This window comes from Amblyomma americanum, chromosome 4, assembly GCF_052857255.1.
Source record: "Amblyomma americanum isolate KBUSLIRL-KWMA chromosome 4, ASM5285725v1, whole genome shotgun sequence".
Lineage (NCBI taxonomy): Eukaryota > Metazoa > Arthropoda > Arachnida > Ixodida > Ixodidae > Amblyomma > Amblyomma americanum.
In genome coordinates, this window is record NC_135500.1 from 121,023,187 (window position 1) to 121,139,349 (window position 116,163).

Genomic DNA, 116,163 nt, shown 5'->3' on the forward strand with positions numbered 1-116,163 from the left:
GGAGGCTCCCAAATAATTTTGACCTCCTTTACCCCTTCATTTACGGCGTGGTTCGGGCGTCCACCGAGATATGTGAGACGGTTACTGTGCCATTTCCTTTCCTCAAAAACCAAACAAAACAAGTGAGCCGACGGCGTTCATAGAGTTCATTGGCGTTGACAACTTTGCAAAGACTGTTCATTTTCACGAAAGGAAAGGCGCACAACCGGCTCCGTGGGTGAGTGGAGATCTCAATCTCGCTTTCCTCTTGTATATCCTGGATTAGCTGGGCTAATCCACATTAATTTTTTAAGCACTGACATCGGAAAGCACTAGGGCGCCTTTGGGTTTGGCTCCATCGAAGTATACACCCGCCGCGTTCGGGCTCGAACCAGGGTACTCTGGATCAGTAGCCGAGCACAATAACCACTGCGCCACCGCGGCGGGCCCACACCATTTGAGACATGAAAATTGGTGTTTGGGAAGGACATCTCATATCTCTTCTGTAACTCCCGCGTTTCTCCATTTCCTTGCGGCGCTGTTGAGGTGTTCACCGAGTGGTGGTAGTGGTAGTGGTTTTATTAAAAATAATAGTAAAAAGGAAGGAAAAGATTTTTGCTAGCCCCGGCATCTGCCATCGATACTGAAGCACCTGAGCTGGGGCAGCGGAAATAAAGGACAGCAGGCAGAATGGAGAAATGAAATGAAAGAGGTGAGGGGACAGGAATAGAGGACAGGGGGAGAAGTAATATGTACAAACTATTTACACAATAAGTAATGAGTCCAGGTTGTGCGCGTGATTAGTTCATTTTAGAGGAATATCCTGGATTAGCTGGGCTAATCCACATTAATTTTTTAAGCACTGACATCGGAAAGCACTAGGGTGCCTTTGGGTTTGGCTCCATCGAAGTATACACCCGCCGCGTTCGGGCTCGAACCAGGGTATTCTGGATCAGTAGCCGAGCACCTTAACCACTGCGCCACCGCGGCGGGTCAACACCATTTCAGACATGAAAATTGGTTTTTGGGGCGGCGGCTGCGTATTATGGAGGGAAAACGCTAAGGCGCCCGTGTGCTGTGCGATGTCAGTGCACGTTAAAGATCCCCAGGTGGTCGAAATTATTCCGGAGCCCTCCACTACGGCACCTCTTCTTCCTTCCTTCTTTCATTACCTCCTTTACCCCTTCCCTTACGGCGCGGTTCAGGTGTCCAACGATATATGAGACAGATACTGCGCCATTTCCTTTCCCCCAAAAAACCAACCAACCAACCAATTAAAGGACATCTCATATCTCTTCTGGAACTCCCGCGTTTCTCCATTCCCTTGCGTCGCTGTTGAGGTGTTCACCGAGTAGGGAGATAGCTACTGTGCGATTTCCTTTCCTCAAAAAACAACACTGAAGACATATTATACACCTTAACTGTGTACACCAGCCTCAGTAAGTTCCTTAATAGCAGTAAGAAATCTTTACACGCTTCTAAAGAAATCAATTTGGAAACAAAATTTTAAACTCCTGAGCGATCTGGAACGTAATATATTAAGCACTTAACAATGCCGATATTTAAAAAAATTAATGTCATATTAAGAGAAGAATTTTGCTTTCAACGAGACCACCTTTGCGACCTCTAAGTAAAGTCGTGAGGAGAGGAATATGAATGCAGCGGTTCTTTAGCGTTACACCCACGTGACGGTGGCACTTTTATTTAAATTTAACGAAATGCAACGGATGAACGAGGCTGCGGTAAAATATGTATAGGTCATACTGTATGGCTCCTGCATGGAGATTGATCACTCTGTAAAGCAAGCTTCGACATGATATACCTCGAATGACCAGACACGCCGAATAGATCCTATCCTGGTCCTGAAAATTTTGATGTCTTTTGATGTCCGCGAAGTGCGCTGAAGAGCAGAAGAAAAGGTTTGCGCACATGTAAATAGCGTCGAGCACCGGAACTACGTGGCAGCATGGCACGCCCGCTCTAACTCGAGCAGCGCAATTGACAGGGAGCTGGTTAAGCATTTTGTCACTGAGACCGCTTACTGGAGAGAGGTGTTGAAGCGCGTGGTCGTTGTAGTTAAGCTTCTAGCAGACCGCAACCTAGCGTTTTGGGGCAGTGAGGAGATTATTTTTTCACCAAGAAATGGTAATTATATGGGAGTGCTTGAGGCCATTGCAAAGTTTGATCCCTTTCTAGAGGAGCACATCAAACGCTACTGGAACAAAGGAAAAGGTCACCCATCGTATCTGTCAAAAACCATTTGTGATGAATTTATTGAGAATATGGAAAAGGCTGTCAAGGAACGTCTCGTTGACGAAGTTAAACGCGCAAAATACTTCGCTTTAATTGTTGATTCCACTGCAGACCTTACTCACGTTGATCAGCTGTCAGTTGTTTTAGGATACTAATTAAATGGAAAAGTGTACGAACGCTTTCTTCGATTTGTTCCAATCGAATCGCATACCGGCTTGTATCTTCGACACCGTGATGTCCCTCTTGACGACCAATGGCATCTCAGTTGATGATTGTAGGGGCCAAGCTTATGATAATACGAGCAATATGTCAGGAAAATACAAAGGACTGCAAGCTCAAATCTAAGCCCTGAACGAATTGGCAGTCTACGTTCCGTGTGCTGGTCATTCACTGAACTCAGTTGGCGCGTGTAGCGTTGACAGTTGCCTTTAGGCAGTCAAATTTCTCACAGTACTTCAGAGACTGTATGTGTTATTTGCTGCCTCACCTAAGCGATGGAGGTATCTTTTGGACAGCATGGGCGGAACTGGCCAGCAGCTTGTTTTGAAAAGTCTCTCTGAGACCAGGTGGTCAAGACACGCTGAATCATGTAAGGCCATTCTGAAAAATTTCAATGCAGTCTTGTGTTGCCTTGAAGCTATATCAAAGAACGCGGAAGAAAACGGTGACACTAGGAACGAAGCGCACTCTCTCTTCAAGAAAATGACAAAACTAGAGATTGCATTCATGGCGATTGTCTGGAGTGAAATCTTGGAGCGCTTTGACAAAACGAGCGTAGCACTTCAGAAACCAGGCCTAGACATTTCAACTGCTGTAGACCTTCTGAGCTCTCTAGAAGGCTTTGTTAATTCCTTGCGACCTCTCTTTGATACCCTCGAGGAGAGAGCACGCACGCTAAGTACCAATCAATGTTATCAATCAATCAAGGGCAAACGGATCGTTTTGAGTAAGCACCCGGACGAAAAAAATGATAGTGCACTACAAGGTAGAAAAAAGTTTATCGTAGAGACCTACAATGTTTTACTTGACAGTCTAGACCCTGCTTTGCGAGTGCGAAATGCTTCCTACACTGAACTCTGCGAAAGGTTCGGATTCTTAAAATTGCTGACAGAAAAGTTGGGAGCGAGGCCTCTCTGGCACAGCAGGCTGAGAAGTTGGTGAAAACCTACAAAAATTATTTGGAGCCAGCATTTTCCGCTGAAATCGTTCAGTTCGCAAACTTTCTGAACAACTCTGTGTGCAAGGACACGAGTCCTCTGGGAACAATGAAGTTGCTGCACGAAAAAAAGCTTATTGATGTGTTTCCGAACCTTTCTATTGCTTTACGAATGTACCTAAGCATACCCGTGGCAAACTGTGAGACCGAACGATCGTTTTGCAAGTTGTCGCTGATAAAAAATCGCCTTCGTTCGAGCCACCTTGAGGACAAGGTGAACTCGCTTGCTATCATGTCCATTTAAAGTGGCCTCCTCCGCGATCTATCCTTCGAACAGACTATATCTGATTTCGCCAAAGCGAAAGCGCGAAAGATGCCATTTTAAAAGAGAAGAGGACTGTTTGCGCTATACATTAATAAGTAAGTTAATTAATTAATAAGTTCGTTGTGTCGCCTACAACCACCACGTTGCCAATGAAACGCTGAGCAGTGTAGTTGTTGTTGTTGTTGTTGTTGTTGACCTCACACAAATCAAGATATGCAAATCTTCGTTGTTCGTCTCTTGTTTTTTCTTCTTGTGATATTAAGCTGCTTATAATAACTGTATTTTTATTGTTTTTCATAGTGCCACGTTTATTTAGTGTCGTCTTTGCTTGTCTTACCTTTAAAGAAAATATTTTCAAATAATGTTTTGTAATTACAGTTGGTAATTTGGAAATGTATTCTAGTGCATTTTTATGGTGTTTGTATTGCCTTAAGTATAGTATATATCTGTTGCATATTTATAGAGTAACGAGTAACGATTACTGCAGTTTTATGTTTGAATTTTAATAAAGAATGTCTTGGATACAACCATGCGTCTCCTCACGGGATTAAACTTAGTGATGCAAACGAAGCCTAGCTTAAGAAAGACCGACATCTGAGCTGTGTTGTCTTTTCTACGTTCTTGTTCGTCTTGAGTGCACTAAACGTTTCCTGAAAGCCTAGCTTTTGCTGAAAACAGAATGCAGATTAATCACAAAGTGAACATATGTGTTGGTGTTGACAACAGCACGCGTTTCAAGCAAGTTTTGTTGTTTTACATGTAATAATAACAATAATAATAATCCCATTGACCGCACTTCGTTCTTTTTAATTTGGTGGCCCAAATTATCCGAAGCCCACCACAACGGCTTCCCTCAGATCCTGAGTTGCTTTGAGACGTTAAACGCCATATGAACCAGACCAATCCAAACCACTTGTATTGCATTGTTCGAATGTAACTTCTGCGAATGAGAGTGCTCAGTGTTAGCTGGCAACGAACGTGTTATTGCATTGATATCTTGTTCCGGTTTGTTCGCGTCTATACACGCCGAATAATTCGGGTGTTAGCTTAAATCGTCTTTCATCTGACATATTTAGATGTATGTGAGACCTGGAAGAACGTAGGTGACCAATCAGCGTTTGTCTATACCTCACATCGAAGCAAAAGCTGCACACTTTCTTTCAACAGTGAAAACTTTTGGGCTATTTGGTTAACCATGTTTAGATCGTGAAAGTGCTCAAAAAGGCAGTTGTTAAGAACACAGAAGGGACGGACAGAAACAATTTTTTTAATGTACAATGATTCACTTATTCTTTTAATCACGAATAGAAACCAAACAATACGGACGAGAGCGCAGTATTATTCTAGTTTTCAGTGTTCATAGGAAAAATCTTTTTTTAATCCTTTTATGATTCCATATGTTTAATAGAGGTAAACTATAAAACACCCACCAATGGGACCCATGCTCATTTTCAAAATTGTGATCGGCTCATTTGCAGATTAGTTCAGGTTAGTTTGGGCTGCCATGTGGAACTAGTAATTAATAAGCAGTATCCATAATTCTGCTGGGTGATCCATTCCACACTATATTTCTATACATATCCGCGTTCATATTTCAAGGCTGTTCCTCAAGCTACTGGTAAATTGACTATATGATGATCACCAGAGAGACAAAGTGGAAGAGGGGACTCAGAGAAAGAGGCATCGTCTGCCTGCCTCTTCAGAGCTCTAATAGTCAGCAAGGTCACATATAGCCCGCCCTATAACTGCCTCACCCGGAGATACATCGAACAAACGGATGCCCTATTACGTAAAGCCTATAAGACGGCCCTCGGTCTACCGAGAGGCATCTCCACTCATAAGTTACTCGAATTAGGCATCCATGATACCTTTGTCGAACACCAGGAAGCACTCCTTGTAGCACACAAGAAATGCCTACTCTCTCCCCAACGATCTGGGCAGGCTGGGCTATGCGGAAAGTATTCGAAAAATTTTAAAAAATGGGCATGATTCCAGATGAACTGCGTAGGACGTTATCGGTCCAGCAGGTTTCCCGAAATATGCACCTCGAACTATACACAGTGGGCGCAGGGAGGCAAGAGCCAGGACGCCGGAGAATCTCCTAGCCAGAAGAGCACGCACGTCTACGTAGTCGCCTCCTGCTACCCAGGAATAGGAGCAGCAGTAGCCCCGGTGACCGACCACACTCACCGGGAGACCACCAGTCGGGAGATCATCAGCGTCACCCTCAACTACGACAGCTAAACGGAAACGAAGGAAGTCGCCATTGCCCTCGCGATGGTCGAAGGCCCCAGGAGAACCACCCCCAGCACAAAAGTCACGGAATCCCAGGCAGTTAGCCGGAATTATTGTAAGGGTAGGATCAGCAAGACAGCCCTCCAAATCCTACGGAAAGGCCCCGCGGCCGACATCGGCAAGCAACAAATTTCATGGACACCAGGGTAACTCGGCCTGGCTGGGAACTGCGCGGGGGATACCGTATAGCTCGAGGATACACTAGCACAGCAACGGAGGGCCTGCTAGCTAGAACCCAGACCAGTTTTTCCAACCTATAGTGCTATCTTCGAACACCATCAAGGGCAGTGAATGCCCCCCCCCCCCCCCGCGTTCCTCCCTCTCTCACAGCCAGCTCACAAAAGAACAGGCAACCACTTGGAGGTGGCTATAGACAAACATCTACCTTAACTTGCGTATGCTCGTCATTCACATATTACATTCCATGGGGCTGCCAACGCAACTCAGCAGTCATTATACAAAACCCATCACAGGAACAGTGGGAGAAGGCTTTGTCCACCTGAAACCTGGAAGCCCTGGGACACCTGGTGGACCGGGCGAGAGCTGCTGTAGTCTCCGTAGGGGGCCTGGACAAGGGGCTCCAGCCAAACGCCAAAGAAGGCTTCTCAGTTAATGTTTTTCATTCATTTATTCATTCATTCATTTATTCATTCATTCATTCCCCAAACTCCATTGCACTATCCATATTCAAAAGTCGCAATCCTGATCCAGCTTTCACTTCGTTAACTTCTCGAACATATAATCATTTTAAAGTTATCTAACAAAATGGTGAAATTGTTACCAATTACTATTGAAAACGGTGTGGTTGTACATAAATTACAGATTGTGTTCCAAGTAGACATGAGCCATGAGCTGAAGGAAAAATATGGCAGATTTCTCTAGAACCGAATGAAGGCTCTGATACGAGCAGTACCGTTTGCATCCAATCGCAAAGACACCAGTAAAGTTGATCACGCGGCAACAGCTTGAAACACTGGAACAGTTCCTGGAAAATAACTTCCCAGATAGCGCCAAAAGAAAAACCAAATTATGCACTTTTGAAAATTAACTTCCACATAAATATTTTCCCCATGCACTTTTGATGCTTTTGAGTGCTGGTAGCGATGCCACGTTGTCTCTTCATGAAGGAGTGAAAAACAGTGACAGTCTCCGCTGTGCGCGCAGCCGCTGCTTTGTAGCATGAAAATTCGCATAAAAAAATTTGAACATTTTGAGAGCACTTTAACATTTGGATCAGTAAATATTAAAAAAAACACATTTCCTGTCGCAAAGAACAACCGTAAAAAGCGGTCACTTACCAGCAAAGTTTATAGGTGTTTATCAATTGACTTAATGTAGTCAGCAGTGCGTTTGAGTGGGACCAAACTTGCTCCTCAGCGAAGTGCTTTCTCGACACCACATGGCCAGCACGTTAATTGCTGGCGAGAGTTTGTGCATCATATCGGTACTTTTGCGTATCGGCTAAATATATTATGGCGCATGCGCCTTATGAACAAGCGGACATTCGCTCGATCCAGTTTCGCACGTAGTTCACTGCGACCGTATCGTGTCGCGAGAGCTTAGTACGGTTGCGCTTATAGCGCTCTCTAATTGTCGTCGTTCAATGTGTCCCTGTAATTTTAAGCGGCGCAGCTGTTGTAAACATGAGGTTCCAACTACCCCCATTCCCAAGCTTTTCTTAGCAGCGGCTTCAGTCTGCTCACACAGAGGACAGCAAAAAAATTTAAAAAAGAACAGGACTATGCACCACATGGTGAAAACATGTTACACTGAATGCATGACCGCAACCTTTGAGTCACACTTCCATTGGTTGCACACAAAGTGCGTCTTTGACTTCAGGGATCGAAGCCGGAAACAGGATCCGAGGTAAGGAGGCAGGGGATGTCTCGGGGCCTTAACCATCGGATGAGGTGAGTGTTTTATTGCTATATTCATGGAAAGCGAAATAGACTGTTTACAAACATGGCGAGAAAATGGTAGGGTAGAGGCGACTTCCAATCGCAGTCCACTGGCTCCTGCGCCAGTCGCTGGCCTTTAAAATGGCGGCGTTTCCTATAAGTCCTCAGAAATCCCTGGCGGAGGCTGGTTTGGCCGATGGAGGAATGTAAAGATCACACCAGCGCACGATAACACCCACGCCGCCACCGCTGTCCGCGTCCTATAGAGAAGAGGCAACTCTCCAACGAAAAGGGCATTGTTGCTATACCTTGGTGCGCAGTCGGCGCCATGAAGACAGCCTATGGCCAAACCACGTCAACACGCGGCCACCTCACACTAACAGCAAGTGGACACCGCGTGTGGCCAACCCGTACTCAACACGGGGTCAGTGGACAACACTTGGCCGGCACGTGGCCTCCTCATGTCCCGGACACGGTCAATATTCAACCGCCACGTGGTGGTGGTAGTGGTTTTATTAAAAATAATAGTAAAAAGGAAGGAAAAGATTTTTGCTAGCCCCGGCATCTGCCGTCGATACTGAAGCACCTGAGCTGGGGCAGCGGAAATAAAGGACAGCAGGCAGAATGGAGAACTGAAATGAAAGAGGTGAGGGGACAGGAATAGAGGACAGGGGGAGAAGTAGTATGTACAGACTATTTACACAATAAGAAATGTGTCCAGGTTGTGCGCGTGATTAGTTCATTTTAGAGGAATTAAATCACACACGCGCACAGCACTGTGTAGGTTACAACTGGAGTGGGGCGTCCAGTTATTAATCGTTCAAGGTAGAACTCGCGGAGCGTTCGGTCACTGCGTGTAACTACCTGACGGAGAACAGACGGGACGTCAAGCCCGTGTGTTCGAGGAATGCACAGAGGCTCACCAAAGTTCGCTCACGAGTGCGCGCACTGCCCTGCGGCCACAATAGCGTCTTGATGGAGTCTGGTAGTATGCCCTGCGCCCTATAGGCCGCGAGCATATCGCGACGAGCATCGGCGAACGCGGAGCAGCGAAGGAGCAGATGTTCTAGTGTTTCCACTGCACCGCATCCGTCACACACATCACTCGTCGCGATTCCGTGACGCTCCCATCGTTCCCCGGGCCACACGCAGCCAATGCGCGCGCGGAGGATCATTGCACGTTGTGACCGTGTAAGTGCGCGACAGCCGGTGACACTGTCGATGCGCTCACCTCCCGCGATGCGTGGGTCGGGGTGCTGCTTTCGGAGATGGTCGTGAATGGCCGCACGCACGTCCTCCAGCGCAAGGGGCAGATCGCTGGCAGGTAGTTGGTGTGCAGCGGTCGCGAGGTCGTCAGCTTCTTCGTTGCCGTTGATGCCGCAGTGACCGGGCACCCACTGTGCACGCACGGCACAACCTCTCTGCGCGAGGCGCTCGATGCGCGAGCGAATTTCCCGCACTAGTGGGGTACCGCGGCCATTAGATTGCAGGCGGCTGAGGGCGGCACGGGAGTCGCACAGCAGAGCACTCCTGGGCGGCGGAGGGCCGAGGGTGAGCAGCAGGTCCAGCCCGAGCCGGATCCCCATCAACTCCGCCGTGGTGGAGGAGCCCAGTAAGGCTGCGTGTTGCTGGCTGTGCAGTCGCAGGGCGGGGATGGTGGCCGCCGCAGCAAGGGAGCAGCTGTCGCGGGCCACTGAGCCGTCGGTGTACACGAGGAGATGGTCCTGGAGCTCCTCGTGTATGACGGCTCTGGCCAGCTGCTGCACAGCGCAGAGGGGTGTGCTCCGCTTTCCCGCGATGCCGACGATCTCTCGCTGTACCTCCGAGGCAGCAGGCCAGGGCGCGCAGGAGCCATAGGGGGGTGGGCCTTGGGTCAATTGCTCATACTCAAGCAGCGCCGCGCCCATTCGTGAGCGCGGGTGCGAGCGCATACGCTGCAGAAGCGAGCCGCCGTCCGGTGCTCGGTGAAGCCGGTCGATGTGATTCAGTGCCCTGCGCGCTGCTTGGAGCTCAAGGGGCCACGCTCCTGCCTCGGCCAGCGTTGCGGCGCACTGCGAGTTTTTGGGCAGGCCTAGGCACACGCGCAGAACCGCCACGTCGCCCGCGCATTGTCTACACGTGACGCCACGTGTCCACCACATGGCCGACACGTGGCCGCCACGTGGTCAACATGGGGCCAGCCCCCCTCCTGCTGGTCCTAATGACCATAAGCATCTCGCAGTACTTGCTTGCAGGCTTGGCCAGAGAAGTGTGCAGTGGCAAAACAACTATAACGGCATCATTTCTCTTAATCAAGGTGCCGTTCTTATGAAAAAAGAAAACAGTAATTAATTTATCTCTCATCATGCTGTCTCTCTTCAAGCGCAAACAGTCCTTTACCTCGCGTACTGAATTTCCTGACGCCGCATACGTGTCCAGAGTTCGTTTTGTAAAGGCCAGCATGGCAGCAGCGTGCACCGAAAATTAATTACCGCGTGGGACACCCTGCAAACAATAAAAAAGCGCAGTAAATCGTCATATATTGATTGTGTCTCAGTGTGTTAATCGCACGTGACAATCAGCAAGCGCGCCATCTGCCCTCGTGTAACAGCAAAGAGATTCGGTTTAGACCACGATGTTCAGCATTTATTTATTTATTATAGGGCATAATGCAGCCAAAGCTTTATTATCACTGGCAGTCACTTACACGTACGTAGCCAGCCCCTAAATCTCACTAGAGAGTGTAAAGTAGCCAGGGCTGATCGATCAGCCCTTGCTGATCGGATCCGATCAAAAATCTGATAGAAAAAAATACAAAAACAGGGTTGAATTGCACTTTTTTTCAAAGCGAGCTTGGTCTTAGATTAGGAACACCGTGAAGAATAAATTAACGTCTGAGAAAAAGTCGGAGTTTACCGCACTGACTTGTTAACCACGGTGAGGTTCCCAGTGCGCTCTCACAGGACGTGGGAACGCTCACTGGCCGGTTCGGGGTGGGATCTGGAGCTTGTTACTCAGTCATTAGATGCATCTCCACGACCTCGGTTTTATGGGGTTTCTGCGAATTTTCCTCTCCACCTTATCTCTCCGTGCGTTGCCGAATATCAGCCATTAGCCTGACGCGTCTTCGGTGGAGTTCGCATCGATCGTTATCAGCCCTTCATTCCGTCAGCTCCCGCGCCTCAGCCCTCTTCGCTAGAACACGTGCAATCATATCCTTTTCCTCGCATGCCGGCCATTGTCTGCGCAAAACTGTAGCAGCACGCATCTGTATCCATTATTTACTCGCGGCAGTATACAGGGTGAAAAATCGCTGCAGCGCCATTACAGAACCTGATCGTATAAACCGAATAAGGAGTAGCAGCGCAACGGCGTAGCTGCGTAATGAATTATTCCGCCTCTACAAATTCGTGTCCGAGAGGCTCCTCATTTCTACCTATACGTCGATCACGACTCCGTACACCTCTGTCAATTATGCGGCGGCCGCAATTACATCGCCTTTCTCACTCCCCGCACGGTTGCCAAGGAAAGAATACGGACAGCCGAGTGGTATAAATCTCGCTCTTTTCGATCACGCGTTTAGCGGCCCGAAATTTCGAGAGTTTCGACGCTCGAAATCGCCCCTGCAGCCGAGGCGCGCGTCTGCTGCACACCGCGAGAAAGACTCGCGTCAGGAATCGGCCATGCGAAAAGGAATTCTCCAACCGAGCGTGTCCGGCGCATGCAGGGAGGGGGGAACGCCCAACTTTTGAAGGAGCAGACGGCACTGAAGCTGGTTTGAAGGAAATCAAGAAAATACAAAAGAAAAAGAAGAGAAATAAGGGTAAAGACGCGGCTTCGAGCGGCGTCCCTCGGAGAAAACGTAGAATTCGTTTTTGTTTCTTATTTTTTCTCCAATTTTCCAATGAGATTCGGGGCGTTCGCGCGTGCCTTTCTTCGGCTCCATCCATCCAAGTGGATGAAGCGGCCGCGTCGTGCATCCGCGGTGGCCGTAGTACGTGCGGGCGTTTTAGGCCGACCCAAACTCTTGCCACGCGTGGCCAGGTTTTTGCTGCTCATCTCGGTTCAGCGCCCCCGTTAAGTCTCTGACAGCCGCGACCCGATGAATTGAGTCGGTGCGGCTGGTCTAAAAGTGAATACGGCCGCTGCCTTGCGCGCGCCTCTTATACACAGGTCTGCCGAAGATAGCGGCAAGGCCGTTATCGTAAAGAAAAAAAAAATGTTAACCGCGAACAGCAATTCTTGCATGACTGGCCCTTATATACCTGGTGCAGTGAGTGCTTTAGCGATTGAGTTTTTTTTCTTCTTTTTTCTTGTGCGCTTCATTTAGTCTGCTATGCTCAAAAGTGGATTTATAAGCCTTTCGGTCCAAGACCACCGTACTCTCTATTACGCGCACGGTACTGGTGCGGCGAGTGACGTATGTTTTGCTGCATTCGGCAGAGTCGTTCTTGTGGAGTATTCTTCGCTTGTTTTGTGCAACTGGCATGGACTTTTGTAGCGATAGCTACATTACGGTAGCGTTTCGAGCCGTCAGCGTGGCGGCGCCGCCCCGGTGTCACGTGGTTGGTCACGTGGTGCGGACCAGCTGCAGGCAGCGCGGCGCTGGCTCACTGTAGCGGCGCCGTGGCTGATCACGTGGTTCATCACGTGACCAGCCACGTGGTGCGGAGCAGCTGCGTCTGCCGGCGAAACCGAGCTACCACAGCTATGCGCATGCGCCGTGTCAAGTGGGACCAAGATGAAGAAGGAGCGCCCAGCAAAACGGAGCGGCGAAAGACTGACTTTGCAATTCAGCTGAGCGAGTTCCACTCGACCTGCTGTAGCTATCGCGTCACACCAGGTTTAACCAGAGCTAAACCACCGCCAATTTTTTCTTTTCATGTGGGCTCTGCGTCTCTCTGCCACCTGCAAACAAGGTGCAGGCCTTTGTTAAGCCTTTTTTAGGCTTTTTGCTTGCCCCGCCCTAATCACACCTGTCAGTGGACGTTGATGCTGAAAATAAATTTACTTTGACTTTGACTTTGGCTTTCATTATGTAAAAGCCAATATCGGCCGCCTGCGACGAATAGACAAGCAGTGTCGCCTCGATGCGTCCTTAAAGGTGCACTAAAGAGGATTCTGAACTCGCCTCAGAACCATAGGTAGGCGAACTCATTCATGAGTGGACTCACCCGGCCTCACTCACGCTCATTTCGGATCATGATCTAAGTCGTGAGTGAGTCTGAACTCACGTTCAGGTCATGATCTGAGTCATTGTGAGTCCGGACTCACATTCAGATCGTGATCTGAGTCGTGAGTCCGTACTATTCATGTTCAGATCGCGATCTGAGTCCTGAGTCCAGGCTTGCATTAAGGTCATGATCTGAGTCCTGGTCAGTCCGGGGTCACATTCAGATCATAATCAGTCGTGATCAGTCCTGTCGAGTTTCCTGTGCACTCGTAATACCTATCAAGCGTCTAATCCAGATGATGCTGCAAAGCAATTTCATTGTTTCCTGATATGTAATTTCTGTGGCTCTTGCACTCTAAATTATTTACACACGGGAAATGTTTATTGGCCACCGCGCTTGGTCTCGGTGCACATTACCTGTGTCTGGCTGTAACGCGCTTGCTGTAGTTCTTCTCTTGCAGTTTCTTAATTAGTTGCAAAACGCATGCAGTGGCCTCAGATCTTTGCTTTCCCTGAGGGGCAGCTACAGGCCTCTAGGCCTCTCAGGCAGGCCTCTCTACAGGCTAGCTGCAGTTAAGAGCTCATCGCATCACAGCGTTAGCATTTTTTTGCATTTTAACTTTAAGTATAAGTCATTAGGTCTGAACTTTTTTGTTACCCAAAGCACCATATTTTTGACCTTTAATTCTTCTTTTTTATATATACAATGTCCCAAAACATACTTCGTCTAGACGCACGGTCAGAAGGCTAGATTTTATCTGGAAGAAAGGAATTCATACATGCGAATGTCGAAATCAACTGCGGATTTCTTTTTTGTTTAATTATTCCACGCTAACCGCAGTAATGGAAAACACGAAAATTAGCCTTACATTTACAGCGCGGCACGAAATCGACCAAACGTTGAACCAAGCGAAGAAAGACGACATGAAGACAAGCACGGCCAAATATTTCTTGCGACCCATTTGTTCGCTCACTTCTCCTGCTCCTCAGTGACTGGCGTATCTTTAAATTTCCATGGTAGGGCGCAAAGTGCGAAAGCGATAATGTGAAAGTTGCGGGACGGTCGATGGCAGGTTTTTTTTTCTTCTGGTTAGGGATCGTTTGAATGTGCCAAGATTCGAGTAAGAGCCTTTTTTGATAATTTGCTGCGGTCCCGAGGATGATACTTTCGTCAATTCGATTCTATGGTCTGAGTCCTCGGAATGTTCTGCTATTCGACTGCGTTCACTTGTGTAGTCGCGAGCGTCGTTTTTGTGTCGCCGCAAGAACAAGTTGCAGAACATTGAGCGAGCTCCAAATGAAAACCCTCGTTCGCAGACGAAATGTTCACGGTCTTCTTCGAAAAGAAGGTGGGGAGGTGCCTCTTTAGCTGTATTAAAGGGAAGTTGTTGCAAGTACACAGGAGAGAAGCCCAGAAAGCTTTCCAGTGAATATAACTTTACTGGGTCCAGTGATATTCAACACACGTACCGCGCCTTGCGAGACAGGCCACAGCATTGTCGCGTGGAGCGCTCCTATATATACCGCAGAAGCGTGCTGGCGGCGTCGCTGTCCGTGTCACCCTGAGCGCGCCGTGGCGCAAGCTTGCTTGCTACGCGTCCCCGGAACAGGGTGATTGACTGTTTCGCTAGAGGAAGACTGCAATAAACGTGTGTTTTGAAGCTAGAACATTACTTGGCTTGTGCGAAAACCGGACTGTAGCCAGAAAGCAGTGGCAGGCACGCCTGGCAGAAATTCGTGGCAGAGACGCCGCACGCGAGTGACGTCATCACCACTATTGCGGCTTTCTGCTTTCGAAAAGGGCGAGACGACTTCCACGACGGATGGAAACAGGTCTGAAGGCACCCTTCCTCCTACCTGGGGTATACAATGCCTCCTCACTCGAATAACAAAGCAGGCCTCTTTGGTTACAGGCGCGAAAACAGACACCACACAAGGTAGAAAGACGGGACGGAGCGGAGCGCCTTGTGTTGTGTCTGTTTTCGCGCCTGTAACCAAGATGTACAGTTACCAACTTGCCCAGCAAGACGTTCTTTTACACAAAGCAGACCGAGCTCAAGCAAAGTTCCCCAGAGGTTGTTGGCTCAAGATGGGAGCGGCTGACCTCCTCCGTCCCATGGGCAAGATACTGTCCCGCATGCATGGCTTGATGCACATGTAAACAATGGCGTGTTGCCTCCGCAAGATACACTAGGAAATATGAATCGCTCCTCTTGTATTCATGTAAACATGGCTAGAGATTACACGAAAGGGAAAGTACTCGCCGCCGCGTTGATTTGGCCTTCAGTTGAATCGCTCACGTCTACACCATCAGGCGGGACATCAAAGCGTGGCCGGGGGCCCCGGAGGCAGCAGTTCACTGCCGATTAAGAACGCGACCAACGCAGCGAAACTTGCGGAGTGAGCTGCTGCAGCGAAACAACGTTCACCTCCCAAGTCCCGACAAAAACTCAGAGACAAGTAGAGTGCCCTTGCATTTACGCATCATAAGAAGTACTCAGGTGTCCGCATAATTTTTGGGAACTAGGGGGCCTGTTTTCTGAGGCGAGCCTCGCCTCTCTCCTGTATACCTGTAGATGTGTACGAGCCACACCGCTGCACAAGCGTTTGTGTGTACGTGGTGAATCGGTGAAGCTTGGACCAAAGGTGTTTGGTGGGCTGATCACACCCTAGAAAGCACAATTTTTGCTCACCTCCATGAAGTGCGCATAAGAAAGAAAACGGCAGAGGACGCAACCCTGACAATGAGGCTAAACAGTATACTCCAGATGGTATCCGTTAAGGGATAGTAAGGGAGAAGGGTCGCAGAGGAGAAAAGCCTTATAGTAGGAAAATTAGTTTGTAACTACTGTATATAGCAGTAACGTAACAGTTCTAAAGTCCTTACGGGAGGCTCTCTCTGCTCTTGAGAGGGGCGTAAGATATGGTTCGAACACAGAAACAGCCCGATTTAAATGCTTGATAATAGGATTAATTCTGGAGAAAGGGTAGCACAGCACAGAAACAAAAAGACAATACAGACAAAAATATTGAAACACCAAAAGCAGTGTTTATCTATGTTCTAAAGGTTGCCCAAAATCGTCAGTGAATTCTAGAGCCCAAAACCATAAAAAAGTACGAGTACAGAGGCCATAGTTGCGACATGTAAATGTTCTTTCACGTGCGTAACATGGGCTGTTGGGCGTAAAGCAGATTTATTTGTCCGAAGAGGGAACTTATAGGAGTCGTAAGTCAAGAAAATACTGGCAGAGTCATGAGTTCAAATGGGCGAGTGAGCGCGATGAGTCGTGAATCAAGATCAGTTGTGAGACGAAATGAATAAGCCCAGATGAGTCGTAAGTCAAAATGAGTGAGTCCACATGAGTCGTGAGCCCAAATGAGTCGTGAGTTGAAATGAGTGAGTGAGCCTAGATGAGTCGTGAGTCTGAGTGAGACGTGAGTCGCTATGAGAGGTTGACCCCGGGTGAGTGGTGAGTTTGAGTGAGCCCAAGTGAGTTTTGATCATAAATGAGTTTGAGCTCACGAGTTCGAGTGAGCCCAGGCCTCTGTGAGTATGAGTTTGAGTGAGCGCGTAGGTTGACCAAACTTTTTTGAGTGAGCCTGAGTAAGCCCTCGTGATTTTGCCGAGGTATGCTCAGAACTCGATCTACACGCTCCAAGCATTCTCAGAAACTTCGAATTATTGCCCTAGCTGTGCTGCCGATTTCCCTATTAAATCGAATTAAACATCCCAGCTCGCGGGTTTTTTTTTTTTTTTGAACTCACTTCCGAAAGTAGGAGGCGTCAACCAACGCCTTTCAGCCAGTCGCGTGGCTTCTTCGCTTTCGCTTTTATTTAGTTTTTTTTTTTTGGTTCCCGTGAATGAATAGTTTCAGTCGCAGACAACGCAACCGCAAGTTAGGCCCACAAAAATAATAATACGTGTGGACTCTTTGCTTTAAGTATCACTCCGCCGATGGCAGAACGGCAAGCCACCACGCGAATGGCTTAAAGGCACAACACGCGTTGGTTGACTCCTCCTAACTTAGGAGGTCAGTTAAAAAAAGAAAAGGCGGGAGCCGGAACGTTTAATTCGATTTGATAAAGAAATCGGCCGCACAGGACAATAATTCGACGATTCTAAGAATTCTTGGAGCGTGTAGATCGAGTTCCCGTGATAGAAAGACAAGCTCAGAATCCTCTCTAGTGCGCAGATGCCGGGGCTAGCAAAAATCTTTTCCTTCCTTTTTACTATTATTTTTAATAAAACCACTACCACCACCACCGCCTTTAAATGAACTTCTCGGTTATTTTTGTCAACCCGAATGTTACATCTTGACTCTGGTGGCCTCCGCTTATTACCTGTTACTTCTGGTGGCTGCACAGCATCAATCGAAAATCAGCCGCCGCGGTGGCTGAGTGGTGAGAGCGTTCGGCTACTGATCCAGAGTACCCGGGTTCGAAGATGCCAGTGCACACTGAAGATCCCTGAGTGGTCTAAATTATTCCGGAGCCCTCCACTACGGCGCACCTCTTTCACTCCCTCCTTTATCCCTTCCCTTACGGTGCGGTTCAGGTGTCAGCCGATATGTGAGACATATGCTGCGCATTTTCCTTTCCCCCAAAATCAATTTTCATTTTCTTTTCGTGCCGGCTGACGAGAGCGCATAATTATTTTTTTTTTCGGCTAGGGCACTCGCTCCGAAAATTGGAGGTGAAAGACATAGGGAGAAAGCAGGCAACCTGCCACGGTGGCTCAGTGTAACGTTAGGGCGCTCGGCTACTGATCCGCAGTTCCGGGGTTCGAACCCGACCGCGGCGGCTGCGTTTCGATGGAGGCGAAACGCAAAGCCGCCCGTGTGCTGTGCGATGTCAGTGCACGTTAATGATCCCCACGTGGTCGAAATTATTCCGGAGACCTACACTACGACATCTCTTTCTTTCTTTCTTCTTTCACTCCCTCCTTTATCCCATCCCTTGCGGCGCGGTTCAGGTGTCCGCCGAGATGAGACATATACTGCGCAATTTCCTTCTCCCCCCCCCCCCGAAAAAAAAAAATTTTCAAGCAGGCAACTGCGACGGCTGCGTTTTTATGGGGGAAAAACGCTAAGGCGCCCGTGTGCTGTGCGATGTCAGTGCACGTTAAAGATCCCCAGGTGGTCGAAATTATTCCGGAGCCCTCCACTACGGCACCTCTCTCTTCCTTTCTTCTTTCACTCCCTCATTTATCCCTTCCCTTACGGCGCGGTTCAGGTGTCCAACGATATATGGGACAGATACTGCGCCATTTCCTTTCCCCCAAAACCAATTATCATTATTATTATTATTATTATTATTATTATTATTATTATTATTATTATTATTATTAAATTTCATCTATTTGTTCTGTCTTCTTGCAAATATAAACTGCGGTAGAGCACTTTATCCGAATATTGGTCCAATGTTTAGGAGCATTCCCCAAGGTGGAGTTATATCACTGTGCTGATCGAGTACATAATCATTGCGTTCACACCCTCGGATGGCAAAGCCCTACTCCAAGTATTGCTAACTTTCAATTTCAGGCAAAAAGCTATTTATCTTCAGAGAACTGCTCCGTTCCGCTCCGCAAAGAGACCCTACTGTAACGCGAGCTGGTCAACTAATCCAGAATTTCGGCCCACCCATTACGCCGCCTGAGGTCCCACTGTTCGTAACAAGCGCGAGATCGCCAGAGTACGCAGGAAATACGCGGGGAGCGGTGTGGGTACCGGCAATCGGAGACCTTCTTTACTACTTTCTTTCTTCTCAATTTTGATTTCTAATTTTTGCGATAATCGCCCCCTTTCCTTGTATCTAGCCCCACCCGAAAAAAATTTCTGGCTACACCATTGATCTACCCCTTTTACCTCGATATGGGAAGTGGGTGCGCCTAGCAAAGCGAAATATTCCGGAGCGAACAGTGTAGCCCGCATAACGGAGAGAATTTGGCGAGAACTGAGATATGCGCCAGCTGATAGCACATAATGGGGCGAAAAAAAAAGAAAAAATCTCATACGCCTCTCGACGGTTGACTCTACTGCAGAATGTTTTCAGGTAAGGCGCGCGACAATCACAAGTAGTTTATTCATAGAACAAAAGTAAAAAATAATAATAATAATACATTGAAGCACTATGATAATGCGGGTCGACCCTAGAAAGATGAGGCGAACTACAGAAGCCGGTGGCTCGTATGCATGGAGGCTTAGAACACGTAATGAAAAAAATCAATAATGAAATACAAAAGAAAAATAAATAAATAATAAAAACAAAAGAACATAGGTTCGGAATAGTCGAGGAATCAGTTATCTGGGCTTAGTATTGGGCTTTGTTGAGCAAGGTCACCGTAATCTGCATACACAGAGAGAGGACGTAGCATTCGGACAAACGCATATAATTAAGTGCAAATTCGCGACACTTTCTTCCGAGGAAGTTTTTTTTTTCTGCATACTTAGAAATAGAGTCCTTGTGCACAAAATGCCACGTTACCAGTTACGCCTTCCCGCGCACCGGCCTTTTCATCTCAGTGCACGCAAGGAATTTAGGGCTGTAATCACGGTGGATAGTGGCTGTAATTGTAGAGCTCATTGTCCTACCATTTACTTGTTTATCTGTGTATAGACTAACAAGCATACAAGTACAGTCATCTAGGCACCGTACTACAAGTATACAGGCTTAAGCATACAGACGTGCATGCTTAAGCAGACAGGTATAGACTTTGATGTGCTCTTCGGTGTACATTTACTACCATATTGAACAGACAACCGCAAAAGCAGCGCAGCTGCTTGTTTCGGTTTCACTTTTACATTGTTGCTTGACTTGAGAAATTACAGGAATGTTCCTGGCGTTAGACGGCGCTGCTGTAAAAAGCTCCATGGCAAAAGTTTCAAAATGGCTGACATCGCGGCTGGCAGGGAGTGCCGAAAGTTATTGAAACAACAGTAAAAGACTGAAGTTTACCCCGCTGAGGTGTGTAACTGTTTCTGAGCCATACCAAGAAAGCCATAGCTTTACATGAGTATCTTGTTTCCGGTGAGCTTTTACCCAAAAGCTTTTTTCTTTAGTTGGAGATGACATCACAGCCGCAACAAATCCCCGGATAACACATGCAACTGTATTTCCTTCGATGTGTTTTGATTTTAAAGTGGTGCACCTACAAATGCAAAGATAAGCGAAGTGTTCCTCTGTCTAAAAAAAAAATCCACAATTGCAGTCATCATTAAAGAAAAAGCGCAATAGCAAGTTTCGCGTCATGCCAATGCTTAGCGGGTCGGGCCGCCTCTCCGCGAGCGTAGCTACCCAACAAGTGCCCATCACTACGTGACTAATGCATCTTATGACAACTTCCGGTACGTCGGGAAGATGCGTACGTCAAAATGATAACACCAGCCCCACCCTTCTTGATCTCGTTAACGGCAGTATGTACTGTGAGTGGTGTTGATGTGAGCGGTGTGTGCGTTGGTGCGCTCATGTGTGGTGACAGCTCGGAATGTTTTGGAAATTTAGGAGTGTGCGATGATTGCTAACTGTTAGCTTGCGCACTAAAACCATGTCGCAGGACGCGGAGCAAACAGAAGTCGGCTGCGGCGAAGAGCCGGCCGACCGCAACACCAACGTCGTCGCGGCTCCAAAGGACGAAATCATGGCAGCGGAGGTGACGCTTGCGGACGCTCTGTCCAACGTGGATGTGTTGGACGAGCTGCCACTGCCGGATCAGCAGCCCTGCATCGAAGCCCTGCCCTGTAGTATAGTGTATCACGCCAACTTCGACACGAACTTCGAGGACCGCAATGCTTTCGTTACGGGGGTCGCCAAGTACATTGAAGAAGCCACCGTCCATGCTGAGCTTGTAAGCTTCTTCGTTTTGTTTTCATACTCCCTTGCTCCGTGAGTCAGTCTTGGAGCACAGACTCGTTAGCTAGCTTGTCGAATAATAGGCTTCTGATCGCGTGCATTGTGTAGTAACATGATTGTTTGATGCTTGCGTTGATGAAGGATGGTGCAGTGCCAAAACATCGTGCATCATGCCCCAAACGATGCTGAAACGTTGTGAATGCAGCTGAACAATGTAGAGAAATTTTTTGCATTGCATTTACAAAGTGTGACATTTAGGACGTGTAGTGGGGCACAACTTTTTGCGCTGTGCATTAGGCTGTTCTCTTAAATGTGTGCTGCTATGAGCGTTGAATTGCATTGAGCATTTTTACACTGTAATCTCCTGCTTGCAGATACTTGTAAAGCACATGGCGTTCTTACTCTAACTTTTTGCAGAATGAAATGCTTGAGCAAGGACAGGAGCATGCAGTCATGCTTTATACGTGGAGGTGTTGCTCACGTGCCATTCCTCAGGTACTTCCTTTTCATTTATCGTTTTATTTTTATTTCAGCATGTGAAAGTTTACTTTACGTTTTCTTTGGGGGGGGCCTTTCTCACTTGCAGCCCAAATCAAATGAGCAACCAAACCGTGTAGAGATTTACGAAAAGACAGTGGAAGTACTCGCACCTGAGGTCAACAAGCTGCTCAACTTTATGTACTTTCAGGTGAGAGGCTTCACGTTTTTTTGTTTTTTTTTTTACATATGACTGTCTGCTTGTGCATAGAAGAGAAAAAGAAACTAAAAAATTAGCTTGACAGTTGGTCAAAAAGTGCGTATTACCGAAGCACTGCTGAAATTGAGGGCCACACACAATTCTTTTTTGTCTTTTTGGGAGTCAGTTTTGATCGCCTTTCCGTGAAGCTTTCATGTGCTCCAAAACTGCCTTTGACTTTGCTGTCTTTCTTCCTGAAGTCTTAACTTAGCCATTGCTTGCTGTGGGAAGTGAATGCTTACATACTTTTATGCGAAGCTCTGACTAAAAACCTAGCATCAAGGAGTTCTTTCTGCTAAGCACTTTTGCTTATTGGTCATATTCGTATAAAGGCATATATTATTATCATTATTTTTTACGGATTATAAGTTGAACGCTAAACTTTATTTCACCAACTTCAGGCAACTTGTCCATGTTGAATGCTACAAAAAGAGTAACTAGTGTTCTCACTGCTTTTCCAGAGGAGGGCCATTGACCGATTCACAGCTGAGGTTAGGAGGTTGTGCCATGCTGAGAAACGGAAAGACTTCGTATCAGAAGCCTACCTCTTAACCCTTGGCAAGTTCATCAACATGTTCGCTGTCCTGGACGAACTGAAGAACATGAAGTCCAGTGTGAAAAATGATTACGCTACTTACCGGAGGTACGCATGTTATTTGGGGGTGTGCAGATGTTCAAGCCCTGCAGATACCTAATTAAGACTGCTCTCTTTTGTTCGTGTTTTGAACTGGGTATTGGTTTTTTAAGGAATGGAAATGGCACAGTATCTGTCTCACATCTCCGTGAACACCTGAACCACACCGTGAGGGAAGGGATGGAGGAGGGAGTGAAAGAAGAAAGGAAGGTAGAGGCTCCGTGATAGGGCTCCGGAATAATTTCGACCACCTAGGGATTTTTAATGTGCACTGACATCAGACAGCACACCAGCGCCTTTCGTGTTTCGCTGTCATTGAAACGCGGCTGCCACGGTCGGGTTCGAACCCGGGTACTCCGAATCAGAAGACGAGAGCCTTAACCACTGAGCCACTGCAGCGGGTGAGCCAGGTACACCTGTTTGGCAAATGAATACATATACAAGGTCCCTTGAAGTTTGGGAAAGCTTGAGAGAACACCTCCATTCATTAGAGATTGATTAAAAAGCCCAAGCTCAGTTGGTATTATGTATGTATAAAATTGCGATTTATCCTTGATAGTATACTTATTGGCTTATTTTTTGAGTGCAGCTCAGTAGCATTGTTTGCCTTTCTTGGCTGTCGGCGTATTAAGAAGTAAACGGTAATGGTGTTATAGTATCATGGAATCGCAGCGCTGGCAGACAAGGACACAGAGAGAACACACACATACAATTGCGCTGAACTGTCAATTTTATTTTGAACATGTCAGAACATGTCTTTCCTCACCCATCTCAGCTCTCATCATCTCTTTTTTTGGCCTGTTAATTGTTGCCTCACTTACGTCATTTTTTTACCTGCTTTTAGCACCTCATTGAATTTCTTGGCTGTTATCATTGCCTCATTCAAGCCTTTCTTTACCTGTTTTTTTAGCCTCATTTAATTTTTTGCTGTGTTCATTTTTTGGCCTGCATTCTTTTTATACGTTTTTACCTTTTCATGAATTTTTGCCGTGTTAATTGTTGCCCCATCTATGCCATTTTTTCACTTGTTTTTATACCAATTTTTTTGCTTGTTTTTATGCCTCGTTTTGTTCTCACTTATGTGTATGCCTCCCTTCTTGTTACCGTGTTTGCTGCGTTGCCGTTTGGCATTTCTTGACCCAGCCTTGAGCAATTTGCAATTTTCGTTCATGTTTTTATTCTTGTCAGGATCGAGCACTTCATAAATGCATTATCAAAAATGTGCCTGCTAGAGATTGCCCTCTTCATATCTGTATAGTAGATGTGCTTGCATGTTAATGCCCTTCTGTTAAATATAAGGCACGGATCAGACATGTTCAAAATAAAAAAAATAAAGTTGACAGTTCAGCGCAATTGTATGTGTGTGTTCTCGCTGTGACCTTGTCTGCCAGCACTGCGATTCCATGATGTTCAACAACTAGCCCAGCAGTATACCCTGCATGTGTTATAGTAGCGGTTGCTTTAGCAGCTTTCAACAAAAAGCACAATGCTGTGCATGCCTTATCATGAGTGCTCAGTATTGTGGCCAACCAGAGCGGGGATGAATATATGCATTCATATACCATATAATCTCCTGTAAGGGCCACACCCATGTATAGGCCGTGCCCCACCTGTTTTAGTCTAGATAATTGAGAAAAAAAAATATGGTCACTTTTTCTTTAGTTCCTGTACGGGCTGCACCTTCAAAGTTCACATCTGAATTCAAAAAAAAAAAAAAATGTGTGGCTCTTACATGAGTTTATACTGTATTCAGTTCAAACATGCATGCTAATTTGCACATTTCTGGAAGAAAGTCTTTAGTCGAGCTTGTTAGTGTAACTTATTGAATTCCTGTTTGCAGAATTCTCTGTCTCGTGTTTTTGATCATAAAATGCAGCCTTGCTAGACATCTGTAGAAAATGATTGCTCTCTTTTGGTGGTCACCTGAGGGTCAATAACCGCTATTTACTCACTTGTTATTTGTTGCGTTGATAAAGCCTGCTAGAGGCCTGTTAACATCATTTATCTGCTTCCTTATCAGCATGCCTGTGCATGCTGTTAATGATTGTGGGGGATAACTCTTATCCTGTAATGGCATTTTGTTCTGCATGCCTCATTGTGATTTTATGTGCAAAGGTGTCACTAAATACGTTTTTGGTTTCTGTTGTATTTGTTATTTTACCACTTTTGCATATGATTATATCTACAAATTATGTTGTCTTTTAAGATACTTGTTTTGTAATTAACAAGTAATTTTGTTTAATTGCCTTGATTTGCCCATAAGCTACATTCTCGGAGCTTAAGTGATTCGGATTATGGTGGAGTTCGGTATAATGATGCGGATTAAAATATTTGTAGTGATTAATATTATTACTGTTATTCTCTGTCTTTTCATATGCCGATGAATGATGTATGGCATGCAGGGCGGCCCAGTTTCTGAAAGTGATGGCAGACTCCCAAGCATTGCAGGAGTCGCAGAACCTGTCCATGTTCTTGGCGACTCAGAACAAGATACGGGACACGCTCAAGGAGACACTGGAGAAGATTGCTGGCTACGATGACCTCTTGGCGGACATTGTCAACATATGTGTCCAGATGTACGAGACGAAGATGTACATGCTACCTGCCGAAAAGCACATGCTGGTTAAGGTGAGCTCATTACAGTTGCTGGTGCTCTTCTCCAGAGCAGAGGGTATGAGGCGGCTGGCTTCAAAGGCTTCAGATTAGAAGGGCTGAACAAGGGGCTGTTGTAGGCTTTTAGTGCATGCAAGCATGATTAGCATTGCAATGTAAGGGATTAACTTCTAACCACGAAAGACCTGCACACTCCATCACTTCTGTGTACAAAATATCTGTGTATGCATTGTACAGGTTACTGATATTGTGCGTGTATCATTTTTGTGCTTTTCTGTCTTCTTTTCCAACTCTTGTTGACTTAACCTTTGCAGACAGTACCAACATGCATATGTACTCATGTAAGGGCCGCTCTCGTGTAAGGGCAGCACCCCCAACTTGGCAACCGGTAATTCGGGAAAAAAAAAGTCGGCCAGAAGAACTTCTTCGCATATGCATAATTTTGCCCACATGGTACGTTACGCTGGGAGCTAATAGATGATAACTGCCTACGACAGTGTACAACCACGCACAAGTCGTCCCGTGCACCTGTCTCTGCCTGAACTGCGAACATGTGGTGCTGTAGTGTTGCTGACACGTCTTGTGCACTCGGCATTCACACCAGAAAGGAAAAAACATCATGCTATGCAAAAAACAAGTACCCACGCTAGTAGCGCATTTCTTTGCGGCGACGCGGTACCCGCCAGGCTTGAAAGCTGTACTCACTGTTGCGTAAATCAAAGAAAATCGAAAAAAAATTCTCTCAATTTAATTGCACATTTGTTTGGGCTCAGATTTCGCACAGAGGTTGCATTTGGCGGTAACTTTTGTTTTATACTACATTTAGGTGGGGTACATGCCCGATTCGGTCAGAATTAATTGAAACTCATCGTCTGCGGTGACGGCGGACCGAAACGGCAAGCTTTCGCAGCAGTCGTACCAGTTGCGCCATCTGTGCACGCTGAAACGAGTACTCTACCATTGATGCTATGGCAAAATGCAAGGGGGAGAAAGCAGCTGTGCGGTTGGTTTCAAAGTGCTTTCTCGGCTATTTTAACAAAATTGTGCACAGAAAACGCTGTTGCACGCAACTTCCCCTCTCCCTGCACCTTGCATATCTCCCATGAGCTTCTCCGCAGCCTCCCTGCACGGTAGAATTCTTCTGGGGGGCTCATGATGGCGCTACCAGCATCATTACTTAGCTCGCAGTTTTGTGCACTGTCGTCATTGACAAGATTTCCAATTAATTTTGACCGAATCAGGCAAGTACTCCACCCAAACGTAACATAAAACAAAACTGACCACCATATGCCACCATTGTGTGAATTTGGAGCGTTAGCGAGCGGGTGGTAAGGTTGAGGAGATTTTTTTTCTATTTTCTCTGATTTATGCAACATTCAATAGTTGCGAGCCGTTTCGCCCAGTGTAGCTAGGCCTAGCATGCTTCACATTGAAGCCACTGTGAAAGTGCTTTGAATCTAGTATCGGTTTTCTATAAGAGGCCTAATCTTGTTACCTGTTTACTATCACACAGTAATCTCGCATTAAAATGAACGTATAACTGATTTCCGCAACGCCTTCGACTATTAGGCGCACGGAAAAGCAGGTCAGGTGAACGCCATCTCACACTGATGGCCATGCGTGGCACATGTGGTGCACCACTCCAAACCATCGGTCATTGAAGTGCCGGATCTTTGGAGAACCTTGATCATAACTTATAATCGCGTGACATTTGTCAGTAAACTGATCTAGCAACCTGATTTACTTGTGGTTAATTCGGGCTGGTCCTCAGGGCTCGTCCTATCGCCCATACTTTCAATGCATCACGTATTTGAAGGATTCATCGGGACTGTGTTAATTCGTCATAAAAATGCATGCTACGGCATAAAAAAAGGGACGCGTAATCGGGGCTCCGCTGTAGTCAGAAAAATTTCATGGAAAAATTGCGGTCCCGTGTGAGGGCCGCACCCCATCAAAACCTTGGAAAAAAGTGCGACCCTTGCACGAGTATATACGGTATTCAGTAGCAGTGGTGACTTCTTCCACGCACTTTCTAGTACATTTGTGCCTTTGCACATGCTTTATCTTCTACTTTGTGCTCTGAGCTAACTTTTTTCGTCAATGTGCCAGTTAGGTAAACTTGGAAACGAGCAAGTTGTCCGGAAGCCTGAAATGACATTCCAAACCGCAGCTTGCTAATGTCACCTGCACATTGAATCAGGTGCTAGACTGTGTCGCTTTTCATCATTGCTCTATCCACCATGGAACCGTGTAAAGAAAAAAAGAAATGGATGCATCATTTATGGCTTCATTTCTGTGAACACTGAACAGGCTGAAGTCCCTTTCAAGCCACAGCTCATGCCAGTTGGGGATGCTTCCAGATATTGGAGCTGAAAAGAGAGGTTGACATCTTTTGGAAGAAATAGTTATGTTCAGTAATCATGAATAGGTCTATTTCTTGCAACATCCTATTAGAGGTTGAAAAGCATGAGCACACTGGCTGGGGAGTTAGCAATCCATCCGAACCATTAGCGCTAATTATTGTTAATTATTATGCTCCTGCCTTTGACCTTGCAGTGGTGTCTTTTCTTTGGTTTGGCCCTTTCCAAGGCAGTTGCAGTTCTCTGGGAAGTTCTTTCCCATTGCAAAAAATTATGCTGCTGCATTTTTGTGAGAATTTTATCACAGAATGAGACGTGTTTTTTCAGTGTAGTGTTGAGAACTTAATCCTAAAGATGAAGTTATGGCAGATGCAGCATCTTGCTTAAAATTTATCATATATCTTTTCGGTAGCTTTTGTGAATGATGCCGTTTGCGAGGGCTCAATTTACTGTTCTATTTTCTCTTGCCCTTCGTCAAGGTCATGGGATTTGGCCTTTTTCTCATGGACGGTGAAGTCTGCAACATCAATAAACAAGACCAGAAGAAGCGGCTGAACATCAGCAAGATTGACAAGATATTCAAGGTATGCAGCCTTTGTCTGCCGTCCACATTATTCGTTTCTCAGCGCACTCATCTGAGCGATACAGTAGCAAATTACTTTATACAAGTTGGTACAACTCTGCTTGCTAAAAAGGCATAGAGGAAATGTTTAAGGAAAGGCTGCACTGGCCAGATAGTGCAGGGGTGGATTTATGGGTGTCTTCTGGAGGGGGGGGGGGGGGGGGTCCTATTTTAGCCATGACAAGATATTCAAGGTATGCAGCCTTTGTCTGCCGTTCACATTATTCTTTTTTTTGTGTGTAGAAAAAATGGGGTTCAGCATAGTTTTCCTATGCAAACTTCTCTCTTGGGGGGAGTGTAAGGGATTCTGTGCACTTTTGGCATGCTGACAGCAGCAGCAATTTTTGGAGGCCTAAACCCTGTGTGTCATGGCCCACCAGTGAGCTGCCCTTGAATTTTCTTGGGTGCGGTGTGACCCACCAGTGAGCCACTACCGAAAGTGCATTCTTTGATTCACCAGCAGATGGCAGCAGTGACCTTGCATGTGTAAAGTAGCGCCATCTCCACTCTCCTCCTCCTCCTGTGCCTTCTCTCACTCTCTCCCCTTTCTACGATGTCTTGCACTATGCGGTGCTGAAATAGCAAGATGCTCTCTGGAGCAATAGCATTGCATATAGCATTGTGTCACAGTGGTGCTTGCATGCGCTCCTGTCACATTTAGTTCGTTTAGGGCTTCATTTGTGTGCGCTTTTCACGGGCTCTTTGAAACTTACTGAGTTATCCCATGGCTTCATCGCATGACTTGGTATTTGTGGCCACACAGCTTGCATACGTGGCACGACTCACCGGTGACCCACAATGCTCAGAATGTGCTAAGGACATTTGGAGGCTTACGTGTCGCATTAAATCTATTATGTAGTGTTGTCGAAATCTTGGCGTGTGTGCGACATATCACCTGTGCGTTTTGGTTGTCCCTCAGGCGCTGGAGATGGTGCCATTGTTTGGAGACATGCAAATAGCACCATTCCACTACATCAAGTGCAGCCCCCACTATGAGGCATCCCGGTGGCCTCTGGCCAGTTCGAGCAGCCCAAGCCCCCAGTCAGACTTGCTGCAGCACTTGCCAGCCATCCGGGATGACTATGAGCGCTACATCAGTGAGCTGGCCCGACACAGCAATGAGGTGGGCATTCCCTCCCCCTCCTCCTTCACTCTCTCTGTAACACTGTTGCTCTGGTGGGGCATACACAACTTAAATCGCCTCTATTTCACCATTTGAAAGCAAACAAAAATTTTGCTGCTAGGTGCTATGTATTTGAAACTGCTCAGACCTGGCTGAATTGAATCTATGAAACATTGCAATGAACAGACATTTGAAGCAAAAATGTGCTTGTTGCAACTGGTATTTATAGTAAGAGTGAATGCAGAAATTTGGGCCAGGCACCTCCTGGTAGATGCCAGCCCGTTTGTTGCTCATGCCATTGTAGCCACCTTGACAGTCCTGGCATGTAAGCATACCTGGCCACTTTTTCTTCTACTGCTTTGTCAACACTGGGGCACGAAGTGGTCTTTTTGTGACCGTCGGCAGTTTATCTGTGCCCAGATGTGTTTCTTGTTGAACGCTCATGGCATCAGACCTGAGATGATGCAGTGACAAAACTGTGGCTGCAAAGCAAGCAGTAATTTTGCATAATACTGTTGACCAGTCAGCCTTTGAAAAAGAACTTTTTTGTTTTCTTCAGGTTGTGGCAGTAGTTGAAAGGCTCACAATTTTTCTCTGACAACTGAAAAGATAAGCGTGGGTAGCAAGGCTTGGCATGGTTCAGCTTACATCTCCTGCAGACATTTTTTCTGAGCCTTCTTTCGATGATGCCTGCTGAGTGTTACCCAGTTGGCCTCTGGGCAATACACCAGTCTGAACTAATGCTCACTTGAGATGCTTAATTTAAAAGAGCTGTCACTGTACATGTTCTTCATGCATCTGAGCCTAAGGATTGTATCTTGGAGGCGGTGCGCATTGCCTCAGAGCAGTCATTCCTTATTGCAGGTAACGACAACTGTGAAGGAGACGCCACGCACTGATGCCGAGAACAAGGAGCTGAACGACCTGGCTCTCCGGGGGCTGCAGCTCCTCTCCGACTGGACGACACATGTCACCGAGCTGTACTCGTGGAAACTGATGCACCCCACGGACCCGCACCAGAACAAAGACTGTCCCCAGGTGAGTGTTAGGCTTCACTTGTAAAGCAGCTAATACTGTAGTATGCTGCTGTTGCATTCTTGTTTATCTGCTGCTCTTTAGTTCAAGCACGCACAAAGAGCAGGGCTAAGAATGGATAATAAAACAAAGCTGCAACATTGTTGTAGAATGCTACATACCTATACATAGAGTGGCTAGAGTGGCACAGTGTTGTGCAAGGAAATCAAAACAAGGAAAGAAGCAGTGCATGAATTTTGGGTGGAGAAAAATATTGAGGGCTGAGTTGAGTTTCCCCTTCCGGTGGCGATGAGAGGAAACTACTTGATGATGAAATCGGGGTTTCTTGATGACCCGGTGGTTCTACTCGCAAACATTCACATTACTCAAGGAAAGGAGAAGGTTAACTATTTATTTACAACATAGGTAAAAAAACGAGAAGAAATAAAGCAAGGAGAGAACTATTTACATGACTAAATCGTGGATCAGACGAATTCAGCCCCCGCTCAACACAGAGTGCTCGGTTTTAAACCCTCTGTCTCCGCCCTTAGCGGGGACAGCAACCAATAAGATAACAAACGACCCATCTCGCCAATCAGTGGTCAGGGAAAGGAAAATAAGGATTTCCGCCAACTAATCACAGATTGGGGAAAGAGTGCTGATTAAACATTTGTGAAAGGAGAGGTTGCAATCAAATAGACAAACAGCACAAACGCGACCACCCTCTCCCACGGCACCCACGGCCCAGCCGTTACCACTTTCCTATCTCTTTCGCACACGCGACAAAACGATCCCTAAAGTGTTTACAGAATACACCGCGCGAGACGAACACAGTCGTTACGGGAATAGTGGGTTTCCGGGTCACTCGGCTAATACTCAGCCGTATCTCGTGCGCCCCCGAAACCTCTTCAACCCCTTAACAACCACATGTTGACAGCTGTACATGGTTAGTGTTTTTCCCGGCGGGTCATCCCCGTGACGGCGCGGCGTAAACGATAACGTCCGCCGCACGAAGGGGAGGCAGGGACGGGACGGGCCCCTTTGTTGTGGACTTCCGACCCCACTGGAGCGGCCTTCCCTGCGGACACAATATCAACGAGTTCGCGGAAAAGTCAGTGAACTCCACACCTCCCAACCAAGAATGTCACGCGGACACTTGCTGTCAGTGTGACATTAAAGTCCGGCCACAAGGTTCCAAGCAGGACTGCGCACACACACACACAGCCTCAATTCGTTCCGTGCACCCAAGGTTAGGACACCAATCTGCACATTCCATAATCCACCATGTCAGATCGGTGCACCAAATTGGCAGAAATTACTTCCAGCCGCCTACATCTCGAAACAGAAACTCATGTTTCTCTTTAGCTTTGTGAACCAGATTGGCTCTACATTTCAAATTATCCGGCATATCGCCGGTTGCAAAGGCTGCCGCCGCTTTCGGATCTGCATTGACAACTTTCTCGAGCATTCTTGTCCCATAATTACCTGGACCAGCTTGGTTCCGCACTTCTGGCAATGAGGTATTATGCTTCATGCTTAGACTTGCAGGTATGAATGCAGTATCCGAATCTCGGAGTTCCCTACCTGCTGTGAAACTCTCTGCAGCTGTCGCTGTTAACTCCCAATCTGCTGCATAAACAACTGCAGCTTCCGGATCAGCCTGAAGCTCTACTGAAGCCTCAGGTTTTTCGCTAACAGATTCGTGCGAAATTTTGAAATGCTCTTCGACATTAGGGCTCTGATGTTCTTCATCTGGCTGGTCCCTTTCTGGCTGCTCTAGTAGCGAGTGTGTTTCCGATGTTACTAGCTGCCCTACACCTTCAGCTAGATCTGTCAGCGCGCACAGTGTCAGCACCGGCTGGCAAAACAACTCATCTTTGGCGGCTAGATTACTATCGACTGCAAAGAGCGTTCTCACAATCAGGTCCGCCTTCTCCCCGTCCTCGACCCTTGATGCTGCGTCAGAGTTAAAGCACACTGGCTGGGGCGCGATGCTGAACTCTTGTTCGCGAGCAATACACTGAAGTGTCTCCTGGGTCTGGTCTATATTGGGTTGATCTGACAGCATGTTCGTCACAGGAGTGACTAACACTCCTATGCCTATCTCTTCTGGCACGACACACAAGGTTAGGCCCTGCTGTCTAACCGCTGCAGCTGTCAAAGCTGTAGTCATCGGCACACACGTCAGATTAGTGTCCGCTACCTGGAGAACCGCATCTTCCTGTTTCGATTCTTCAGAGCACTCACCCCTAGAACGTAACTGAATTTGGGCTCCTGTTAATTTTATTTCAGTCCCTGAATCCACACAGGTTTCAGTACTCTGACCTTCGGTATGCAAGTCTCCGCATGCCGGATCATCCATCCCATCTGGTTGACTGACCTTATTAACAGTCATCTCCGACTGGGAATGTAGCTTATCAGGTGCCAGTATCTCTACCTGAGCTACTAGTTTGCACACATCTGTCCTCACCGCGGGAACATCTTGTTTTTGCTTTGAATTCGGGCAGTCAATCATCGAGTGTCCAAATTTCATGCAGGTATAACATTGAACTGCTGCGAATAAGACCTCGCTATCGACTTTCGCCCCCTGCCTTAACTTCAATTGCATCTGTGCAAGTTTTTTCTTTTCTAGTTCAATTTGGAGTTTCAAATTTTCAATTTCACTCAGCTGTTCAGCCTCCTCCTGCTCAACACGTCGCATCCTGCCCTCCTGATCATACCGTACGGCAGCCATCTCCGTTTTCCGTGCTATCGTTTCTAGCACATAAACACTACACCGACATGGTGAATTCGGAGAAAGCAGAAAGGTCTCCTACCTTACTGTTTGCTCTCTGCCCCGGCGATCTCGTCGTCCTCCGTGATGATGACAGGCTCCTCGATGCGGACGACTTGAGCTCTGGATCTCTCAGCAGCTCGCTGACTTCTGCCTCGTTTGACTGGCTTGACTTGGTCGCCTGGTTACTTTTCAGCAGCTCGCTGACTCGAACCCATTCGATGTGGACGCCTGGTTCTTTTCAGCAGCTCGCTGACTCGAACCCTCGATGGCTTGTTGTTGCCCGGCTCCTTCAGCTCCTAGCTGACTTGAGCCTCCGACGTCCTCTCGAACTCGACCCGTGATCCTGAAGCTCTCGACGTCATCTTTCGACGCAGCTTCACGTTTTCTCCTTTAGGACAAACAGCTTGTCCACCGACTTGTTCTTCTCACCTTCCGTCCAGTGCCTTGAGTAGAAAGAAGTTGCGATCCTGTGTCGACTGCGCCAGTTGCGATCCCGTGTCGACTGCGCCAGTTGAGTTTCCCCTTCCGGTGGCGATGAGAGGAAACTACTTGATGATGAAATCGGGGTTTCTTGATGACCCGGTGGTTCTACTCGCAAACATTCACATTACTCAAGGAAAGGAGAAGGTTAACTATTTATTTACAACATAGGTAAAAAAACGAGAAGAAACAAAGCAAGGAGAAAACTATTTACATGACTAAATCGTGGATCAGACGAATTCAGCCCCCGCTCAACCCAGAGCACTTGGTTTTAAACCCTCTGTCTGCGCCCTTAGCGGGGACAGCAACCAATAAGATAACCAACGACCCATCTCGCCAATCAGTGGTCAGGGAAAGGAAAATAAGGATTTCCGCCAACTAATCACAGATTGGGGAAAGAGTGCTGATTAAACATTTGGGAAAGGAGAGGTTGCAATCAAATAGACAAACAGCACAAACGCGACCACCCTCTCCCACGGCACCCACGGCCCAGCCGTTACCACTTTCCTATCTCTTTCGCACACGCGACAAAAGGATCCCTAAAGTGTTTACAGAATACATCGCGCGAGACAAACACAGTCGTTACGGGAATAGTGGGTTTCCGGTCACTTGGCTAATACTCAGCCGTATCTCGTGCGCCCCCGAAACCTCGTCAACCCCTTAACAACCACATGTCGACAGCTGTACATGGTTAGCGTTTTTCCCGGCGGGTCATCCCCGTGACGGCGCGGCGTAAACGAGAACGTCTGCCGCACGAAGGGGAGGCAGGGATGGGACGGGCCCCTTTGTTGGGGACTTCCGACCCCACTGGAGCTGCCTTCCCTGCGGACACAATATCAACGAGTTCGCGGGAAAGTCAGTGAACTCCACAGGCTGTATACCGTCGCGCATAATTTGCGCACTTTTTATTCAGAAATTAGGGTTTGAAGAAGGGGGTGCGCAAATTACGTGGGGATTTCGTGAGCGCGACTTAAAAAACTCTACAAAGGTCATAATGCCCAATATAGGTATAGTGTATGTTGCTGCGTATACGTCAGCACCTGGACCCGCTCCCCACGCTAACCGTCCCCCGAAAAAAAGTTCACTCTAAATGAAAAGCCGCGCCCTAACACTGCAGAGCAAGAAGTAAAATGGGCATCTGTGGTGATAAGCAAATGAAGGCTGGTGTGAGAAATCAACACATCAAATCTCTGTAGCTGTATCTTAGTGTACTTGTTTATTGCTCTCTTGAGCAGAACAGAGTCTCATGTATCCCTTTCCTTTCCTTGTTCTTCTTGCAGGAGGCAGAGGAGTATGAGCGAGCCACAAGGTATAACTACACTGACGAAGAAAAGTTTGGCTTGATTGAAGTGATTGCCATGGTTAAAGGTCTTCAGGTTAGTTTCATTGTGTACTTTTTTTTGCCGTGGCTCCTTTCCATTGAAAATTTGGTGGACTGAAGGCTTTGTACATTTTACACTAGCATTTTCAGCAAAACATGCTAAAAATGTGCAGCTGCATGCAAGAAAGATTATGATTGAAAGCAAGCGTTAGTGCTATATGAATATAAAATTGTTCGGAGAGTTCACAGAACAATTTTCTCGTGGTTAAAATCCAGATTGTTGCAGCATTTCTCTGTATATACAGAACTCTCAGATTTGGCATTTGTATATACAGTTAAAACTCGATTTAACGAAGTTGAGGGGAGCCGTGAATTATTTCGTTAAATCGAGAACTTCGTTAAATTGAATGAGGCATTTCTTGGGCACATAATTCAGTACATTCGATTACAGTAAAACCTCGTTAAAACGTACCCGCTTAAACAGTACTTTCGTTTTAAAAGTAGTAAAGTCAAGTCCCCGACTGAGCACCCATTGAACATAATGCATTTTGCATCCGCATAAACCGTACCAGCTTATCGTGGTCGTATCGGTTAGCACGTACCATTTTCACTTTTCGTCGCACTCGCGCGTGACGAATTCACGCCGGTAGCACCGACCCAAAGGACGGTTCGGCTAGCGGCGCAACAATCTTCCCTAAATACCGCCGACGGGACGGCAAGCCACACAGCTAATGACAAATTGGCGCCAAAGTTGGTAATCATACAACTAGCGCAATCTTTGGGGGTCCGTATGGTCATCGTCATGACCCCCCGCGCTACTTTCGAGTGGGTAGCGCCAACACCACGACCGGCGCTGCTAGCGCGTATGAAAAGAAACAACAAAAATTCTTACTCGACAAGAAAGGCCCGAGGGGACTACAAATTTATTTTCCGCCAAAGAAGTCGGTGATCTTTGCCTGCGTGCGCTTTGTGAGCAACGGCCGCACCGATTTCTCGTAGGTCTGAAGTGCGTCCAGCGCGTCTTCCGTCCCCTCGTGTGCGCCGGCAAAATGTCGCAGCAGATCGAGAGCATCCATCACCTGACCTGGTGTCGGCACGGGAGCTTCGGCACCTGCAGGGTCGTCGGCAGCGTCTTCAGCCGTCACTCCCTCCACGCTTCCTACAAGCCGCAACATATCGACATCAGTCAAAACTTCCGTTGTGACTGCGTTTGCGTCGGCGTTCACGTAGTCTGAGAAACTTATGCCTGTGGGCACTTCATCCACTGAGCGAAGGTGTTCCCAGGCATCTTCATCCTCATGCACGGCGCTCGCGCAGTCTGGACCAGCTTCGGCAGTTTCAGGGCCTAGTGTACCGAAACCGGCAGTCCTGAAGCAGTTGACAATTATCGACGGCCTCAATGCTCTCCAAGCCGCCGCCACCATCTCAACCGCCATAAAAATATCTATTTTCGTCTCGCGCTTCAGCTCCAGGTTGAGGAGAACTCTGTCGACGACTCGACGCTTGTATGCGCACTTCACGCTATTAATTATCCCTTGATCCAAGGGCTGAACCACGGACGTTGCGTTTGGGGGGAAGTAGCGGAGCTCCACGCTGGTCAGCTCGACCTCTGCAACGTAGTGGGCCGTGCAGTTATCCAGCAACAGGCACACTTTCCTTTTCTGGCGACACATGTCGCTGTCAAATTCCTTCAGCCATGTAGCGAAAATGGCACGCGACATCCACGCCTTTGAATTGGCAACGTACTTCACAGGAAGCTTTTTGGCGCCTTTAAAACAGCGCGGCCTCGCACTCTTTCCGATGACAAGCGGGTCTCGTTTGTCGGTGCCGTCCATGTTGACGCACAGCAAAAGAGTCAGCCTTTGTTTGCTGTGTTTGCCGCCGTGGCACGCCTGCCCCTTCAGGGCGAGTGTTTTTTTAGGCAGCATTTGGTAGAATAGACCGCTCTCGTCGGCGTTGTAGACGTCGCTGGGGGCATATTTTCCCAGAATGTCGGGCACGTTTTCAGACTGCCAGTCGCCGACTACAGCCATGCTTATGCTGCTCGCTTCACCGCTAAGCACTTTCCCAACGATGCCGTGTCGTTCTTTGAAGCGCGACAGCCAGCCGGGACTTGCCTTGAACTCGTTGTCGCCCAGCAAGTACGCGAAAGAGCGAGCTTTTTGTTGGAGCAGGTCTCCACTCACGGGAATACTATTCTTCGCCCGCAAATCCATAAACCACGCGAAAGGGCCTCTTCCATTTTGCTTTGAGGAGTGGTCTTCAGCGTTTTTTTGCGCGAGAGATTCCCCGACGAAGTGGCGCGGAGGATGTCATCTTTCCCTTTCAATATTGTGGAGAGAGTACTCGCTGGAATGCCATGTGATGCAGCCACGTCACATTTCTTCTGTCCACTTGTCACAGCACGAATTATGTACGCTTTCTCGTCCAGGGTAAGCCTTTTTCGTTTCTTGCAGGGCTCCATCTGCTAGTCAGGAGGGTTAGCGGCGCGCTTGCTCGCACACACCACGTCCGCGTTCACGATAGCAAGGCTAGACTGATGGAGGCCTAACAAGCTGAGCTTGACAAAGACGTGCGTTCAAAGGCACGGGGAAATCCGCACAAGAGCGAACACAGAGCACAACACACAAACACACACAAAAAAAAAACACGCGAACTGCAACATATAATATATGGACATAAATTATGGTGAGGCATAAAAAAAAAGAAAAGAGCCTCTGCCTGGATGGATGGATGGATACGGCTGAACCCTTTACATCGGGCGGTGGCTCAAGCCACCTAGCCATGTCTTGTGAAATTTTACTCCTGTCTTGCTTTTAGCCACCAATCAGATAACCTTCGCTTGGTTACTTCTAACCTCTTAAAATCCACTTTCCCTTCACTATCCCTAAAGCCTGGCGAACTGCAACAGCGCCATCTATGAAATGTGGCACGAAACTTTTTTACTGCTGGCGCCATCTCGTGAGCTCGACTCAAAATTAAAACTCGTTTTGCGCCGCGCAGTTTGAAAAAAGCGACGGGATGAAGATGCTCCGCGCTGTTACCGCTGACTCGCAATCAATAAATTTTGGGGTGCTGTCTACAAAATAGACCAAAAATTAACACTTTTTCACCTTTATTTTTCGAAAAAAGGTTCGTTAAATCGGGACAGATCACGGAATCGGTTTCGTTATTTCGGGTTAGTCAAAGCATTGAACCCTATGGGCGTCTGAGGGGGAATTAGGATACCTTCGTTAAATCGGGTTTCGTTAAATCGAGTTTTGACTGTACACTGTTTGTCGCAAGGGTAATTTTCTTCTTCGCAGCAATTTCTCATGATCCATGTGTGTTTCTTGAACCATGGGTGCAAAGTGCAAACAGGAAAAGATGATAAGCCTCTGCGTCACGAGCATGCTACCTTGGTAGTTGCCTGTAGAAGTGGGGTCAGCACAATTTGTTTTTTAAGAGAATGTTTACATGAAGAAGGACACAAAAGTCAAAATGCGCAGATTAAGTAAATGTGAAAATTTTGTTTCAAGAGGATATTTGCTTACTTCTGAGTGCCCTGCCGATTGGTCTCCTAAGTTTCAGTTTCATGATACTATCTTTGTGCCCTTTGGGATGGTACAAGGTAGAATCACATGATGTCGGGAAAGTAACATGTGAGATTAGTGTGTAGTACATGTACCTTAATGATTGCCATAGCAGTTAGCAAAAATGTATAAGTAGAATGTATGAGAGTGTGGCTGTTGCTTTCACTCTAGAATGGGTACACTGACTTGAGGCAATCTTGCAGAAGTCTTGAAACAACCTTCTTGTAGCAGATGATGCCATTACTAGGCACTTGTAATGCTGCAAAATTGGAGCATTTCCAGTCATGGCAGTTACCTGCTTATCTTGCATGAACTAGGTACAGTTAAACCCCGCTACAACAAAATTCACGGGGTGCGCGAAAAATTTCGTTGAAGTGGAAATTTCGTTGTGGCAAAATCAGCCCAAGAAACTAAGATCTTACTGCACTGTTCAAAGATATTGTCACGTAGTGGTGACGGCAGTCGAGGCAGTCGAAGCAGCAATGAAGACGGACGAAAGGGTCTTCTGAAAGAAAACTGTTTATTGGGCTGACTTGCACCCAAAATGAACTGAATCACTCGGCGGCGGCGAAGTGACAAGCATGCTCAGCGGTCGTCGAACAGAATGCTCGCCGCTGTCGGCCTTGCTCAATTTAAAGCTGATAGCGAACTTTCGAGATAAAAAGCGCAAAGTTACTAGAACATTCCGGAATAACGTAGAATCAGCTTTGCCTGGCTGCGATCAATCGAGATAAATCTAGTCGCGTCTTGCGTCACAAACAAAGCGATAAAGTGGTGTGGCGGCAGATTTGAAAAACGAACAAACACTGCAAATATTCGCGGCAATATCATTTATTTCCAAAAAATTCGGTCATCTTGGCTTGCTTCCTTTTAGTGGACATTAGCGTCATGGTGCGAGTTTCACACTCGGCCAACAACTGCATCGCGATGTCGTCGTCATGTGCGCCAATGAAAGCACGAATGGTGTCAAATGCGTCAATCACATGCAATGCAGACGGCAGGGCTAGTGTATCTTTCGCTGCAACATCCGTGCAATCCGCTGCGTCACCTCCCTTTTTCCTGCTGCTGGATGCCGCGCTGATAATTCGTGCCTTCTCTTCGAGAGAAAGGAACTTCCGCTACAAAGTCACCATGCTCGTTTCGATTGCAGTGCACAAGCACGAGTGAAAAAAACTAGGGCAAACGCGCTGCTGCTATTGCCAGGCTGCTGCGTCCTTTGGCGATGGATTGTGTTGTGTTTTGGGATAACGTAACAGCAATCTTTATTCTCCTGGGTTACACGTTACACAGGGCCGGCGCTGGCCGTACACACACACACAGCACTTGCTGGGGACACTCTGCGGCGGTGGCGCCGTCTCGTGCCACGCACTCATACACGCACACACAGGCGCTGGGATGGTGGCGCCATCTCTTGCCACACACTCAATACACATACACAGCAGATTGGTTGCGGCTCTGGCTTGGAAGAAAATGGGAGCTTGCACCTACGCCTTGTTGCAAGGCAGCCAGCCCGATTGTCATCACCACCAAGCAATGGCGGTCTTCATGTGCTTTTGAATGAGTGGATCAATTGGTTCCAGCAAAAGTTTGGTGAAACAAAGCAGCATGGACCTACGGAAGTACACAGATGGGCGGCGATATGCTTGTCTTATTGCTTTGCATAGCAAAAATTTCGTTGAAGTGGAAACGCGCCCCAAAAATGGTTCGTTGTGATTAGAAATTTCCATTACTTTCTATGGCGAGCTGACAGGGAATTGGAAATATTTCGCTGAAGCGAAAATTTTGTTGGAGCGACGTTCATTGTAGCGGAGTCTGACTGTATAATCAGGTAGACTGTGCAGGCACATTTCAGAAATTCCCAAGCATGGAAACAGGGTGACGTGCTCATTTGCTGATGACATCTGATAGCCTGCAAAAGCAGCTTTCAAGCAAATAAAGCAGCTATATTCTGCCATTCATAGGGCAGCCCAATATGGCATGCTTCCCTGCACTCCATGCTAGGCGATGGCTGCGCTGCGATGATTAGAAGCACTTTTGATATGGGCTGTGAATTTTCTTGAAACCTTAGGTAGACATTTTTTTTTTCCTTGCAATAAAGTAAAAGTTTTTCTTGAGGAGCGATTTTTTTTTTCACACTTTTTCATTCCCCAAGACCTCTGTGTTCGCAGTCACACTGTAATGTGCCATAGTAGTATGTTTATTATCCCTAGGTTCATTATCATGCTTGCGGTTCAGGCTTGCTGCTGCTTTTATTTGTTCCATGTTTTGTGCAGTGCAGCTATGTGAATTGCTTATAATTGCAACTAGCCGTACTGCTTTCAAAAGTCTTTGCTGGGTGTCAGTGCCATTTCCTCAACTGGCATTCTCCTCACCTGTTAGGTCCTCATGAGTCGAATGGAAACAGTCTTCACGGACGCTGTGCGCCGGCATGTCTACTGCGAACTGCAAGGATTTGTCCAACACACTTTACGGGAACCGTTGCGAAAGGCTGTGAAGAACAAGCGAGACCTTGTCCGCAGGTTGGTCATCTTTGGGACTCCCTTATTTACGGTGCTCTGCTTTGCACATTAATTAGGATAATCTACTACTGTAGGCGTCAATCAATTAGACGTGAAAGACTGTTTTTGACATTTTCCGCTTGCTTCCAGAAGCTGTATCAATGCTTATTTTTAAATGCCTTTGGGCTTATTATAGATGCTAGAGAAGCTTTGCTAGTGTGGCGGTTTGCATTTCTGGTGCACTGGCATCACTTGTTACATTATTTGTAACGTTAGCATAAAAAAATTGCACAGTACTTGTAAAATTATACAGGACTTGGTTTATATTCATCGGGATGCATATCCTAGCTCCGAGTGTGCCTGCTCTCATTGTGCATTACACACATTGTCTGACTAGCATGTGGCGCTTGCGAGCTTTAGAAATTAATTGTGATGTAAAGTGATGAGATTACATCAGTCAGAAAAAGAGGCCTTTGTTGCACAGTTACAGGTTCCTCACAGCTAGGTCATCTTTGTTTTCTGGGAGCTGAGGGACTGGAGTGACATCAGACTTGAGTTTGCAAATTACCACCAGCATGTAGCCTGTTGGAGGCTTGATATTTTACTTAGATGCATATAATTTTATTGCTACCTTTCTTCCTTGCCTTGTTTGTGCTTAGGTTTCTTGCATTTTGTGAAAGCTCTATGTGTTCTGCTTATGTGTGTTCATAGCTCACCTTGGGCGAGGGTGGTTGAAGCTGTGTCTCACTGTGCAGCATCATCATGTCAGTTCGAGAGACCTGTGCCGATTGGAAGCGCGGGACAGAACCCAATGAAGACCCAGCACTCAGAGGGAAGAAAGACCCTGACAACGGATTTGACATTTCAGCGCCTCGGCGTAATGTTGGCCCTTCCAGCACACAGGTCTGCTGGCTTTCTTGAAATCTTTTTCAACTCTCTTTTTAAAACATGGTTATAATGAATGAGAAAAAAGATTAGGGGTGCATGAGTTGGTCACAGTTTGGATTTGTAATGCTTTTCTAAAACACTGCTTTAGTGAATTTGTGCTTGCTAAGCCTTTACAACCCTTTACTGTTCATGTCCACAGCACTAGGAGTCCAGCGTGAGCGACATAATAAAATTTGTTTGTTTCAATTGCTTGTGTATAATTTTGCATAAGTGTATGCATTTGCACGCACGTGTGAGTGGCTTTGGTGCTTGGATTCAAAATGTATCTTGCTGTATGCAAATGCACTCTGCTTGGCAGCTTGCTCTTTTGCTCTCTTCCCCCCCCCCCCCCCCCCCCCCCCCCCCCCAATGGCACCTTGTATGATGCGGCCCTTGTCCTTTGCAGCTGTACATGGTTCGCACTATGCTGGAGTCGCTGATTGCGGACAAGAGCGGCGGCAAGCGGACCCTGCGCAAGGACATTGATGGCCCTTCCCTCATGGAGATCGACAGGTTCCACAAGGGATCTTTCTACTGGAACTACCTGCTCAATTTTAGCCGTGAGTTGGAGGATGGTTCATCAGTACAGGAGGGGTCCTTTTGCTGCACAGCTGCCATTTTGAAGTTGCTGGAAGGAATTTCCACCAGCGGTACTCTGCCCAGGAAGGATCAACAAAGCTCCTGGTTTTTGTGTACTGTGTGAAAAAGCATATCCAGCCCCAGGAGTATGTTCTGATCTGCAGTGAGAAATGCCAAAGCATCAACTTTTTTGCATCATTTGCATTTGGAAAGATCTGTCTTCGTTTTTAATATATTTCATTCAGGTACATAACTTGCAGCCTTAACCCTTCGACACGCTATGTACACAATTGTGTACAAAGCAAACCCGCACCTTTTCTTGAGAGTGATTTCACCTAGCAGTGATTTCTTTATTTGAGATGAATTTTGCATCTTTCATGAGGTAAATAGGGTGGTCTTTTATGCTATAATAGGGAATACAGTAAATAAAATTTCGCGAAACAGTGAGCACGGTAGCACGTCATCCGCCATTTTTGTGAAGACATATTTTGCCACCAATAGTAACATCATTTTTTTTCCCCCAATTTCAAGCATAATGTGCACATTTGAAATAGAAATTATTGCCACATCTTTTGGGTGTTTACTTGATAGGTCACAGCATTTCGATGTCACTATTTTCATCAATTATGATACTGTATGAAATTTTGCACATCGCTGTAGTAAAATAACTACTAGTATTTAGCTCTGGAAAACTAACAAATGGTCTTTCTTAATGCCTGATTATACTATTTAGGCAGGAAAATGTTTCTTTTCATTGAAACAAAAAATGGCGTTTCAAAGGATGAGGGTTTTAAAAACTTTTTTTATTTGTGCACTTATCTTGCTGAAACGTAGCATGCTGCTAAATCATAAAGCGCTGATTTTCAAACATGTATTTAGATTTCAAATATCTTACCTGCAAGGAAATACAGTAGAACCCCTCTAGTATAGTAAAGTAGCTCGGACCAGCGAAAAGCTTTACTATATACGGGTTTTTACTATGTCAGTTGTTGGTGATGGCGTGGCTCTGACTGTGCTCTCTGGCTGCTTACTAAGCACGAAGTGTTGGTTTATAAAAGGAACACTCAGAAATACCTTGCATCCTGCTCTTTTCGTCCCTTTATGTGATTATTTATTTTTATTTATCACATCTTATCACGTTTTCGACTTAGTTTACGTCTTGTGAAAGTACCGCATTTACACGAATACAATGCGGCTATGAAAATAAATAAAGTTTGATTCCATGTGAAAACTAAAGCTTTCCATGATCACTGTGTTGTCTTCCATGTCCTCAGAGTCATTTAAGAGTCAGTAGTTTAGAAACCCGCACGACACAGTCTAGGCTGGCAAAACTGGGTATGCCGTGCTGCTGTGCCTCCGCTCCTTGCCGCCACTTCTTGCCACCACTTCCCCGTGCTTCGCGCTGTCGTGCTGCAGACACATGCCCTTTTCTTCCCTTTTCTACTCTTCACTGCACTTTTACTGGCTTTCCTTTCTGAGCAGCCCGCGCCGCCTTCTTTCTATGTTCATAGCTAGTTTTACTTTTTCCGTGCACACCGCGCGCTTTTCCTCACTGCATCATGGGCTTCAAAAAGTCGGATTCTCCTCACGGCTCTTGAGCTTGGTGGCGAAGCCACCTCAAAGAGGGCCCTTTTATCGTATTTGGTATCCATTTTCCTCGTGATCCTAGAGACATCGGGCGTGCCGCGATGTCATCATTCCACTGAAAGTACATCGCCACAGCCAGACGCTCGTTACTATAGCCGTTCCTTCGAAAAAATCTTCCCTATAATCGAACGAAAATGTACAGTCGTCTATGGAAGGTGAAACGGGCCCTTCGCTTCACTTTACTATATCTGAGATTTTTGCTATAACGAAGTTTACTGCAGTGAGGTTCTACTGTATATGGCAAAATAACGTCCTAATTAGGTCATTTCTTATGGGCCTTTATAGTAATTTCTCTGTTGAAAAGCTTTTTTGAGAATATGTAAACATTTCTAAAGATCCATCGCACATCCCAAAGCTTTTATTTTTCTCCTAAACGTAATAGATTAGTAATTACATCAAGTGTGGGCTAATTACCGCCACATTGTTTTTTCTTGCAGTCTTTGTTATCTATTTCTGATAAAAAACATGAATTTAAGCTTTCTTCTGTTAGCTTTAGAATGTGTGGTAGGCCTTTGGAGATGTCTGCATATTCTGAAAAAAGCTTTTTCTAACTGAGAAAATAGCATAAAGGCCCACAAGAAATGATTTAATTAGGTAACTGAGAAAATACCGTAAAGGCTCATAAGAAATGATTTAATTAGGATGTGTTATTTCACCATATATTTTCTTACAGGTGAGACATTTAAAATGTAAATGCGTATTTGAAATCAGCAGCCTATGATATACCAGCAAGCTAAGCTTCAGCAAGATATGTTGACATATAGAAACGCATGTGGACATACAAATTTTTAACACCCTCGTCCCTCCTTAATTGTTGCATACATGAATATGCACTACAAAATGCTGCAAAACATATTGAACACTGTTGAACAGCAGCAGCAAGTCTGTGCAGTTGTTAACAGTACAAGTGCATCTGTGCACCAGGGGATTCACATTTATGTTTACTTGGCCAACGCTGTAATCAGTGTGCCGTGGGTTTTTTTTTTTTCTCTTGATGTTCACTTGGGTCTTTAGGCTGTCAAAAGTGGTGCTTGCTTATTTTCCTTGAAAAGCCTGCTACCTTTCACCAATTATTCATTATTTTTATTTTCTCCTTTTTTTTTTCTCACATGCAGAGACTTTGCAAGAGTGTTGCGACCTGTCCCAGTTGTGGTACCGAGAATTCTACTTGGAAATGACGATGGGGAAAAGGATCCAGGTAATTTTTTCACTACATGGATGCGTATGCGCTAGAGGTGTTTGTAGAAATGTTTCCACTGATTTATGCTTGTCACTGCCTGCAGTTTCATAATCCAGGCAGACATGATTTGATTGTGTCAAGGTGAAAGTGTGAGTTTTGCTTGTCGACATTGGGTAATTTTGTCGAGGAAAACTTGGCTCCTGTCGCTAATGGCCCATCAGTTTCTTTTACCTTCCTTGGTTGTGATGTAGCTTGTTACACTTGGACCAGTTGGGGACAGTAGAAAATGCCCTGATTTAGGTGAATTTTTCTTCTGCTGCAGAGTTTGGCTTTGAGACATTGTTTCTGCATGGCCATCTGGCAAACTTCTGGTTAAGGGCACATTGGTTACTCCATTGGGTGTAGCATATGGACATATAAATGTGATATTGGCTGCATCAGTGCAGTGTAGGGAAGAATGTGTCCTAGCGGCTGACATCTGTTTTCTGGTTTCAGTTCCCGATTGAAATGTCCCTTCCGTGGATCCTGACTGACCATATCCTAACCACAAAGAACCCTTCCATGATGGAGTGAGTGTCTCTCAAGGCCTCCTTGTTGAAACTATTTAGCGAATTTGTTAGGTCTTTTGAAAGTGTTCAAAGGCATTTTCTGTATGTGACACTTGGCTCCAAAGCGGGCATGTATACAGATAAATTGAATTTTTTGAGGATGTGTTCTGCTCTTATATTGGTAGCTGTGCTAAAAACGAGCACATATGTTTGTTCTATACCTTATCTTTGTTTTAACTGTCTGTCATGGCTGGGGTTTGCTCTTGGGGTTTGCTCCTTATTCTTATCTTTTTCATTTTAGACAATGTGTGAATTGGCGCTCTATTAGCGTTTAGATGTGCCCTTTGCTTCTCTTTGGCACCCAGAGATTCATGGGGAAACATTGTTTCAGGTGCGTGCTCTACCCTCTGGATCTCTATAATGACAGTGCATTTTACGCGCTCACCAAGTTCAAGAAGCAGTTTCTGTACGATGAAGTGGAAGCTGAGGTCAACCTGTGCTTTGACCAGTTTGCATACAAACTGAGTGATCAGATATTTGCCTACTACAAGCATCTTGCTGGAAGGTAATGTGTTTTTCACTTCAGTGTTGCCTTTTAAATCACTGCCATAAGTTGATGTCACTTTGTAAAACAGTGCCGAAGAACATGTCACAATAGAACAACTGTGGCCGTTTGTTGCTTTGCACAAACGCTGCAGATAAAACTGAGAGCTAGGATGACATTTTTTCTGAGTGCTGGTTTTTCTTGTTAGACAAGGCATGATATCGTCTAATTTTGGTTAATTGGTGAATTGAGGCAGGGAATCGTGGCAGTTGATGTAATGAATACTATGAAAGTGAACCTACTGTGTGACGTTATTACAGAGAACTCTTAACAGCGTGTACATTCCTTCTCATAAAATAAAGGGCTAAATTCCTTTTATACACATAATGCGGTGTTTGACATGAACTGCAGACACCACAGCATGTATCTCAGGCACAGCAGGCATCACCATGAGGAATCTATAAAGGAGGTATCTAGAAGTTCAATGGAGTAACTTTCTTTGAGAAATTTTAATGCGAAAGCATTAGGTGGCTATGTCGCGTCAGCATAAGCTTCTCCGCATGATTGCGTCGTCCCATAAAGATAAATGTGAAAAAGTTTGTGTTAGATAGGGCGTGATGAAATCTTGCTGTGGGAGAAATTTGGTTGATGAACTATAGTTAGTTAGTTAATTAAACGTGGAAATTAGACTTGGACTTCACAAAAGCCACAGACATCGACATAGCATCTGAACGACAAAAACTAAAAAAAAACAAAATAAAATAGAATAACATAACATAAAAACAAAATAAAAATAAAGAAAATAAAAATACATAGACGCGTACTGGCGTTGTGGGAAAAAAAACGCGTTCTAGAAAGTTCCATGACCTCACTTCTGCTGACGTCACTGCATGTCTTTACGTAGAAGCAACGCAATGCTTTCGCATTTCCCCAATGCGGGCCGCCGCAGTGATCTTTGTTTTTCTTTTGAGCCATGTGTGAACAGAGTACTGAGGCTTAAAAATGAAACTTTTATTTTATAAAAATGCTGAAGAAAGAAATAGAAGAAAGGTCAGTTTTATAGAAAAAAAAAATGAAACCTTTGTAGGCTACAATCACAGTGACAGGTAAATGTCGTAGTGCTGTCTGTTAACATTGTCGGAGAAAGTTGCACCATCCTGAAGGTGGCGCATCCAGTGGAAGTGGGTCTTGCTTTTGTGTTTAGTGCGACAACACCTAAGGGCATGTTTCCCACTTTTGTGGCGTTGACGTCGATGGCTTTAGCGTAGAAACACGAATGCAGGGGAAGGAGAGGAGGAAAGCTGAGTGGCGCTGCGCCGGTGAGCTGACCAAGCACCAAGTCTGGATCAGTGGCACCCTCTGTGTGCAGCAAAGCAAAGTATTGCTTGCACAGGCTAGCTTTTCTCGGGTTTGTGGCATCTTAAGTGTGCAGTGGCGTGCAAAATGCCACTGCAAAACCGAGAAAGCGAGAAAACCTCGCTTTTATGCCATCATAGCTGAGGCGCAAGGGAGAAGGCCCTGCATGCTGTCGTCGCACAATGTCATGTTGTACAGGCATGGTAACTGACCGTCAATTTTTGTTGTTGCGCTTTCACTTTTCTGATCTCCCAGTTGTCATTCCGCATACACGCACTTCCTACTGTTGTGCTGTTCCATTAGTGTGTCGTGTGGGTCATAAGAGCTGCTTGTGTGCCATAGCAGTTTTGCACGTCACATGGCTCCAAATGATCTTGTGGTGATCTCAGCTCTCCGTTTCTTGTTAGACCAACTCCTTTAATGCGTGTTTTCCTACACGACTGTGGCTGTGCAGCATCCTGCTGGACAAGCGTTTCCGCGTGGAGTGTGCGAGCAACTCGACCGTATTTGCGTACCCTGTGGCCAACCGGTATGAGACTCTCCTGCGTCAGCGGCATGTGCAGCTGCTGGGCCGCTCTGTTGACCTGAACCGGCTTGTTGCCCAGCGACTGGGCGCTGCACTTCAGCGGAGCCTGGAACTGGCCGTTGCACGCTTCGAGGCCCAGGACATCACGGGTGTTGTGGTACGTCCAGCAGCTGTCAGACTTTGAGTTTCAGTTTATTCATCTTAAAACAAAGAACGTTGGCTAAACAATACTTAGTATTACACTAGGAGGGCCCAAAGTGAAAACTGCACTGCAAAGTGCAAAGTGAAACCTACACACCTTACACCTCAAAGTGTAAGGAGTGTAGTATGATGGTTATTCACAGCACATCTGAGAAATATTAGCGTGAAGTCATATGGAACATTTTGAAGAAAATGCTGTGAATTCCTTTTGTATCCTTTTTAGGAGCATAAATGTATCATTAAGGCATTACTAGGGGTTAGTTGGTTATTAGCCCAGTGTTCACAGCGATTAAAGGAATTGTGCATAACAGAACTAGAGAAGAGACACACTTGACAGCAGGTGCACACTAGGGACTGTTTAACTTAAAGGCAGATTAGTGGATCAATGCATAGAGAATTTGAGAAAGTTTTGAGCTACTACAGTCACAATGCCTGTGTGGACATGCAGTGCTTGTGAGAAGTTTCTTTTATTTTTCTTCATTGTGTGTTCATTTGCCGATGCAAATTCCATGTGATCCTATTGCTATGCTGAAAGTTTCCAGGAGTTTGCCCCTTGTGCCGACTGTGTTCAAAATCGTCAAATTACTGGACCATGCCTCAAATGCACATCTGGGACTTTTAATTACAGTCAAACCTCGATATAACGAACATGCAAATAACGAATTATTGAATATATCGAACTCTTCCAAAATATTTTTGTCAAACACATGTACTTTTAACTTCCTATAGCGAATGCGGTTCGGCATAAAACGGGTATGACGAACCAAGTCCTACCTCACTTTAATAGCAGGCGGCAGGCTTCGTTGCACTGCAAGTGTGTTGTGCGGCGCAGCAAACGTTCAGGACTACCTCGCAGGCGCTGACAGTGCCACAGATGCCACGTCGGCATCAAGAGTTGACAGCCAAAGAAATCGTCCGCATCTCACAACCACTGACAGCGCTGCTTCAGCAGTGACAGCAGCGGCGTGATCGAATGTTGCTTTTGCATTTTAGTGTTAGCAGTGGCGTGGCCGTCGTAGCGTTCTGTGGAGGCTCTTTCGATGGTTGTGTCGAGTGTGGTGCGCGGGTGCGCATAGTGCTGTGATGGCGGTGAACGGATAAAAATGAGCGGTACTGACGTTAGAGACCAAGCTCGAGATAATTCAACGTGTGGAGAACGACGAAAAGAAGTGCGTTCTTGCAGACTTATTTGGCATCCCAAGGAGCACTTTGAGTACCATTCTGAAGAACAAAGCTGTCATCAAGGCACAGGAGACCACGCGGACAAGTGCACAGCATCTTTGGCGTTCAGCGACGTGGAGAAGGCGCTCTACAAATGGTTTTTGGATGTCAGAGCTCGTAACATGCCAGTGTCGGGACCGATGCTTCAACAAAAAGTGAGACTTCGCCTGTATCCTCGGTGCCGAAAACTTCGTCGCCAGCTCCTGATGGCTGCAAAGGTTTAAGGCATGCTATGACATAGTGGGCAAAACGATCTCTGGCGAAAGTGAGACGGCTAACTGCGAGAGCATCAGAAAGTGGTTGGAAGAGGAGTGGCCGCAAATCCTTGCAAAGTATCAGCCCAAGGACATCTTTAATGCGGACGCATACCCTTGATGCACATGGAGAGCCGTGCCATGGCGGGAAGCAAGGAAAGGCCCGGATCACTGTTTTACTTGCCGCCAACATGGAAAGCACTATGCAACTGCGACCCTTCGTCGTCGGGAGATTTAAAACCCCGAGATGCATGAAAGGGTGCCACATGCTCCCCGTAGAGTATGCTTCCAACAAGAAATGTTGGATGACCCATGAACTTTTCGCGAAGTGGCTGCATGCTTGGGACTGCGAGCTTGTGCGCGAGGGTTGCAAAGTGTGCGTCCTCGTTGATAACTGTACCGCGCACAACACAGATGTCGCACTCAATAACATTGAAGTTCGCTTTCTTCCGCCTAACTCTACAGCCAAGCTGCAGCCTTTAGATCAGGGCGTCATCAGGGCCTTCAAGGCAGTTTACAAGAGGAGACTGATTGACACTCCTCTCGTGAAGCTTCATATGAACCAGGACTTAAAAGATCGACCTGCTGGGAGGAATTCAGATGCTTAAAGCGGCATGGGACAGCGTGAAAGGCGAAACGATTGCCAACTGCTTTCGCCACGCAGGCTTTGTTCCAGCAGAGGCTCGTTCATCAAGTGACGATGGTGACGATCCCGACGAAGCAGAAGCAGAGCTCCGCGAGCTCGATGAGGCCTGGAACGATTTTTCGCGTTTTGTTGGTGACATGCCCTCAACAATGACTGTAGAAGACTTGGTAGGTGGCGACGACATCGCAGCGACCACGGCTGTATTGACGGATGCCGAAATCACTGCAGAAGTCTCTGAACATCGCGCAGACGAAGCTCAGGCTGCCCCTGCAGTCGATAAGAACATTCCGACTGCACAAGAAGCGCTTGCTGCATTGGATTTACTGCGCCGCCTCTGCAGTGCTATTGAGGGCAGTGGGTTTGCCCTTGTTGAGTGTTTGCAAACTGTAGAACAGGGCGTGATACGGAACACAATCAACACAAAAAAGCAGGCCGGGATAATGCAGTTCTGTGCGCGTAAATAAATGAACGTGATGCAAGCAAGCACCCTATGAGTTGCTTTGCCTTCTCTGATTGAATTTTGCTTCTGTTGCATGTATTTTTTATGAAATTTTATATTACGAATTATAGATATAGCGAACTATTTTCCGATTTTTTAACTGTTCGTTATAACGAGGTTTCACTGTACTACGTTTTCAGGGCTGGCTAGATTGGCACTTACTTCGAACAGATGCTAGAGTAACATGAATATGCATCCGGAGCCATGCCAGCTTTGAGAAACTTTGCTGTTCATTGTTCTGTGTGTACATGTTAGCTGTGGTGTGGCAGTGGGGCAGTGTTGAACTGGTGTGACACCGGGTAGAGATGGGGGACCTGGAGCCTTTCCATGCGGCATCAGGAACATGCAGAACTCGAATGACCCCAGCACGTGCATTGGAGGCATCAGTATCGTATTGCTTGTAATTGCACTCACGCTTGTGCATTTATTTGTTGTTCTGCTTTTACATCATTAAAAAGCTTAGTCTGTGCCCATTGTTGTGTGTGTTCTGCCGTGAAACAGACCAGTGAAAATTGTGAAATGGTTATTCTGTTAGTACTAGTGAAGTGTGAATTTTATGAAATCACTATGAGCCTCTTTTGGAGAATAGTCACGCTAGTGGAATTGCATTGCTGACATGCAGTGCAGGACATGAACCACAAAAGAGCACAAGTGCAGGAGCTGCAATTGGAGTGTGCCAGTTCAGTATACAATGTAGCAAGTTCCCTTGCACAGGCAGAGAACGAGCCAATCTGTAAAGCTAATCTAGCTTTTAAAGCTAATCTGGCTTGTCCCTTAATTCTTGCACCAGCCAGCACCAGATGGAGCTAGACCACTGTCTGCATAGCATTTCATGCCTGCACCTACCTTCAGCAGCTTAATTTAACATTTTCATATGCATTGATCCATCAGGTTGGAAGTCTCAGTAAATGAAGGAACAGTGTTTTAGTGAGCAAACCGTTTAGGCATGAAGGAGGAGCTTGCTTGAAATTAGTTGCAGTTGCAATGAGGCTTTGCTTTCTAGCCTGTAGAATGGTCAGCATCAGAAGTGATTTCCTTGTGACTGCATCGACTGTTTTCTTGTTTTTCTGCTTTAGTCTTTCTACATATTGGCACCCCTCAAATGAGAGCAAAGGTAGCACACGGCATGCATTTCCCATGGTGCAGGAGCTGGAGGGTCTGCTGTCGGTGAACCGCATGACCCACAAGCTGCTGAGCAAGTTTGTCACCCTGGATGATTTCGATGCCATGCTGAGGGAGGCTAATCACAACGTGCTGGCACCATATGGCCGTGTGTGCCTCCACGTCTTCTGGGAGCTGAACTATGATTTCCTTCCCAACTACTGCTACAATGCAGCAACAAACAGGTTGGGAAATGTGCCACATGCTGTTTGGAAGAAGTCCATTGTTAGAGCTTTTGTCCAGTGTAAGCCACTCACAATATGTGTTGTGGTTAGCAAAAATTTCATAAAGCTCATCGCCAAACCCTAAAAATGAAGTGTGATGAACCACAGTGGCTCAATGGCTTTGGCGTTTGGCTGCTGATCCCAAGGGCGCGGGTTCGATCCTGGCCACGGCAGCCATATTTCTATGGAGGTGAAATATAAAAACGCCCATGTACTATGCGATGTCAGCACATCTTAAAGAACCCCAGGTGGTCCAAAACTACGTAATTCAGAGCCCTCTACTAGAGTGTTCCACCTCGTAGTCCATGTGTCACTTTGGTGCTAAACCGCACAGTTTACAATAAAGAAAAGTGGGGTGAACAGGAACTAGAGTAGAATTTTGATGATACGAATCTCACGAGGTCACAAAAAATCTTCCTATCATCCGAAATTTCGTACCGTCCAAAATAGACTAATTCCTCATGTAGAAGCATGGGGAATGCATTCATGCAGATCTGTTTATGGCTGACAAAATTGATTTATGGTCTCGTGGCTGCAGCTCACTACTTGTAGTGCATACTTTCTATAGGCTGGGGCTGCCTAAAAAGATTTAAAAATAAGCTCCCGTTACGGCGCATACAGTGCAATGGGCAATTGCGATGTCGGCGAAGTACGGGCAGTGCTTACTGCGGGAGGGGGCTATCGCGGCTTGCACGTTCATATCATTCATAGTGATGCGGGAAAGCGTTCGGAGTGTCCGAAATTCTGCACATTATATATAATGCAGTCCGGCCGGGGATCTTTGCATTTGCAAAATTCATATCATTATCATCCTGAAATTCGTATCAGCTGTGTCTGTATGCCCCGCCGCGGTGGCTCAGTGGTTAGGGCGCTCGACTACTGATCCGGAGTTCCCGGGTTCGAACCCGACCGTGGCGGCTGCGTTTTTATGGAGGCAAAACGGTAAGGCGCCCGTGTGCTGTGCGGTGTCAGTGCAGGTTAAAGATCCCCAGGTGGTCGAAATTATTCCGGAGCCCTCCACTACGGCACCTCTCTCTTCCTTTCTTCTTTCACTCCCTCCTTTATCCCTTCCCTTACGGCGCGGTTCAGGTGTCCAAAGATATATGAGACAGGTACTGCGCCATTTCCTCGACAATGATGACCTGTGGCCTCGGCCACTCCTGTGCGCGTGCATTTCGAAGGCTATTCCCGCATGGGTCGTGGAAAGTTAGTTTAGGTGGGTACGGTCCTTGCAGGAATCTTTTTTTTAATGCAAAAGCATTTCTTGCCTTATGAGTGGCGTGGACAGCATGTGTCACGCTTTCACGAATCCATAGCCAATCCACTGTTCAGTTCATAATTAAATCCATAATCCAACAAGCCAAACCATAAACCAATCCAGAATCCAACAGGGCACGAACTGTCAATGAAGAAGAATTAGAAAAGAAGATTGGGGTCTAGGCGGGAATTGAACCCGGGCCTGAGGCGTGCGAGACGGGGACGATTCCACTGCGCCATGTTCGACATTTGCAGTTGAATGAAGGCGCGTCAAGTTAATGCAAAGTTGTCTTGGAAACGTATCTTCGAGATATGTACTGAGGCGTACATGAGTAATTATAAGCAAAGTGGATAGATTACAGATGTTGCAATTAACCAAGTACAAAATACGTTTCCGGTAAATTTACATCTTGCTTGGCATGTCGTAGCGCCACCATGCGGCACCCACTGAAAACCCCCCCCTCGCAATGTACGACACTGGCTCAGCAGATGGCGCGCACATAATAACACTGCGGACAGCAGCTCGGCCACTTAGCCATAATAATAATGGTGCACGCCTAGTAACTCTGTGGACGCCAGCTCAGCCACTTAGCCATGCCCCAAGACGCAAATTCTGATGGCGGACCGCGCACAGCTTTTGCATTTCCACACGTAACGAGACTTTTTCCTTAGAAAAAACAGGGTGCAGCCCATACACAGGTGCGGCCCTTACACACATTTACATGGTAATTATGGCTTGGACGAGTTGCTTGTAAAACGGGACGTGTTATGTTGTGTTCTGTTTTTTTACGAACTCATTTCCTTGCACAATCGTACCTCATTTGTCTTAGCTGATCATTCAGTGTCATTATAAAGGCTTAAGGACGTGCAAACGAAACAACTGAAGCCATCTTGAAGGAACCACATTGTTTCAGGCTGTGGAACTGTGCTCTTACTTTGTGCCGCCTCTTCCCGACAGGTTTGTCAAGGTGAAAGACATCACTCTGACGCAACCTGTGACCAGAGAGAAAATGCCTAGTGCCCAGCCTCATTACATCTATGGCACAAAGGTAGGACAGCTGTGTCAGTCGTAGTAGGGCGTTCCTTGTCATTTATTTCTGTGCTCGGCAGCCTGCATGTCTCTGGTATTTCTGCTACTGCTTTTAAAGCTTGGGTAATGAAATGTTTGAAGCTGCAGAAGTACAACTCCTTTAAACAAATGTGCATAAAAATTGACTCTTGTCTCAGTTCCCTCCTAGGCTAGTGCTCCCCAAAGTTTTTATGTAAAAAACATAAAATGTAATCGCATTGTGGGTATGTATTAATAGTCCATGCTTCCTTTTTGCTAGTTCCTGTTTTCAGCTTAGTTGTGGGGAAAGCATCACCAAAGCAGTGTACACATGACTTGGAAGGAAGTGGTGCATGCCTGCAAACCCATGTTGCATGTATGCTGGCCTTAGGTTATGCCTTGTTTTTTAAAGAAAACCACATTTGTAGACTGTGATGTTGGAGAGTGCAGACTAGTCAGCGGTGCACTTGTAAGTGATTACAGTCGAATTCCGCTGCAGTGAAATTTATAGGACCCGTGAAAATTTTTGCTGAAGTGGAAACTTCGTTGTGGTGAAATTGGGCGAAAACATGGAGAGATTGGACCAAATTGTTCAGGAACAACCTTTATTTTCCAGAGATCTGTCAGCTTTTGTCTTTTGCCGTTTCGAAATAAGTGCCTTGGCACGATTTTCATGGTACCGTGGTACTCCAGAAACAATGCACATATTCGCAAAATAAACGTGCCCGCTACATTTGTTATCAAAACGCATATATTTTTCCACACGTGTTGTAAAAGCACCTCTCCTTTCGTCTTGTGAGAATCTGTATTGAGACCACGCTGCCTGGAGGAAATTCGGTGTGGACTAGGCACACTTGTGCATCAAACAGGGATCACCTGTGTCTCGAAATCGATGCTTTAGATGACATACCAGAAATGCGGTTGCTTTGATTCTTCAAAGACGTTTTGCGACGCGCGGTACACTTATACCGGCGAAGTGTCATTCTGTTGAGACTCCACTTAGAACCGCTGTCACACTCCCATTTACGCAGCGATGCCTGTACTAGATCAGTGCTCAGGTTTACCAGAAAGGAAAAAAAAAAAAAGGGAAACGTCACGATGCTCGTCTGTGGTGCAAAATAGAGACTAGAGTACCCTAGCTGGCGTTGGGCTTCTTGCAGTGATGTGCCACCCACCGGCACACCAGGTGACAGCGGATCATCGTGCGCTGTGTGTCACTAGGCCTAACGTGTTCTGCACAAACTGAAGCCCCACAAAAAGCGCATTGAAACTAGCCACCAGTTATCATAAAACGTTGAACGCGAGCGCAAGCACTCGCGCCGCCGCCGTAGACCGGCCACGGAGGCACATGCTTCTTCCCGCGTGTTCCCTCTCCCGGTCTGCCCGCTGCTGTTGCCCCCAGGAAACAGACCCAGGAAAAGCCGTTGCTTTCACCTTTGTTGTAATTGCACATGCTGTCAACTGTTACTCAACTATAATTAATCACTGTGCTGCTGGACGCATTATTATTTTCATTTGGACACCGCTGTTTTGCCTTTTTTTCCTGTGTGCGATGCTTGTGTTTGGTGCATGTGCAGGCCCTGAACTCTGCGTACCAGCAGATCTACAGCCTGTACAGTGGCTTCGTAGGTGCACCTCACTTCCGTGCCATCTGCCGGCTTCTGGGCTACCAGGGCATCGCTGTAGTCATGGAGGAACTGCTCAAGATCGTCAAGAGCCTGGTTGGACTAGCACCTCTCTTCTCTGTCATACCCTACATACAGTAGAATCTCGGTGATACAAACACGGTTGATACGAATTTTGCAATGATACAAATTTGCGAAATTTCCCGGCCAGATTGCACTGAGTACAATGCATGGTATTTTGGATGTTCCGAACTCTCTCGCGTGCAACCTCGGATGATACGAACGCGCAAGCCGCGACCGCATCCTTGAGCACTAAGTGCGGCCCGCACATCGCCGAAGCCACTATCGCTAATCGTGCAGTACGCACCGCGCGCACTGAGTGGCGGTGCGCGGCCCGCATATCGCCAAAGTCACAATCTCTAATCGTGCAGTATGCACTGTGAGTAGCAAGCTGTGGCTGCACAGCAGTGAATAAATCCCGTCTGAATGCATTTTTCGGGCCTCTGCGCATGAATTTTGTTCGTTTGGATGATGTAAAATTTCGGATGATACGAATTTTTTTGCGACTTCATGAGATTTATGTCACCGAGATTCTACTGTATATTACTGAGCATTGAAATGTTTAGTGGCTGTGTTGCGCAGGTTCTTGAGTAGTATCAGATTTAGAGAAAGCATTGTAAACTACGCAAAAGAGGCCTGTCCGTCTGCGGGATTATCATAGTTGCAACAAAAAATGACCCAAGTGTTAGTGAGGCAGGTGGCTTGAAAAGTAGAAATTGGATGCACCTTGTGGGGACGCAGCTTTGCGAAAGGTCTGTATTCTGAATGGCAACTTGTTTGCAGTGAAGTAAAATCTATGAGTTTGAAGCGATGGTTTCTGCAAGTGTGCTGTTCTCATACGCTTACAAGACAGTCACACACATCTGGAAGCTATTGCCTTATGCCCATAGCTTCCACTCCTCTGTCAGCAGGTTGCGAGATGAAGTATTGCAGGTGCATAGCATTGATGTTGCTTATAATGCGGCTAGGTTCATTGCGTAGCACTGAATGGCGCTAGGCTATCCACTGCAATATAGGAACCTCGCTCTGAGGCACCCTACACTGCGGTATATTGCATCCCTGCACTTGATCGCAGGGAAGAGATGCTGCAACCTTTTTTTATTTGGTTGCACTGTAAGAACATGAGGTTCATATAATGGTGAAGTTGGTAGGTTAGTGGTGATGAGAACAGAGAGACAAAGTCGGGGAGGAACTCGTGACAAATCATGCAAAAATCGGTTTGTTTTCCGCCCGTTAATGCTATTTTACTTTCTGTTGTGACAGTTTCTTTTGGCTTCAGAGAAAAATGCAACGTATTAATAGTGGCAGTGTGTCATTGCAACACTGCCAATGATTCAAACAGTGGCTACCGCCAGGTTTCAACCGCTACATTTCTGGGTCCAGGTGCAAGTGCTGAGCTTCAAGTTGTGGTGCTCTTCATTTCACTTTTACTTCATAAGACCCTAGTTAAACATGATTTAATGGCGAATAATGTCATTTCTGAAGCAATCATGAAGTGAGCTGTTATGCAGTTACTGTTTCCTGTGTACCTTGTCACAAATTGCAAGCTACTTGGAAATTGCCTCTGCATGAGATCTGCTTTGCAGCTTGCGCATTGCTGTCCCCTGGCTACATACTGCGTGTTTTTTTACTGGTGCTGCAGATTCAAGGTACGCTGTTGCAGTACACGAAAACCCTGCTGAAAGTGATGCCGAAACACTGCAGGCTCCCGCGCTACGACTATGGCTCTCCCGGTGAGTTTTCAGCCTGTTGTGCCAGTGCTACAGTGACATGACTACTGCCAATGTGCATCAGCCTTTTGCCTAAAAGACTTAACTTTTCTACATTGTTCCCCATTTGAGCAAACTACAAGCGAACAAATTTGCTTGTTTTATTTTATTCAGCTTGTCTGCAGCATGAGAAGGTTGACAAAAAATTTCGCCCGTTATCCTTAGGCACTGCAATTCCTCTTAGCTTTTCTTCATTCCTTAAGACTCTTGGGTCCTTTGGTGTATTCTTGCAGTGTAGACTTTTTCGAATTTCTCTTTCATGAGGAGCACTCATTGTGCCTTGCACTCCTTGCTCCTGTCTACAGGTATCCTTGGCTACTACCATGCCCAGTTAAACGACATTGTACAGTACCCTGATGTCAAGACGGAGATGTTCCAGAGTTTTCGGGAAGTGGGCAATGCCATCCTGTTTTGCCTCCTGATTGAACAGAGCTTGGTGGGTAGTTTTCATGCATCCACTTGTTTCCACACTGTTTTCAAAACATTATCAACGCCTACATAGTTGCATGCTAACAGCATTGACCCTCTGATCCGCTTGATGGATAAGCCTGTTGTGACCTTTTTCCTTGAGCGTGATACATACTTAGTAGAAAGAGTTGCTATATGGTGAGTAGAATTAGTTCTATCTTGACTCTCTTTTCATGAAGGAAAGATAGATTTAGTGTACTAGCAGGTTGTGTCTTGATGGATTCATCATGTGTGATCAAAGATCCCATTGCCTTGCATTATGATGTCCTTGCACATTTTGCTGTATAGTAAAGCCTCGTTAAGGTGTCCCTCGCTGGTCCACGGAAAAACTACATGCAACTCAGCAGTATGTCTTAATCGAAAATAGTTTAAATATTTCCCCTACCTGATAAAGGTGATACCTGACATATTCCATGATGGGGAGCACACACAGAAGCTTTTATTCACTTTGGAACTTTGGACTATAGAAATCCACTTTATTGTGCCACTGAGGCAGCCCCACAGTTACTAGTGCAGCCTCGCTAAGTAAAAGTGTGTGGAGTGTGGAAGAATGCTCTGTATTTTTCTCTGTTGGTAGCGGCTCAGTGGTTACGGCGCTCGGCTGCTGACCCAAAAGACGCGGGTTCGATACCAGCCACGGCAGTCGAATTTCGATGGAGGCGAAATTCTAGAGGCCCGTGTACTGTGCGGTGTCAGTACATGTTAAAGAACCACAGGTGGCCGAAATTTCCGGAGCCCTTCTCTACGGCCTCATACCCTGAGTCGCTTCAGGACGTTAAACCCCCATAAAACATAAAACCCTCTCACGTGCCACCACAGATTTCTTCTTCCCATGATTGATATTCCATGTAATGTCGAGCTTCTCCTTAATGGTTAGGTAACACTCGGAGGGTCATCCCAGTGTCACATGGGCTAGGCTTGACGTCACTTGAAAAAGCTGTCTGTGAGAAGCACGCAATCCATGACGACACTCGTATTTCGACTATGCAATGCAACAGGGCTTCAGTCACAGCCACGCACATGGAAGCGGCACATGGAGGAAAAGGAAACTTTGGTGTGGCTATCCTGAACTGCGGAGAAGCGAGTCACGTGACAATAAACGATATCTATATGGCGATGGTCCCATCCACGCAGTTTGAACCGGGACTGCTCAGACACCGGTGCCTGTGAATGAGGTGGTGGTGGGGGCAACCGGCGTTACACTGGCAGCTCTGCTGTCCAGGGACAGGAGAGGCATTCTGCAAGGTCGCAAGGGTGCAGTCTCTCGGGCATGTCAGCAGCTGCATATCAGTATCAATGTATTGCTGCCATCTACGCGTTATGAGCACCGGTAAAGGTTTCCTGCAATGCGTGGCGTAGTTATGGATAGTACCTCTCTAGCCTTTTAGGGGGTACTCTGTGTCCAACGTGTTCATGATAAGTCACTGCACATTAGTGGCCACCAAATGCATGACGTTTAACGGAAGAGGATTCGGGAGTTTTGTGTGACTTTTAAGTGGAACTGCTGCTTGAGTAAGTGCGCCTTAATGAGGTTTTACTGTATTATTTTGACTAGCATTGCCTTCACCACATTTGTTGAGTGTTGTTGATAAATTGCTGACAGAAGCACTCCTAGGATTTCTTTGTTCTGCTTAGTAACCACTGAACTAGCTAATTTTCAGTGCTCGTTGGGATGCGTTTGTTGTTGTGCCCACCCAAATGACATCAAAGAGCAAGTAGTTTTCGACATGTGATTTGCCTGTACTTGACTGTGTGCAGTCGCAGGAAGAAGTGTGTGACCTCCAGCATGCTGCTCCATTCCAAAACATTCTGCCACGACCTTACTGCAAAGGTTGGTGATTGTTGTTTGTGTTTTCTCTGTGTCTTTGTTTTTATTTTCTGCTTACTAGTAAATGCTTGTGCCCAGAATGCAGACTTAAAGGGTGAAAAACAGTTGCCGAGAGGCCGTTGTATTGCTGTTACTGTATGCGAGGAAAAAAAACTGTAAAAGGGAGCTTGGATTTTAAACAAGTAGCTATTACCATTGCCGTATAGGCACTCTTCATACCCATTGAAGAATAGACACCAATCAATAGACAGTGCTTTGAAAGTTGGCCTGATACTCGCCAGGTGGGACCACATGCATCGAAAGTAGCAAGTTCTTGTTTACAGAAGTAAACGACGAGATAAGAAGCAATGAGGCACATGTTTGCGAGGCAGGTTCATTTTATTTTACATGCCAGACACGTGTACAGGCCTGCGCAAAAATGGAGAGCTAAGCAAACTGGCAGTACTGCAGGCCAGTGCTGTCTGACGGCACTCAGTCTGTTGTCGAAATACGCACAGATACTCCCTATCCCTAATATGCGGTCTTCCTCGCCTGCTGACTTCTGTCAGGCACGGTTTTTTCCACAGAAGAACCACAACTGCCACACAATGTTTCCTTGTTCTCTCCGCTGTTGCACATGAGTACTCGTACATGTGAAACACGTGTACAAATACATTTGAATCTTGTTTTGTTTATCTGTGTCTGTTTCAAAAGCTGGGGGGAGGAGGGGAAGGGGCAGCTGCATTGATCTGTACTGGCTGACTTACACCTGTTTGAGTAAAATTTTTGTCATGAAGTTTTGTGTTTAAGAGTCATCTGGGACCACTATTTTGTTGTGTCCCTGCAGTAGTAATTTTATAGTTTGGTACTCTATGCTAAATAAACTTTTCATTTAAAACTAATTGTATATAGGTACTAATTCCTGCTCTTTTATGTTTTTTTTTTCATTGCTTCTATGTTCAACGAATTCACAGATTCTATGATTAGCTGATAGTGCTGTTTGAAAGCACTTGATTAGCATACAGCTTGATGCAAATTTTTACAGTGAGCATTGAAAGTGCCTTTGTAATGAAGATCTAAAACATGTAAACATGCTAATATAGAAGCAAGTCCCCGATTCCATATTGAATTTTTTTGCAGAAACCTTTACATTGCTTTGACTGCCTGCTCCTTTCCAGTGCGAAACATAACTTAGAATTTTTTAGTTTATGACGTTTAATCTGATTTTTCAGATGGTGAAAAACCCGAGACCAAGCTGAAACGTCTTGAAGCCAAGTACAGCCCACTGCAGGTGGTGCAGACCATTGAACGTCTTGGAACGGCTAAGGTCCGAGACTTTCCATTCTTTTCTATATTGTTTTTTCTAAAATGTTTCTTATTTCAGCCTTTGCTATGTAGGAAGGTATTGGAAAGATTTTTTTTTTTTTGCCCTCACTGCTGTTATTGCAAGTTTGCATGCTTGCAAAAGTTATGAGGCAGGGGTGTGAGAATATTGAAATTTTCGAATACGGATCGAATATCTGCTGAGTATAAAAACAGTTTTAAGGGAAAGATAAATAGGTAAATATTACTGTCCTTCCTTTTTGAAAACAATGTAGGGTCTTTGCAAATGAAATTAAACGAAACTAGACCAACTCAGGACCATGCAAAATGAAATATGACATCCACAGAAATGTGTACTGCTTGATTAGACAGCATAGCAGTATGCAAACTGTAATGTGTTTATGTAAAATGAGTGAGCAGATTAAATACTTCATTTATAATGACTGGCAGCTAAAACATAATAAGGGAGTACAGTAGGCGACGGGTAATTCGGACTCCAATAATTCGGACTTGGGATATTTCGGACTTTGATGAGGCACCGTCAGTCACCTCATAGAAGCGCATACATACTCGCGACGGATATTTCGGACTTTAAAAATTCGAAAGTTCGATTTTTCGGACTACTTTCAGTTGCCTGTGGGCTAAAATCGGCCATCTTATCGGCTTTTCACAGGCTTGCGCCATCTTGGATTGAGGTGGATTTACTCTGCAGTTGGATTGGGTTGACATAGTTTCGGTACCTCATTTTTGCCAGTAAAGTCCCTGCGATCTCTGACACTTCGAGGTGGCAGTCGTATTGTCCTCACTGTCAACTTGCTTTTATTGGCAACGTTGTCGCGGGCAGTTATCTCTTGTCTCACACTTTGAAAATTGGTTTTTGGGGCTCGGCGGACACCTGAACTGTGCATTAAGGGAAGGGATAAAGGAGGGACTAGAGAAGAAAGGTGGAAAGAGGTGCCATAGTGGAGGGCTCCCGGAATATTTTCGACCACCTGGGGATCCTTAACGTGCACTGACATTGCAAAGCACACGGGCGCCTTTGCGTTTCGCCTCCATAAAAATTCAGCCGCCGTGGTCGAGTTCGAACCCGGGAACTCCGGATCAGTAGCCGAGCGCCCTAACCACCAAGTCACACGGCAGGTCTCATACGTTCGTCATTCGTCGTTTCGTTACTAGGATTTCTCCGACCGCGTCAACCGAGTGGCGCTCCGTCTTCACAAAATTACATCCGTTAGCCGTTTTGTGATTGCGTCTGGCGGTTCCACTGCTTTGAACGAAAAGTGCCTGTCTTTGCATGTGTTTGACGAGCGGTGCGGTGCACACTCGGGTTGTGGACAACATGGCCCCGCCAGTGCTGCTGGGTCGATCAAAGAAACGTGGGAAGTATTCAACTAAACGCCGTGACCTTGCTGTCTAGCGTGTACAGTGAAAGCACAACTTTGGCTAAAATACAGGCGCAAATCGTTACCAGCAAGAGAAATTTTCCGCAAGGTAAAATCAGTGGCTTTTTTAAGTTGATTTCATCTCAATAAAGTGATTTTTTTGTACTTCACGGATTTTTCGGACTGCTCGATTATTTGGACCATTTTTTGGGTCCCTTCGAGTTCGGAAAATTGGTCGGCGACTGTAATTACTCATCGACATCCACCCGAGCGCAGCCCAGCACAATGTGCTGCGCATAAATTTGGACTTCAAGAGACTAGAAAAAATGCCTGAATTATCCGAAGGTGGAGTTATTGCAGCCCCCCCCCCGCCCTCCCGGCAAAATAAAAACTGTCGAAAATATGATTATGCACTCAACGGGGAGGCTTCATCGCACAAACCGCAGACAGTCCATGATAGGCGCGCAGTTTGTTTCGGTGTGCTGGAAGAACAACGCGGACGTAAGCAAGGGCGACGGTATTGGCGCTGGAACGGTGAAGCTGCCTCTAAAACGAAAATGAAATGTCCAGCAGCGTGCCAGTTGGCGTCCAAAAGCTGCACGCAGCTGTGTTTGCACAGCAGACGCAAGCGCAGCCGATAGCCGCTGTTGCTGTCGGCTGGTGACGAAGCTCGGAAACTGAAACTTGTTTGGCCTAGCGATGGGGGCCCTTGTGTCGTCGCCGTGCTTTCTATTACGCGCATGTCATATGTGAATGGGCTGCAATGCAGCATGCAAAAGGAAGGATTTCTTACACGATCGATAGCCCCACTGGTGACACGTCAACTACGCCTCAACTTCAGGAGTGCCATGTGAAATTCCACAAGTGAGCTTTCCCACTTACCACCTGACTGAGATGGTGGAGCTCACGCTAGAAAAGTTTTTAATGCGAGTGGACGAGTGCCATAGGTGTGGGCGTTGGGTATGAAAAACATTGCGGATTGATTGAAGCAAGAAACCACGCGCTTTCAAATTGAGCTTCTTTGAAGCTGATGATCGCTCTTATCACATATGATATGTGGGAAAGCCCACTTGTGGAATTTCACACGAGGTTCGAGTCTATCAGTGTCGGAATGTGGCTGGCCCACACAATAAACGATGGCGAAGAAAGTGAAGAGGACTACTTCGTGCTGCTTTCCGGCACTATTAGACTCGACCTTCGGATAATTGGCCCAAATACTGTGGCTGTGCCATGGTTGGAGTTCTAAAAGATATTCGACCACTGCTGAATATTAGGAAAGTTTCAAATATTCGGAAAATCTCTAATATCCATTTCTCGAATCGAACTTGAACTGAACAACAAACATATTCGTATTCGAAATTTCGGATATTCGCATGCCCCTAGTTAAAAGTAATGTTAGATGTACTTTAATATAAAATGTGAACTAGAAGCTAGTGTAGATCTACCATATATACTCACGTAATGAACCCACTCGCATAATGAACACGCCTCCCACTTTTGTTGGCCAGAATTTACTTGTTTTTCTTTTTCAACCTTCAGCTTTTTGTAGCGAGTTCCTCAGTTTCTCAGTTTTTGCTGCTGTCGGCAGCGCAGACCTTGGCAGCGCGCCAAGATGCTGCCCGCAACTGACAACATCACCACTTGTTTATCTTTTGAGGAGAACTCTTGCCAGAGGGAGGGGGGGTGGGTGGAAGGGGGGACTTGGCATACTTGTCTGAGTGCCAAGACGTTCTGCGCTCTAAGCTTCACATTCACATTAGACACTCTTCACTGTCCTGTGCGTTTTTTAACCTCCCGTAAAAAACGCGTGCCTGACCTTCAGGGCCACTGTTCAGCACGTTTGCGTTATCTCGCCGAGATTGGCTGGCGCTGTTGGCTACCATAAAATTACCGGATCACTTCAAAGTGAACAATGCTAAACACCAGTGGTTCGAACGCGTCTTACCGCGTGTATTTGTTAATGACGGAAGGACGGACTGAGGTGTATGAAATCTCAACCCTTCCAAAAAAATCTGTTGAAACTTTTTTTCCCATGTAATGAACCCTCTCTGAAACAGATGTCAACATTTCTGGGAAAAAAGTGGGTTCACTACGCGAATATGCACGTGTTTAAAATAAAATGTGAACTGGAAGTTAGTTCCGTAGTCGTAAGGCTTTAATATTTTCTGTTGCTTGTTTACATTCTGTCTCGGATACTTGGTTGATGGTTGGCAGCGAAAATATTCTGAGGTGTAGCTGGCATTATTGTGCCCGTCGCTCGCACTGCACAACTTTCTGGTATCCATAAGCCTATGGACCTGCAGAAATGGTTGGTCTTGAATTTCACTTCTCATTTGTAGCAATTTTTAATCAGGGTAAAGTTTTCTGTTGGAGGCCTACTGTGAGCAGCACTTTCTCTGTCTTGATGACTGTTCGCTCATTTATTATGCCCTGAAAGGCGTAAGGGACATGTAAGCTGTGCTGCCATCGAGTTCCCTTGGTTTCTATTCTTGGCGACAGTTTTTCTTGGCAATGAAGGGAAGACTATAGGTCTTGAACGTCCACAACTGTTTGGCCGTGCAACAGTATGCCTGGCCTGGTCTGGTCTGGCTGCCTGACACATTTTTCACCTCGCGGAAACTTCATTCCGTTGCTGGAGCAGCTGGCACCATATCCCCATCAGGCGCCAATTAAATCTGCAGAAAGAAAAAATCTTCTTTTGAATATATGACAATCAGTAGACTAAGCAAAAGTGATGTGCGAAAAATACGCAAAAATAGTCATATTTAAGCATATATTATTCGCATCCACATTTGTGGACATGGCGCCTTAAAGCTGATGCATGAACATAAACACTGCTACATTTGCTTGCCTTTTCTAACTGATTGTTAGACATGAATAAATGTTTAGCTGTGAGGATATACGCTTCAGGGAATTATTCTGTAGTTCGACTTATAAAATAGATAAAAACAGTCATTCTGTGACGACAGGCAGAGAAAAATTCGGTGTTTTCACTTCGGCACCATTGTGTAATTAAGGTGCTCAGAAGCTGGGGCCAATGGTTGCTTCCATCATAAGTAATACTTCAAGTCCGGCTGCATCGAAGGGGTCTCGAGTGGTCTGAGCACAGCTGGAGAGAGAGAGAGAGATAGCATCTTGCAGCCTGTTTTGCACATTGTTTTTGCAAAAATGAGAAATCATTTTTAAAGGTCGTTGTTTGCTCAATTTATGTCAGAGACCTGAAACAAACTGTCCCCTCGGTCAACCATTGTGGTGATTGTTGTATTGTAGCCTTGGAGCTTAGCGGTCAGCTCTGAACTGACCATGGTGTGAGGGCACGGGTTCCCGTTTTTCATCCCCCCTTGTGTAGTGCTGCCACTTTGTATTTTTCTTCGTCTCTGTAATGTAATGATTCTTGCTAAAAACCGCAGCGAAATTTTCAAAACGATAGATAAGAAATGTTCTTACCATCACTGAAAATGGTTGCTGCCTTCGGATTCATGCGTTCTACAATCTAGCACAAGTGGTCTCATTTCTCTTTAAGAATATTGGTAGGGGGCGTAAGACCCTCCTAGACCTCCTTGGCTTTAAGCACTGGTCATTGCGTGCTGTGTTTGTTGGCAGCAGCTCAGCTAAGTGGCGATTCTTTGCGACCATCTGCGGGTCTTCATTGCTCGGTTGGCCGCACTTCTCTGGAGGTGCTTCTCCATCCACTATTTTCATGAAAAATGCTTCAGCGCTGGAGTCTTCCAACATTCTCTTTGTACAAGCATAGTTTTCAAAGCCCGTAAGGAGTAAGCCCATTTCGTATATACGTGCACAAAAAAAACGGCGCGTTGTGGGGAGAAAACGCCACTTTGATATTTTCGTCGTTAAGGAGCCATGTCCACATTTGTGGACGTGCCACTTTGAACGCCCACTGCAGCAGTTGTTCTTCGTCTATGAATATGAAAATTGGTGTGCCATTTCTACATCAACCTATAAACACATTCCGAGCCCTAAATTGCATCATCCATGATCATTTGTAAAGATAGAATGCAAAAAGCGATGTACTCGTCGAGCAAAAAAACGTGTGCACATATTTTCTTTTTTTTTTACAAACGCATTTCGCTGTAGCTGCAAGAGATGGCGCCACAAACTTGACAGGCATAGTGTTCCTGTATATGCTCCCGCAAGGAGCAGAGTTGCGCGAAGGTCCGCCATTTTATTCCAAGCTGTGTGGGAAAGCAGCTCCTAGCGCACAGGCGCTGGGATTATGACGAGGCTGGCGTTGTAGAGCAGCTCGCTTTTTTTAAAAAGCTTACAAACGGCGCTCGATTGCGGGCATCCTTTTTTTCCTCTTACTGTCTCAGTGCTCAGGGATCGATGCTAAGCCCATCATACTTCGTTGAAAAAACGTCGAAAAATAATCCGATTTTCCGAAAATATCATACTGCATGACAGAAAGATCGCGGAATGACAGCAATAGCTCGCAGTACGGACATTAATGGCGCAGAAGTGCTTGTAAATGTAAAACCTGTGTGATTTGTGCGAGGAAGAGTAGTGCGGTAATGCATCTCCCTGCAGAGCCACATTGAAATACATTATTCTATAGGGTTGCGACCGCCTATGTTGCACGAAGCTTGTGAAACCACGCTGCATACGATGTGAATGCGGGCAGTCTAAAGCAATGCATTATGCACGCAAGTAAATCTAACCAACCAAAGGCACAGATATCGCAAACTCGCGCGCTTATCTTTCACAAAATGTACGTATCATTTGTTGCTCTGACTTCTAGCCCTCCATTGCATTTTTCCTATGCCATGGTCAGCTTTTCAAGCCAAACGCATCGTGTGCCGTACTTCTTTAATATCCAAAAGTTAGAGAAGCCTGCCTTAAGTCACTGCAGCTGAATTATGGTATACGAGTGTCCAAGGATCTCGAAAAGTGATGTGTATCTCTTTCTGGTGTTGTTATTGCTCGTTTTTCCCTAAGCACTATTGCGTTTTCTCTTGACCTACTTGAATTATATGTACGTTCACTGCATTCTGAAACATCTTTGTTTTGGACTTTTCCATGCTTTTATTCAAGGAAAAATAATTATCTTAATATCCAATTTTGCTTTCAAGTATTTCATGCTATTTTTGTTCCCCTCTCCTTCAATGTTAACATCCTTGTCAGTGGTACCTTGAGGGTATTTTTAACAAATAAAATAGTTAAATAGCCTAGGCAAAGCTTGTTCTCATGCAGAGAGACTGGCCTCCCACTCCTGTGTAGTAGACTGGGACTAGAACAAAATTTCGCATAGAGTTTGCTTGTCAAACATTCTTTATTTCGCAAAACAAACCATTTCTGCAAAATGCTGGAGGTGGCAGCAGAATAAGCAGGCAGGCTGGCAGCGGCTGCACATGAGAAATGCTCTGTCACGTACAGCCAGGTTGGGAACAAAACCTTTGTTCACATTTTCATTTGGAACTTGTAGCGTTGCAGGAAAAATGAAGATAATTTGTTGATGGCAAACATGAGTCGCTGCATGGAGATTGAGCTTGCCTGCTGAACAATTTATAATTTATATTGAACTGTAATTTTTATCAGACTAGGCACGTAGCCAAATGATGGTTGCAGCGCCCGAGGGAGGCATGAGACAATGGAGGTTATGTGGCTAAGTGAGCCATGCAAATACGGTACAGTTGTGCTGTTTATTCTCTAGCAGACATTGTAACAAGCCAGCACTAAGAGCTGGAGTGTATTAAAATATGAAGCAACAATTATATTGCACTTTTTGTACACCTCATGTGATATCAATCCTGCCATGCCGCAACTATTCTTCGGCCACAGAAACTGAAAATACATAGAGAGAGAAATCAATTATTAATTAACGGTCGAAACCAACTGCACGAGGTAATACGCTGTCACTAGTGTCCTATGCATCATGCCAAACAAAACACATGCAATGAAAATTTTCTGCTGTCCACCCTTTAGAGAAATATAGATGACAAAGAGGCGCATCACACTGGTACCATTATCTCTTAAATCTTGCAGCATAGCACCCCCTCCCCCCGTGGCGCACCACACGCGTAATGGCATATCTTCTACAGTGACTGTTCGCATCCCGAGAGCCCATATACTACTTATCCGTTTCGCTAGCAGCTGTTGAGAGCGGCTTCATATTCTTCACAATTCAAGAAATACAGCAAACAGGAACATCAGTGCGGCACCTTGGCAGTGTAAAATATGAAAGTGCGAAAAAAAGGGCCATGAGCAATGCCTTAAAATTTTTACACTACCTTTCACTGGTTTCCTGCTCTCAAGATACAGGAAAGCAAACATGTTGTTGGGGCAGCCGAGATTTCGTTCTTTTCTCTGTCCATAATAACGAGACAGAAATACATGGGCCCCATATGGGCTATGGGCATGTTCACCCAGTACAGTGTATGGACAGCGAGTTTCTATATGAACGAGGCATGAATATTTTTAAAAAGATTGGTCCCCAGAAAAATTGTCTTAACTCGAGTCATCCATATTAACAGGGGTCGTATCAACAGGGCATGACTGTATACAGATCAGGTGGCAGTTAAAAGGCGGAGTACCGTATGAAATGGAAATACGGTTCTTGCAGTTTGGCGCACTGCACCTCGTCATAGTTGGAGGCTGCCGTAACTGCACACTATCAAAACATATACAAGTGGAGCACACGGAAAAGGCGGGAACACACCGCAGCCGACCACACCGGGCGCGTCCGATCACGATGGCAGCCGAGATGGTACTGGGGCTGGCCAGGAACCGACGTTGCGCCTGGAAGGTCGGCTCCTCCACTTCAAAATGGAACAAACGTCATCAGCAGAATCACGTGACGGCCGCTCGGCGAATGGCGTCAAGAGCGGCGCGAGGAAAACAGTCGCGCAACTCTGCTCCCTGCGGGAGCATATACAGCTACACTAGACAGGAAGGGTCAAAATGGTAAGAGTGTGGTATTCACAGGTGGAAATTCTCCTTGCATACGAAAATAGGAGGCTTAGGTCGCATCCACATATGTGGACACAGCACCTGAAGGGGATGTATTGAATCTTCTTGTAGTTAGATGTGCCTAACAAATTTGTTTTAATCAAGAAAACGGGTTTTTTTCTTGACTTTCAGCGTTGAAAGTTGGCAATTGTGCCTTACGGTGAGACTCTGGTCTTGAAATGGACATTTTTATTATTAAAGATATCGTTATGAAATTCGGTATATATATATGTGTGTGTGTTCTTCCTGTTTTAAAAAATATAAATAGTTTCAGTATATTTCAATTAGTTCCCATATTGTAGGAAAATAACTGAAGCCTATTTAGTTAAATTCTTACGGGTCGTTAAGACACTTTCTAAATTTTTTGGTTTCAATTGAAATGGAACCTGCCATCTGGAACTATGCTAATTATACCAGGCGTTTCAGGGGAGGTGATCACTAGTTTTTAAAAATAGGGTTTTTCAGGTAAACAGAAGCTTTTTCCGGTATAGTGATGCCAGCGTTGGCGGATGTCAGAAAACAGGTGAATTATGTTAACTAGAAAGTGATTAACTAAATCCTAATAGTTAACTTTTTAACTATTACTGATAGGCCGTGGGCCATTAATAATAGCCGTATCAGTTTTTAGAATTTCAAAAACGCCACTCTCACCGCTGTGGCACGACAAAATTTGGTTACATCGTGCTAAAATACATGCACAATCAAAAAGTATGCAGGCAAAGCAACCCCTCCAGTGGTCTTAACTAGTTGAAGTAGTCAAATTTTGTTGAGCCACAGAGCCATCGCGTTTTCGAAATTTAAAAAATTTATATAGCTATTACTAACGGCCGGCTACAAATCTCTAATTGCAATCAGATGCCTATTGGTAGTTAAAAAGATAACTGTTAGAATTTAGTTAATCACTTGGCTAGATAAGATTATTTGCCTGTTTTTTCACGTCCGCCAACACTCATATTACTATGCCGCAAATTGCTTCTCGTTACCTCAAAAACGTTATTTTTAAAAATTAATGATCACCTTCCCTGAAACACCTGGTATATTGCTGTGGAAGTACATCATCGTATAAAAATGTTAAATTTTGTCCAAGCACCATAATTGTGAAGCATAGTTGGGTGGCATTATGGTTCACGAAATTTGATATGTTTGACCCGACCAAACAAAAGCAGCATAGCTCCAGTTTATTTCTTTTGGTATAAGATTAATTGAAATTGTACCATAATAACATAATAACTTTCGTAAGGGTAGTCATGTTGGCAAAAAACTCTAAGCTGAGAAAATAGCATTTGAACTGCATGCGCCAGCCTTTCGGAGGTTGTTGTAGAGGCCTAAAAAAAAAAACAGCGGAATGCGAACGTTCCAAAAATATTTCGCAGTATTGAGTAATACCAGGTAGTGGGGAAGGGGCCCGGCTTTCAAATAAAGCCCAGACAAAACAAAGTCGTGGGAAGCGGCGGGCACGAAGTCCTGTCACATTTGGCTCTGAGATCACCATTTCCGGGCTTCGTAGGCGCAAAATATACAGATATTTTAGTAGTTGGGGGTTGAATTTAGTCCTTGAAACTTTTTAGGCAGGAACTTTAGAGTGCATTCATCCCTAATATGCCATTTTTGCAAAATCTGAATTTTCTCATGTTTTTATCATTTGAAGACCCACGTGTCTCCCCTTAAAGGGCAACTGAAGCGGTTTTAGAATTCGATGAGTTCAAAAGGGCTGAATGTGCGAAACATGCTGGTAAAGCCTGCAAAATCGTTGTGAGCTAGCAATTGAGATGGTGGCATAATCGCCGAATAAAGTGGCGTCAGCGTTCAGGCTCCTCTGCAGTGCACAGCGATGGACAGAGGCCCCGATAATGACGTCACGTACGACGGCACTTTGTTTCCAGCAAAGAAACAGTTGGTTCATAAAAGAAACCCAACACCACCGAAGGTGAATCTCTCGAAGCATTGTTTGGAGGCACTGGAAGACTCACAGCAGCGTGCAGGCGAAGACAGCGGATATCTGAAATTTCGGCGACAATGACATTACGGACTACGAGTTTCCCCGCATTTTCCAACACAGTGAAAAGAAGCCTGAACATCGTCGTGGTTTTAATTGTCGATTACATCACTATTTTAAATGCTAGTGCAAAAACATTTTGGATGCTTTACCTAGAAGCTTCCTAGATTCGAATTCTTCACTAATCTCGATTTCTCAAAAAACCATTTCAGCTTCACTTTAAATAACAAATATTGACAACATAATATTTTTAAGAAAAAATAACTGCAAGCAGGGACCATAGTCCGCTGCATAGGAAGAGAGGGTGTGTTTCAGCTCCATTGCTCTCGCTCCATTGCCAGAAAAAGTTGTCGCTAAGTAAAGTTGTGGGTTCATATAGAAAACGGTTTTGCTTTTAAAGACGTTTGTTTGCTGGAGCTGCCTGCATGAAGCTGCTACTACGTTGCCAGTGAGGAAGTGACCCTGTGTCTGTGCATGCAGCAAGCCAGCATTGCCAAGGAAGGGGACCTCCTGACGAAGGAGCGCCTCTGCTGTGGCCTGTCGGTGTTTGAGGTGATCCTGACGCGCATCAAGTCCTACCTGGAGGACCCCCTCTGGGTGGGTCCTCCGCCGGCCAATGGGGTCATGAACGTCGAGGAGTGCACAGAGTTCCACCGCCTCTGGAGTGCCCTGCAGTTTGTCTACTGCATCCCTGTGGGCGAGAACGAGTTCACCGTTGAGTAAGCTGTGGCATTTTCTTTTCTGCCCTCTGGGAAGCAGCATGAAACACGTTGGGGCATGGGTGGCAGGTTATACGAGTTGGTAAAATACAAGGTGTTGTCGGTGCGGTTGACAGTTTGTTGGAGATGTGTGGTTGAGGGGGAGACTACTCTCAGAGCAAACTTTTTTGTTTCTGCACCAAATCTAATCAATATTCACATCCTTTACAAGTTTTTTGTGCGGGTTCCAAAAATGTGACTGCTTTTATGATAGGTAGATTAATTCTCAAGATATACTGCAATCCACTTATAATGATATTGGGAAAACCGGAAAAACCGATCATCATATCTCGACCGGCAAAAAAAAAGCAAAAAGAACACACCCACGTATTATCCTATGCATGTATAGCCACCGCCACTCCTGTCAAGGGTGGTTTTATTCCTCCTGTCAAGGGCGAACAGCATCATAGCGCTCTGCCAAGTTTGCCCAGCGAACTACCCCCACACCCTCCAGAGCTCCCATCAAAGATAAACATATGGCGATGTTATTGGCGCACAGCACCTTGGCACGCTGCCAAGGTCTGCGCTGCGAGCAACGCGAAACTAAAGCCCCTCAAAGAACTAAAAGTAACGACATCTCCTCCCTCCTCTTATGCCGGCGCTGCTTCTCTCGGCTCCTCCTGGGCGCCGACGGTGGCGGCACCTAGGCAGGGGGAAGCTAGCAGATGCTCCCAATGCTCGCCCTTTACCACGCAGTAGACCGCACGTGTGTTTTCTGCCTTGGCTGCGGTCGAAATGAGATCATGGCATGGGAGGTTAAAAAATTATGTACTCATATAATTGCCCCGAGCAACGTTGCGCTGCTTTATTAATTTTTTTGGTACTGCGATTGCGCGGACGAGCTAGCAGCCCATCCTCAGTGTTGTTTCCCAACGCTCGCGCACCTGAGTCACTTGTTTGTGGCATTTTCTGTCTTCAGTTCAGCCGCAATGAGATAATGGCATGGGAGATAAAAAAATAGTTATCTAAACAACTGCCCCGACCCATGCTGCGCTGCTTTATCGGAATTTTTGTACTGCGATTGCTTTGATTGCAGTGCACGCGACGGAAGTGGCATGTGCGAGCGAGCTCGCGGCACAGCTGTGAACATCCTCGTAGTGTTGTTTTTCGACCGGCGTCTTTTGCCCAATCTTATTCAAAATTTAACTCTGCCTAGAGAAAGTGGGCTGACATGTGACTAGACATGCGGCCTAGGCTTTATTTGAATGGATGGTGGCGTAATGCTGCTATAATATATTCTCTCGAAGGTGCGTTTTCTCGTGCAGTCGGCTGTGCGTAGACGCCTACTCATCTTTTTTTTTAGTGCAAGAAAGCTTAGCGGTTATTTCGGAGTTACTATACCTCGATCACCTCGCAGGCTAACGTTAAAATGATCCGACTCGACTGATGGTAGTCCTTTATTGTTTGTTTGTAAATATGTGAATACGGTGCCCTAGTTGCACACTGTAACACTGTTGTGAGCAGAAGAGTTTTGGTGTAGGGTTCATTGTTTGGGTTGAGTAGCAGCAATCAAAGAAGGCTTTTAACCACTGCTTCGCACGCAGCTACGCCTATGGATGACTCACTAGAATGTTGTTTGTTTAGGTGATTGTCATCTTGGGTCAGCATATACAATAATGGCTGACAAGAGGACCTTGTCTCCCATGGTGTAATTTCCATGCATAACACGGCGCAGCAGCGTGGACTGCTGCAGTTAATTAATCGCTTTCGGTCGAAGCAGCACGAAAAAAATTCAAGCAGTGAAAGACCAAAATTCAAATCTACTCACCGCTTTCTGAAGCAAAATTTTTTGATGCAAGAATTGAAAACGCAAGGAGAAAATGTATGCAACTACATTTAGTGGAGGTCCTCGCTTTTGTTCTCAAGTATTATCCACGCCGATATGGAGTATTCAAGCATTAGCTGTCGTTGTATGGACCCTGGGAGAACAAATACTGTCAGCAATGCGCGCAACATGAAAGCTAGATCTGCACTGCGAGAAGCATCAACAGCGTCGCTCAAACAGTGAGAACTGCCTCTTTAGTATCAAGATCCCGAGGGAAGGATTCCAACTGCAACAAAAGAAATACGTACAGCAATGCACGCAACATGAACAGCGCCGCTCAAACAGCGAGAACCGCCTCTTTAGTATCGAGTTCGTGAGCGAAGGAGTCCAACTGCAACATAACAAATACATCCAGCGATGCGCACAGCGTGAAAGCTAGACCTCCACCGCGAGCACCACCCGCCGCGGTGGCTCAATGGCTAGGGCTCTCGGCTACTAGTCCAGAGTACCCGGGTTCGAACCAGACCGCGGTGGCCGCGTTTCGATCGAGGCGAAATGCTAAGGCGCCCGTGTGCTGTGCGATGTCAGTGCACATTAAAGATCCCCAGGTGGTCGAAATTATTCCGGAGCCCTCCACTGCAGTGCCTCTTTCTTCCTTCTTCTCTTAGTTCCTCCTATATCCCTTCCCTTATGGCACGATTCAGGTGTCCGCAGATATGTGAGACAGATACTGCGCCATTTTTTATCCGCCACCGCCCCCCAATAAAAAAAAAAACAATTCTACTGCGTGCAGCGTAAACGGCAAAGCTCAAACAACATAAGCACACGTTTTGAGTCGAGCTTACGAATGAGTCCGACTACAACCAAACCAACACACCAAGTAATGCCCGCGACATCAAAGTTACACCTGCAGAGCACAGACGCTGGTGGTACCAATAAAGAGAGGGGATACCAACTAATCTGTTACATATTTCTTGGGGCCAGATTTCGCCGAGTGTCCACTCTTTATGAACTCCTTTCTCTATGAGGAAACAGTTTGTGCGAGACAGCATTGCGGGGCGGCCACCAAGCAAGCTCCTCGTTCCAGCGGTTGTGATGACGATAGCGCTTGGTTCCCAAGGCCGTAGGCAACACTCCCCCAACTGGTCCGTTTGTGGAGTTTTGTAGCGAGAGCTACACTAGACTAGTAGAAGCAGTTTTGCCATGCCTGTTCAAGGGCACAGCTGCGCATGCGCCGTAACCATGGCAACTAGCATCGCTGTTCCACAGGTGTTCCACCGTTGACTCGTGATGTCACATGCCTCGTTATGCAGCCTCACTGTGCATGCTCAAACCGTTCGCCAGTGCACAGAGTCTCCTTCATCGCGTCTGACTGCGCAGTTGAACATATATGCCTGAGTGTGTGCGCTTGCTAGTCAGATGCACCATGGATGAAGAAGTGGACGGTGAACGCGCGTAGAGTGCTTGGCATCTTCGGAGACTGTGAGAAGCTGCGTCGGACGACGCGGAAATCATTGCTTGATGTGAGGACACCCGACAGCATACAAATGAAACACGAAACACTAAGCGTGCGCCCGAGATGTCGAAAGAGCGGGAAGAACGTCTTGCCAAGACGCGGCTTTAAGACGCGGACCAGCAGAGATGCCGAGCCATTGCCGAACTATGTTGAGAACAACATCCGATTGAGCAGGAAGAACCAGACGCAAAGAAGATGTGCCGGATCACTGAATACACCATACATCTGACGGCCAGTGCTTCGGCAACAAGGACGTTCGAGTCCTTTCGCTATGTATATCCTGGCCTATCTGAGCTAAGCCACTGCTGACTTTTTTTACGTCATTCGCTTCAAAGTAATTTATTTTTTTATCAAACTTTCAGGCAAATTTTGATCGTAAACACCTTCTGGGTGGCCAGAATCTTGTCACTGTATCCGTTATTTTGCCAATAACACACATCCTTATTATGGAGATGTGCGGAGCAGTGCTCATGCGTTTTTGCACGTGATTCACGCAATCTTCTTTCTGGATTTCGATGTATCCATATACTTCCGCTTCTTTCAAACCGGGGATTGTGTGACTGTCCCCGTCAGACAGCATTGTGGTATAACGGAAGTTGTACTGCTGTAGCGAACGCTGAAATAAGGTCAGGGCAGCCTTAACCTCCATTTCTCCAGCCTTGTTGTTCATGTTTTTCCGGGAAGATGTAATTCTGTTTCCAGGCTGGGTATGTCGGGTCAACTTCTTTAGGGCCCCGTTTGCATGTGACGCTAAAATTACTCAGTACAACAAAGTCAAGAACAAATCCAGAATAGCTCAATCACAGTTCCTATGCTGATGTACGACGAGTGTCCACGCGACATCCACGTCGAGTTACACGGCGATGTAAGTAAGTGCTTTATTTTTAGTTAGCAGTATACATTTTGAGAACGGACAGGTTTAAAGAAAAAAGCTGCAGAAGCAGCTTGACAAGTCCTGAAACCCACTTATCGGCAGCAGCAGCAATGCGGGCTGACAATGCTTTGAAAACAATGATAATAAAGCACACGCAAGAACAGGGTTTCTACCAACCGGGAAAACCGTGAAAACTGGGAATTCTCAGGGAATTTGGATAATCTGGAAAAACTCAGGGAAAACTCGGGGGATTTGTGCTTATATCAGGATAAATTGGCTGCAGTTCTACATAAAAGGAACTAAAATCGCGATAATGCTGCCTCGTGTAAGCAATGCGGACTGGCATTGCACGGATTGTCCAGTGCTGCGTTACGCATCCTCTCCTCAGCGACCACTGGCCTCCAACGTTATGCTGCTAAGTGGAGCATCCTAGCAAGGCGGCGAAAAGCTTTGCGGCGCCAGTTTCGAAGCGTACTACGTCGAAAGCGGACACTTTCCCGCGCTTCCCCGGCGCTGTGGCTGACGGCAGAGCGCGCGCTTCCTACGGTTCGCACGTGTGCTGTTCAACGGCCAGCGGCCTCCCCTTTTTGTTTCCGAGTGGGCAGCTCCAACAAGGCGGTAGAAAACGATGTGAGAACCAAGACCTAGTGAGAGCTTGCGATGATCCCAAATGAACTCTTCCTCCTTGCGCATCTCCTTGATGGAAGCGTCCATTTCTGCCGCAGGGGGTGCACGCACGCGATGCAGGCAGCGCAGCTTTGTCAGAAAGGGAAATAGTTTCATGCATTTTCGCGATCTGCCGACACTAGCAAAGCAACGAATTTTGTCCGTACCTAGCTGCGCCGTTTTGAACCGACTTAGTTTTATTGACTGCTGTGGTGCCGCAGGCAAGCTGTGTGCGACGTGTCAAGCATGACAGCCTTCAAGTGCACTTTCATCCAGGACTGGACGAATGCGAAACATTGCGGGTTTGCAGCCTGGATTAGGCCCATCGAAAGTAACCCGAACGCAGCGTACTGTGCGCTGTACAGAAAGCAGTTTTCGCTCAGCAACATGGGAAGAAGAGCGCTAACAAGTCACGCTGAAAGTAAGAAGCACCGACTGGCCATTACCTTAGCCGCGGCACCCTCTGTAGCCTCATTTTTGGCACCGCCGCCAACCGTTGTGACCAAAGCCGGGACACTCTGTGTAGCTTCATTTTTGACACTGCCGACCACTGTTGTGACCCAATGCTGGGCCATTGTCGTCAGTTTCTGCACATCCTTCAAGTGCTTCAACTACTGCGACGGACATCCATCCCGACTTACAGCAAAGGATATCTTTCAGCGTGACTTTGAGGTCATAAATGCTGAAGTGATGTGGTGCCGTGCCTCAACGCTGTTATGACACAAACATCACTCCGTGCTGCCGCGGCATTGGCTTGTCTGTTCCCTTTGATGTTCCCACCATCAGCTACAGCCAAGAAAATGTAGCTTGACGAAGACAAGGTAGGATATACTATTGTTTATGGCCTCGCACCTTTCTTCAGGGAGGGCCTCATGTCAGAAGTAAGCCAAGTCTCCCACCTCATCGTGGCGTTTGATGAATCATTAAACAAAGTTGCACAAAAAGAGCAAATGGGACGAGTTGGTTCGCTTTTGGTCGGATGCAGAGCAGAGCGTGAAAAATCGCTACTTGACGTCATGCTTTCTGGGGCGCACGTGGGCAGAAGAATTGGTGTCTGCATTAAAACTTCCACAGATGGGCCCTCCCGATCAAAAATTCTTCAGATCTCAGATGGGCCAAATGTGAACATAAAATTTCTCTGTGATATCAAACAAGAACTTTGTGAATTCAGCGACGGCCGCCGTATTCTCGAAGTTGGTAGCTATGGCCTTCATGTTGTGAACGGTGCTTTCAAAACCGGACACGCGGCAACACGTTGGCAACTTGTGGAATTTCTTCGTGCTTTGTACAACTTATTCAAATGTGTACCTGCCCGACGCACTGAATACGCACGCATAACCGGAAGCGACATTTACCCTATGAAGTTTTTTGCTTCATAGCTATTTCACTCTACAAACTAAGGTTTCTATAATCTGCAGTTTGTCTGAATAGACTTGCTAAGAGTGAATCGCACTTGTGACGCTAAAGTACAGGTCCCGCACCATTGCGGTTACAATCAGTAGATAGAAACATATCACATTTGAAAATATTTGTTTCCGCATGCATCTTCCTTTTAGCTTGTATTTCAAAATGTTCAAATTCGATTCGCAGTTTGTTTTAGCATTTTTTCAAATATATTCGATTTGTTATGCATTTTGCTAATCTCCCCTTTTTATTAACTTTGCTCAAATAGGACTAAATCGTTGTTTTTATTTTTTAACATGCTTACTGGAGAGTGATACCATCAGGCGACTTTGTGTCAGCCTGTTTTCGCATAAAACAAAGTACTGTGTCACTCAGGGAATTTGGAAACGTCAACTTGGTAGACACCCTGAAGAAAAAAGGAAAAAAAGATCCAGACAGCAAACAAAAAAAAAAGTTAACTTTACCGCGGCCGGTATCGAGCGGAGCGCGTTTTTCTTCTTACGGCCTTTGCTGTGAGGTCTGTTTCCGCCTCCCGCCGCACCTCAGTGGGGTCACCAATGCCGCGCCACCGCTAACCGCTTCGCCACTGCGACCGCCGTACACTCCGAAGGAAAGCTCGCGCGCGCTCCAAGTTCGGCCCGCATCAGTGGTAACCGTCAAGCCTTTATATTTTGCCCCTTACGCTTTACACAAAGACCGCGTAGTCAGCCCTTTGCCATGGGAGAAGTTTGAAACAAAGGATTAAGGTTTGCGCGCTCCCTTTTTGAGCCCGACTGTGTCTGGTCGAACGTACGCTTCGAGCACATACGTCAACACGTTCTACCCTTATATTTGGTTAAAAAGCAAGTCTTTCAGCTTCCATAGTTCGTCTTCCGGCATGTTCTTTACGAGTGTGTAGAATGATATGCGGCATGTTATACCAGGATGGCAAGTTTCAGAGTAAAAGATTCTGCAGCGTACATATAGCTCCTGAAATTTCAAGCGCAGCTGCTTTAATTTTGCACAACAGCGGTGTGACATTCCGTGTGTGCTGCGGGGATCCACGTTCGACGGCGCGGCGTGGACGGAGACCCGTGACAGCGGCATCATCAATTACCCAGCCATGCTCTTTGAGTGACGACCAGAACAACCGGACCCGCCGCCGCCCCGGGGAAACAGGCTTTGTCCTCCCCAATTTCCGGGCACATTCCAGGACATGGGAGCTGTCAGCGGGCCAGAGCGCCCGTACCACAGCCGACGCTATGCGATACCGCGAAGACGACGTTCTTTCCCTCCCCCCCCTTTGTCGTGGGCTATCGCCGGGAAGGCACCCACAGCTTCCCAGAAGGGCCGCGACGGACACCTGTCATGGCGGACAGGCAGTACTCGCCAAGAATGTGGAAAGACAGGCGCTAGTGAATTAGCTCCGAAGAGAGAGCCTGTGTATACTCTCACTTGAGAGAGAGTGGTGGCGTTTTTGTTGTTTATTTAGTTTGTATTGTTAACAGACTCTGGGTTCGAGGCTAAGCCCCACCCAAGGGGTGGTCCCCATCTCGCATGTTATTTTGGATTGGAGAATTGATGCTTTGGGCGGGCCACTGGAAATGACCGCCCTTAGTCCTTTGTTAATCAAGTGCTTAAAAGCACATGTAAACGGATGCAGGCCAGTCTGAGCTGGGGCTCCATGCTTAGCATGTAATGTGATGCTACTTAGGCACTAACCTGCCCGGTCGATGAGTAAAGTAGTGCAAAGTTTGTTCTGTTGTAAAATTATGCTCTGCTGTCATCATCTACAAGCTCGCCTCCTGTTCATCTTCCAAGCCGAACGACACTAGAGGAAGGGTTTGTGATCCATCCTCGAAGAAACGGACGACTATTGAAATTCTACTGCATCCACGCCCAGGACGACATCGTTAGCGAAGAGGGCCTTCAGCGCCGAAGCCCGACGGCGCGCAGCTTCTGCCAGCAACCGCTCGAGCCCAACTCCGGAGCCACTCCATCGCCACCATGAAGTCGTCGGCACGTAAGCTCGGACGCCCCAGCCTCTGATGTATAACCTTAATGATGTGTAATTACTGAATATACCTGTTTGTTTAAACTGAGCCATACGGTGTCTCTTTGCCTCTCCGTCCCGTGTGGACCTGCGCATTATGGGGGTCATCACACTGGTGTCAGAAGTGGGGTCTCAAAAGCAAATGTCCTCTGAATGCTGTGACATTCATGACTTCAAAATTGTAATCAAAAGGGAATCACGGGACTGATTGTGGGACTTTTACCCCCATTTGAGAGGCTTGAGGCACTGGAGGGCTTAAAAAAAAAAAATGACTGTATCTGAGGGAGCTCCCACTCCACAGCCGTCGCTCGGAGCAAGCATGCTGGCATTAGGAAGCGTCATTCCGACGTTTACGGGAGATAAGACAGGGGTTCCAATCTGCGATTTCGCACAGCCGTCGCTCGGAGCAAGCATGCTGGCATTAGGAAGCGTCATTCCGACGTTTACGGGAGATAAGACAGGGGTTCCAATCTGCGATTTCTTTTCCATGCTAGAAGAGATTGGGAAAATGGGGGGATGGTCCGATGCTCAAATGCTGGGAATGGCAAGGTGTAAGATGGCAGGAGCTGCTCATGATTTTGCATGGCGAGACGAAAAAGTAAAATCCACAAAATCATTTGCGGAATTTAAGAAGCTCGCGTTTGAGCATTTCGACACTGAACCACGTCACGTGCGGGTACAGAGGTTCCGTGACGCCGAACAGAAGGTAGGGGAGGACGTGCGAACATTTGCGTCGCGGCTTCAGCGCCTAGCACGCGATACGTTAAGCAGGGAGGAGGAAGGAGACCAGCTAAGGAAGAAATACGCGGAGGAACTACTTAAAGAGGAAATGACCGCTTTGTTCGTGGCTGGTCTGCAAGACCCCGTGCGCCGGTTCGTGCTCTCGCGCAAGCCGAGCAATTTCGACCAAGCCGTGGAGGCCGCATTGGATGAGGAACGAAATGAGGCGTTAACGACAGCCGCAGCGAGAGTACGCGTCATAGAGAGAGCGGTGCTCAACCCTGAGGTTGCTCTCTTGACAGAGCGATTAGATCGCTTAGAACAGCTGCTATCTCAGCAGGTAGAACACCAGGTTGAAGCGCGCGCTCAACAGCGCTCATTCGCTGGAAACCGGAGACCGCCACAAAGCTACAGGCACGGTATGCGAGATTTTGAAGAAATCGTATGCTTCGCTTGCCAGGGTCGCGGACACATCGCCAGGTTCTGCCAAAACGTGCGCCGTGGGGAGCCACAAAGAGAAGCAGGCGAGACATGCCCTAAGCAAGCCTACAGCGGTGCTCCAGATACCGAGTCAAAAAACTAGTTAGTCCTCCCCAGCCTGAGGAGCGTGGGGAGGGAGCAGTAGATGATGAGGTGGTGGTAGTTTGTGTGGCCGACGAGGCATGCCCTGTTGTGCGTTGCAAGTTAAATGGTTGTTGTATGGAATTGTTGATAGATACGGGGTCAAAGGTGACATTGCTTAAGGAGAGCAGTTTTAACACGCTTCGAAGGAAGGGGGACCGCGAGGTGTTGGAAGCGTCTGGTGGTATGGCACCCAAATTTGTAGGCATAACGGGGGATCCTCTTGGCATAAGTGGACTCTACCGGTTACACTTCTCTCTCGGCGGAATTGCATTGGAGCACCCCTGCTACGTATGCCCGGACACGGTGTCTCTGCCAAACGGAGTGTCAGGTATATTAGGGCAGGATTTTTTGAGAAAAGGGAAGGTAGTAGTCTCATTCTCTGAGGAAGAGGTTAATGCGGGCGGCTCAAAAGTTCCGTTTTTGAACAGGAGAGGGGCTGAGATTCGCATTACCGATATTGACACCCGTCAAACAGTGGGATCATTGGAGAAGGTATATTCGCGGGTTGCCGTCCGGCTGGTCGAGGAGGCGGTCGTCCTTCCTTGGTCGGAGCACATTTTGTACGCGTTTGTGCCTTCAGATGTAGAGAGCGGCGCCGTGGGAGTGCTTGAGCCGGTCGACTCTCTCAGCAATGGCCTGAAGGCAGCCGCATGCCTCGTGACAGTTAATGACGCCCACAGAGTGCCCCTACGGGTGGTTAACTGTAGCCAGCAGCCACTGAGCCTTCCCAAGAACAAAACATTGGCTTTCTTCACCTCTGCGATAGAGCAACGTGAGCCCACCGATACGGTACTCGCAACTGTAGAGCATGCTAGTCCTTCGGCTGCTCCAAAGGTGTCGTTCGATCTTTCTCACGTAAAATCCAGGGAGAGGGAGGCTCTGGCTGGTTTGCTGAACGACTACTCGGAGGTATTCGCCGCGTCCAACCTGGATTTGGGCTGCTGTGGCGTTATAAAGCACAGGATAGAAACCGGCACTTCATCGCCCGTTTACCAGCGTGCGTACAGGATTCCTTACTCCCAACGTGAGGAGATGGAGCGGCAGGTGCAGGACCTGATTGATCGCGGCATTGTCGAACACTCAAAGTCACCCTGGGGAGCACCAGCACTATTGGTGGAAAAGCCAGATGGCTCGTATCTATTGGTAGTGGACTACCGCAAACTAAATGCCGTAACTCGCATCGATCCATACCCCATCCCCAATATACAGGAGACGCTTTCTCAGCTGGGCTCTGCCAGGTACTTCACGGTAGTGGACATGGCGGCGGGATTCTGGCAGATAGCAATGGATCCGGCAGATGCCGAGAAAACGGCATTCAACACGCCCTCAGGGCACTATGAATGGAAAAGAATGCCGATGGGTCTGGCCAACAGCCCTGCTGTCTGGCAGAGAACCGCTGATGTTATCCTGGCAGGTCTTCTGGGGAGGCTGTGCTTCGTGTATATGGATGACATTATCATATACAGTGACAGTTTTGATAACCATTTGCGCGATATTGAGCAGGTTTTGGTGCGACTAAGAGCAGCGGGTCTCAAGCTGAAGCCCTCTAAGTGCCAATTCCTCAAAAACGAGGTGAAATACCTCGGGCACGTTGTTTCAGCTGACGGCGTGCGACCGGACCCTGAGAAACTAAGGTGTGTCTCGGATTTTCCATCCCCGACTAGCGTCCGCCAGGTCCGGCAGTTTCTCGGCCTGATCGGTTACTACCGAAGGCACATAGAGGAGTTCGCCAAGCTCGCTAAGCCGCTCACCGCCTTAACAGCCAAAAATGTCGCCTTTCGCTGGGACGAAAACGCGGAGAATGCTTTTGGGGCCCTGAAAAGGAAGCTAATGAGTGCACCGCTGTTGCGCCACCCGGATTTTAATTTGCCCTTCGTTATGGCCACAGATGCGTCAAAATTCGCAGTGGGTGCCGTGCTATCTCAGGTTATCGAGGGCAAAGAACATCCCGTTGCTTTTGCTAGCCGACAGCTGAGCCCCACAGAGCAAAAGTACGGAGCTACGGAAAGGGAGTGCCTCGCCGTTGTCTGGGCAGTAAAGCACTTCAGATGCTACCTTTACGGCCGCAAATTCAAGCTAGTCACAGACTGCCATCCTCTGAAATGGGTGATGAGTGTCAGGGACCCTAGCTCGCGACTCGCTAGATGGAATCTACACCTGCAGGAATACTGCTTTGAAGTTGAGCACAAGTCAGGAAAGACACATCTGAATGCTGATGCACTCAGCCGCACAGCTGCCGTGGCAGCTATAGATGAGTTTGTCCCCGTAGTCGACCCCGCCGAATTACGCACAGAGCAGTGCAAAGATCCTGACCTGAAGCGAATAATCGAAAGCTTAGAGGGCGCACCGTCTCACCCCGAACAGCTAGGCTATTTCATTGGCAAAGACGGCACCCTGTGTCGGCGCACGAGGCCAACCAGGAAAGGGAGACCAGAGAAAACCGCTTGGGAGAGAGTCGTCATACCTCGGTCGTGGACAGAAAGGGTTCTTCGCGCGTTTCACGATGCGCCATGCGCCGGTCATTTTGGCGTAGCGAAGACACGCAGGCGTGTGGAGCGTTTGTACTTTTGGAGTGGCATGCGACGGGATGTTAGAGACTACTGTGCGAAGTGTCATTCCTGTCTCGAAAGAAAAACACCCAAGGGACGAAGACCAGCTCCAATTCAGCCGTTCCCTGAGGTTTCGGCTCCCTTCGAGCGGACAGGTATGGACATAATGGGCCCATTGCCCACGACCACTTCCGGAAACAAGTACATTTTAGTATTTGTCGATCACCTTTCAAAATACGCGGAAGCGGTAGCACTCCCAGATCAGAAGGCAGACACGGTTGCAAGAGCATTTGTCGAACAGATCGTGCTCCGACATGGACCCCCGAGGCAACTCTTGACAGATCGGGGAACGAACTTCGTGTCGCAGCTAATGAGGAGAGTTTGCGAGCTGCTTAAGATCGCTAAGAAGCAGACAACACCGTACCATCCGGCTTGCAACGGCGCGGTGGAGCGACTGAACCAAACCGTGGCCGGGTTCCTGTCGCATTTTGTTTCGCGCGACCAGCGGGACTGGGATTTGTGGCTCCCGTATGCAATGTTTGCCTACAATTCCGCAGCACACGAGAGCACGGGCGAATCGCCATTCTTTCTTCTCTACGGCCGAGACCCGGACCAGCCTAGTGAAGTGCCAGAGGGCCCCCGTCGTGTCCCATACGCTTCACTGGACGACTATAAGGTTGAGCTAGAATCGCGCTTGCAAGTGGCGAGGGACATCGCAAAGGAGTCCTTAAAGAAAGCGGCGAAGCGCAGGAAGGAGGTGCACGATCGCAGTGCTAGAGACGCGCCGTTTGATGTGGGGGACAGCGTGTACATTGAAAACTGCCAAAGGCAGATTGGGCTAGCTCGTAAGTTCCAGACGAAGTGGAGAGGACCGTGCGAGGTTGTCGAGAAGCTTTCTCCGGTAAACTTCAGAGTCCGAGACGTGAACCGGCGCTTGATAAGGATACACGCAAATCGCCTCAAGTCGGCACCGGTTCAGTATTCACGAAATGAGGAAAGGGAAAGCGCGGATTTTGATGGGGACAGAAGTGAAGCGGAGCGCGCAGATAGTTCGCAAGAAACGCCCTCTCCTGCATTTGTTCGGCAGGCGCCCGAGGTGACGGCCGGAATGCCACCGGATTTACTTCATGCATTGCTAGAAGAAGAAGCGCGCGAGGTTGCCGCGCAGATAACGCCAGGAGAGGCTCCTGCCACGAGCCCTCGCGAGTCCCAAAGCAGACAAAGGGGTACAGACTTACTTAGTATGACTCATGAAGACCGATATCCGCTGCGAAATCGGAAAGCTAAGTCGGACTAATGGCGTAAACAGAGCGGAGTTTTGAACTGGTTAGAATTGTGTAATGCCACAGCTCATAACATTGCTATGTGCTTATGTGTTAAGTTATCGGAGTTGGTAGTTAAACCTTTCTGTCATTAAGTAACACCTTCACAGGAGAGCATGCGGAGCGCATGCAGAACCTGCCCTACTTCCTTTCGTTATCTATATTTTTGTCTGTGCCGTGATCGTGCTAGAAGTGGGAGCTCTTTTGTAACTGTGGTAAATTTATTTCGTCCAGTTTGGACTAGAAAGGAGAGGCTTGGGTGCTGAGTTTCATGTTTATCTGTAAAAGAAGATCAGTGCTGCCCCTGGAGACGCCAGTATTGACAGCGGAGGCATATGGTGTTGTGCAGTGGTGTTGAGTGCAGCGAAAAGTGTTTTGTCGGACGCACTGTGCGAGGCGATTCAGAAAGACAAGGGGAGCTGTGTGGACGCAAATGTTCGGAGAACATTCTTCTGGAGGGTGAGCGAGTGTGACATTCCGTGTGTGCTGCGGGGATCCACGTTCGACGGCGCGGCGTGGACGGAGACCCGTGACAGCGGCATCATCAATTACCCAGCCATGCTCTTTGAGTGACGACCAGAACAACCGGACCCGCCGCCGCCCCGGGGAAACAGGCTTTGTCCTCCCCAATTTCCGGGCACATTCCAGGACAAGGGAGCTGTCAGCGGGCCAGAGCGCCCGTACCACAGCCGACGCTATGCGATACCGCGAAGACGACGTTCTTTCCCTCCCCCCCCTTTGTCGTGGGCTATCGCCGGGAAGGCACCCACAGCTTCCCAGAAGGGCCGCGACGGACACCTGTCATGGCGGACAGGCAGTACTCGCCAAGAATGTGGAAAGACAGGCGCTAGTGAATTAGCTCCGAAGAGAGAGCCTGTGTATACTCTCACTTGAGAGAGAGTGGTGGCGTTTTTGTTGTTTATTTAGTTTGTATTGTTAACAGACTCTGGGTTCGAGGCTAAGCCCCACCCAAGGGGTGGTCCCCATCTCGCATGTTATTTTGGATTGGAGAATTGATGCTTTGGGCGGGCCACTGGAAATGACCGCCCTTAGTCCTTTGTTAATCAAGTGCTTAAAAGCACATGTAAACGGATGCAGGCCAGTCTGAGCTGGGGCTCCATGCTTAGCATGTAATGTGATGCTACTTAGGCACTAACCTGCCCGGTCGATGAGTAAAGTAGTGCAAAGTTTGTTCTGTTGTAAAATTATGCTCTGCTGTCATCATCTACAAGCTCGCCTCCTGTTCATCTTCCAAGCCGAACGACACTAGAGGAAGGGTTTGTGATCCATCCTCGAAGAAACGGACGACTATTGAAATTCTACTGCATCCACGCCCAGGACGACATCGTTAGCGAAGAGGGCCTTCAGCGCCGAAGCCCGACGGCGCGCAGCTTCTGCCAGCAACCGCTCGAGCCCAACTCCGGAGCCACTCCATCGCCACCATGAAGTCGTCGGCACGTAAGCTCGGACGCCCCAGCCTCTGATGTATAACCTTAATGATGTGTAATTACTGAATATACCTGTTTGTTTAAACTGAGCCATACGGTGTCTCTTTGCCTCTCCGTCCCGTGTGGACCTGCGCATTATGGGGGTCATCACAGCGGCATTAGCAAGAATTCATGGTGCTACCCAGGAAAATGCATGTTCTTCACGAAAGGAACGGTTATAGACGGAACCCAACCCTGCTGCAGGAGCAGGGGACGTTGCAAGAACGCGACGTCCAAGATATCCTCTTGGAAAGACATTTTGAAGTTTGGAGGCGTCTCACGACCGCCCGTCCCACCCCATGACAACGCGAAAATTAAGTCACTTGTTTACAGTAACTGCAAGCATGAACTAACCGCCAGCAAAGCAAAATTAGTTGGGAACTGCGCTGTCTTAATAAAATCGGCCTTTACGAGTGAGCAGACTTATCCGAGAGGCGATGACTACATGCTTTGCATTATTCTCCTGCATATCTGTAGCCTCGTCATCACTTTCGATAAACCTCCCGCGAGCATGAACTTTCTTCACGTTATTCAGGAAACAAAGTAGCACCACAAAAAGAAATTTTCCGCAACTTAACAGAGCTTCACTAAACCTCACAGCAATGCATGTTATACCAGCTGGCTTAGCTTACAATGTAAGGAACTAAAAATTAACGCTTGTTATGCTCACATGTTAGTAAAGGTCCCCGAATTTAAGAGAATAGAGGGCATTCAAGTGCATAATCCGACGTCTTTTACAATGAGACTTAAACCAAATATTTTAGGCAGTTTCAGGACACACCTCAGGTTGAATATACGTGGACAACAAAAAATGGCACTCTTTATGATAGCTGAAGTCACTCATTGGACATACATACTTTCTGAAATTGCAATACTCAGTACGCGTCAATATCTGTGGCAGCATACGCAGATTGTACTGGTTGCTTCTGTAACGTTCTGTTAACATACAGTACAGGCCAGAATGATGACAAGGAAGCTTGCGTCCAACTCGAAAATTGTTTATTAGGCTAACTCGTGTCCTCAAACAGAAAGCATGCAGTTCGGCAGCGCAGCGGTAAAACAAGTGCTTGGCCAACGAAGGTCAGAATGACGATCGCTCTCGGCCTTGCAAAATTTAAAAGTGACCAGGAACTTTAGACGCCTAATGCACTTACAATAATTTTGAACATGGAGAGACTTGCATGTGGCTACAGTCATTCCAGAGAAATCTGGTGGCCTCTTGTTTGACAGCAAAAGCGGAAGGGGCGTAGAGAACAATGCACTACAGTGTTTCTTGACACTTGCTCGCACATTAGTAATTAGCATTCTTTTGAGACATCGATACAGGCCTCTCGTTTAAGGAAGTTGTGACGTATATGAGGGTGAAAATAAGTACATACAGGACATGCGAAAAGCGACATCAGCGTAATTAACTACTATATACACCTCCCAGCAATCTTGCAATTTATCTGACAGTTCGACTCAAGTATCGTCTAAAGCCACCAGCTACGGCGCTATCGGATTTACGGCTCACGCGTCGTAGAGAATCTTTTCCGCTATATAGTACATTTTTATGGAACGAGCACAAAACTTTCGTTCTCCGAGTTTTCATTATCTTCCCCTTAGCATTAACTTGTCATTTAACGACGGACCGTGGTATATACGAGGAAATGATCAGAGTATATCCTTCTGGATTTAAAACCACAAATGCTCGATATAGTTCTGATGAATGGGAGAGCGATTCCTCATTTTAAATGTTTTCGTCGACCAAAGTTTGTGACGAAGAATCTGTGCACATGTAGACTTTGTTGCAGATACGCAGCTTAAGCATCTGCATTTTGTTTTCTTTGATTTCGGTGCTGCGCTGACCACGAACCAGCGAACCAGTCGGGACTGGGAAGTCAACTTTCGGGCCGCACGGTCCACCGCGGGCATCAACTACATTTCGCTGCGAAGTTTTTGAATGCAGACCGCGGTGGGATTTATTCATCAACGGTAACACGTCATTCAGCGCAGCACGTTGAGTTCCCGTTCATTGCATTGCGCGCGCGGCGAGGATGTTCTCCACGAAAGGCATCACTGGTTGGTTTTCACACGCGGCGAACTCCATCTAGACAGATGAACTTTTGCCACAGTTCGTACATGTGAGGGTCAGTTTGGCGGCAAGGCCGTGCTCTCTTCCGGATTTATCAATCTTCACGTCGCCGTTGCATTCCTTACACGTCACTGACGCCAGCATCTCGTTCATTAGCTCCAAACTGACTAAGAGCGGGGCTGTTGTGGCGTCTCCAGTTCCACCGAAGAACGCCGCTTTGCGCTCCGTTGCTGCGGCTAATACCGTCTTGTGAAGTTTCTCTTGAGCTTTCTTTTCTGTTTTTTTCATCTCGCAAGGTTGTAGCATCGGCGTATCGTGACGAACGCGACCGCTGTCCGAAGAGGTTTGCGCGGCCGGCGCCGCCGTTAGGCTTAGCTGGCTGAGCGTAGTCTGTACTTCCCCATCAGCTGGCGAAGGCGTATCCACGGCGATCGGGGTTTCCGTGGCGCTCGAGGTGTCCACAGCGCTCTGCTTCGCGTTGTTAATTAGCGATTTTTTCCTTTTTTTTCCGTTTTTACGAGCTGTACGGAACTTCTGCGCCGACGTTGGCATGGTTGCGAGACGCGCCTGCGAATGCACTTTGACAAGATCACGAGACACTTCAGCCAATCAGGTAGCAGTCTGCAGTCACGTGCTCCGACTAGCGAATAGCATCGCGCGTTGCAACTTTTTTTGGCGGCATTTTCTCCCTCGTCCAATGAGCGTAAAAGAGCCGTAGCGGCGCGAAATTGAAAACGAAAAGCAGCCCGTGTGCTGTGCGATGTCAAAATAGCTAGGAGAAACAGGTTGGTTATCGTGGGGGACTTCAGTGCTCGGCATCAGGAGTGGGGGTACGACTTGCAGCTTGCTAAGGGTAACAAACATTTAGATGGCATCCTAGCCAGCGGGCTGTCTCTACTCACGGACCTTTGCTGCCCCATCAGGATGGGCAACAGTGTATGTAAAGACTACTTCGGACCTTACTCTCACGCACTGCTGCGATGATGCTCGCTGGAGCAACACCTGCATTAATTTAGGAAGTGATCACCTAATCATAGTGATCTCATCAGGACTGAAAATCTGGAAACTTTCAAGTAAAGCTTAATTAATGGACTGGGACAAATTTAGAGAGATTAGGATTACTGAAGACGGAAACGGATGGGCCAGCCTGAATGACTGGACGCAGGAACTCCAAACCCATGCTAAGGAAGCTACTGAAGAAGCTAAGACTTCGGGAGACTCCTAAAATGGACAGTCAACTACTCAATATGATACATCGGAAGAAAGAGCTGGAAGACGCACTAAGGAAACAGAGGTGGGATAGGCATCTACGGAGAGAACTACACAGAGAAATAGGTTGATCGAAAAGCATGCGGCCTGGTTCTGCCAACAGGGCTGGATGGACCTATGCGACGAGTTAGGGTTGAATATGAGTCTTTCGAGAACCTGGGCAATCTAGTGTCACCTAATAGATCCTAATCGTTCAAAGCGACGAACTAGGGTAACTCAGATTGCTTCTAAGCACAACTTTGAAGGCTCAAACGAACTACTGGACCACATTAGAAAGACATACATCAGCCAATAACTGGGCATGCTCCTTCTGGAGTACTCAGGCATACCCAATGCGGAACTGGATGAACCCTTCGAAAAGGCATAGGTGAGAGCGGTCCTGGCCGAGCTAAAGAGGTCTGGATGGAATAACTAACACCACGCTTAAGAAACTAGAAGACAATTCGATCATGTACCTGACGGAAATTATGAACACGATCTGGGGAAACGGGGGAAATTCCAAAGGAATGGAAGCAGTCCAACCTAGTCCTTATTCCCAAACCAGGCAAAACTCTGGACTTGAATAATATGTGATCCATCTTTCTCACTTCCTGCTTGGGGAAGCTAATGGAGAAGGTAGTGCAGAAAAAGGCTCTCTAAATACATGGAAAGAGAAGGGCTCTGGCCAGATGAAATGGCCGGGTACAGGCTGGGTTTCAGCACACAGGACATCATGCTTCAGCTGAAACACAACGTCCTAGATAAGGGAGAACAGGCCGGCACAAGAGGGATTCTTGGCTGGACCTCATGAAGGCTTTCGATAACGTGGAACCCAGGGCAGTACTCAAAGGTCTAAACGACTCCAATGTAGGAGTCAAGGTACGTTAAGAACTTTCTCTCGGACAGACAGACTACCATCAAATTCTTAGATCTCAAGTCCAAACCTTTGGCGATGGAGTATAGAGGAACACCGCAGGGATCTGTTCTCTCCCCCATGTTGTTTATTTTCACTTTAAGGAAACTCTCCCCTCTCCTAAGGCAAATAGAGGGGATCAAACATAGCATATACGCTGACAATATCACTATTTCGATCTGGGGGGCTCCAATGCCGATATCTCGCATAGACTTCAGATAGCGGCGGAGACGGTAGAAAAATACGTTTTTGCCAGAGGACTGTCCTGCTCTCCGCATAAGTCTGAAATTTTCATACTTTCATTGAAGGAACAGAAAAGGAAAGAAATACGCCTTCCAAGGCTCTACTCGCCGGTGGAGGGGTGCTAGTGGGGTGGGTAACAGGGTACCTAGGGTGCCAGTAATCAAAGTTCTAGGCTTCGTTCTCCAAGAGAATGGAAAAAACAAGATAGTCATAAACAAGTTAGCCCATTATGTGGCTCAGGTAACTGGGATCTTCCGTAGAATCTTACTCAAAGATAAGGGTTTGTGGGAGCACTGCCCCTAATTGTGCCTAACACATGCGTTCATTATTAGCAGGATCGCGTATGCAACCCCGTTTCTCGATCTCAGCCAGAGCAAGGAACACAAACTAGACACTCTGATTAGGAGGGCATATAAAAAAGCGCTAGGCATTCCCGCCAGCGTGTTGAAAGTGGGGGTACGTAATACGTGGTGTGAAATCGCTACAGCGGTGAGGGAGGTGCAACTCTGGAGACTCAATTCCACGCGGGCAGGAAGGCAGGTCCTGGCCAGCATAGGGGAGAACCAGAAGGAGCGGTCATACGTGGCAGTGGAAATGGCTCTTCAGGTTTGAAAGAGGCTGAACATCGCTCCAATTCCGAAGAATATGCACCCGACACACAACAAGGAGCGCAGGGCACATAGAGTCAAAGCTATAAGAGAAAGACTACGAGGGGTAGACTCTAGTCATATTGCGTACTGCGTCGCGGCAGTAATCGATGGAGACTACGAAACGGTGGTCACCAGATCCCTCAATACTAGAGACTCGCTCGTAGCAGAAGAGGCCGCTCTGGCGTTAGCCTGCAGGAGCACCAAAGCCAAATTCATACTTTGCGACAGAAAGCTAGCAGTAAGAAACTTTAATAAGGGGATCGCTTCGAAAGAAGCAGTTAAGGTACTCGGACAATTGGTATTGGATAGAGAGATCTCCATCATACGGGTCCCGGCTCACGAGGGGATTCCAGGCAATGAGGCTGCTAACAGTCTTACCAGAGATATCTACACCCAGGCCGCCTTGGAATCACCCATAACGGGGGTCAAGGGCCCGCTCATCACGTACACGGAAATCATGGCTGATTACAGGGATGACAGACTAGACCTCCCACCTCCAGATCAGTCTGTCACTCCTAAGGAGTGCAGAGACGAGAAGATTACAAACCAACCGATTCTTTCCTCCTTATCTATACAGGGAGGTAAGGCAACCTCCGAAGTTCTGCACTAAATGCGGGATATTAGCTAATCAGGATCACCTCATTTGAAAATGTCCTGATTCTCTTGGGCATATTGATGGAATCACAGAGAAAGAAAATTCAGGAGGGCACTTTTTGGACCTAAAGGCGATGAGGTGAAAGCCTTTAGCGCGGTGTTGCTGCTTGTGTCACTGATGTGTGGTTAAGATGTTGATTAAGTGCACAATTGTTTGTGAATCTTAATTTCTGGAGACACTGGAGGGCATTTGGGAGGCGTCCGTCTGATTTGACACCTTTCTGCAAACACTCTCCAGCGTCCTAGACAAGAAATACATATGCGTTGGTAGGAAGTAGCATATTCGTTAGCACGCTCGGCTGTGGAACGGAAGGATGGTGGTTCGACTCTCACTGTGCACAAAGGCTTTTTTCCTTATCGAGTTGCTGAAGAGCATAACGGGCGGACAGACAGACAGGGTCGTGGCTGTGAGTATGAGCCATTAAAGGCTTTCACCTTAAAACCTGGGATGGCCTCTTCCGGAGCTGGGCTCCGGAGCAGCAAGCTCGAGCAATCCGTCTGCCACGGGACGCTTTGCGAAAGACATCCCCCTGCGGGGCTCCCTCTCCCTTGGAGGACCCTTAGGGTGTGACTGAGGGAGCGGAGGGGAAATAAACATTTAAGGAAATAAAGTATCTTGAACTTGAACTGTGGGATGTCAATGCACGTTAAAGATCCCCAGGTGGTCTCTCAGTCCCACCTATATCCCTTTCCTTACAGTGCGGTTCAGGTGTCCGCCGATATGTGAGACAGATAATGCACCGTTTCCTTTCCCCAACAGCCAATTCAATCGAAAAGCAGCTCTTTCAAACGAGGCCAAGATGGCAGCGATCGCTTTCTTACCATTAACCACGACTTGCTGTATAACACAGTAGGTTGTGCTATTAACTAGAGGGAAAGATGGCAGCACTGCGTCATAGAGTTTATTACTATTACCTAGAGGGAAAGCTGGTTCCCGGTCTATGGAAGTTTGTATGGAGCTTTCTCAAGACCACCTCAGCCACGATGGGCGCTCTAAGCACTCTAAGCATCATGGGGCGGAGAGCTGCCGACTGCTGAACCGCAACTTTTGGCTAATAAATAATGCAAAAATAAACGTTCAATAATCAAGAATGCCCTAGCATTCAATATCCTGCCAATAAATTGCAACAAACGAGCAGAAAAGCAGCACTGCCAGCTTTCCCTCTTGGTAATAGTAAGGAAATGCGCTGCACCTTAGCCACCATGGACGCTCAGTGCATCGTAGGCCGGTGAGCTACTTGGAGCAGGACAGTGATTTTTTTCGGGAATACAAAGTGTCATTGAAGTCGAGAGTTCGACGAAAACTCGTCTGGTCGGGGACAAACATGTTGACGAAGAAGAAGGAGCGCCGACCAAAGAAAACAAAAAACATAAACAGACGTTTCGGCTCCCGTACGGGAGCCTTGTTCACATTGAAATGAAGCAAGCAGCTCAGTGGCATTACATATGCTTGAAAAGAGGGCGCAGGGAGCGTGCGTAGATTGGGTTAAGATTTCCATCGTTGCGAGGGGTTGAAAGCACGTGTGCCCGACCCCAGTCGATGTCATGGCCTGTAGATACTGCGTGCTCGGCGATAGCATTTGAATCCACTTTTTTGTTGCGTACATCGTTACTATGTTCTTTTAGCCGCCTCTCGAAATTTCCGGTTTCGCCAATATATGCGTAGTCGCAGTCGGAACAAGGAACCTTGTACACTACGCCTGGATATTTTTCTTTGGGAAGGGGGTCTTTGACATTTACCAACGCATGGCGCAGTTTTCTTGTCGGAACGTGGGCGATATGAACACCAAAGGTGCGCATGATGCGTGCTAAAGCCTCGCTTAGTCCGGGAGCATAGGGCACGGCAGCACGTTTCAAGGGTGACAGAGGAGTATCGCTTGCTGGGCGACATAACTGTTTTTCCACGGATTGCACAAATGAGGTCGGGTAGTTGTTGCTTGAAAGTTCTTGTCGTATAGTTTGAAAATCAATGGTCTGGTCTTCAAGGGAGCTGCAGATGCGTTGCGGTCGTTTGAACAAGGACATAGCGACTGATTTCTTCTGTGTAGCAGGGTGAACCGAATTAAAGTTAAGGTATCTTCCGGTGTTGGTCGGTTTTCTATAAACGCTGAAACTGAGCTTATTGCTGTCCCGCCTTATCAATACATATAGAAAGGGCAACGCACCATTCGCTTCTTCTTCGGTAGTGAAGTCTATTGCTCGTTCTATAGAATTCAAATGGTGCGAGAAGGCGGCTAAGTCAGAATTACGAATCAGGCAAAAGCAGTCGTCAACATATCTCAGGAAAATTCTAGGAGGTGATGCAAACGTTTCAAGGGCACGGTGCTCGACGGATTCCATACAGAGGTTAGCGACGGTCACTGATATAGAGGCACCCATTGGTGTGCCCTGAAGTTGACGGTAAAAGCGTCCTTGAAAGACGAAATAAGTATTATCCAGGCAGAACTGCAGGAGTCTACGGAGATCCAGAACTTCAATGGGAGTTCGTTTAGGTAGAGACTTGTCAGCTTCGAGAGCAGCAGAGCAGACTTGTACGGCCAGGTCGACAGGAACGCATGTGAAAAGCGACTTGACGTCAAACGAGACCATGAGCTCGTCATCGTCCGGTGCTATGTCGCTTACCTTCTTGATGAAATCAGTCGAGTTGCGAACGTGCGTTGAGCCGAGGCCGACAAAAGGGGAGAGGATACGATGGAGGTAGCTGGATAGACTGTGAAGAGGGGACCGACTGTAGTCTACGATGGGGCGCATGGGCATACTAGGTTTGTGCACCTTCGGTAGACCGTAGAGAGCAGGGGCTGAGCCGTTGGTGCACAGCAGAGTGAAGTAGAGTGGCTTGTAGGTCGGAGGAACGATACGAAATACGTCTGAAAGACGTTTCTGCAAGTCGCGCTGAACTTTCGAGGTTGGGTCCTTGTTAAGACGGGAGTAGGTGCTTTCATCTTCCAGAAGGCTTTCCATTCTGCTTATGTAGTCAGTTCGGTTCAAGAGAACTGTGCTGTTTCCTTTATCAGCGGGGAGTATAACGAGATCTTTGTTGTCTCGCAGGCTCTTCACGGCTTTTTGCTGTTCTGTGGTAAGCGGGGACAGGTGTTGTCCTGGGCGATACTTGGAGAGGACGCTGACTGCGCGAGTCCTTGCTTCATCGCGGCGCGACACTTCCACCTGGCTCACCGCGTTTTCCACAGCACACACAAGTTTTTTGGGGTCAAGAGTAGGTCCAGTGTTGAAATTGAGGCCAAGGTTTAAAACAGAAATTTCAGCGCTGCTAGGTTTGTACGAGGAGAAGATTTTGACGACGGTTGTGGGCGTAGCTTTTTCAGTTTTTGGGCGTTGCGGAAGAAGGCGATGCAATTTGTTTTTGTGTGCAAGTTCAGCACACCGGGACTGTACAGGTGCCTTGTGGTTGGCGTGCAGTTGAATGCTGGCAAATTCTTCAGGGTAGAGTGATTCCAAGCGACGTCGAGTGAAGAATGCCTCGTTTTCTGGAACTCTTAGCTTATCTTTGCATTCCAGTATTCTGGCCTGAAGGAGTGATCGTTCGGCTTTGGCGACAACGCTCAGACCTAAGCGTGTGCAGACTGGACGGATCAAACGGAGGGACCGTGGAATAACAGAAAAGGACTTGCATGTCAGGTTGAACTGAATATGGCCTTTGAACAAAGAGATGCGGGTGATCAAGGACACGTACTGGCGGATGCTTGTGACGATGGGTTGGCCGTACGCCCGGCGAAGATTGATGAAGTCGAGAGTTCGACGAAAACTCGTCTGGTCGGGGACAAACATGTTGACGAAGAAGAAGGAGCGCCGACCAAAGAAAACAAAAAACATAAACAGACGATTTGGTCTGAGCGTTGTCGCCAAAGCCGAACGATCACTCCTTCAGGCCAGGATACTGGAATGCAAAGATAAGCTTGGCCTCAATTTCAACACTGGACCTACTCTTGACCCCAAAAAACTTGTGTGTGCTGTGGAAAACGCGGTGAGCCAGGTGGAAGTGTCGCGCCGCGATGAAGCAAGGACTCGCGCAGTCAGCGTCCTCTCCAAGTATCGCCCAGGACAACACCTGTCCCCGCTTACCACAGAACCTGCGAGACAACAAAGATCTCGTTATACTCCCCGCTGATAAAGGAAACAGCGCAGTTCTCTTGAACCGAACTGACTACATAAGCAGAATGGAAAGCCTTCTGGAAGATGAAAGCACCTACTCGCGTCTTAACAAGGACCCAACCTCGAAAGTTCAGCGCGACTTGCAGAAACTTCTTTCAGACGTCTTTTGTTTTGTTCCCCCGACCTACAAGCCACTCTACTTCACTCTGCTGTGCACCAACGGCTCAGCCCCTGCTCTCTACGGTCTACCAAAGGTGCACAAACCTAGTATGCCCATGCGCCCCATCGTAGACTACAGTCGGTCCCCTCTTCACAATCTATCCAGCTACCTCCATCGTATCCTCTCCCCTCTTGTCGGCCTTGGCTCAACGCACGTTCGCAACTCGACTGATTTCATCAAAAAGGTAAGCGACATAGTACCGGACGATGACGAGCTCATGGTCTCGTTTGACGTCAAGTCGCTTTTCACATGCGTTCATGTCGACCTGGCCGTACAAGTCTGCTCTGCTGCTCTCGAAGCTGACAAGTCTCTACCTAAACGAACCCCCATTGAAGTTCTGGATCTCCGTAGACTCCTGCAGTTCTGCCTGGATAATACTTATTTCGTCTTTCAAGGACGCTTTTACCGTCAACTTCAGGGCACACCAATGGGTGCCTCTATATCAGTGACCGTCGCTAACCTCTGTATGGGATCCGTCGAGCACCGTGCCCTTGAAACGTTTGCATCACCTCCTAAAATTTTCCTGAGATATGTTGACGACTGCTTTTGCCTGATTCGTAATTCTGACTTAGCCGCCTTCTCGCACCATTTGAATTCTATAGAATGAGCAATAGACTTCACTACCGAAGAAGAAGCGAATGGTGCGTTGCAGTTTCTAGATGTATTGATAAGGCGGGACAGCAATAAGCTCAGTTTCAGCGTTTATAGAAAACCGACCAACACCGGAAGATACCTTAACTTTAATTCGGTTCACCCTGCTACACAGAAGAAATCAGTCGCTATGTCCTTGTTCAAACGATCGCAACGCATCTGCAGCTCCCTTGAAGACTAGACCATTGATTTTCAAACTATACGACAAGAACTTTCAAGCAACAACTACCCGACCTCATTTGTGCAATCCGTGGAAAAACAGTTATGTCGCCCAGCAAGCAATACTCCTCTGTCACCCTTGAAACGTGCTGCCGTGCCCTATGCTCCCGGACTAAGCGAGGCTTTAGCACGCATCATGCCCACCTTTGGTGTTCATATCGCCCACGTTCCGACAAGAAAACTGCGCCATGCGTTGGTAAATGTCAAAGACCCCCTTCCCAAAGAAAAATATCCAGGCGTAGTGTACAAGGTTCCTTGTTCCGACTGTGACTACGCATAAATTGGCGAAACCGGAAATTTCGAGAGGCGGCTAAAAGAACATAGTAACGATGTACGCAACAAAAAAGTGGATTCAAATGCTATCGCCGAGCACGCAGTATCTACAGGCCATGACATCGACTGGGGTCAGGCACACGTGCTTTCAACCGAAAAGAAGCTATACCCTCGCCTGCACTTGGAATCATTAATCATCCAAACTACTAGTCACACCCTCGCAACGATGGAAATCTTAACCCAATCTACGCACGCTCCCTGCGCCCTCTTTTCAAGCATATGTAATGCCACTGAGCTGCTTGCTTCATTTCAATGTGAACAAGGCTCCCGTACGGGAGCCGAAACGTCTGTTTAAGTTTTTTGTTTTCTTTGGTCGGCGCTCCTTCTTCTTCGTCAACAGAGTGTCATTACTGAGATGTCCTATTCCATCCGTGGCGCGCCCCACACACAGACGATTTTGGCGCGAACATAGTGTGTAAAAGCCATAGTAGCAAAAATGCAACAGCACACGACGCCAATAAAAGGTTTCTGTTTTCTGAAATGCAATTAAAAAACCTCCTGAAGTGTTTAAGCAACGATATTTTTTGTAGCGAAAGCTACATTGGCCACAAACTCCCAGTTTCGCTATGCTCGCAGTCCCATCGTGGTCACGTGACGAACCACGTGACCAGCCACGGCGTCGCGCCGCTGGCAGCTGCTCTGCAACACGTGGTCAGTGGTGGGAGCCACTGAAACCCCCGCACACTCACTGAATAAAGAAAACCTTGTGTCGAGGCTGGGAATCGAACCAGGGCCTTTGGCGTTAGAGGTGGAGATGCTACCACTCCGCCACGACGGTTCAAGGTTTAATCATGACTAAAGGCGCATATAGTGAATGCACGGGTTTCATATATTAACTCTTCCGAACCAGATGTCGCCGTGCTTTCGCTACGTATATCCTGGCCTAACAGAGCTAGGCCATCATCAATTTTTTTTTTTCATTTTTAAAAGTGTACCTGTTAAGCACGAGATATTGGCTTTTGTTGTCTGCAATACTTGGCTAATAGGAGAGCAAACCATCTCTTATTTTGGGCAAACTTTGCATTCACATGCTATTCTAGCAAAGCTCGTTTGTTGAAATTTATAGACAGGATATTGAATGTTAGGGCATTCTTGATTATCAAAGAACATTTACTTTTACATTATTTTTTGGCCAAAAGTTGTGGTTCTGCAGTCGGTAGCTCTCTGTCCCATGATGCTTAGAGCGCTCATGGGGGCTGAGGTGGTCTTGAGGAAGCTCCATGCAAACTCCCATAGATGAGGCACCAGCTTTCCCTCTAGGTAATAGTAAGAAACTCTATGGCTGCAGTAGAACGATAATCGTAGCTGCATTTGATTCAGCTGTGGTTCACTTTACCGCCTGCACCGGTTCATGGTGTGCTGCACCAGGGCCCTCGATTCACAGCACCCTCTGCACCGCCATCCGCGATTGATTTGGGTGCAGCCGTGGTGCCGCTTTGGTGCAAGGAACCACGGCACCAGCCGCCAAGGAGGTGCAAAAAAGCTGTGGGCGTGGAGACGGCTTTCAGGAGACGACGCATGTTAGCGCGTAAATATTGAAGATGAATTGAAAGACGTCTTAGCTGTCGCTGCCTTCGATGTCATTCTGCAAGAAAATGGCGCTGAAACCTACGCGACAGCAGGCAATTTTCAGTGTTTTGTGTCGCAGCTGCCATGTTAATTGTGACAGGCCGTCTGCGTGCGTGCGAGTTCACACGAAACTTACGGCACAACAACGGTGTGTGGGCTGTTGGCAAACTGCGGGCAGGGCGAGGTTGTGGTTTATTTAAAAATGAATAAACAAAAAAAAAGAAAAGAATGTTGCCGGCCGCGGCAATTGCTATCTAATATCTTAAGCACCTGAGCTGCAGCCAGTGGAGGTGAAAGGGAAAGGGAGAGGATAGCTAGGAGAAGTATAGAGGGGAGCGATAGCAAGAAAGGACAGGGGAGAGCTTTGTACATTGTTTACAAAATACTTTAAAAGAGTTAGATGTTGGGCTAGTTGGATTTGTGACAAATTATACATATTTTTAGTGCAACCACGACATGGACACAGAGAACAGAGACAAAGAACCACAAAAAACGTTTTGTTAAGTGCGCCATGAACGTTGTTTATAAGATTCTCCTGTCTTGTGGCAAAAGTGTACATCAGCCAGACGGGGCAATGCGTTAACGACTGACTCAGGGAGCATAAAAGAGACCTGGCTATTAGGGAGCGCACGAATCTTGTTGACCACTGCGTTGCTTGCAGAGCTTGTGAACCACGTTTCCGTTGCGTGTCAGTCGGAGGCAGAAGTAAGCAAAAAACCGCTCGTGAAACCTTGGAGGCATTTTTTATAAGGAAATCTGGATCAGATTGCGTGAATGACACTTCAGTTGCCTTGTATAATGCTGAAGTCAGTTCCTATCTCGCCTAGTGCGATGACTTTTTCCTTGGCAGTTTCCAAGTGTCTTGTTAGGCTGCATCTGCACAGGCCTGTGGCTTTATATATGCCGTCGTGGTTCCCTCAATAAATCACTTGCAAGTAGCGCTTGTGTTTGTCTCTGTTCTCTGTGTCCCTGTCGTGGTTGCACTAAAAATATGTATAATTTGTTTACAAAATACATAAAGCAATCAAGTTAGCGCCGCTCGCGCGCTTATGTTCAGGTTCTGTTGACTCCGAGTGTGTTTTACTACAACCGGAGCTGGTACCTGTGCCTGCTGTGCTAAGCATGCAGGCAGATGCTGCTGGTTCGCCACTGCCTGGCCATTCTGCTGCGGCTACTGGGACACTGGGGCTAGCACTAAGGGGCACCCATCCGGGGACAGTTGTGTACTGAATTTGGTACCTATGAGTTGTGGTATAAAACCACAATTAAATAATAGGTAAACATTGTATACGTGCAGTTACTCATTGAAGCGTTTTCATATCGCACCGCAAGCAGAATTCTAGGCCCACCTTGACCCCCCAAACGAAGCAAATTCCGTTTGGGACGTATCTTGAGGGGGTGTAACTCGACAACGGCCGCGTTCTTCGCTTTCTTCGTCTAGTAAACCAAACAGCTAATGCTCGTTACTTCAGCATCTTCCAGACGGTGGCGGCCTTTTTTTTTTTTCTCAATTATAACCGACCATCCACATAGTGGATGTCACAAAGGATGTAATTACATAGCTGATTTCATTATCTGGGTGAATCAGACACTTGTTTTCCAAACTGTAAAGGCACTTGGGTCAATAAGACACTTGTTTCTCTAACTGTAAAGTCACTTAATTAATCTCAATAAGTTGAACTGCACTGCCGGATGTTACAGTGCCATGGGAGTGCAACGCAATCATGGTTGCTCGGAATCGGTGATCAGCCCAACCTGAAAGCAATTGAAGCTAAATGTAGTAGCGGTGACGCAGTGGCGGCATCAAGGCTTTCAGTGTGTTGAAATCCGCCAAGAAGAAGGCATTGACTCGGAATGGCATCGCGCTCAGTGTGCGTCTGCTATGCGGCCAGGCTGACGCAAACGCATTGGGCATGGAGGAAGGCACAGGGCCACCACCACAGCCAATCTCGAGGGGGTAGGGGTGGGGGGGGGGTGGCGCTCACTCCCCTCGAGACTGGCATTGACTGAACATCGTCACGAGGCGGCGCTGGCAATGTGGTCGCTGCTGGTGCCAACATACCAGCACACAGAGCCCATAGGGCTCTCCTCTGAGTACAAGTTCAGTTCCATATTGCGTACGGCAATTTTTTCTAGTTATCTTCTGAAAATGTCTGCAGCATTGTGTAACCATGTTCCATGTATTGTACGCTTAGTGCTTTTACATGGGGAACAGGGATCTGGCAAAATGGAAGTGATCGATAGAATATGAGCTTATAGTTAATTCGATACTGAAACGAATGAGTAAACAAACAAAGTAAATTAAATCATGGGCATAGGAGTGTTTATCAGCACTTGTAGTGAAATAACGACATAGTGTCCATGTATTCTCAGTGCACGTCTCAGCGCTACGTTTCCACATGCTTTTTAGTCACGTGCCGGTTTTTTTTCCAAGGAGGGAGGTCTTAGCCATGAATGAAATGAAGGCTTGCAATAGATAGACGATTGCTGACATGATTTGTCAGCTGGTCTTTTTATGCTGCTCACATCCAATCTCATATGACACCTTTAAGCCGCGGGATTTTTCTACACCTTTCCAACCCCCCTCCCCGCCTTCCTGAATTAAGGCACGCCCTTAATTTCGTAACAAATTTCTTTTTTGCATGGGACGGAGCATTTGTTATCTTTTAGAGTCATAATTAAACATTACGCAACACATCGACGACACAAATAAAAATAAAAATGACTACCGTTTCTCCTCTATCTGCAATACTGGATCCATCACCACCCCCCAATTTCAGTTCCTTGGGAAACCCCTTGCTGCAGGAAATAGCTAAGTGGTCATGCAAGCTTGCCTATATGCTTTGCCACTAACTGAGCAAGCAAATGTGCAAGCAGTCTTGAAGGTGTCCATTTGCAGCAGCAGGTGGGAATATATGTAGGCTTCCATTTTCATGCAGGGCGGCATATGACCGCGGCCACAGCTAGAACGGGAGTGCCGGCACCAAGAAACGCACCAAGAACTCTTCAACGACAAATGTGTAGTCCCGTACGTTCGGTGAACTGCTCCTTGAAGTTGCATTCACGCACAAGGCGGAGTGCAGTACATACTTAGCCAGATAGCGGACAACTCCCATTTTCTGAACGATTTGGAACACCATGGCACAAAAGCAATAAAAATTTAGGCCTCTTCTTCACCCATTTCAGGCTGGCTGTATGTAAGGTTCTCTTTTTTCATTTTTACCATAAAGCACTAGGTCTGTTGTGAACTGCACTGCGCTAGAGCTGGCAGAAACAGAAGATAAAGCAGCTGCTGTCTCTTAACTTTAGTGTTTCATTATTAAATAGTGAATATTTGCTTCAGCGGTAGTGCCTAGAGATAGTCAACACAAAAAGTAATGTTGTGAGCGAGAATTGAGGCGAGCGAAAAGCCAAATGCAACTGCGGCGAGTAGCGGACAATCCGCACCTGAGGGCCGGGCGGAGGACAGCAGTGCCAGATTTGTTGTCATGAAGCGGAGGCACGCGGAACTAGGCTTTATCCCATGCCAGTCGGCACACCTACTGATCTAGCCACTGTAATAATAGCGTGTCGCGGAGAAAGCCCTATTCTTGCGCGAAAATCTGCCGAAGGAGAGCACGGATCTAAGTTTGCTACTCAGTTTACAGCTCAAATATTGACTCTGGAGATTACAAAATTGACAGACCGATAGAAAAACAGCTGCAGATTTCAGAAATTCTACTTCTGAAAAATCGATTTTTTTTTTCGCTATCTTTTTTCGTCCCGAAGAGCTGCCTCCCCACTTAAGCAACAACTATTGTTTTTCAGGAGCAGAATCTGCATGCACTGCCTTCAGACAATGAAGCTTGGTGCTTTGTCTCATTATAACAGTGTTTAGCAGCTTGCTAGCATAGGTCAGACTTAGCCCAAGTGTCGAATTTTATATTGCCGGTGCTGATAGCTGTTTCTAGAAATGCCTTTTTTGGTTCTTATTTTATATTTGATGAAGGAACTTTTCAGAGGAGCACAACTTTAGGACAGATAGTACAGTAGAACCCTGCTGTTATGTTTTTCACGGGACTGCAAAGGAAACGCAATCAGCCAGGAAACATAGTAGCCGTGAAATGTGCATGAAAAAAAAATGTACAGCATTGTCTGCTTTTTTTTAGTTTTGTTTTACTTCTAGTAAGGGCAATATGCTTCTCTGAAATATGCGAAGCTTTGTGGCTCTTGCGATTGCTTGCAAGCACAGAAAGTCCTAAATGCCTCGCAATGGCTTTCAGTCTGCCCGAGTAGCTTTTGATGGAAGGAAGGCAGTAAGTAGCAAAGAGGCTGGGCACAGAGCAGGTGATGTTTGGGCACGTTTGCATGCTTCTGTTCTCCTTTCACAGCGGTCGCTTTAATCCTACACAGTCGTCATCTATTGGAACCTAGAAATGCCGTTTTTATGCTGCAGGCGAGAGGAAAAACGCTGATGAAAGAAACATGAATCGGATGAAAGAAAGCCAACCCTTGCAACTGCATTTTATTGCACAACTGTACTGCTGCAGACACCGGCCATACGGTTTTTGCTGCAAATAGATTCGTTTTCGTGCCTTCGGTCGGTCGCGCTCCTGCTGCAGCGGCAATGAAACTGCATCAACATCATTTAGAGTGGGCATTCAAGAAAGAAATAAAATATTGCCCAGCCCGCACCACCTAAGACACAACAGGCTGATTCAGTAAGTGTGCTGGGCATCGGCATGGGTCAAACACGCATGCGCCGATGTGGAGTCCAGAGTTTTCACTTTGGCCGCTGTGCCATCTCCACTCCGCATGCGCTAAATGCAGGCTGTCGAGGTGTTAACACGTGATAAAGGATTGTCGTGAGGTGACATCCGCGACGCAGTACGTGGGAAAGCTGCCACAGCTGCGACGTAACAGCCGAGATTGTATTACATGGGTTTCTGGGGAGCTTGGACGAGACTGGCGCACGAAAACGCAACAGCTGGGAAAACACCGCATCCTGGAACATAACAGCGGGGCTCCACTGTAAATTTCTAATGCCTCCATTTTACCGTGCTCTTTAACACTCTCTAGCTATGCAGATAGGGACCTGATACATTTGCTCATTATTTGGACTGAATGAACTGAGGCTTGGCGGTGGCAACGTAGGACATTGTTTTGCATTATTTTTATTTTTTTGCAACCACCCTTTTCTTGTGCAGGCAGCTGTTTGGCGAAGGACTTCACTGGGCTGGATGTGCCATGATTGTGCTGCTGGGGCAGCAGCGACGGTTTGAAGCCCTCGACTTTTGCTACCACATACTGCGAGTGCAGCGAGTCGATGGCAAGGACGAGCTGGTCAAGGGCATAGTGAGTCTCTCTCGCTTTGGTTTAAGTTTTGGGTGCCTGGCACAGGTTGGCAGCGTTAGGACTGTGATTGGTTCTCATGCAGTGGCTTGTGCTTTATTTAGAAAGCTAGATTCATGCAGTAAAAAAGCATCAACAATGTTTTGTCACTGTTGCTTGTTGCCTTGCCATCTTCATGGCCGTGTGTGCAAGCCCTGGAAATATTCAACTATCTTTTATGCCAATTCAAGAGGCCATCACAAGCATAGAGGGGTAAAATTTGGCAGAGCTTAAGGTTTTCAAAGCTTTCCAACTAGGAAAGATTATTTTCCTAATAGAAAAGATTATTAAGGTAAGCTCAAAAAGAGAGGGAATGCATCTGTTGCTCTAAGTGGTTTACTTTTGTGAATTGCCACAGCCTGTATTACTTTCTTTTTAACTCTTGCACTCTCAATGGCACTTCATTTCTGCAAGGCTTTTCTTAATGCTGCGCCCTATTATTTACTGCAGCCACTGAAGAGGATGGTGGACCGCATCAGACGCTTTCAAGTGCTCAACTCTCAGATATTTGCAGTGCTGAACAAATACTTGAAGACGAGCGACTCGGACAGCTTGCCTGTCGAGCATGTGCGCTGCTTCCCGCCGCCCATCCACCAATCTCTTGCCGCTACCAGGCCACACCCGGGCACCATTTACATGCGTGCAGACGCTGTCCTCAAGTAACGGGCAGCCTGCTCTTGCTCTGTTTGCCCAAATACTTGAGCTGACGTTAGTGGATCTCGAGACTAGAGAATAACGGGGGTTTTTGGATAGAGAGAGAGCACATGCGAGTTCTGGGAAAGAGCTGGCATGACGTGCTGCGCGTGGTTGGCCAGTGCATTTGATTCCAGATTTGGGATTGCCGATAAAAGGGTTTTGCATTCTCTGGGCTTTTCCGGGCATGCCATTCTTTGGCTGTGCATGTCTATTTCCAAGCGAAAAAAAAAAAGGAAAATATGCGATCTCATAGTGAAGGTCGCTCTCATGCATGCTGGCTTGGGTAGTGAAGGATAGCCTCATTTGTGCCCTGGGCTCATTTCCAGCAGCTTGTGGTTTGCAGTATTCCCAGTGAAAGTGTAGTCAACCATCAGTAGTTGACAGCTACCTTGCCCAAGCATTTTAATAAGAGGGAAAAAGTACATTCCAAGCTTGACTGTATCCTTAGCATGAAAGTCTATCCCATGGCACGCATATGCTAGGAATACGCTTGTACAGTATCGAAACCTGACCATCATAACGCTGCATCATGACATCGTGGTTAGGGGTGATAGAGTGGTTCACAGTTGTGGGTTACCCTGTCTGCAGATTTAATTACAATTCGAAATAAAGAGGTTCACTGCAGTCATTGCATTGAGCACTGATAAATCAAAATGGGAGAATCTGCCTTCCAGATTAAAATTTACCCTAAGATTGATTTTTACCTCAAGTAGTTTTGAAATATATTTCTGCAGTGTTTCATATCTCTGATCCAACAAATGTATATTTCAGCCATTATAACGGCTTGCAATGCCACATGAGCTAAGCTTTTGTGCTTTTCTTGCCTTTCATGGCAGATAGAAACGTTAATATATGCATGACAAGTTCAAGGATGAATTTAAAACTTCCCTTTCCCCCTGAACAAGGCATTTTGCTTGGGGAAACAACAATGATCCACGTTTTTTTGTCGAAAAGAAGTTCAAGAAATACACTGTGCAAGTACTATTGATGAACACAATCTCTTGTTTCTGTCGTAACAATCATGTGGCTTTCTGCGAGCTGAAAATGCATTACTTCGACTCTCTTGATAGCATCGACCAGCGCAGCCTATTCAGTGTTCCTAGAGAAGGCATTTTTGTAACCAAAGTGAAAAATAGAAGAATATGCAGGGAACATAGCGAGTGACAGGATGGACTGGCAGGAATTCGCCGACGTCAGTCAGCGCTTGGTTATTTGAACCACATTGGTGGGCATTGCACCAGTCTGTTGAAAGTGAATGTTTTGCCAGAAGTTGTCATTTTTTAATGTGGTCACTGCATATAAACTGGTGTAAACTTGCATGAGTTGCTCTGGTTTTCAATATCTCCTTACACTACCACTGATCCAAATTGTGCGAGTTTACACATAGCTGTGTTCTTGACTTGTGCAATGGTGTCGGCAAGTAACTGTGTGTTCTAATGCTATTTATGACATATTCATCAGGGTTCTCAAGCCCCAGGTTTCTGAATGTTCACCGTCTACATAGCTTTGATGTGCCTTTTTATAGTTCTTCTCAGGGCACTCTGTGAATTAGGTCCACTTTTAAAGATGATTATGTTGAAGCCAAACAGCTTTAGTCATTCTGCATTACTACAGTGCTTTTAATTGATCAGTTTTTTTTTAATTTCCTTAATGCGCATATTTTGCCTTCCTTTTACAGTGAAATGTAGTGTCACACAGGGAGTTTGCAATGTGTTGGTTGTGACTGATGTACCCTTTAATACATACAATCCTGATAGTCATTTACATAATAACTGCTGTGGAATTTGCATTATTCTCTTGTAATAGCCTTGCATTGCATGCACATTCAAGAAATAAATGTGGAATATTGTTTTAATATGTTCGTACAACTGCTGTTGTAATATTTCTTTTTCTGTGCTGGGAGGGGGGGGGGGGGGGGGTGCAGATTATTTGCTGCAAAGTACAAGCATGCAGGCAGACATCATTCTAGTTTGTAGACTTGTAGAATGTGGAATGCTTGTAGAAAATTCTAATTTGTAGTGTCTTTGCAGAGCTGTTCACTGCGAACAAATTGTAACTGGAGAAAGTGCAGCACAGCGTGTAAAGGAGCCAGTTATATGCTACTTTTTCGTAATGAATGTCTATTGTCTACATAATAGTGTGTAACCTCTGTAGGCTATCGCGTATTTGCAGTTTTGCATTTTAGTTTGATTCCGTGGTATGCAGTTTTATGTGGTTGGTTACAAATAGGTGTATTCCGGTGACATTTCTTGTTAAAAAACAGATGTAAACCCACAAAGTACTTCTGACAGGTAGTGTTTATTCCAATCCAAATATCCAGTTTTCATCCAATTTCTACTCTGAAATAAAAGTAGCTGTGGTTATTTGACGAACACGATGCGGATGAGCCAGCCAGACCCAACTTAGCGATTACAGCTTTGCACAAACCTCTTTTGCACGTGTTCCTTGTCGCTCCCATGCACACCACAAACAAACTAAAAACTCGTTTCATTTTATGGTGTGGTAGTACTGCCATTCACCCAAGCCTGTAGACGAAGGTGACAAGAAATGGGCGAGCTTGGCAGAACATCTCTGACTGTCAGAGTCCATTAGCTGCAGTCACTGTCTTTTGTGCTGCGTCCAAATAAGTGCAGGTGCACCGCCTCAGTGTCATTTAAAACTTCCACAAAATTTTTGCATTGTTAAGGAACTTGTCACAGACATTTGAAACGGATTGGACTGCATTGCAGATCTTAGAAAGCCCATAAAACAGACTTTACTTCTGACATACGATCTTCAGCGGTGGCATTCTAAACTTGAAATGTTGCCATTGCACAGTACGACTGCACCCATGACAATTAACACAAAACTGTTCGTAAAATCTGCGCTGATAATCTATGTTCGCAGGCCTAGCACATGCGTGTCGTTCCACAGTAATCAAGAGGCTGTGTCGTTCATTGCTGTAAGCACTACGTGCCACTTGCACAACCCCTCTGCAGAATGAAGGGGAACTTTTCTCAAGAGCTTCTCCCTTAGGGAAGCTAGGCATCTGGCTGCAAGAGGCTTGGCATCATCCTCATCATCAGCCTGAGTACACCCACTGAAAGGCCTCTCCCATATTTCTCCAGTAAACTTTGTCCTGTGCCAGCCGCACACACCTTTTCCCCGCAAACTTCTTGATCTCATCTACCCACCTATCTTTTGGCCACCCCCTGCTATGCTTGCCTTCTTAATGAGCATTGGTTATCGTGCCTTTGCATTACATGCCCTATCCAAGCCCATTTCTTCATCAAGAGGCTTGTACCCATTAAAAAAACTGGTGGGTTTCTGGCAGTACCTCCCACATGCAAGGCAGATTCTCAACCACTGGGCAACCACTTGGATAAGATGCATCTGTCTACTTCTGGTCTTAGCATGCACTTCGTTGTGCGAGGTTTAGGTTCCAGTGCAACTTTTTTAGCTGTTAAGGTTGACCACTTTGCATGCACAGCTTAATGTTGGCAAAGAACATAAGGTTGGCAGCAAAAGTTTATAGGATACAAATGTGCAGAAGAAAAATCTTGGCATGGTAGTGCATGCCAGTTCCCCGAAATGCTTTCAGGTTTGAAAAGACCTTTCTAGTCCATCCAGTAGTATCAATACCTGGGGGCAGCATTGCAGTAATTTTTTTGCGGAACACACACACACCATAAACTTCTGCTTGCTACTGCAGCAAGCAGATTCTGCTGAACAATCTCGTGCACACACACCTGCTCAAACCTCTTGGACATGGATAGATTGGTTAAACTTTATTTCCTAGCAGAGACGAAACATCTCGCTCAAGTCTCCAGATATGAAAGATCTGATCAGAATTTCCACCCTTCAAGATCATCTAGAGCCTGCACTGGAATAAATATGAAATCTTTTACACTGTACGCATTTTTTTTTTTAATCCTTCAGGGGAGATCCTTGTAGTATCTGCATGCAGCAGGCCTGTTGTACTTTTAATTGTCACGAATATACCTCTGCATTGTAAACAGAGTAAATCCAGACATATGAGGCAATGAACAGGCAATGGCACTGTTCATTACTGTGCATTATTGTGTGTTAGTGAGATCCTAGTGGCAGAATGTGGCACTGTACAGCACGATATACTGCTCAATAAATTGCAAGCATATGGAGTAAGAGGAGTTCCTTTGGGATTAATTAGAACATATCTTTTGAGCCGATCTCAGTGCGTATCTGTAAACCGTATGTTATCTAGCAGAATGACAGTCCTGCATGGCGTTCCGCAGGGATCCATTTTAGGACCACTGCTATTCCTGGTATACATTAATGATATAACAAGAATACCCGGTTCTCCCGAATTAATAATGTATGCCGACGATACAAATGTTTTTTTCAAGGCCCAGACAAATGAATCCCTGGAGAAAGCAGTTAACACTTACCTTTCTAATCTCTCTACATGGCTGCGAATGAATCGGCTAGGACTAAATACTAGTAAAACTAAATACGTCATTTTTAAGCAAATCAATAAAAAGCACTCATACGCAATGAACATAAAGTTTGAAAACACCCTGCTCACCCAAGTAAGTGAACAAAAATTTCTGGGAATCGGGTTCTCTGAGGATCTTTCATGGATATGCCATACCCTTAAGCTCGCCAATGATCTCTCCCGAGTGGTGGGTAGCATATGTAGAATACAGAATCTACTGCCGACGTGGCTAAGAATGAAATTGTATCACTCTTTATTCTACTGCAAGTTATGTTATGGCATCTTGACATGGGATACAACGACGTATTCTAATTACAACAGGTTATTGGTCCTACAAAAAAGAATGTTAAGAATGTGCGAAAACTTCCACGGAAGCATCAGAAACTTACCCGCACAACCGCTTTTCATAAAATATGCTATGCTCCGGGCCGACCAGGTATACTGTTTCAAATTACTACTATGGATTCATAAACACAAACTTTGTCCTACGTCCCCAGGTAATTCATCTCGCTATTCAATCTGAAATCCTACACTTAGACTGCCAGCTATAAGAACAAACTACGGGCGACAAACGCTAAACTTTCAAACAATTAAGATGTTGAACAGAACAGATATCAATGTTAATTTCAACAAAGGATTTGCTGTTTTCAAAAAATAATGGAAGTATGCTTTCGTTTCTGGCAGTATTTTCTTTGCTTTGTGAAGACATTGTGTGATTTCGTGTGCGTGTAGTTTCCTATCAAGAAGCAAATGTTCATTTTGTACAACATACTCTAATCAATGAAGTGCATTTGCATGTTTTTTTTATGTGATTTTGTTTGTTTACTTTCCTTTTCTGATGAGCAAATATTTGTTTGGCTCACAAGTGCAATGCCGCTTGTCGAATTATAGTAACTAAATTCTTGTGCTGAATTTGTATTTGGGGGGCCGAGGCCCCGTCAGGCGTTGTTACTCCTTTAGTTTCGCCCCCCCCTCCTAGACTTGTTCTAAGAAACAAATAAAGGAGAAAAAAAAGTGTGCTCACATGGGCTTCAGCTGCGTATATTTTACCTCGTATGCACTGTCAGGGACAAAAGTCTGTGGACCACGTGTTCCTCAAACGAAGCCAATAGCTCTATTACTATCCGGCGGCTGGAGACAACACTTGTGGAGATGAAAGAATAAAATTTTGACTTTCACTGTCTAATAGCAGTGTTATCTGCTTCATTTGAGGAGCATGTGGTCTACGGTCTTCTGTCCCTGACTGTACATTACTATGCTGATAAGAGAAGTTAACAGGAATGCAACATGCTGAGATGACATTGGATGCACAAAGGATGGCACGACTGAAATAAAGCTTTATGCATAGGCTTGTTGTCTTTCACAGTGTGCAGTGTTGATGTCTTCTTGCCATGTGCTGTCAGTGTACTCATTCCAGTTTCTGAGAGGATAACTCCAAGCGCTGCTCTTTATGGAGATGGCTCTGCAATTGTGTTGCCATAATGAATGCTGACATAATTCGAAGAACCAGTACCATCGACAAACAATGCACACGGTTACAGGACAGTCCCAACTGGTGAAGGTCAGGAGACTAAGGATTTGGGGGAAGGGGGAACACTGGTCGCAATTCTTTTTCCCTAGCGAGTAGTCTCGTGGCTACAGCTGCTTTAGGAAACAGTGTGCTGGTGTTGAATGCCAGCTGTCGTGGAAAAAAGAAAATATCTGTGCTAAACAGCCATGAACAGAACTGTAGCAAATCCTGCAGCAACACATCAATCCAATGGGCCATGCTAATCCATGCTGTACCTATATTAATGCAGTGGGGTATACCTTTATGCAGTAGGGCATGTTTTTCCCACTTTTTCTGACACTTGTCTCACCAGAGCTCCCATGAAGCACATGTATTTTTAGAGGCTATCTTTTTAATCAACTGCCTTCTTTTTTCTCCCAAACGCACCTCGATAATATAGATAACGTACTTGTGTAAACAGGCACCGCACAGATGTAGTACACACAGTATAAGCACTTGTTTAAACATGAATCGACACCAACTTGCCAGTTCGAGTGAACACGCGGCCTACCTTCCTACCGGTGCAGTTACGAATGCATTGCATTTTGTGGGTCTGTGCATTGTGGTTATGCAGGTCCATCCGCAAATGGATAGACTGACAGAAATGCATCGGCACAAAGGGAGCAGACGCAGGAGGGTGAAAATGTAGACGTGTAATGCATTTCCTGTATAATTAAGGCACGTTTTCTCTGCAGTGAGGGTTAGCTAAGCTGGTCACCCATATAATTTGTCTTTCAGCGGGCATTTAGGTTCTCATGCCAGAAATCTGTTGTCATACAGCTTTTCTTTCTTTGCGAGGAAATGGAAAAAAAAAAACTAACACAAAGCAGTGTCTGGATTGCAGAGAGCATGCATAAGTGCAGTCTGCAGTGGCGCGTATATTGGCAAGAATCCTTCAGTGCTGCTGTGCGCATATAAATGCTCCACAGGATAAAAGAGTGAGGCTTTGAGAAACCTGCCTTGGATGCAACTGAACACTAGCTGTAAGCTTCTCAATTACTTTTTGCAACTTAATAGCAAGCATGGTTCGGAGCTCGCGGAAGTAAAAATAATGCTTTGTGAACAATACCTCTTGCACTACTAAATTTTTCTGAATGTGATCCATAAAAAATTTTCACGTCATGTTAAACATTGAATTGTTTTGCTTTGCAAGTAGAGTCAAACCTCGCTGTAACGAAATGGTTTATAACAAAATAATGGCTGTAAAAATAAAGGAATAGTAATTCCCATGGAAGCACCCATAGATGCTTATGTTTTGCTACCTCATTTTTACGAAGTAAATTTGTTCTGCAAGGAGATGTAACGAACCCAACTGGCTATTTCGCGCTGCGTATATTGATTTGTAACGATGCTGCACACTTCCGTACCCATTCGATGCGGCAAACAAATTGCCGCATACAGAGGTGGGCATTTGACTTCAAATCCTCGACCTCACCTCACCCTCAAATAAAGTTTGGCGACCTCACTCAACCTCAACATCATATAATGAGGTTGAGGTCAGATGCTGGACCTCAAAAATAAAAATAAATGAAAATTAAATTTGAATAGGCAATTAAAAATCTATTCACAGAGAATCCTGAGAACGAAACAAACTAAAATAATGAGAATGCCTTGGTAATGACTAGTTATGGCATTTAAGGGTGTATATAATTATTAGATATGTGGTGTACTGTGATTGAAGATGACCGCTCTGATCCAGAGGCATGTCACTTCGTTTTCGATATGTGGCTCTCCAGCTTGGCCTAAACGCCGAAAGGTGCCACAAAAGCTGCGAGCAATGCAACCTCGACTGTTGCGCCCCATTTTTGCGTCCGACAGTGCATGCACTATCCAATGAATACACAAGTAGAAAAACAGGTATTCTGGAATGAGAGCTCGAAGGTTTATTTATGACTTCTACATGAACAGCTACTAATCCTGATTCTGGTTAAGGTCGCTTTGGAGGGATAATTGATAAGAAGTGTTATTAACAGTTCGATTAAAAACACAATCATCAGCAAACATACAAATTGTACAGGACACATGCGATAGGAATAACTGGTTATTAAGCCACGACAGAAACGAGTTGTATTCATTTATATGTATTGATAAGCGTCTTCATTTTTTGTATAGTCGGGTGTTATTATTTTTTATTACTTATCACGTAAGCCTACTTCTTAAAATTACACTTGTGAAAACAACTAGGCCGTAGTGGCACATACGTATAAATGCGCATCTTTTACATCGGCTTGCCCGTCCGATTCCGCCGAGTGAAACCTCTTGCTCTTCTGCAAAGCATCTGAAGCCTTTGCAAAAAGCCTGCAGGAAAGTTTAAGCTGCTGCCAATCCTCTGCAGAGAAGCTCATCAACCTAACTCACGCCATACAAGAGAACGACGGGAAAAGAAAAGAAGGATGACGAACCCATGCTAACAAAAATTGCAAACAAAAATTTTTCACCCATTATCAGCCCATCTACGTACAGAATATGGCCCCCCCAAAAAACACACTTCGTATTAAAGTTGAAACTGTCTGGGAGGTATCGTCTGGAATATATTTTTTCAGCTTCTAAATTAGAGTTCCGAACACAAATGGTCCTGGAAAACGTGACGCTGTTTACGAAACTACCGATTCAATCAATGTTGTGCATTAGTTGCCTATGCCAGTCGCATGGTATTAGCCAGACTGTCCCATCATACCTTCTTTATACATTTTCATTGTTTTTCCACTGGTCTAGTTAAGCACAACGCTTATATATTAATCCCATATAACATGTTGTTTCGTCGTTTTTGTTGCTCGGCGCCATATACAGTCATGCCTCTTTGGATAGACTTCATTATGAATATGGTGAATTATGAACAATTTTCGCAGAGACCTAACTTTTTCAATGTGTGTACGTCTCGTTCATATGAAACCTCGCACTTTGGGCAATGAAGAATGCATTAAGGTAACAAAGCTAAGAGTCATATAGTGGTCTCGATAGTGCTTTTCCGCGTTTGAGCAAGCATTTCGACCAATGCAAAGCAGTAACCTCATTTTTTTGTTCTTTGGTTTGTTTTTTTAAGCGATGTTTATTGCCTCAGGGCATAAAAACTATGAAGTGAGAGATGAGTAAGATGGTTAAATAAATGAAAAAAGGTGGGCTGATTTGATGAAATCAATAAGTGAACAATGATATGAACATAATGTCCAGGCAATATAGGAATCCGGATTGTCCGTTGAGAGTCCCACTGCCGCCAGGTGCCGAATTCTGGTCGGCTTCAGCACCGAGCAGTTCCACAACAGGTGGTGGATATCCGCCTCACAGTCTCTGTTCTTGCAGACTGGACACCCGGGGCTGGGATATAAATCTTTGAAATGCGGCCACTTGCATGTCACAGCAGGAGTTAGGGCAACCCCAACCCGTATCCTCCGAAGTGCAACCTCCTCTGCACGGGTAAGACAACGAGGGAGGGTTACCGCACACGGAGGGATTAGAGCACGTGTGCGGTGCCGGAGGTGTTCCTTTCTTGTTAAAAGGAGGGTGGTGTCATCCAGAGTGAGGACTCGAGGCAAAGACGAGATTGGGGTCGAAAGGCGGGTCACAGAATCTGCGCTGCTTTGTGCGCTCAGGAGGTCATGCGGGACCCACTCAATACGGATTTGCTGCG

General features: G+C 46.5%; 1 protein-coding gene across 2 annotated transcripts; it reads left to right on the top strand.

Annotated features, from left to right (window-relative positions):
- Window positions 1–19,904: 19,904 nt before the first annotated feature.
- Window positions 19,905–108,388, top strand: Cyfip (Cytoplasmic FMR1-interacting protein Sra-1). Of its 2 annotated transcripts, XM_077661618.1 has the most exons (27): window positions 19,905–20,021; window positions 20,611–20,901; window positions 21,324–21,401; window positions 21,493–21,594; window positions 22,104–22,285; window positions 24,679–24,904; window positions 27,729–27,833; window positions 28,791–28,994; window positions 29,859–30,032; window positions 34,545–34,640; window positions 40,537–40,676; window positions 41,411–41,558; window positions 41,989–42,142; window positions 44,924–45,006; window positions 45,484–45,557; window positions 45,928–46,101; window positions 47,891–48,119; window positions 51,930–52,129; window positions 54,384–54,474; window positions 56,051–56,194; window positions 57,801–57,891; window positions 58,233–58,363; window positions 60,154–60,226; window positions 61,435–61,529; window positions 72,347–72,585; window positions 105,654–105,801; window positions 106,288–108,388. In XM_077661618.1, the coding sequence occupies exons 2-27, from the start codon at window positions 20,695–20,697 to the stop codon at window positions 106,498–106,500; spliced, it is 3,801 nt and encodes a 1,266-aa protein (XP_077517744.1). In that variant the 5' UTR covers window positions 19,905–20,021; window positions 20,611–20,694; the 3' UTR covers window positions 106,501–108,388. The 2 variants fall into 2 exon arrangements, with proteins under 2 accessions (XP_077517744.1, XP_077517743.1); XM_077661617.1 differs by lacking the exon at window positions 19,905–20,021 and having other exon boundaries at window positions 20,117–20,901.
- The last annotated feature ends 7,775 nt before the right edge of the window (window positions 108,389–116,163 follow it).

What these genes read in the sequence shown, in the direction of transcription:
- Cyfip (XM_077661617.1), top strand. Translation starts at nt 20,602, where the DNA reads ATGTCGCAGGACGCGGAGCAAACAGAAGTCGGCTGCGGCGAAGAGCCG. An exon ending in AAGAACCCTTCCATGATGGA is followed by an intron (nt 45,558 to 45,927) that starts GTGAGTGTCTCT and finishes ACATTGTTTCAG; the next exon opens with GTGCGTGCTCTACCCTCTGG. An exon ending in TCAAGATCGTCAAGAGCCTG is followed by an intron (nt 56,195 to 57,800) that starts GTTGGACTAGCA and finishes CTGGTGCTGCAG; the next exon opens with ATTCAAGGTACGCTGTTGCA.